The sequence below is a fragment of the Pithys albifrons genome, chromosome 19 (assembly GCF_047495875.1).
Source record: "Pithys albifrons albifrons isolate INPA30051 chromosome 19, PitAlb_v1, whole genome shotgun sequence".
Classification (NCBI taxonomy): domain Eukaryota; kingdom Metazoa; phylum Chordata; class Aves; order Passeriformes; family Thamnophilidae; genus Pithys; species Pithys albifrons.
The window spans coordinates 9,970,722-10,112,060 of record NC_092476.1 but is presented as its reverse complement, the minus strand read 5'-3'; the positions used below and the strand labels follow the sequence as shown (position 1 = coordinate 10,112,060).

The 141,339-nt window shown below is 50.5% G+C and overlaps 2 protein-coding genes across 2 annotated transcripts; both read left to right on the top strand.

Annotated features, from left to right (window-relative positions):
* The first annotated feature begins 41,151 nt into the window (after positions 1-41,151).
* TEKT3 (tektin 3) lies at positions 41,152-49,143 on the top strand. The gene is made up of 7 exons (XM_071573661.1): positions 41,152-41,727; positions 42,265-42,348; positions 43,818-43,888; positions 44,130-44,273; positions 46,169-46,391; positions 47,208-47,362; positions 48,912-49,143. Exons 1-7 carry the CDS (start codon positions 41,152-41,154, stop codon positions 49,141-49,143), a joined length of 1,485 nt encoding a protein of 494 aa, XP_071429762.1.
* Positions 49,144-56,958: 7,815 nt separating this feature from the next.
* Positions 56,959-77,132, top strand: PMP22 (peripheral myelin protein 22). Its single transcript, XM_071573469.1, has 5 exons — positions 56,959-57,062; positions 58,017-58,117; positions 59,190-59,280; positions 70,695-70,835; positions 75,574-77,132. The coding sequence occupies exons 2-5, from the start codon at positions 58,040-58,042 to the stop codon at positions 75,738-75,740; spliced, it is 477 nt and encodes a 158-aa protein (XP_071429570.1). The 5' UTR covers positions 56,959-57,062; positions 58,017-58,039; the 3' UTR covers positions 75,741-77,132.
* Positions 77,133-141,339: the final 64,207 nt, after the last annotated feature.

Genomic DNA, 141,339 nt, shown 5'->3' with positions numbered 1-141,339 from the left:
ATCTCACCTCAAACTGCTTTTCATCAAACCTTGCCCTGATCTCTGGCATGTTCTCCAAGCTGCTGGAGCAGAACAATCAGCTCCATTCCTCTGGCTTGTCTCCCAGTGCCCAGCTATGTGCCAGCTCATCAGGCTCCCCACGCTCCCTGCGGGCTCTGAGGTTGGCACTGCCTTCCTGGCTCCTGCATCCTTGCCCTGCTCCAGCAGCCGGAGCCTCTGCTGCATCAGCACTGGCATTTGGATTCCTCCCCTGCAGAGGCAAAGCCCAGAAATTTTGAGTATCCCAGCCCTGATGGATACCCTGAGCTCTGCACTGAGCTCGGGGTGTAGAAAAACCAGCTGGGGGGTCACAGATTTGTTTGAGTTCCTGGATACCAAGAGATAGCCTGGAAATGCAGTTCCACCCCCAAAATCCAGCTGCTCCAAGAGAATCAACACTTTCAGAGGAAGTTTTTTTTGTGTTCTTGCTTTTAGTTGGGTGCAAGGTTTGTGAGGGTATCACAGGATGGGTTTAGATCATGGGAAGGGGATACCAATCACTGTAATTTCAGTATTTCCCTACTGATGGTTCAGTTTCTTGTGTTTCCCTTCTCTCCCCGTCTCCATCTCTCAGCTGAGCACAGCAGGGACAGGCAAAAAGCTGAAAGGCTGGATGAGATTTCCCTGACTCCAATGTCATGGTGAATCCCCACCTGTCACTCTCACAAAACTCCAGGTATAGTCACCTGTATCAATTTTCTGTGGGTGGCATCTGCTTTGAGTCCAACCTCGGTCCTGCAGTGGGAATTTTGAGTTTGCAGTTTTGTTGAACAAGGAATTTTTACATTTTTCTTGTAATGGAAACTTCTTAGTAGCTAAATGAAACTTAGATGCTTTAAAATATTCTTCTAAATGCACAGTAGATGCTTTCTTAAAGGTGTTAGTTACTTGTCAGAAACATGAAAACCACAAACTGATTTTGGTTGGGTTTTGACCACAGCTTTTTTAGTTTCTAAATAGATAAAAGATCTCTTCTCACTGAGCCTGGGGAAGGAGAGAGACTTTCTCCTACATCTTTAGCTGTGCTGGGATGAGATTCTGTGTTACCCATTTGGGAAGAACAGCATTGAAAAGAAGTAATTCCTCCTCTAGAAAATGCAGATGATAAAGTCATGGAGTCCCAGGATGGTTTGAGTTGGGAGGGACCTTAAAGCTCATTGATGTCACTCCCTGCCATGGGCAGGGACACCTCCCACCAGCCCAGGGTGCTCCAAGCCCTGTCCAACCTGGCCTTGGACACTTCCAGGGATGGGGCAGCCACAGCTTCTCTGGGCACCTGTGCCAGGGCCTGCCCATCCTCACAGCCAAGAATTCCTTCCCAACATCCCATCTAATCCTGCTCTCTTCAGTCTGAAGCCATTTCCCCTTGTCCTGTCACTCCCCTTGTCCTGTCACTCCAAAGTCCCTCTCCAGCTCTCTTGGAGCTCCTTTAGGTTGTGGAAGGGGCTCTGAGGTCTCTCCAGAGCCTTCTCTTCTCCAGGCTGAACACCCCCAGCTCTACCAGACTTTCACATCAGCAAATGTGTGAGCAGGGTCAGATGAAGGTCAGTGGCAAAGCCTTTTTTGGAGGAGTGAACTTGTGTCTATGCAGGGCAGAGCTGCACAAGGATCTGCCTACCCCATCTCCTGTCCTTTCTTTTCCCAGCAGCTGGAATATTTACTGTGCTGGAATCAAAGAAGATGAGTTCTGCTTTGGTGGCACAGCTGGAGATGGACAGGCTGATCAGCCACAGTGGGTGTGCTGGTGGGTCTGCCGTGGGCTGAGGAGGTACCACACAGTCCCCAGACAGAACTGGGGAGCTTCTGGAGCTTAAAACTGGGGTTTGGAGTTTAAAACACAAATAAGAAGAGAGAGAAGGCAGCAGAGTGCTCAGTCCTTGTCTACAGAAGGGGGATCAGCTGCCCTCGTGGGGTTCCTTCTCCTCCCATCCACCTCCAAGCTCTCTGCTTGACTGTCTGCCAAGGGCTGCACATGCAGGAAGCAGAGTAGTGGCATTTCCATTTTTGCCCATGGCCCTCTCTTATATGACAGCCTATTTTTTACAGTCATCAGTACCAGGGTCAGACCTGCTGCTCTCCAAACATCACTCCCTAAATGCCAGAGAGATGCCAAAGCTGTGGTGCAGGATGGCACAAAAGGCAGCAGCTGGGAAAAGTCTTTTGATTTGCAGTCAGGGTTGACAATCCTTGCTGGACTCCTACTCTGGGGAGGGGTGGTTGTGCCCAGACCTCACACAAGGACCTGGCAGCCTCCTGGTGGGGTGCCTGGAAGCCATTCTGTGACAGCTCCTCTGTGATTGAAGGATTTCCCCCCTGGTGTTGTCATCCTGGGCTCCCTTTTAGCAGCCTCAGGAGGTGCATGGCATTCCAGCCACCCACAGAGGTCATGCCAGCTAAAGGAGCTTGGGGAGCTTCAGTCAGTCACGTGCCCATCTGCCATCACATCCTACACTTGGTGCTGCAGAGCAGGAAAGGGCTTGTGTTCTGTCTGTGCAAGATCACAGAACCCACAGGATGGTTTGGGTTGGAAGGGATCTTCAATATCATCCAATTCCACCCCCTGCCATGGGCAGGGACACCTTCCACCAGCCCAGGTTGCTCCAAGCTCTGTCCAACCTGGCCTTGGACACTCCCAGGGATGGGGCAGCCACAGCTTCTCTGGGCAACCTGTGCCAGGGCCTGCCACCCTCACAGGGAGGAATTTCTTCCCAATATTCCATCTAGCCCTGTTCTCTGTCAGTGGGAAGCCATTCCCACCCATCCTCTCTCTTCAAACCCTTGCAAATAGTCTCTCTCCCTCTTTCTTGTAGCTCCCTTCAGGTCCTGGAAGGCCACAATTAGGTGAATCTGAAGCTTCTCTTCTCCAGGCTGAACAATCCCAATTCCCTCATCCTTTCCTCCCAGCAGAGCTGCTCCATCCTCTGCCCATCCTGGTGCCTCCTCTGGCCTCTCTCCAGCAGCTCCATGTCCTTCCTGTGCTGCCCCCAGGGCTGGGGCAGTTCTGCAGGTGGGGTCTCACCTGAGTGGGCAAAGGGGCAGAATCCCTTCCCTCAATCTGCTGGCCACACTTCTTCCTTCTCAAAGAGGTTGTACCTGAATTTGGGGGGCTTTAGAGCAGTGTGACAGCCCAGGCAAGCCCTGCTCTGATGCTCACCATGTCATTCACTCCTCTGTTTTCTTTCTAACCACACACGGATCCTGCAGCACATTTCCTGGAAGATGCTCCAGCAATGAAATCAGCATCGATCCCCCTGAGCTGGAAGGGGGCTGTGCCATGAGCTGAGGCTCTTAGCAGGGCCATGGGGAGCTCTGTGGGGTGGAGATGAGAACATGCTGGGGAACAGAACCTCTCTGTGGCTGCCACAGCCGTTCTGGGCTGCTGGCCAGGCTCCTTGGGGTGGATTAATGGCAAAGTACAGAGCTGATAACGAGAATGATCCTTTTCAGTGCAGAGCTAATCCAGGGCTCCAGACTTGCTGATTCACTCCCTAATGGATAAACAGGGATGCTCTGCCCATGCTCTGTGTCTAGACAAAGTGGGGTGTGCAGGGAAAGGTACTCTGTGAGCAGCCAGGTGGTTTGTGGCTCCATAGGCTCCTGTCAGCACTTCCACTAGAAAGTCTCCCCCCTGGAGGATCCCATGGTGTGGAAATGACAGGGTGAGGCTGTAAAACTGGGTGGGGCAGGAGTTAGAGGAGACTCATTGTAACAGTGACCTTGAAGGCAGGTAACACCCGTGAGTTCTGCCCCTCTGCACAAGGGAGGGTTGGAAAGGCAAGCAGGGGGCACATGGCTCACCAGGCTGGGCACAGAGTGGCTGGAGAGCAGCCAGGAAGAGGGACCTGGGGGGACTGAGGGACAGGAAGGTCAACAGGAGCCACCAGTGTGCCCAGGTGGCCAAGAAGGCCAAGGGGATCCTGGCCTGGATCCAAACTAGCGTGGCCAGCAGGGCCAGGGCAGTGACCCTTCCCCTGGACTCTGCCTTGGGGAGGCCACACCTTGAGTGTTGTGTTCAGTTCTGGGCCCCTCAGTTGAGGCAAGAGATTGAGGGGCTGGAGCGGGGCCAGAGAAGAGCAACGAGGCTGGAGAAGGGACTGGAGCACAAGTGCTGTGGGGAGAGGCTGAGGGAGCTGGGAGTGTTTAGCCTGGAGAAGAGGAGGCTCAGAGGTGACCTCAGCACTGTCTGGAACTGCCTGAAGGGAAGTTCTGGCCAGGTGGGGGTTGGTCTCTTCTCCCAGGCACTCAGCAATAGGACAAGGGGGCACGATGGGCTCAAGCTCTGCCAGGGGAAATTGGAGAGCAGAAAAAACTTCTTTGCAGAGAGAGTGTTCAGGCATTGGAATGGGCTGCCCAGAGAGGGGGTGGATTCCCCATCCCTGGAGGTTTTTCAACTGAGCTTGGCCGTGGCACTGAGTGCCATGATCTGGTAAAGGGACTGGAGTTGGCCCAAGGGTTGGACTTGATGATCTCGGAGGTCTTTTTTTCTTGGGAGAACCCAATCAATTCTATGATTCCTTCTGGGAAAGGCTTGGAGAATCCACTGTAGGATGCTCTGTTTTGCATAGGGAAATAAATCCTTCTTGGACAAACTGGTCCAAGCAGATCTCTGAGAGCTTCTCATCAGCAGGACAATGGGATTTCAGGGTGAGTGTGGTGCTTGCAGCCATGCCAACTCCACTGCCCCTACAGCAATGCAATAGAGCAGGGGAGGATTCATGCCTTTACCTGACTCTTAGAAATGCTTTTCACCTGTGAAAGATATTTTGGGGTGAAGTCAGATGGTTTAGGAACCTGAGTCTGTTCCTGCCCTGCAACAGTCACTTCGTTCTCTGGTGTAAGGGCAGCCAGGCTGGGATGAGTGTAAGAGTCAGATGAGCTCCTGCTTTGTGGGGGTTGGTGGCATTTGGCCTGTCCCTGGTGCAGAGTCTTTGCTGGCACTGGAATGGACAGACATCAAGTTTGGTGCTCCTGGGAAACTGGTGAGGCCCAAACTGAGGGAAGGGTCTCAGTCTCAGGTATCCCAAAGCCTCAGTCCCAGCCTGGGTGTGGCTTCCAGCTCCTCATTTCTAACAGTAGTGTTGGTGTAATAGCATAACATCCAACAAGATCCCACGTTTTACCTAAATAACTGGGTTTTAGGGAAGAAATAAACCAGTTTAATTAAAGTCAAAGCTCCGTGGGACACACGTCCTCACACATGGCCATGGCATCTCTGGGGACATCCTGAGTGTGGTCATGCTCAGCTTGGCCACGCAGAGCAGCACTCTGAGCTGACTTTAAGCTTAAACTGCTCCATTTAACAAGCTGCTGAGGACCCACCAGGGTCCAATCCAGCCCCCACTTTGCTGTCTCCTGCATCTGGCCCAGGGTTGAGTGGGCAGAGCAGAAGTTCCAGCTGTTTCTCCAACCAGGGACTGAGAGGTTCCGATTTTGAAGTAGGCAGAGAGTGAGACTGCACACAGACATGAACTTCTGTCCAAATTTTGGCCAGACCCTTTGCTTCCAGCATTGCAAATGAGGCAGATCAATTATTCTGAAACAGAAAGTGGAAATTACAGCTCCCCTGGCTTTGTTCCAGCCTCTTGGTTTGCTGGAAAACTTTCCAGCTGATGTTCTCCACGCACGGACTCCCTCTGGGATAAAAGACATCCTGCTGCTTGTTTTCATGGAGATCCCTCCATGCCACCACCCTGAGCCTTGCCCAAGTCTGTGCTCATGATCCTGCAGTGCCAAAGGTGTCAGGGACACCCTGGGGAGCAGCCTGACAATCTTGAGGGCTGAGCTGCCCCATGTTCTCCTCACCCTGGGACAGGGGTTACATAGGAAGAGATTTTTCCCAGCTAATGTATTTCCCAACAACTCATTTTCCTCTCTTGCAGCTGGACAGGCTGAGACTGGTACAAGTTTTCTGATCAAGAAGCAGAGCCAAGAGCTGTGCCTGGGAGGGAATGTCCCAGGGTGAACCTCTGCCCCAATCTCACGTCCTGCAGGGAGGACAAAACTTCCTTCAGAGTTATGTCACAGGAGGGACGTGCTGGGAAGTTTCACTTCTTCAAACAGCAGCTTTTGGACAGTTTCCAGATGAGTTCTGGTGATGAATAAGCACTTTTGCCCTGGAAAACTCTTCCTTCCCCTCCCTGTTGCAGCACAGTCTTCCAAGACTAATGGCCACATTGCCTGAATTCCAGGCCAGCCAGCTCCCCTCCCCTCCTCACCCCTCTCAGGGCTGACTCTGCTTTTTTGGGGGATATGGGACCCTATGACAGCCCCAAACCAAAGCCACTACATGTTCCCCAACCTTTGTCTTGGTGGGGTTGCCTCTCAGGTCCTGTGGCTGGTGACAAACTGGGGTCACTGAGAGCAGCTTCTTTCAGAATTTGTCTGAGGTCACCTTGCATGGGGTTGTGTCCCCTGCTCCTTTGGGCCAAGCCAGGGGTTTCCCGTGGGTGCTGGTGAGGCTGTGGGTATCCCAACAGCATCAAGAGCAGCACCTCATGCCCAGTGCTTTCCCTGACCCTCCAGCATAATGGAATACCTCCTCTGGATTAAGGATGCCTTTCCTTTGCCTCTCTTGCAGCATCCCACTCTTCTCTTGTCCAGGCATGACACCACTGTGCTTGCAAAAACATTGCTGGGGCTGGTTGGTTTGTCAGGTTGTTGGTCTTTCCTGGGTCTTTGATGCTCCAGCTCTGCCTTTCCTCCCTTCTCTTTCATTTTGCCCCTTTTATTTTTTATATATTTTGCATCAGAGCTCCAAAAGGGTGACTCCCAGCTGGGGAAAGCTTGCAAGGACACAATCCAGGCCTTCAGAAAAAGCAGTCAAGACACATCAACGTGCAGCTTCCCCTTAAAGGCATGATGGACATTACAGGATAAAGCAGAATATCTGTAGAGTAATAAAGCTCTGATCATATAGAGGCTAAAAATGGGCTGGAAAACACTCCCAGGGAGTCAGTCCCTGCCACAAATCCCAGCAGATAATTGTTATTTTGTGGCATGCCTTGAGCATTAATGTGAAGGGGTAGTTTGGACTGAGAACTGGGAACAGATCCCAGCGTGCTGGAGCCTTCATGAGAGCTCCTGGCAAGGGTTTGCTTTTCTAGAACACAAAATATTTGCAAGTCCTGCTGAGCTGCCTTCCCATGGGGAGCAGTGGTGAGGCCACTGGGCTGTGTGTGTGGATTCATCCCTGTCCATGGGCTGGAAGGGGCTCTGGGAGAACCCAGCCCAGCCCGTTCATCCTCTGCAGGGTCATGGGGCCAAAAGCCGGAGGTTTTCCCTCTGAAATGCAATCTCCCTATGAAATGTGGGGGATTGGTTTTCCTGCTGGGACCTGCCAAATGGCAGGAGTGAGCTCTGAGCAGAGGAGGAAAAGGCACAAATGTTATGGAGTCACCAAATGCCTCTTCTGTCCTTGCCTGGGCTGAGGTCCTGCTTTGGTGAAGGGATTTCTGCACCAAACACTCTGGACTCTCACTTTGCATTGACTTGAAAGCAAAATGGGTGTCAAAATCTCAAAAAAAAGAGGCTCTTTGGTGCCTAAACCCCTTCTGAAGATGAGTCTGGTGTTGTTCTGTCACTGGTGGGGTGACTTCTCCTCCTTTCCCTTGGCTGTCTGCAAGGCTCAGGTGACTTTGCAGAGAGGATGAGTGGGTGATTCTCTCTGAGACAGGTAAAAATGGCTCATCTTTGGAAGGAATTGAAGCAGGGACTGAACTCTCCACTTGGATATTGTCTTTTTTATTGTTTTGTTTTGGTTGGGGTTTTTTTTGGTTTTGTTTTTAATATCTGATCTGAACCAAGGGACCCAATTTTATGCAGTGGCTGGATCCAAACACAGGCTGTGCCTCAGGAGCCATCCCTGAGAGCATCCCCAGCTTTGCTCAGTGGAAAACTCATCAGCAGTGTGTGTGCTGAATGAGGCTCTGTGATGACACAGACACTACAGAGAGCAGCAGAGCCCTGTTGGGTTATCCAGGATTTCATGGTGCTCTGGAAGCAACCCAGGGGCTGAGCAAAGGCTCTGCTCAGCCTTTGCTGCTTTTCCTGTTTCCCTTTTAGACTTCCTGGAGTGCTCAGTGCAGTTTGGGCTGGAGTTTGTGAAGGAGCACTTTGGAAAGGGATGGAGGTTGGGAGAGCTGGGGTGGGCAGTGTCCTGATACCCCTCACTGCTCTCAAACAGCTCTTCTAACACTCAGAAAAGTCCAACCAATTTGTTTCTCACTTTGTGCCTCCACATTTTTCTTCCAGATTACAACCAGCCTGGATAAAGGGTTTTTTTCCAAGCTTTTTTTCACCCCGAAGTTTCCTCACTTTAAGGGGAACAGAACCTGGGCTCTGAATTCTTTACTGTCCCAAACAATTAGTTTAATATTGGCATAAGCACAAATATGCTCTCTGCAATCCAATGTAAAGAGCTGTGGAGCCAACGGCTCCTTCCAAGTGCTTTGTGGTGATGAGATGAAGGACTAGACCCCGTGTCCTGCCCCAGCACTCATGAGCAGCTACTCAAGTGCCTTATCGTGAAGCTGCTGAACACCAGCCCAGTGTCAGAACAGGGTTCCTTGTGTAATTGAGCTCAGATGAATGAGGGTGACCCCTCACTGGGACAGAGCATGAAGAAGGAGCAGGAACAAGCACCTTTCCCCGAGGGGGTGGGCTCTGTGGCACCCTGGGGGCTGCCTGGGACCGTGTCACCCCGGTGTGCTGGTGGCAGGGCTGTGTTTCTGTGCTTGGCTGCTCTCAGCAGGGTCTGCCTCTGGCCCTGGCAGTGCTGAACACACTGGTTGCATTACCCCGACCTTCTCACATTACAGAGCTTTTTGTCCCTGGGAGCTATAAAAAGCCTGTAGTGAAATTCAAACCACAGCACAGCTCCTGCCTCTGCTGGTGGGATGTTCCTTTTCCTTTCTAAATGGAGCAGAGGATGAGGAGGAGGGATGTGTGTGGCAGAGGAGGGAGTGTGTGTGTGCAGCAGAGGGAGCAAACAGTGTCAGGGCTGTGTCTGTCCATGTTCCACTCCCAGCAGCTCCCCAGGGAACTGTAAGTCCTTATTTAGCAAAGTGCCTAAAGTTAAGCAAGACAGACATGGTCCCCTGAGTCACTGAAGGCCCAAGTGTGACATCAGCAGAGGACCTCAGAGGTACTCCTGGTGGAGCAACCTGGCCTAGTGAAAGGTGTTCCTGCCCATGGCAGGGGGTTGGAACAAGATGGTCTTTGTGGTTCCTTCAATGCAAACCATTCTGTGATTCCATGATATTCTCCATCTCTGCTTCCCTGGGCATGAAGGTGTCCACTGGACATCTGACTGGATCTGCAGGGTGCTTGCAGGCAGAAGGTGGCCCCTGCCCCTGTGGGACCATCTGTCACAATTTGTAAGCAGCTTCTCCTGCCTCCTCCTTTCCCTTGCCCTCTGCTGATTCTTCTCCATTCATGTGTTGAGGACCAGCTCCAGGAAGATGATGGAGAGCACTCAGGACTCCTCCCTGCCTTGGTGAGCCAGGGTGGGCACAGTGGGCACTCTGTTAATAAGGAAGAGCATGTCAGGAAGAGGAAGGATGTGGAGTGAGGTCTGTTGGTGGAAATAGCAATGGAGAATATGGGAATATGCATCAAGTCTTCCAAATGGTGATGGGATGCCTTGGAGGGTACCATAAATTCCCATGGATTTAAATTAGTGGTGTCTCTGGGAAATGAGCCAAAAAACCTGAAGCTGAATTGTTGAAAAACTTTACTGGGATTTTTTTTTAAATCCCTTTGGAAAACATGAGTTTCTTGAATTCTCTCTGACCTGGAAATGTATTTGTCCAGAAGGTTTCTGAGTTTTAGAGTGGACTGTCAGAGATGGAGGGATGGACACCCAGTGGTCAGACTGGCTGTGGAATGGGAGCTGCACCCAGCTCTGTGTCCTCAGAGCTGAGGTTTGCCATGCCCACCTTCCTGAGGTGTCCACAGTGCCCTGAGCTGTTCCAGGGAGGGATGGTGAGAAGGTCTGGAAAGGGTGAATGATATTCCAGTTTGCGCCAAAAGAGCCCTGGAACAACCCCAAGCCTGGAAACCTCATTTTCTTCCCACAAATTGCTGTTTCTCAAGCTGTCAGAGCTGCAGCACCACAAGATGACCAGGCTCAGATTGCTCCACAGTGCTGGGAAAAGGCAGGGATTGCCCAAGGAGGAGGTCTCCTGGAGCAGCCTGGCTGCCTCATGGGTGATTCCCTGACCAAAGGGATGCTCCTGCATCATCTCATCTTCTCCTCCTCTCAGCCTTTGTTTCTTCCCAGCCTGAAGGACAGATTGGTTCTCTGGTGGCAGATTTTCCTCCCTTCTCCTTTACCACCTCCTTGACCCAGCTGTAACCTCTTTGGGTGGTGTATCCCTCTTCTCCCTGCTCCCAGAGCAAGGTACTTCTCTTCCAGCTGCTGTTCCAGCTGTGCCCTGCCAGCACAGCCCAAGGCACAGCTTCACGAGTCACCACTTTGCTTGGCACGAATTTAATCATTGCCCTCTGTCACAGGGAGAGGTGGCCTTTGGGAAGGCTCTGGGCATGGGCAGTGATGCCCTGCAGGGAATGTCCTGCCCTGCTGCCAGGCTGTACCTTCTGGCTTCAAGCCCCTGGACACCTCCAGGAGCTCTTGCTGTCCCTTGCATCTTCATCCCTCTTCCTGCAGCAACAGCAGAGGGAAAGCCCATGCCTGGCAGGGCATGAGAGTGTTGTCCAAATACTTCTGGAGCTCTGGCAGCCTTGGTGCTCTGCCCACTGCCTTGGGGAGCCTGCTCAGTACCCACCACCCTGTGGGGAAAAAGCCCTTTCCTGATATTCAACCTAACCCTGTCCTGGCACAGCTCCAGCTGGTCCCTCAGGTCCTGTCACTGGTGACCAGGGAAAGGAGATCAATGCTTTTTAATTTCAAGCTAAATTTTGGAGATAGCCTCTTTTCAGTACCCTGAAGCTGAGGGCATTGCTGTCTCCAGTGTTGTGGGGTTTCCACTGGGCATGTTGTGCATGTGGGACCATTCTTGGTGCTGGAGAAATCCAACCTCCCTGAACTCTGCTTTATCTTTCAATCTCATCACTTTGGGGATTTATTTTTCTTAATCCCCAGATGATGTGGGGAAGGAGAGTCCAGCAGGGCAGAGGGGAGCTGCAGGACAGGAACAGAGCCTCAGGAGTGAAGACCTTATTTGTGTCTTTCCCCTTGTTGCCCTTGTTGTCCTGCTATGCTACACTAAACCTTTCTGGTTGTTTTCTCTTTCCTTTTCCTATAAAACAGTTTGAGAGGGTCAGCTGGAAATATCCCAACTTGGCTTGGGGGATCTGGAGAAATTTGGACAGATGATTTGAGAGCCATTGCTGAACCAGTTCCTCAGCATGGAGCTAGGGGGAGGTACTGTCTTTTGGATGAGATAAAATCCAAGTCCCTGGGACCCTGTGCTTATTGCAAGACTGGAGATGTTAAGGCCATTTTAGGGCCAAATGCTTGTACACCTTCCTTGTAATTTTGGTTCTGTAGCATTAGAACATCTGGTGCTTCTTCCCAGAGACATCTGTGCTTCCTTCAGCATTGTGTGACTGTGGCAGAAAACACCCTATATTCCAGATCTTTCAATCAATTCAGGAACTTGTGGGATGAGAGGCATTAACTATGGAAGTGACAGCGGGGAGGGATTTTCATGGTCAGGAGCAAATGATTCACTGAGGAGTTCCCTTTGTTCTGCCCCCATGTGATGCTCCAGTTTCTGCTCTGGCTTCCTTATGTCAAGTGAAAGGTTGGCCTGAGAGCAAAGAAATTTGGAAAAAGTCCATTTTGTTTGGGAATTCAAACACTAGTGCAGGATGGAGACACCATGCCTGGCACTGTGGTCCATGCCTGGCCTGGTTGGAAGGCAGGGAAGGCACATTGTGGTGGCCAGTGCTGCCTGTTGGCAGCTTCTCCCTATCCTATTGTGGCCGTCTGAGCAGATAAGGGCAAGCAGATGCAAAAGTGAGATGATTTTCATGGCCCAAAATATGCCTCAAGTCTGAGATTTCCTCTAGAAATGCAAAATCTTTTGCTTTTGCCTCAGTGTAGTTTCATTTTTCTCTCTGCAGGAGAATGAGAGATTAAAACCATCAGCACAAAGGACTGAGAAGGTGTTGCTGTGAACTACAGAAGAACCAACACTTAACACAGCAGTCCCATAGTCCTTCTGTTTAAATGAAAGAGTCTCCCAACTGGTTTTAGTGTCTCTCAACTGGTTTTAGTGTCTCCCAACTGATGTTAGTGCTTACCAACTGGTATTAGTGTCTCTCAACTGGTGTTGGTGTCTTCCAATTGGGGTTGGTGTCTCCCAACTGGTTTTAGTGTCTCCCAACTTGTGTTAAGAGTCTCCCAACTGGTGTTAGTGTCTCCCAGCTGGTGTTAGTGTCTCCCAGCTGGTGTTAGTGTCTCCCAGCTGATGTTAGTCTCTCTCAACTGGTTTTAGTGTCTCCCAACTGGTGTTAGTGTCTCCCAGCTGGTGTTGGTGTCTCCCAACTGGTGTTAGTGTCTCCCAACTGGTGTTAGTGTCTCCCAGCTGGTGCTAGTCTCTCTCAACTGGTTTTAGTGTCTCCCAACTGGTGTTAGAGTCTCCCAACTGGTGTTAGTATCTCTCAACTGGTTTTAGTGCTTCCTAACTGGTATTAGTGTCTCCCAACTGGTGTTAAGGGTCTCCCAGCTGGTGTTGGTCTCTCCCAGCTGGTGTTAGTGTCTCCCAGCTGGTGCTAGTCTCTCTCAACTGGTTTTAGTGTCTCCCAACTGGTGTTAGAGTCTCGCAGCTGGTGTTAGTATCTCTCAACTGGTTTTAGTGCTTCCTAACTGGTATTAGTGTCTCCCAGCTGGTGTTGGTGTCTCCCAGCTGGTGTTGGTGTCTCCCAGCTGGTGCTGTACTGCTGTCACAACACTTGAACCCCAGCCACTTTCACCACCTTACACACATCTGGTTTTGCTGTATGGGGGTTTCTTTGCAAGCACAGAGATGTGAGGAAGTCACTTGAGTGTGCAGGTGGTGGGAAGTGGCCCATGAGCTCCTGTGGGAGCTGTGTGGGTGTGGGATGAAGTGGCAGGAGCATCAATGCTGGGCTCCAGAGGGGCACTGAGCAGGCTCCCCAGGGCAGTGGGCACAGCCCCAAGGCTGTCAGAGCTCCAGGAGTGTTTGGACAGCACTCGCAGGGACAGGGTGGGATTGTTGGGGTGTCTGTGCAGGGCCAGGAACTGGCCTGGATGATCCTTATGTGTCCCTTTCAGTTCAGGAGATTCTATGATTCCCCCACCTCGGTTTATTTTTGTTGTAATTTCCCTTTTCCCTGGCAAAACTCACTTTCCTCCAGGCCCTGCCTTTCCCCATCCATGTGGTTTCAATCACATGCACGTGCTGAAGGAAACCAGAGGTGCTGCATGTCCAGCCTCCTGCATGGGCCCTGTGTTTGTGCAGGGCTGCTGCTCCACACCTAAGGCTTCTTGGCTTGGCTTTGCTCTTTCATGAATCAGGTCTCTGGGGAGGAAGCTGTTGGATAATACAGCCATTTGTTTTGGCAGCTGCCTGCGGGTGCTGGCCCTCCAGCCTTCCTGGATATGCACTCACATGTGAGCTGCTCAGCCCAAAGGGGCAGCGGGGCCTGAATCTTTAACCTTCATAAAAAGCCAGACAAAATAACAATAAGCAAAGGGACCAGCTCATCATGCTCTGGTGGTGTCAGAGAGCAGGAGCCCATAAAGGATCATTTCCTCAACCCTGGACCCTGTGTGAGGCTGCCTGGTGAGTTTGGGATCCCCAAGCACAATGAAAGTTTTTCATCTATCTGACCCTGCGAGAACAGAAATCTCCTCTGGGGGAATCCCACCTGTCCCAGCTTCCCCTGCCCTGCACACTGCAGAAATAAGACAATTAAACTTTAATAAAGACATTCAGAGTTCCCAGACCTAATCTTCTGGCAGCCCTTTGTGGGGTGGATGTGGCATCTGGCAGAGGGCAGGGTTAGATGGGATATTGGGAAGAAACTCTGCCCTGTGAGAGTGGTGAGACCCTGGCACAGATTGCCCAGAGAAGCTGTGGCTGCCCCATCCCTGGGAGTGTCCAAGGCCAGGTTGGATGGGGCTTGGAGCAACCTGGGCTGGTGGAAGGTGTCCCTGCCCATGGCAGGGGGTGGCATAAGGTGATATTTAAGGTCCTTTCCAATCCAGACTTTCCAAGCCAGATGATCTTTAAGGTCCTTTCCAACCCAGGGAATCTGTGATTCTGTGATCTCCTGTGTTCCTGCCCTTGCAGTACCAGGGGTGGGGATAACAAGGACAACTCATGCTGGTTTCAAGAAGGAGAAGTCTGCCAGGATGAGCTGGGAGTCTCCCCAAGATGACTCATAATGCTGCCAACACCTCAAGACAGTATTTTAGAGTTAATGAACTAAAGATAAAATATTTAGACACTTCCCTCCCAGCCAGGGTGCCTGGAGAGACCAGCCAAGGCCATGTCCTGTCCTGGTGCAGGGTGGCTGCAGGGGCTGGTCCTTGTTGGGAATGGCCAGGATTGAGTCAGAGATCCTAAGGCAGGAGAGCTCCCTGGGGAGCGCCAGTGCCTTCGGTGCCACCCCTGCCCTGCCCTTGGCATGTGCCAGGAGCGTCACTGTGCTGGCCCCACTATCCTGGTGGCACACAGGACAGGCTGGGAGTTGTGCCCAGGCTCTGTCTTTGATTATCCCAATAAATCACTGTGCAGGGCTGATAAGATTGCAATTATTCTCCCCATTCTGTTTGGGAGGTTCCTGTTGGCTCTGGAGCACTAATCCATCCCATGGATGGCAGGTGTGCTGTTAGTGTGAGATTGGTATGATTTGATTCAGCCATTCAAAATAATGTTCTTAACTACAGAAAAATGCAGAGCTAGTTAAATGTGAGTATTATTCCATTAGAAATGTTTTAATGAGAAATTACTTGGGGAGGGGTGGAGAGATGTCAAGTTAAGTCAGAAGGAAGCTCACAATTTTTTATTCTTTCTCTGTAGGTTTTTTGAGTTTTTCTTCCTGTTTATTTATGTATCTGTGGAGGTTTTTAAAAGGTGTTTTCACAGTGTTGCTGAAAAGCCCAAGTACAGGCTCTGGTGGTGCAAGGCTGGGCCAAAGGCAGCTCTGCCAATTCCTGTCAGAGCCTTTTCCTCTCCATAAGACCCAGACTGATGCTCCAGGCCTGGAGATAAACACAGTATTGATAAACCCCATTGGTTTTGGGGCTGGATTCCTCTTGCCTCTGGATTTGTCTCTACTCCTGTTTGCATTTTAGCCAGAGGGGAAGGGCTTGCACACAAAACTGGCTGTACCACCCCCTCAGGCAGCTCTGAACAGCATCAATTCAGATCCTAATCACAGGCAGCCTCTGCAGTGCCAGCCCTGGCATGAATGGCAGAGGGGAGTATAAGTGAATTAGGGAATGCAAGAGCATAATGAAATAAAATTGATAGTGCAATTAGATGTGATTAGCTCTGGATGGCAGCCTGCATCCTAAGGCTGTGCTTTGGGTGCTGAGCCCCTTTTTGTGAATCTACATGACAAAGGAGGGTGCAGAAAGGGCTCTGTGTGTGCTGTGGCCATCACAGACCACTATTCTATAAGGGCAGTTTAATTTTTTCCCCTAGACTGGGAAATCCAGTTGTTCCATGATTGAGTCACTTCATGTGTGGATTCCCAACCTTACCTTTAGATGTCACCCACGATGCCAATGCTTGAGATATGCCCCTGGGGGACAGTGGTGTTGTTCTTCCCCAGAGGGTGGTGGGCACTGAACATGCTCCCCAGGGCAGTGGGCACAGCCCCAAACCTGCCAGAGCTCAAGGAATGTTTGGACAACACTCTCAGACACAGGGTGGGATTGTTGGGGTGTCTGCACAGGGCCAGGAGTTGGACTGGGTGATCTCTGAGGGTCCTTTCCAACCCAGAAGGTGCTATGATTCTGTGGTTCTGTTTCCCAGACATCATTAATAGACAAACTTCCCTCTTTGCTAATCATTTGAAGGTCAATGTGGTGCTTATACCACACATGGGATTTAGTGAGACCACGACCCCAGGCAGCAGTGGCTGCCCAGGACCTGGGAAGGTCCAAACCCCTTTGAAATAAATAACCTTCCGCCTCCAGATGGTGATGGTGGTGGTTAAACCTTGGTGCAGCAAAGGCTTTAAAGGCAGGTTAGAGCCAGGGGTGTTAAAGCTCCCATGGAGCTGGTTGAAGAATGGCAGGTGATGCTCCAGGGCTGCAGCTGTCCCTCAGGAGTAGGGTGTCCCCTGCCAGATGTGCAGAGTGCAGGGGATGCTTTAGTTGTTCCTATGAAACTGTTGGGAACCACCTGGCACAGCCCCAGTGATGCCCTTGCACACCCAGGCTGACCCCAGTGCCACCCTGGGCTGGCAGAGACCTTTCAGCCCATCTCTGTGGCGCTGAGGGACAGGTGAATCACAGAGGGATAGCCCAGGTGTGTCTCCCTGAGCATTGCTGAGGGCCCTGCCCTTGCTGACACCCTCTGGCAGTCCCTTTGCCTGTGACACACCACAGCCATCCCTGGAGAAGGTGGTGGCCAAAAGCCAAGGGGACACTGGGCACCATGTGGGACTGCTGGGGTGGAGCTGTGAGCCCTGTGCCCTGCCCCTGCTGCATCACACCCCCCAGCACCTCACAGCAGCTGTTCCCATGCAGAATGTGTCTGATTTTGCTCTGGAGACTGAGATCCCTCCCCATATGAAGTGGGACTCGTGCTCCTCATCTGCTGCAGCTCTGCTGCTCAGGAGCTCAGGCAAAGAGTGACACAGAGTTCACCCCTGTCTGTGTTTTGGGTTGGGTGCCTGGCACTTGGCTTGTGTTTGTGTCACTCTGCCCTCTGACACTCTCCTGCATTAGAGGGGAGGTGGGTTTGCACCTCAGGGGGAAAGAAATCCCTGGTTTTTCTCTAATACTGTAGATAAACAGAAGCCAAATGTGTGTCTTTATAACCAGAGCCTTTTCAGTTATATCAGGAGTTGGGTTTTCTTATATCTTCTACTCTGAAGGGCATTCCTCTGTGCTTTCCATTGGGGATTACCAAATTCCCTGCAGACTCTCTGGACACAGCATTAGCAGCTCAGAGCCCTCTGGTCTTTTCTGTGCTCACATCAGGCTGGTTCTGTGGGCACAGTGGGAATCCTGCTGGGTTTGTTGTCAGGCAGATGTGCTGAGTGCCAGGCAGGATCAGAACCTCCCACACCCATCAGATAAATCCAGACACTGTGCTCCTGGGAAGATACTGCCTTGTAGGGTGACATTAAATGCCCAGAGGGAAGAAATACTTCTGCTTTAGCCACATCAGAACTAGATGTCTCAACCACCCTACCCCTCTGCAGTCATTTTCAGTCACTATAAGGAGATTGGGACCTCTGTTGGGTCCAGAGAAGAGCAACGGGGCTGGAGAAGGGACTGGAGCACAAGTGCTGTGGGGAGAGGCTGAGGGAGCTGGGGGTGTTCAGCCTGGAGAAGAGGAGGCTCAGAGGTGACCTCAGCACTGTCTGGAACTGCCTGAAGGGAAGTTCTGGCCAGGTGGGGGTTGGTCTCTTCTCCCAGGCACTCAGCAATAGGACAAGGGGGCACGATGGGCTCAAGCTCTGCCAGGGGAAATTGAAGTTGGAGAGCAGAAAAAAGTTCTTTGCAGAGAGAGTGCTCAGGCATTGGAATGGGCTGCCCAGAGAGGGGGTGGATTCCCCATCCCTGGAGGTTTTTCAACTGAGCTTGGCCGTGGCACTGAGTGCCATGATCTGGTAAAGGGACTGGAGTTGGCCCAAGGGTTGGACTTGATGATCTGGGAGGTCTTTTCCAACCCAATCCATTCTATGATTCTGTGATTCTATGGTTCATTCCCATCCCAGGGGCAGAACCCTGTCCCTGTGGAGCCCCGTGCCATCCCCCCACCCCTGGCATGGCTCTGGATTCTTTTCTGTGTCCTCCTTGCATTCCATAGCTGTTTGGCTGGCAGAGGCAGCACCCCCAGCCTGTTTTCGGGATGCCATCCATCATCCCCCACTGGCCTGGGCGTCTTGGCTGGAGGCTGGAACACTTCTCCGGGCTTGGGGCTCGTCAGGAATGCGCTAATTGCTGCTGGAACAAAAGCTGCTCCGAGGTGGTGCTGCTCCTCCCCGGGCCCCTCGGATGCTCCCGGGGGTCCTGCCGTGCGCTCAGCACACGCTCCTGCCTTTTTCAGAGGGCTCAGATTTATTTTTCCTCGGGCTGTTCTACTTAAAAGGCGTATTCGGGGCATGCCAAGAGCTCGCCTGGAAGAAGCATTTCCTCCTCCCCCTCTGTCCGAGTACAGATCTGCTGGCTCACATCTACCTTGAACCACGGCACCTGAAATTCCAGGGGTTTTTCCTAAGCCAAAGCACCCCACGCTGCCCAGCTATTTGCTGCTGTTTACCAGGCTCCCTGGTGGCTGGTGAGTCAGCAGCATTCCTGCTCTTTGAATTTTTTTTTTTAATCTGTCATTTTTGCTGAGGCAGCGTTTTTTCCCTTATCTCCCTGACAGCACATTTGGGCAGGTCCTTGTGTGACTCCTCCTTGTTCCATGGCCCTGTGGGGATCAGGTATGGAGGGTATGGCTGTGGGTGCCCTGAGTGATGGCACAGACATCCCCCCAGCCAGGTGTTGTGATTTCCCCATGGAGCTCTTCAGCAGCCTGTTAGAACCCCCCAGCACCACTGCTTGGGGCAGCAACTGAGTGGCAGTTTCTGGAAATTAAAGGATGAAAAGAAATGTTGTTCATTGCAGTGGCTTTTCCCAGGGAAATGGAACAAAATCGTGTGCAGGTGTGGCAAGGGCAGTTTAAGTTAACCTGGGAAATTTTTGTCATAGAATCATCATAGAATTGATTGAATTGAAAAAGACCTCTGAGATCATCAAGTCCAAGCCTTGGGCCAACTCCAGTCCCTTTACCAGATCATGGCACTCAGTGCCACGGCCAAGCTCAGCTGAAAAACCTCCAGGGATGGGGAATCCACCCCCTCTCTGGGCAGCCCATTCCCAGGAAGCTGGTCTTGTTGCACATGAGACCCATGTTGTGGTCACAAGCAGTGGGTGGGCAGGGCTAAAATACACTTGATGGCAGCTTGTTTTAGAGGCAGTGAAAAACGTGCTCTGATTGCCAAATATCAGAAGCTGATGGGGAAAAAAAAGGCATTTTTGTTGTTGGAAAATGGCCCGTGACCCACAGGTCAGGTGGGGTGTCAGATCCCTCACAGAAGAGGGCAGGGGCTGGAGGACCTACAGAAATGAGCCCAAGGGTCCCAAAAGGAGACACCAAGATACCTTCTGGTGCACTCAAAAGGTTTATCCTTCTCTCTTATCCATGGAGTGCTTCCAACAAAGCAACCTTTGCTACTGGGAACCCCCTGAGGGCAGTGAGAGCACTGAGCCCTGGGGCTGTAGAGCAAACAGGAGGGGCATTTTCTTTCACTGCCCCTCTCAGTCTGCAGTCCTGCTCTGATATGAGGTGACTTTTCATCTTCTTTGACAACCTCAGGACCCCAATGTGCAGCAAAGCCCCCTCACTGCCTGCACTTTCCATGTCTCCTTGTGAAATGAAGGTACTTGAAAGACCCTGAAGTGTCTCAATCTATAGATCTCCATATACACATTTCTCATCCTGTTGAATCCAGCACAGTCAAGTCACACAAATGGCCAAGGGCATGTTTTGTTGTTGTAGAGAAGCAGAGATTTTGCCCATCAAACCCAACACAAGCTGGTTATTTAATCCTGAGTAGCCCATGGTGAAATGAAAGGGGATGGAATTGCTCTGAGCCTCTCAGTGGCCTTTCCTGTGCCAACTTTCAGGATTATAAGGTTGGAAAAATATGGTCTCAGTTTCTGTCTTTATTGCTTATCTGTTGGCACAGTGTTTTAACACCAGCAAATAAAAGATGGGTGGAAGTGATTTGAGGATGAGTAGGATGGGAGTATCTCAGTGATTAAAGCCAGTGAAAAGTTATTCCCAGGATAACTTTCCATGTGCAACAGCAGGTTAATTGAACTTGGGCCATGCAGTAGAAATGTGCTGATTGCAACAAGATTTTCCAGTAGCAAAAAAAAAAAAATAGGGGAAATATTTTGATTGGACTGTATTGAAACTCCAGAAGCAGCAGAATGTTTCTGTTCCTTCACTTAAATTAATTTCATGTAATGTAGAATGTAAATTTTGATATTATGTTGTCTTTATAGATTGTATCATTCCACACATGCAGTGCATGACTTCAGAAATGCACAGGAACAACAGGAATAATGAAAAGAGTTACTGGAGTGAAACACTGTAATGGCCCAAAACTGATTGCTGGGAGGAAATGTTTCTTGGCATACACAAGAATTCCAGCTTTTTGTGCAGGATCAGAATCAATCTCTCCCTTCATGTCAGGATTTCCCAAGTAATGGAAATTGCAGCTCCCAGCCAGCTCTGCTCAGGAAGTAGTCTGTGTTAAATGTTCATTGGATCCAGATATAATCAGAGATAACTGTGAGGAAACCTGGGATGGCAGCACTGCTTTGAAGCCATGTCACATCCCTGGGGACAAGGAGCAGAGGGGATGCTCAGCTTGCAGTGGCTTCTCTGGTGGATGGTTGTGGTCTGATGGTGGAGGGCACCAAAGGGACCTCAATGATCACCCAGTTCCAAATCCCCTGAGATCAGGGACACCTTCCCCTAGACCAGGTTGCTCGATGCCCCATCTAACCTGGCCTGTTCTCCCTGTGTGTCCACAGAGACCCAGCTGGGCTGTTACAACCCCTGCTGTGGGCTCAAGAGCCCCCCTGGTTCTGTGCACCCCCCAGCTCTGGGCTGGGCCTTGCATGGGTTGAGCTGTGCCTGCTAAAGCCTCATTTGCTCCAGTTTGCAGAGTCCTTGTGGAGTGTGAGGGTACAAATCAGAGAAGAGCAACGAGGCTGGAGAAGGGACTGGAGCACAAGTGCTGTGGGGAGAGGCTGAGGGAGCTGGGGGTGTTCAGCCTGGAGAAGAGGAGGCTCAGAGGTGACCTCAGCATTGTCTGGAACTGCCTGAAGGGAAGTTCTGGCCAGGTGGGGGTTGGTCTCTTCTCCCAGGCACTCAGCAATAGGACAAGGGGGCACAATGGGCTCAAGCTCTGCCAGGGGAAATTGAAGTTGGAGATGAGAAAAAAGTTCTTTGCAGAGAGAGTGCTCAGGGATTGGAATGGGCTGCCCAGAGAGGGGGTGGATTCCCCATCCCTGGAGGTTTTTGAGCTGAGCTTGGCCGTGGCACTGAGTGCCATGATCCGGTAAAGGGACTGGAGTTGGCCCAAGGGTTGGACTTGATGATCTTGGAGGTCTTTTCCAACCCAATCCATTCAATGATTCTATGAAATGGGAAGGCAGCAATCCATGCTGGTTTGTGCAGGACAGCCCAGGGAACTGTGGTTGGATGTAGTCTGGACACAAGGAGTCACAGGAGACACCCCCATCCTTGGCACTGGGGCTCTCCAGCACCCCAGGTGAAAGAGGCAGTGTCAAGAATTTATTTCCAAGCTTTCCAGAAAAATTGCTTCATTGGCAGCGCTGTTGGATAGGGAAGAAGTGGAAGAGGGTAGGAGTGAGGAGACCCCAGGGCTCCCTGGTACTGCCAGGGCTTTGCTGGGGCCAGGCAAGCCTTGAATGCCATGCTTGGGGTTGGTGCTGAGCCAGCTGTGCCAGGACAAGGAAACACAGCCCATGTACACAGAGCTGCTTCCATCATCCAAAACTTGCTCCCTCTAAGTTTCTGCCATGTAATTTCACCCAGAATTTCAGAGGAAGGTTTCACTACCAGCCAATTTGATTTTTATGGTGAGCACTGAGGTGTTTGGGTTTGTTCCTTTTGAACCACCAGGATCTTGGAGCCCTGTGGCTACATCAGCATCTCAGCTGCTGTAGAAATCCAGTGATCTTTCCAGGATAACAGACTTGAAAGCCAACAGGAAGATGTATCAGCTTCCAGAAAAGCCACATTTAGTTTGGCATTGGAGCCACCTTTAAACACCCAACCTGTGGCAACCGGTGGCCCTGGGGAAGTTAGGGAGGAAGTGTGTGTTTTATACTCAATATTAGCTGTGAGTGTTGTCATATAGAGGACCAGAGTTGCCTTATTGCCCCAGGATGGGGTAGGAAAACACAGAGGCTGCAGTGCCTGAGTCTGGAATAGCATGGGGCAGCCTGGGGTCTGGTCCTTTCCTCAGCCTGGTCCTTCTCTCCAACCTGGTCCTTCCCACCAGCCTGGTCCTTCCCTCCAGACTGGTCCTTCCCTCCAGCCTGGTCCTTCCCTCAGCCTGGTCCTTCCCTCAGCCTGGTCCTTCCCTCCAGCCTGGTTCTTCCCTAAGCTGGTCCTTCCCTCAGCCTGGTCTTTCCATCCAGCCTGGCTCTTCCCTCAGCTTGGTCCTTCCCTCCAGCCTGACCCTTTCCCTCCAGCCTGGCCCTTCCCTCCAGCCTGGCCCTTCCCTCCAGCCTGGTTCTTCCCTAAGCTGGTCCTTCCCTCAGCCTGGTCTTTCCATCCAGCCTGGCTCTTCCCTCAGCTTGGTCCTTCCCTCCAGCCTGGTCCTTCCCTCCAGCCTGGTCCTTCCCTCCAGCCTGGCCCTTCCCTCCAGCCTGGCCCTTTCCTCCATCCTCCTTCCTGGTCTCTGCAGGTGAGGACACCCATGTTGGGACAGCAAACACAGCCATAAAGCCAAGAGAACCCCCCAGGGTCTGCTCCCAGCTCTGCCTAGAGCTGCTGCTGTCAGATTCACCCACCACCAGCTACTCCTGCTCCAGGAGTGGTAATAGGATGAGAACTTTCCTGATAATTCCACAACAAACTTGCATTCACCTTGAAAAAAAAATACCCATCAACAGTATCTTTCCCAAAAGCTTTCAAGGAGGAAAACAACTTTCCCTTTCTAATAAAGGTCTCCAACATAAGCTGAGCAGGTTTTATTTTCATTTTTTTCTTCTCCACAAAAGTTTCCATTGTGTCCAAAAGCCATTTTCTCTCAAAGAAAGGTTTTGATGGAAAATATTTTTCTAAATCTATTTGAAGCTGATACGAAACCTTGCCAAGAAAGAGAAAATGAGTAAACCCTGTGAAGCTACTACTTGGCACATTAAAGGGAATATCACCCAACTTCCCAGGGCCTCAGGAGGGTGTTTGGGTGGTCCTGGGCAGTGGAGGTGGGATCTTCACAGCCTCTGGTAAATGTTAAACCAACAAATAAATCTGCTTTGCTCAGCAGCCAGAAATGAGCCTTCAAACTGGGATGGAGCTTTCTAAATATTATCAGGCATATTTTCTTTAAAGGAAGGAAGGATCTTAATTCCAGCATTCCAACCCAAAATAGACATCTCTAAGAATAGCCCTTCCCTGTTGCAGGGCAGGATGGCTGTCAGGAGGGAAAAGGGTTGGGGGAAAGGGGGAGTGCTTTCCCTAAATAGCCACGCTGGAATTGGGAAGGGATGGGGTTTAATTCTCACTGTGGGTGATTGTCCCCAGAGCATCCAACCCCACTGAGGTGGTTTGGAGCTGCCAGTGGCCCTTTGGATCAGGATCTGGAGCAGCTCAGTGGCTCCTTGGGTGGATGGAGCTGTTCCTTAGAGACCTGATGGCCAACCTGCAGTGGATCATGGAATGTGCTGAGCTGGAAAGGACCCACAAGGATCATCCAGTCCAACCCTCAGCCCTGCACAGGCCCATCCCTAAGAGTCACCCCCTGTGCCCCAGAGCATCATCCAAACCCTCCTGCAGCTCTGGCAGCCTTGGGGCTGTGCCCACTGCCCTGGGGAGCCTGCTCAGTGCCCACCACCCTCTGGGGGAAGAGCCTTTCCCTGAGATCCAACCTGACCCTGCCCTGGCACAGCTCCAGCCATTCCCTGGGTGCTGTCCCTGCCCTGGTACAGCTCCAACCATTCCCTGGGTGCTGTCCCTGCCCTGGCACAGCTCCAGCCATTCCCTGGGTGCTGTCCCTGCCCTGACACAGCTCCAACCATTCCCTGGGTGCTGTCCCTGCCCTGACACAGCTCCAACCATTCCCTGGGTGCTGTCCCTGCCCTGGCACAGCTCCAACCATTCCCTGGGTGCTGTCCCTGCCCTGGCACAGCTCCGGCCATTCCCTGGGTGCTGTCCCTGCCCTGGCACAGCTCCAGCCATTCCCTGGGTGCTGTCCCTGGTCCCCACAGAGCAGAGCTCAGTGCCTGCCCCTCCTCTGCCTCTGCCCAGGAAGTTGTCCCTGCCCTGAGGTCTCCCCTCAGTCTCCTGTTCTGCAGCTGAACACACCAAGTGCTCTCAGTGCCCTCACACGCTGCCCCTCCAGGCCCTTCCCCACTTTAGTTGCCCTCATTGGACACTCCCTAATAGCTTAATATCTTTCTTGTTCTTCCACCTCTGCCATCAGAGCCCATTGAAGTCCATGATGTGGCTGGTGAAGGTGCTCCAGGCAAGGGCAGGATGTCCCAGCCACGCTCAGTGTGTCCCGACACAAGGAAGCAAAGGCATCCCACAGGAATGGTGAAGTTGGGAGGTGTGACCTACTGAAGGCTCTTCCACTGTGAGTTATCCTGGGCCAGGTGCTGCCAGGCTGGAGGGATTTGTATGTCTGGAGTAGGGAGAATTCTTATTCCCATCCTGACACTTTTACAGGGACTGTAGTGAAAGGACAAGGAGTGATGATACAAACTGAAAGAGGGGGAATTTAGGTTAGATGTTAGGAAGAAATTTTTTACTGTGAGGGTGGGCAAGCCCTGGCACAGGTGCCCAGAGAAGCTGTGGATGCCCCTTCCCTGGGAGTGTCCAAGGCCAGGTTGGGTAAGGCCTTGAGAAACCTGGTCTAGTGGAAGGTGTCCCTGCCCATGGCAGGGGAGTTGTGACCAAGTGACCTTTAAGGTCCATTCCAGCCCCTTAACATTCTATGATCTCTTTCAGTTTAAAAAGTGGAATTCTGGAGTATCTCAGAGTCCACGAAGTTCAAGAAGAAACTGGATAGAGGGAGTCCTTAATCCCACCCTATTTCTCCTATAAGATACAGTTCTGCATAATCTGAACAGTTTTTACTTCAATATTCCCCTTTTGGGCTCATATTTTCCATGCAAATATGAGGTTTAGAGAGCAATCTTTGCATTTAAGGCAGGTTTCTCATAAAGCCTTACAACCCCAGAGTTGTGGCTTTAAGAAAACTCCTCATTTCCAGGAAAGTCCCAATGAAACAATAAAAACTGACAGCACAGGCAGGTCCTTCCACCCCCATTTCCTTCCTTTCAATGCTGGCACTGGATTTGAAATCTCCCAAGTTATAAGCAGGTTCAGATGCCAAGAGCTCAACATCTCCTGGACATACAAGCTGTACCTTCCCAGTTCCTGTGTGTTATACCTGTACATCATCCTCCTGGAGCTGTTGGAAGTTTTCTCCATGTGACTTCAGTGTCACATTTGGATCGAGCTGTTCCCCAGATATCCATAACCAGACTCAGGTGACACTCAACACTAAACATCATCCCAGATTTTTCATGAGTACATGTCAGACCTCAAATATGATTTTGGCTTTACCAAATTACATCTTTTATTTAAAACCAACATTTTCAGGGCTTCATGTGCCTGGTGGAGGGTGTCATTTTTCCCAGTTCGTGTCCACAGGGCAATTGTCCTCATGGGAGCTGGTTGTGCTGATTCTCTTGGCTCTCAGGGAACAGAAACAGGAAATTTTGGGGCAGAATCACTCCCTGCCACAATGGTTTTAAATGTGTAAGCAAGTGAATGAACTGCCTCTGCTTTCAGAGCCCAGCTTTACAACTGAGATGGTTTATATATTCAGGTGGTGTAAAACCAGGCAAAACCCACTGGGTTTGGCCAATTACTTTGTATTTTGGGGCTTTCTCAAATAAAACTCAAGGTGGGTGTAACAAAACCACCAAACCACAAATCTGAAAGATGCTTTGCACAACCCCCCCAAAAGCCCCCAGGAGCCGAATCTCATGCTCAGGAAAGAGGGAAAAATAATCAGGTGGAAAAATGTGAACTCCACCAGGCTGCAAACCTGAAACCTTTTGGGGCTTGTTTGCAAAAAGCCAAGCCAAGGAGTGGAGCTCACGCCAGGATTTCACTGTGGGAAGGGCTGGTCCAGCCTCAATTGGCTCCTTCCTGCCCCTCACACACTCCAAGGAATAAACTCTGTGCAGAGAAAAGAGGGAAAACACTTCCCATGAGATGTGTCTTCAGACAGTGAAGCCCACACTGTGTCTCTCAGGGAGGAGGTTCCCCTCACTGGTGGGTCTGGGAGATGTTGCTCACCCCTCCATATGGATTCAAAGGTCTTATTTTAGTGACCCCTAAAAGATGCCCCTGAAAAGGCCCCTTTGGGGTATTTCTTTAGGGTTGGTGTTTGCTGTGCCAAAGGAATGTGGACTGTCCTTGGAGCAGCCACACTTGGGTTGATCCACACGTTGTTCCTGCTCTTGCCTTCAGACCCACCTGCCTAAGGGTGTTTGGGAAAACAGTGATGTGAATGTGCCAGGTTGTCTCCTTTGATTTTTTCATCCTTCTTTTCTGCTTTTTGTTTTTTTGTTTGTTTGTTTTTGTTTTGTTGTTTTGTTTTGTTTGTTTGTTTGTTTGTTTTGTTTGTTTTTGTTTTTTGGTTTTTTGTTTGTTTGTTTCTGGTTTTTTGTTTGTTTTTTTGTTTGGTTTGGTTTTGGGTTTTGTTTCCTTTTTGGAATCAGCTCCAGATCACTCACATGTCTCCCTAGAGATCACCCAGGAGATAAAATAAAGCCTTCAAGGCCAGCACATGTGCTCAGAAGGAGCAGAGCCACACAGCAGTGGGTGCTCATGGCACATACACCCTGCTCTTGCTGTCACCAAACCACCCACCATCCACTTTATCACAGACTCACACAGAATCACAGACTATTCTGAGTTGGAAGGACCCACAGGATCATCCAGTCCAGCTCTTAAGTCAATGGCCCACACAGGGGATTGAACCCATGACCTTGGCATTATTAAAACCAAGTTTTAACCAACTTTTATCTCTGCCCTGATCCCAGGTTTTCTTTGCAAATGCTCCTGTTGTATTGAGGAATCCTGGAAAACACCCCTCCTTTCCCCCTAGATGGGACAACACCACGCTCATGTTCTCCAGACTCACCTGGAGACTGAGCTGTAGCCTGCAAAGCAATAGATACAATATTGATTCCCCAGGATCTGCACCTCTCTTCCTTCCATTTTGTCCCTGAAATCAGGCATGAAGGGCTTCTCAACAAGGACAGAATGACCTCTCAACAAGAAGAAAGAGAAACTTACCCTAATCCAAGTATCTCTGAGATCCCAGGACAGGAATGCAGACCCAGGAGTTCTGGGACCAGGATAAACATCTTTTTTGCACTCTGTCCTGGAAGTCTTTCTTTAGGGAGTCTCTGCCTGTTGCAGGAACCCCAGAGACACCACTGTGCAACCAGGCTCTGGGAAACCTCCTGCAGCCCCCACTGTGCCCAGGTGAGAGATGCCCCATGGAGAGCCCTGAGTCTGTTACTGGTTTCCCAATTGTTGCTGGTCTTTATAAGTGCTTTGGAGATGAACCACCTCTGGTGGGAGGAAAGGCTGAGAGAGCTGGGGGTGTTCAACCTGGAGAAGAGAAGGCTCTGGGGAGACCTCGGAGCCCCTTCCACTGCCTAAAGTGGCTCCAGGATTGCTGGAGAGGGCCTTTGGACAAGGGCCTGGAGGGACAGGACAAGGGGCAATGTCTTCCCGCTGCCAGAGGGCAGATGGGATTTTGGGAAGAAATTTTTCCCTGTGAGGGTGAAGAGGTCCTGGCACAGGTTGGGCAGAGAAGCTGTGGCTGCCCCATCCCTGGAAGTGTCCAAGGCCAGGTTGGATGGGGCTTGAAACAACATGGTCTAGTGGAAGGTGTCCCTGCCAATGATAGAGGGTGGGACAAGATGATTCTGACCATCCTTTCCAACCCAAACCATTCCATGATTCTATAGTTTCTGGTGATTGGAGATGATCAGGGCCAGCACATCATGAAATGTTTTCTCAGGAAAGTGTGGGAAAATGCAGATTTCCTGGCACACTGTCCCAGTTTTCATGATAAATTGCAAATGTCTCCTGGCTATTCTTTGCTTCACTGTCTTTATCTGGCTTTATCTATTTTCATTGTTCTAAGGTGAAATCGGGGTGTTTTGTTTTGCTTTGTGCAGCTGATGGGTAGGGGCAGATCATGTTCTGGCTCAGGCTCACCAGCACCAGGGGCCCTCCTGGCCACCCTCATTTCTGTGATGAGTTTCTGGGTGCAGGACACCTCTGTGCAGCTTCTTTCTTTCTGAGGACTGTGGGTGACTGGGAACCCCAGCCTGGTACTCAGGGTGCAGGACACCTCTGTGCAGCTTCTTTCTTTCTGAGGACTGTGGGTGACTCTGGGAACCCCAGCCTGGTACTCAGGGTGCAGGACACCTCTGTGCAGCTTCTTTCTTTCTGAGGACTGTGGGTGACTCTGGGAACCCCAGCCTGGTACTCAGGGTGCAGGACACCTCTGTGCAGCTCTTTCTTTCTGAGGACTGTGGGTGACTGGGAACCCCAGCCTGGTACTCAGGGTGCAGGACACCTCTGTGCAGCTTCTTTCTTTCTGAGGACTGTGGGTGACTCTGGGAACCCCAGCCTGGTACTCAGGGTGCAGGACACCTCTGTGCAGCTTCTTTCTTTCTGAGGACTGTGGGTGACTCTGGGAACCCCAGCCTGGTACTCAGGGTGCAGGACACCTCTGTGCAGCTCTTTCTTTCTGAGGACTGTGGGTGACTCTGGGAACCCCAGCCTGGTACTCAGGGTGCAGGACACCTCTGTGCAGCTTCTTTCTTTCTGAGGACTGTGGGTGACTGGGAACCCCAGCCTGGTACTCAGGGTGCAGGACACATCTGTGCAGCTTCTTTCTTTCTGAGGACTGTGGGTGACTCTGGGAAAGCCCAGCCTGGTACTCAGGGCACAGGAAAAGCTGCCATGGAGTGGGTGCAGGACAGCAAATGGGGCTGTAGGATGCTCATAACATCAGTTAGCCAAGTCTTGCTGCTGGGAGAGACTTGTATCCCTGAGAGTCTCTGTGATATCAGGCAGAAAGCATTTATTTCCAGATTTTACAATATAGATTAGATAAAAGATAGTTGAAGAAGAGAATGGGTGATGCCACCACACAGCCAGCCTGCATGGGGTGTGGGATGAGCCCTGAGGATGGAAGGACCTGGTACAGTGCTGAGGATGCGGCTCCAGAACTGGAATCTGTCTCCTCATGTTTCCCTCAGGGAGTGCAGGTACCTGGCACAGCTTCCCCCATCTCCTTGGGAAGGTACCTGGAGAAAGGTGCTTTGGGGTCCTTGCAGACCTTTTCATGCCCCAGCCAGTTGTCTGAAGGAATTTACCCCAGGGCAAACCACTGGCATGGGATTTGCTGCTGCAGCAGAACAAATCCCACAGAGCACCAGAGAGGTGGTTTTGGGGCATTTGTGGCAGTCAGAACTCCTGTCCTTGGGCTGGGGGTACCTGTGTGAAGCACCTGGGCTGCATCTCTGGGAGGCTGCTCTTCACCCCTCTGTGACCCAGGACAGAGGCAAAGTGTCTGTGCCTTGTATTATGATTGGTAAGGCAAGATTTGGGAAGAAACCATGGAATTTAGAAGAAAACTGAGAGGCTGGCACAGCACTTTTGAGGATGCAGGTGAAAATCCTGGCTGTCAACTGAAACCCCAAACCACAATGGCCCAGAGGTGCCTTTTGCAGCAACCTTTTGTGAGGGTTCAGTGTGCAGAAACTGCAGTGACTTTAATCCTCTCACTTACCAATCTGCTACATTCATCTCTCCAAAACATGCCAGAATTAACATTTTCTGAAGGCTGCTCAGGACACAGCCAGAAAACACCATTTGCTGAAACTCCTCGAAAATACTTGTCCCTTCCAGGGGAAGAACCCCATTGTTCCAACCCTGCTTTCCATTTTCCATGGCAGACACTTTGTGCTCCATCTGACTGAGGGGACCACAGAGCTCCAAGGATAAAAATGACATGTAATATGAGATAAAGCATCAGGCAAAATATTTATGTAATGAAATGTTAATGATTGTTCTAAAGGTCTGGGGCAGGGCAGGGCAGAAAAGAGACTCTCCTTTTGCTGGTGTATCACAGGGGGAACAGTTGCATGAGGAGCAGAACTCACAGGGGGAGGAAAAATGGGGTTTATTGAGAAACTTGATCTGCCCTTTCTAAGAAAAAAATCTGCCAAATGATACCAAGTAATTTAGGGGATCTAATCTGATAGCAGCTGTCTTAATTATTTTTCAGCTCTGCATGGAAATGGTTTCCCTTTGTTTTGGAGTTGTAAACATCCTCTGGAATCCTCAGACCTTCAGCTGCACAGAAACCAGAGAGCTGACCTAAAGCACTGAGGGCCTGAGTGTCACGGGCTGGGCTGGGAGCACATCCAAATCCATCCCATACTTCCCTGGCAGATCCATCTCTGGCATCCTGGCTGGGGCTGGCACAGCTACAAGGGCCAGTCACCAATGTGGTAAGAAAGGCAGATCTTCTGAAAGGAAAAGACAGTTCAGATCCAGCCTCTAAATCCAGCCTGATAATCCAGCAATAAAGGCCAGTTGCTTTGTTGTTCTTATTCAGCATCCTAAGGCAGTTGGAGTTTTTCATACATATTTGAAATAGCTCTTAAATACACAGACTTTATGCTTATCAGAGCTCCCAGGGGCAAAATCTGATAACAGGAGATTTTGTTTGGAATGAGACAATCTCTTGAGTGATCCCAAATAATAAGAGATAGTGAAATATGGAATTATTGCTTTGTTTGCAGCAGCAGTAACTCTGTAGGTGATCCCCTTGCAGAAGTGTTAAAGTCAGTCAAGTGCAGCCCAGGTGGTGTTTTAAAACAAACTGTGGTCACAAGCACATACTTGGGAGTGTGTGTGTGTGTGTGTGTGTGTGTGTGTGTAAGGCACAGACCAGCCAAGGCCACCTGTATTTTGGGAAGTTCAAATAAAAGCAGCTGCTATTTAAATTGTTGTGTTTTGGCTGCAGCCTCTTGAGGTCCCCAAGGCAGATCACAGAATCACAGAATGGTTTGGGTTGGATCTCATTCCAACTCCCTGCCATGGGCAGGGACACCTCCCACCAGCCCAGGTTGCTCCAAGCCCTGTCCAGCCTGGTCTTGGACACTCCCAGGGATGGGGCAGCCACAGATTCTCTGGGCAACCTGTGCCAGGGCCTGCCCACCCTCACAGGGCAGAATTTCTTCCTAATATCTCATCTTTCTCTTTTCAGTTTCTGTCTGTCACCCCTTGTGCTGTCACCACCTGCCTGGGTAAAAAGCTGCTCTCTCTTTTTTATAAGCCCTCTTTGGGCACTGGAAGGGGCTTGAAGGTCTCCCTGGAGCCTTCTCTTCTCCTGGTGAACATCCCCAGCTCTCCCAGTCTGTCCTCAGAGCAGAGGGGCTCCAGATGCACCAGGATCACAGAATCACAGACTATTCTGAGTTGGAAGGGACCCACAAGGATCATCGAGTCCAACTCTTAAGTCAATGGCCCACACAGGGGATTGAACCCATGACCTTGGTGTTATTACAACCAAGGATGGAGTGGAGCAGGTCTTCCCTCTGCTTCCTCCCATCCATGTGCTCAAGCCTGAGGAGCTGGTTGTGTCCTCATCCCAGGGGACATGGCAGAAAGGATGGGGCAATCACTGGCCAACTCTCCCCTGGGCTGGAGGGTGTCAGGTCACTGCACACCAATGTCTCACCTTCTTTATTGAGTGTTTTTCCTGTATTTTCCCAGGCCTGCCTGTACCATGTTGTCCTAGTTCAGCAGGTGGGACCAGTTATCACTGTGTGGGGGTGGTCAAAGCTGTGTATTCTACCCCCTCTATTCATTCCCCAAGGACAATGGACCAATAGCAGCAGCTGCCCAGGGAGTCATTGGCACCTTCACACCCAGCTTGAGGGGGTGTGGCTGCCAATGGGCCATTAACAGTTCAACAATATCCCCTGGCTCCAGAGTTAATCACCCATTGGGTGAGTCCCCACCCTGGGGGAGGGACTGGGTGCTCCCTGAGGGTACATAAGGGGTGGGTAAGACCTCAGGAGGGTCTTGTCAGATCCAGAGGAGCAGCAGAACCTCGACAGGAGGAGATCACTACTCTCGGCCAGACTACAAGTGCCACTGTTGACCAGACCACAGCCCTCACCTGCACCAACAGGTTTTTCACTTCCTTTTGCTCTGGACTTGGGGGAGCCACAGGGGTCTCAGCACAAGGGCAAACAAACCCCCTTGGGTTTGGCCCCAGGACACTGGGTTATACTGCTGGGTTTTGTGAGTTGAAAGCAATTTCCCTTTTGTGTCAGTGTATTTATTGTAATATTATTATTAAATTTTAGCCTCTGACTTATAATCTCTCTCGTGGTGAGTTCATTTTCCCTGCTGGTTCACCTTTAAACCAGCACACATGTCCATCACAGGAGCCTTGCTCAGGGCTCAGCCATAGGGTGGTGGTGATGCAGGCACAGAGCAGATCCACTGCAGGAGATTGAACACAACATCAAGTGGCTCCCAATGCCGTGTCCAGCAGGTTCACTGCAACCATTCCCACCAGGAGCATTTCCTGAGTACTTACCAAGGTAAGGGAGCACTGGGAGATGTTTTCCTTCTCCCTGAGCTGGAGCAGTGAGGTAGCAGTGGAAAGGGACTGCAGAGCTCATTAGCACTGCACTGATGGAAGGGCTACCTGGAGCATTCCCTTCTGGAGCATCCCTGTTGGGATTAGTGGATTTTGGTTCCCCATGGCAGCAAGCCCTACAGCCCTGGAATCAGGGGCACCTCTGCAGAAAAGGCTCCTCTCTGGTCATGTCCTGAGGGACAGCAAAAGAGTTTGTGCCAGGGGATGGATGATCCCTCCTCCACAGAATTCCCTGCCTTGGTATGATCATGGAGGGAGCTCCCTGACTGTGCTCAAGAGCTGAGAATTGAGGAGAGAGATTTTGGGGTTTGGAACAAGTTGATCTTCAAGATCCCTTCCAACCCAAACCATTCAGTGATTTTCTCTTTCTTTCTTTTTAAAAGCAATTTCCGTGAATGCTGGTTTGGGTTTTATTCCAGATGAGCTTTCTGGGCCCTTTCACAACGGGCTTGGTTTCAGCCCTGGCTGTTTCCTGAGGAGGCAGGAGCTGTGGTTGTTCCTATCAGCCCTGCAGAGGTTTTGATCCTTCTGCAGCCTGTGAAATAGTAGCCTGAATATGATGACAGAGAAAAAAAATACAGTAACTCTCCCCTCCCCTTTCCAACTCAAGCCCTTGCCAGAGCAATAAAAAACTTTAAACAATAGCCAGTCATGACATAAACCAGTCCTTGAGCAGCCTGCCAAAATTCACCTCAAGAAAGTAGGTCCAAAAATAAACAGCAACCTATAAAAAGCCCCTCAGACTTAAAGATAGTCTTCTCAGTGTGCTAATTGCTTTCACATCTGGCTCAGCAATGAGGAGTGTAAACGAGACAGAGAGGCCACCAATAACTCACTTCAGCTAAGCACAAAAGCATGTGTGGAGCATCAATCACGAGAGCCATCTATTACTGCTCCAAGGTCTCAGATGCTGGGGCTCAATTTTGTGTTTAAATTGCCCTGAAATAATGGGGCTGGTCATGATGTTAATGACCAGCACATGGTTAAATGCTTTCATGGGTGAGATATTTCAAGGTAAATACAGAGAAACTGGTTTCATTTCCCTTTTTCACCCTCCATCAGTTATCAGACAAGTTGCTGCCTGGCCTCCTCCTTGGGAAGAAGTGATAATCAAGGTTTGATGATCAAGGGCTGCAGCAAGGTGGGATGTACAAAGGAAAACTACCTGGGATGGTTTCCTGAAGCCTTTCCTGTGTGACAAGGAGGCAACCTCAAAATGTGACCTTGTGTGAGCTTGGCTGGAAGGTCAAAACTCCCATCAGGCTTTTTCCAGATCCCAGGGAGGCAGAGATGTGTGATGCTCTTCACCCTCTGCTCTGGGTGTGTTCATCTTCTTTCCTGCTGATGTCTAGACCTTTTTTTATGACTGTGAATCAGGGGGTGTGCATAGAACTGTCTCCTACTTGCTTTCACACCTGTTTGTTTGTGGAGTTGGCTGAATTTTAAGGTGTGAGCAACCCTTTTGCTTGTGGGATACAATTTAAAGCACACCTTCCCCACGCCCTGGACTTTGCAGTGAGACAGAGAGGAAAATCCAGACCCCTCCCAAGCTCGTGGTGTATTGAAGTGGCTACAGGGAGGCTCTCCCTGAACACAGATTTTTATTTCTGATAGTCCTTGAACACCACTGAGAACATCACCAATAAATAACTACATTTCCTGAGAGTTCATGACTGCTGTAATTACATGAGTGTTCGGTGTCTTAACCTTGGGGATGAGCAGAGCAGCCTGCCCTGAGCATCTGTGGTTTGGTGGTTATGACTCATCACTAGAGCTCAAGGAGGGATTTGCAATGACTTATTCATGCCACATTTATTGTTTGGAAAGCTCAATCAAATGCTACTATGGTAAGACTGAATAATTCATCTGCCAGTCTGCTTTTGATCTCTTTGTTGGTTTCTCTCTGTGTTAAGAGCCTCATGTTCAGAGGGGTTCAGAGAATCACAGGATGGTTTGAGTTGGAAGGGACTGCAAATTCACCTACATCTACCCCCTGCCATGGGCAGGGACACCTTCCACTATCCCAGGTTGCTCCAAGCCCTGTCCAATCTGGCCTTAAGACACTTCCAGGGATGGGACAGCCACAGCTTCTCTGGGCAACCTGTGCCAGGGCCTGCCCACCCCCATAGGGCAGAGTTTCTTCCCAATATCCCGTTTAACCCTGCCCTTTATCAGTGGGAAGCCATTCCTCTTGTCCTGTCACTCCAGTCTCTTGTCCAAAGTCCCTCTCCAGGTCTTTTGAAGCCCCTTTAGGCACTGGAAGGGGCTGTAAAGCTTCCAAGGCTGCTTAGTCTAGAAATGTGGTATCTTTGGAACCCAAAACTTCAAGGGTAGATTTTCAGTAGGTCTGGCCTTGCTGAAGGCAGGACTGAGGATGTTTTTGAGAAAGTCTTTTCTCAAAAAAGGGAGAAAATTTGCACAGAGGGTTCATCTCTCCTGGGTCAGTTACAGGTCCAAGTCTGGGTATCTCTCTGTGCATCTATTACAGGACATGGGAGAATTGCATCTTCCCTTGCACTGTTTGTCTAATCCTAAAAGAAACATCCAGGATATCTCAAATAATGGCCCCTGGAGAGGTCTGATTCTTTCTAATGATTGTTAAGGACAATTATGGAAATTGCCATGTCTAAACTTAACTGAGGTGACTCCCATTCATAATGTCCCATGTGGGGACATGTGGCCTCCTGCTCCATGTCACAGGTCTCTCCTGAGAATCCTCCACTCCAGGGCAGTTTTGTGTGAGGACAGAGGTCTGTCAGTGTGAAATGACATTTGTTTCTCCACACAGTGGGTCTCACTGGTTTAAGTCCCATCAATTTCCCAGACAATTTGGAAAATTTGGTGAAACACCTTCCTGTAGATGGGAGCTGATCCCTCAGCTCTGAGGCAGAGCTGGAGGTGGGATGTGCTCCCTCCATGGTGAGGAGTGGGAATGAGAGGGAAATGAGGGGGTGGTGGGCAGGACAGGGCAGAAGTTTGGCTCTGTTCTCCTCACTACCCATGTCCACTTGGTTTCAACACATCCCCTGAGTTCACTGATAGAAAATTCAGGGGGAAAACAGAGCTATGAACTTCATTAGAAAATGCAGGTTCTGAGAAAACAATCACTAAATCCACCAAGAATGTTAAAAAAAAACCCAAAATGCACATGAAACACACACATAAGGAATGATTCATGTAGGTGACTATCATGGATTTATACAAAATATTTGGATTATTGCTCAAATCTCTATCAGGCAACAGGACACACACACAGCTCCTCCCACCACAGAGAAACAAATGGTTTCCCCACATCCATTTTTAACAGTTTTTCTAGGAATAGCTCCTGGGTCATCCCTGCAGAGATCACCCCACCTCAAACCAGAGCAAGACAGGGGAGTCAGGTCCTTCCAGGGCAACCTGCTGATGGATTGTGCTTTTGTAGCCATTTAAGGATGCCAAGAAATGACTCAAACAAGTTGGAATTAACCACCCATTTGAATTTGGCATTGCCCCTTGTTTATACATGGAGATTTGCCCCGGGCTGTCACCTGCAGAGCATGGAGAGGTGCCTGCCAGCACTTTGGGATCTGGATTTTCTAAGAAGTGCAACAAGCAGGCTGGTGGCACTTCCAGATGCTGCACGAGGCTGTGGAAGAGCCATCATGAACAGCTGAGCTTCCCCATCCATGGAAAAGGGACACAAGTTCTTCAAGGGGCTGTTGGAAGAGGAAGGGAGAGCCCAAGATGATCTTCAGTGGCTGCCCAAGTCCAAAGCTGTTTCTTTCTCCTTGCCAACCCACCCAGACTCCTCTTCCTCTTCTCCAGCTTTGGTGTCCAACCCCTCAGACCTCCTCCTGCCAATCCCAGCTCCAGTGCAGCAGCAGGGGCTCAGTGATGGCCATAACCACCTTTTTCCACTGGCCACATGCAGAGCCCAGAGCAGTCTAGGCCTCACCTCAAGAGTCCTCAAGCCTCTGTGTTTTATGGTCAGCTCATTATTTTCACCAGAATTAAGGAAACCCAATAAAACCCCAGAAAGTCTCCTGTGTTTCTTGGCCTGCCCATGGCTGCAGCTGTGTCCATAGGAGCCATACATCGGTATCTGGAAGCCTGTTGGAACCCCCAGAGTAGCCCTGGGGCAGAGAGAGCATGTGTTGCCTGTGAGCATCCTTGTCCTTCCTGGTGATACCATGGGAATCACCACACACAATTTAGGGGTTTTTTAATCCTCAGTGAGTTAATGTGACTTGGGAAATTTTTTCTGCTGTTGAATAGAAGTCTGGAGCACCTCTCTTATGAGAAAAGGCTGAGAGAATTAGGATTGTTCAGCCTGGAGAAGAGAAGGGAGACCTCAGAGCCCCTTCCAGTACCTAAAGGGGCTCCAAGAGACCTGGAGAGGGACTTTGGATCAGGGCCTGCAGTGACAGAACAAGAGGAATGGCTTCACATTGACAGAGAGCAGGTTTAGATTGGATATTGGGAAGAAATTCTCCCTGTGAGGGTGGGCAGCCCTTGGCACAGGTTGGGCAGAGAGGCTGTGGCTGACCCATCCCTGAAAGTGTCCGAGGCCAGGTTGTACAGGGATTGGAGCAACCTGGGCTGGTGGAAGGTCAGAACGAGATGAGATTCAAGGTCCCTTCCAACTCAAACCACGCTGTGATTCTGTGATTCTATGAATAGACAATTGAGCCCTTTCAGGCAGGTGCAGCATCTATAGGAGAGACAGGAATATTGAACTGTGTGTAAGACTGGGGCTGGGCTATGTAATGGGTACATGCAGACATGAAGGATGCTATGAAAGATCTGGCTCTGAGTATTTGCAGAAGGGCAGCTCATGATCCAGTGTAATGCTGTATTAATAGACAGCAAGAATGTAGAGCTGCAACAGAAAGACTGACAGTTCTTGGCAGTAGATTTTGTACTTAGGTATCTAAATGTGTCCCTTGAAATTCCGGTTTAGTCAGGTAGGCAAACCTGGGCTGTGGTGCTGGGAATTGGCACCTGTGCTTCACATCAGCCTCACCTGTTCAGCCTCTTTTCCTCTTTTGATTCTGAGCTAAAACGGTTGAGGCTTCACCACAAAGTGTGTTCTCATGTGTCCATCAAAACTGGATGTGCCCCACCAGAACTGGGTGTGGACCTTTTGTAATTTCAGTGATTTTAGAGCTCTTGGAGTTGTAATCAGAATTTTGGAACCAGGTTTATTTAGTCAAAGACACAGTGGTGATGTGAATAGCCCTCTTTAATTCAGTGTGGTACCCAAAGCACGAGGGCACTGAGACCATGTGCTGTGTGCACTTGGCAATTTCTTACTTGAGAGTCACTTAACTTGAGAATTTGACTGTTTTACCTGTGCAATTCTCTTCATCTTTCTAGTTTTTAGACTGTGGGAGGTAAGGTTTGATATTAGGAAAGGTTTTTTCCCCCAGAGGGTGGTTGGGCACTGACCAGGTTCCCCAGGACAGTGGGCACAACCCCAAGGCTGCCAGAGCTCCAGGAGTGTTTGAAGAACACTCTCAGGCACATGATGGGATTGTTTGGGTTCTTGTGCAGAGCCAGGAGTTGGACTCGATGATCCTTGTGGGTCCCTTCCACCTCAGGATGTTCTGTGGTTCTGTGGTGGGACCAAAGTCTCACCCACTGTGCTGTCCCCACTGTTGTGCTCCCCAAAAAAGTCCTGTGTGTGCTTTGCAAGGCACCCATGGGCCATTTACAATATCAGCCAATTATTATTGCTTAATTTAGCAAATTCCTCAAAAACCATGTGGTTGCCTACCACAATTAGTGATGTTCCTTGTCTTGCAGTGATTCATCTGAACAAAATTAGCCACGGGCAGGGCGTGAGAGCAGAGATGGAGGCTGAGAATGAGCAAGAAGCACAGAGCAGGGCTGGTCTGAGGGTGGGCATGAGTCCTGCAGAGGGGCAGAGCTTGGCTTGTTTAACTGCAATTATTTTATCTGGTTTAGCTGTAGAAAAAACAACTTATGTGCTGAATGTTTTACTTCAATTTGATTAAGCTGGTTCTCCACCCGTGTGTTTAAAGCAAAATGAAAATGTGCTAAACTGTATACACAGAACAGTTTTAGTCACATTTCATGGCAGCTCTTTGGCAAGAGGCTTCCCCGTGGAGGCCAACTCCAAGTGTGTGTGTGCATGGAGTGGTGGGCAGGGGGGCACTGCACTCACCAGGAGCTGGGCACACTTTAGTCCAGTCTCAGTCTGCAGCTGCAGTATTGAGATAATGAGGAGAAATGGATTGACCAGCCTGGTACTTGATGAGCCATGCACGTGGTTCACAGCTCATCCAGGGGGGGAAATGAAGAAAATGAAAATATTCCTCTGGATAAGGGAAGACATACCAGTCCACACAGCAGAACTCAGTGGTGTTTTACAAAGCTGGGAGAAATCTTGGGATAACCAGAGTGTCTGTGCTCATCAGCAGCATCACTACCCAGCTCCTCCTTTTCCAGTGCCTGTTCTCAGGATAAAGCCAAAGATGACTGAGGAAGGACCTGCTCCCAGAAACATTCCCAGTGTCACTGGGTGCCTGGTGTATGACACTCCAGTGCTGTGTGAGGCTGTGCAGTGCTGGGGCTTCTGAGCACATCCCCCCTGGGGTGGCAGCACTCCCATCCTGGTGCACCCACCTACACCAGTGACCCCTCTGTCTGGCCCAGGAGCACCGGTGCTGGCACTGGGTTGCTCACTGAGGACACTGGTTTGCTCAGGAGTGGCACTAGGATGCCCAAGGGCTGTACTGAGTTGTCCATTGATGGCACTGGGGGTTGTCCAGGGATGGGATCAAGTTGCCCAGGGGTGGCACTGGGTTGCACAGAGTTGCTAGAATCTGGGAAAGGTTTGGGTTAGAAGGGGCCTTAAAGGTCATCTAGTCCAACCCCCTGCCATGGGCAGGGATACCTTCCACTACACCAGCTTGCTCCGAGCCCTGTCCAACTTGCTCTTGAACACTTGGGTGGCACTTGGTTGCCTGGGGTGGCACTTGGTTGCCCACTGAGGGTACTGAGTTCACAGGATCATGGAATATCCCAGGCTGCAAGAGACCTATAAGGATCAGCGAGTCCAGCTCCTTGCAGGACAACCTACAACTAATTCAGGTGGCCAAGAGCATTATCCATCCACTCAACAGCTGCACCTGTTGCCCAGGGGCTGCACAAAGCTGCCCAGGTTGTCCAGGGCAGAAACTGGGATGCCATGTAAGGGTGTTTACTGGCCCCAGATTGCCCACCCAGCACCCTGTGTTGCCCTGTGGCCATTGCTGTGGCCACTACAGGGAGGTTCAATGGTCAGAACAGGTCACAGAGCTCGGTCACAGGTCACAGAACCCAGTCACCCACCATAGAACCTGGCCACCCACTAAAGAACTCCACTGCCCATAGCAACAGTGCCCTGGCCCGGTGGTACCAACACAGGGGGGCTGGGGCAGAGCCAAGCAGTGCCACCACCAAGTGTAGCACCCCAGCAATGAGGAGCAGCACCCCCACACCTCCAAGCCCCTGAGCACTCTCACAGCTAAAGGGGAACGTGTCCTTCCACTGGGAGGGGAAGACCAGGAAAAGCAGGTACTTCTCCTCATCCCCACTATCTCTTATGTCATCCAAATGTATTTCCTGGTATGTGTCCATGTTCAGGGATGGTAGAAAGTATTACCCTGGCATGGCTTATCCTGAGGGGGTTGCAGAGCCATTTATTTCAGCTGGAAATGCATGGAAAAGTAACTCCAGTCCATTCTCAACGGAAAGATTTCTTGGCAGGGGTGGGAGCCAGGGAAACTATCTCCCACTCTCTGAATGCTGTTTCCTAGGTATAAATAAGAGGCTTGGAGCCAGGGAATGGCAGTGGCTTATCCCTAGCAGGGACAAAAGGGCTGGAGTGACTGGTTTGTGGGAACCCCCACACAGTGGTTTTATTGGACCTGAGCACAGACATCTCATCCTTGGTTCTGCCAAACTGGTTCAGAGGATTGCATTTGTGAAAGCTTCTTTTGCTAAATTTGAGGGTGTTAGGGGGAGACATGCCCCTGCCACAGGAGAACTTCACTAGATTGACAGGGAAAATGAAGGTACAATAGGAAACAAGGAAAATTAAGATCTGTCATCCTCCTTAGCGGCTGTGATTTGTTTCTCTCCTCATTTCAAGACCTCACACTAGACACCACCAGCAAAGTCAAATCCCTGTCTATCCACATACTTGTGCTGCTGTCAGGAGGGATTTGTTTTTGAAAGATTTAGGCCTGCACAGGCACTGTGTGGGTACCTTGGGCATCACTGGCTGTGTCACAAGTTGCCTGTGTTGTTGTAAGAGGTAACACAAGGCCAGGAACTGACTGAGTGAGGTTTTCTCTTCTGCCTCCTTTGTGCAGGACACGTACCTGAGAGCAGCATTCCACAATGGAGCTGTACGGCTACCCCTTAAAAGCAAAGTATGCCTTTCCTAAACCACCACCCACCAAGATCCTGCCTGCCACCAGCACTGTGGCTGCAACCTACAAGGATCGGGTTCCTTACCAGCCTGACAGCATCAGCCTCCCCTGGATGCCCAACTCCTACTACAGAGCAGCTGCCCTCAACCCAACTTTGGCTCCCCTTTCCGAAAGCTTCCCAGGGTTACCCCCCACCAAAATCATTCCTTTCATTTCTGAAAGACCCAACGGTGTCTTCACCCGGCACACCCTCGATGACTGGCACAGGTCCAACATGACCAACTACAAGGAGTCGGAGACCACCCGGCACAACGCCGAGCGCCTGCGAGCCGACCTCAACCGCACCATCAAGGACGTGTACCAGCAGGCAAAGAGAACCCAGGGGGAGAGCACCAAGAACCTGGGAGAACGTGTCAATGACATAGAGTACTGGAAGTCAGAGCTCTGCCTTGAGCTGGATGCCATGATCAGGGAGACCAACTCGCTCACAGACATGCAGAAACGGCTGGAGAGAGCCTTGGCAGACACGGAGGGCCCTTTCCAGGTAAGGACCCTGCCCAGTGAGCCACAGGGTGTAGCCTCACGCCAAAACATCTGCAGCCACTCAAAGGTCTGATGAAGTTTTATTACAGCTCCATAACATCTAGAAAGTTTTTATTAAGGGTCCATTAGTTCTCTAAGTAATAAATCCCCTGCCATCTGCTGCATCCCCCAGCAGCACACGCTGAGTACATCACAAGAGAATTTGTTTAACCAAATATTTTTATATCCAAAATCCTGCTTTGGGAGGCAAAAGCCCATGTCTTACTACGAGGTTCTGGTGAGGTCAGCATCGAGCCTGACACAGGTCCCTGCATTCAGCTGTGGTGGCACCAGGGACACGTGGGCTCCCTCACATTGATTTAATGCTGATGTTTCAGCTTGGCTGCTCATTGTCAGCTAAAACAGGGCAGTTTTTTCTGTGCTGTCATCTCTGTGCCCACCTCTAATTTCTTTTCTTGTGTTACTTGACATGGGCACCATCCCAGTAGGGAGCCCTGCCCGTGCAGCCAGCACTGATGGCATGGCATGTCCCCACCAGGTCGCTCACAAGTGCTTGCTTAATCGGGAGAAGAGGATGGGCATCGACCTAGTCCATGACGATGTGGAGAAACAGCTCATCACAGTAAGTTTGGCAACACAGATCATGAGTTGAAGTTATTTTTACCTAAACTACCCTAAACAGGTTTGGCAGCCCTGTTCCCTCACTGGTTCCTTGGTGCTGGTGAGGTGCTAAACTCCTCACCCCCCAAAACCTGCTGCCTTCCCACACAGCAATGGCCCACAAGAGAGGAAGGAAGAGTTGACAAGCAACTGTGTCTGTGTGTCACATGTGGGCTCCTCTGTCCCTCTTCATGGAGTTTGTGAGACAGTCCTGCCTTTCTGAGCCCTGCCAGCACAGGATGAGAATCTCTCTATATGATATATCTCTATATCTATAGAACATTATATATATTGCACACAAATGCACAGATATGCAGAGGGCAGTGTGTGCCCAACAGCTTGTCTGGTTTCCCCAACTACATTAGTTGGTCTAATAAAAGATTTTACACCTCCCCCCAGCTTTGCTTTGCTCAGAGCAGTGTGGCTGCAGTACAACTGTGTGCTCAGGCAGTGGATTTGATAGAAACTATAAAAACATGCACTCCTGCCTGCCTTTATATAGTCTGCTTTAAACTATGAATAAAATCAAAGACTATGAGAGCTGGCACAGCAAATGGGATCCTGATGCAGGGAACAGAATCCCTGCAAAGGCATCACAACACTGGGAAGGAAATTGAAGCCCCTGGGACTGTGATGCCACTGCCCTGTTAGAAGATTTTTCCTGATGAGTCAGGCTCTAAACCATTAAAATCTCTGTTTAGAAGTCATGAGATTTTAGGAAAATTATCAGAGCTGGAATCTCTGTAAAGGCATTTTGGTTTTTAAGTGTCTGGGACACATTTAGGCAGTGCTTTGAGCTGGCTCCTGCAGACAGGAGGGCTTAAAAATTCCTAGGTTTGGAGCAGTGATCACTTGCCTGCAGAAGTTGGGGCTTCACAGGTGCAGCAGGTTTGTGCTGAACTCAAGTGAGCTGAGAGCAGCACTTGCCTTCCCCTGGTAGAGCTGAGTGTCTCTTAGAAAGGACTGGGGATTTATACCAAAGTCTATCTCCTCTCATCCCATATGGGTGGGATTTCTTGTGGGGAGGAAGATATGTTGGGATTGGGGATGGGGATGTGCAGCACTGCTGGTCCAGGGAACCACTCTGGGGAACCACTCTGCCTGTTTATATCGGGTCAGGACCTAGCCCTGTCTCCCTGGAACTAACCAGCCCTTGACATTGATGTCAAGAGATAAAAACACTTGGGAGCTCAGCCTGAAAGTGATGTCAGAGGCCAAGGCTGTGGCCACAGCCCCCTCCTGTCCCCTCTTGTCACTGGGTGCAGGTTCAGCTGCACAAGTGGGTGCACTGAGGGCCCTTTCTGCACCTGCTCTTTGATTTGGGGGAAAGGCAGACAGGGAAGTTCTCACTGTGTGTAAGGTTGGAGATGCTCGAGGGTGAGTGTGCCCAGGACACGGATACTGATGGGGTTGTGTTTTACCTTTGCCCAGGAAATGAAGATCATCAGATCCTGCCGGGAGAGGCTTCAGCAGTGCCTGAATACAGTGAATGCCCAGCTCATGTAAGGAGGGGCTCTCTTGCTGCAGGGCTGAGGTGCACTTGCAGCTGTAACATGGACCCCCAGCAAAGCTCTGCTCTACCCACACCCTGCAGGTGCAAAACCCGTGCAGGCTCCATGGGAAGTGGGCAGTGATGCTTGTGGGGGCCCACAGCTGCCCCAGCAGGAGCTGCAGGGAACAGGATGGGGAGGAAACGATTCCACCCCTATATCCACACTGAGACCTGCTGTCTGTGTGTTGAAGGTGCAACAAGGAGGCCAGGCAAGAGCTGGAGAAGGACCTGGCTGACAAGCAGATGGGCCATCACATCGACAACAAGTGCTACCAACTGAAGAACACCTCCAGAGACATCCACTACTACAAAGGGGTGGAGCGCATTGATGCAACGTGAGTGCCTGCTGGGTGGCACTGGGGAGTCCCTGCTGGGTGGCACTGGGGAGTCCCTGCTGGGTGGCACTGGGGAGTCCCTGGGAGGCACAGAGCCTGTCCCTGGCAGGGAGCTGGGTTTTGCCAGGCATGTGTCTCTGCACGGCACATCCATCCCGTCATCCCCTCCAAGGGGTTGTTCCTTTCCTCTCACCATAAAGGGAGAACAACGTTCTGCTTTCAGCTGGATGCCAAACACCCAGCAGGTGAAAGGGAGTCCAGCCTAATTAAACATTATATCAGGGTACAGAGGTCAGCCTGAAAATGAATTCAGGCCAGCACCTCTGCACAGCTCATTAAGTTCATGCATATTTTCAAAGATGTGTCAGTGCTTGCCTGAGTGCTCTTCCCTGATGTAAAGTCTGGGGGGTTCAGCCCTGCATGGAGAGGGCCTGGCAGGGAGCTGAAATGACACAGAAGATGGAGAAATAGTGAGTAGTGTGGTCCTGGGACAGGGTTCAGCTGCTTTTGGGTACCAGGAATTCAGCTTGGTAAATGAACTAAGCACTTGCAGAATTATGTCCTAAGTGGCAAAGGGCTGAGGAAATAAATCATCTCACACAGTTTATGGAGAAGCATAGATTGATTAGATTTTTTTAATAGTTTGAATAATTATTCACAGCAGAGCCCAGATTTATTTGGACAAGCAAATGAATTGCAAGGGACTGACACTAAAATTCAGAGGGGGGTAAAATGTGCTGAGAATCAGCAAGTTTTAAATGGAGCTTATGTGGTATTTAAGTCTTTTGTTGACCTTGTGCTCAACTAGTGCATAAGCAGGAACTTCATCCCGAATGCACAGACAGGGGATGGAGTGGGATCTAATGCTTGTTCAGTTCAGTATGAAACTGAGATGGGCTGTGAGCAAAATGAATTGACTTTGATCTGTGTGTTGTCATGGAGCTGGGAATCCCTTGGCACTTAATGCCTCAAACATCAAAATAAGAGATCTGGTTGGAATCTCTACTTTTTCTGGGAGAATCTTTTATTTGAGCTTTTGTAAGTTGTCTTCATGAACAGGTCATCATTTGATAAATGTGATGGAACAAATAGGGTCCTGATGTTTCACTTTCATGTAATTTAATTAAGAGCACAAATTTAATTTACGTTTAATCCTCACTGCTCACTGACAGGATGCATTATAGAGTCACAGAATATGCTGAGTTGGAAGGGACCCACAAGAACCATCCAGTACAACTCCTGGTCCTTCACAGGTCCATCCCCAAGAGTCACCCCCTGTGCCCCAGAGCATCATCCAAACCCTCCTGCAGCTCTGGCAGCCTTGGGGCTGTGCCCACTGCCCTGGGGAGCCTGCTCAGTGCCCACCACCCTCTGGGGGAAGGACCTTTCCCTGAGATCCAACCTGCCCCTGCCCTGGCACAGCTCCAGCCATTCCCTGGGTGCTGTCCCTGGTCCCCACAGAGCAGAGCTCAGTGCCTGCCCCTCCTCTGCCCCTGCCCAGGAAGTTGTCCCTGCACTGAGGTCTCCTCTCAGTCTCCTCTTGTGCAGCTGAACCCACCAAGTGCCCTCAGTGTCCTCACATTCTTCCCCTCAAGGCCCTGAACCATCTTCATTGCCCTCATTGGACGCTCCATAAGAGCTTAATATCTTATACTGCAGTGCCCAAAACTGCCCCAATATTCCAGGTGAGGCCACCCCAGTGCTGAGCAGAGCAGGACACAGAATCACAGAATCACAGACTATTCTGAGTTGGAAGGGACCCACAAGGATCATCGAGTCCAATACAGGGGATTGAACCCATGACCTTGGCGTTATTATGACCAAGTTTTAACCAACTGACACAACCAGCCTCAGCACCAGGGGCTTACCAAGGGCCTCTCCTTTCCACCCCTCAGGATCTCGGTGCCGGAGACGTGGGCCAGGTTCACAGACAACAACATCTTCCGCTCTCAGAGCCAGCGGGCGACCTCTGCCAAGCTGCGTGCCAGCACGGAGAGCGTGCTCATGGGCACGGCCGACGAGATGTGGCGCCAGTTCAGCAAGGTCAACGACGCCTTCACCGGCCGCATCACCGAGACAGCCAACGCCAAGAGCAAGATCCAGACCCACCTGGCCAAGGTAACTGGAACCCCACCCGCTCAGTGTCGCCTCCCACTGTTGTAGCTTCATCCCAAGGGATGGTTATCCGTGTGCTTCCTGCCTTGCTCTGCCCAGTGATGGGCACCTGACTCAGGTGGGCTGTCGGGGTAAGGTAGATTTGCGGCGGTCAGAGGAGGAGAGACAAACTCAGGCTCAGTCTGATCAGAAGGCTCACACCGAAGGATTTTATTTTTAGTTACAGCTTCACTTTTATCTACTCTTGTACATAACATGCCAGCACACTGATGGTCAGTCAGTTCACCTCACATACATGGAAACATCCTGCTGGTTACAAGGTACATTCTACAGGTGGCTCTCTGGTCCTTAATGGTGCACTCATCAGTTACCTCAGACATCAGGAGATCCACTCACACACTCTGTCATCCCCCACAGTGGGTCTCGTGGGAAACCTCCTGAGAAGTGCTTGAGACTGCATCGCTTAATGAGACTGGGCTTAGAGCACTGCAGGCTGATGCCATATCCTTAAATGAGGAGCCATTAAAAACTTTCCCTCTTTTAGCTGATGGATGATCAGTTCTTGGAAGAAGTAATTTTGGGAAGCTGGTAATTCAATAGATCCATCAGTGCTCCTAAACCTTCTCTGATGTGACAGCAATAGCAAAGAGAGGCTTTTCCCTGAAAACTCTGCTGGATCTGTGCCTCGATATGTGGCAGAGTGACAACAGTCTGAGCCCAGGGCCGGCTTATTGAACTTGGGTTTTTTTCTACACACAGACATGTCATCACTTGAGAAGGCATTTTTTAATTAATACACTTGTTTCTGTTTCACGCCAGACCCGGCAGGAAATCTTCCAGATTGAGACAAAGATACAAGTCATCCAAAAAACCATAAAGGACAAAGAGATTCAGTTAAAAGTGGCCCAGACCCGGCTGGATGAGCGCACGAGGAGACCCAACGTGGAGCTGTGCCGGGACACTGCCCAGCTCCGGTAAGGCAGCACAGCAGGGCTGGCAGGCTCCCTGAGGAGGCCCTGTGGGTAGCACTCAGGGGCATCACTGGGTGGCAAAAATAATCTTCTTTTTTTTATTATTATTATCTTTCCATAAGTAGAATATAAAGCAGTAAGCAGATATCTCAGCCTTGGGGTGCAGGGACAACTCTGCACCCATGGGTGGGTACAGCCCAATGCCACTCCCTGAGGGACTGGATTTTTCCCACTTGGGTAAATCTCAGCTTCTCTCCTGCCCCATCCAGGTGGCTGCATGTGCTCAGTTTTGAAGGATAAGCCCTTTACTCTCCCTACTGTGGCCCTCCAGTACATGAAGGGGGCTTGTAAAAAGGAGGAAGAGGGACTTTTTATATGGGCAGGTAGTGACAGGACAAGGAGAAGTGGCATCCCACTGACAGAGGGCAGGGTTAGGTGGGATATTTGGAAGAAATTCTGCCCTTTGAGGGTGAGGAGACCCTGGCATGGGGTGCACAGAGAAGCTGTGGCTGCCCCATCCCTGGAAGTGTCCAAGGCCAGGTCGGATGGGGCTTGGAGCAACCTGGGCTGGTGGGAGGTGTCCCTGCCTATGGCAGGGGATGGGACTGGATGAGCTTTAAGGTCCCTTCCAACCCAAACCATTCTGTGATTCTAGTCTGTGATTCTACAGTTCTACTCTCCGATAAGCTCAGGTTGAGAGCCTTTAGCTCCTTCCTTTTGGGCAGCTCTAAGGAGGGGTGCACCATATGAAGTCCCCATAAGAGCTGTCCTCTCCACCCCGGGGACACTGGAAATCCTTTCAAGGACATTGTGGGCTCTTTAGGATTGCACCCCAAAGGGCTGTGGAGAAGCAGGTTGCCCTCAGTGTCCCCTGTGAGGCACCCAAACCTCACACCTCCTCCTGGGAACTCTCTGGGAATGGTTCCCCTTTAACAGGGATTTAAACCCTGCCCCAGAGCTGGTTTAGCATCTCACATACCATTTTTTTTCCATCCTCCACTTGGTTCCCCTTCACTTTTAGCCTCTCCCAGCTGTGCTGGTCTGCTGTGTGGACCTGTGTGGGTGTGGGGAGGGCCCCTGCACAGGGAAATGCAGGAGGGTGAACCAACAAACCCTCAAACCCGAGCAGAAATGGGAAACCACAACTGCTCATCCCTCTTCTCAGTGGGACAAGCTGCTGTGGCAGACACAGCTGCATAGATCCAAAGCCTGACCCTGGGGTGAGCTCAGTTTATAACACCAAGATTGTGGGTTTGATCCCTGTATGGGCCACTCACTTAAGAGTTAGACTTGATAATCCTTGTGAGTCCCTTCCAACTCAGAATATTCTGTGAAATCTGTGAAGTTTGAAACCTCAGAGCAAACTTATCCATTCCTCTCCATGGAGGAGCTTTTCCCTCAACATTCCCATAAATATGACAGGAATGGGAGGTCCAAATTAGTCTGAACCTGCTGATGGTGAAAATCCTGTGCCCAAAGGGCCCATCAGCACCATTGTGCTGGAGTTCACCCCAGTGGTGGGACTGCTAACGGGGTTCTTGCTGTTTTCCAGCCTTGTCCAAGAGGTCAACGAGATCAATGAGACACTCCGGAACCTTCACCAGTGCCTGAGGGCCTCTGAGGACATGCTGCAAATGCTGGTTCGGTCCAAGGCCGTCCTGGAGCACGACCTGGTCATCAAAAACAACTCCCTCTTCATCGACCAGGAGAGGTGCATGGGGATGCGCAAGACCTACCCCAGCACGGTGCAGATCCTGGGCTATGTCTCAGCAGGGCTCACCTGAACACACAGACCTACCCTGGGACACATCCCAGTTTTATCTTTGCAAATAGATGGTTCCAATTTCACAAATGTGGTAGAGTTGCATTTCCTCGTGTAAGAAGAAATCAAATGATTGGTTTGTTTGTTGTGTGGTTTACCAGGATAATTTTCTTTTCCTTTGGTTTTGCCCTTTCACTCTGTGCCAGAGAGGAGCTGAAAAATATTCTGTATGCCATGAAGAGAAATCCACCTATAGGGGGATCCATTTCTGCCCTCCCAGTCTGTGATTTTAGGAGAAAAATTCCCTATATGCCATTAAGAGAAATCCACCCATGGGGATCCATTCCTGCCCTCCCAGTCTGTGATTTTAGGAGAAAAACTGCCCTTATGCCATTAAGAGAAATCCACCCATGGGGATCCATTTCTGCCCTCCCAGTCTGTGATTTTAGGAGAAAAACTGCCTGTATGCCAGGAAGAGAAATCCACCTATGGGGCTCCATTCCTGCCCTCCCAGTCTGTGATTTTAGGAGGAAAATTCCCTATATGCCATTAAGAGAAATCCACCCATGGGGCTCCATTCCTGCCCTCCCAGTCTGTGATTTTAGGAGGAAAAACTGCCCTTATGCCATGAAGAGAAATCCACCCATGGGGATCCATTCCTGCCCTTCCAGTCTGTGATTTTAGGAGGAAAATTCCCTATATGCCATTAAGAGAAATCCACCCATGGGGATCCATTCCTGCCCTTCCAGTCTGTGATTTTAGGAGAAAAACTGCCATGTCTTCCTCCTTTTGAGAGTGTGTGATGTGGAAAAAGCACAAGGGGAAGTAAAGCTACTTGTCAGAATAATTAGCTGCTGACATCCCTGATGGATTTTTAATGGTGCAGCAGAAAAAAACATGAACTGTCCCGGAAAGAGTTGCAGTATGTGCTGTTCCTAAAGAAAAAAAAAAACAAACATATGGTTTAAGTTGATTTCTAATAATAAATGTTTTGGTTTTGAAAAATTTAAAATGCCATCAAAAGTATCAGTGCTGGGGTCTTAAAATGAGGAAGTACAAGTGATTAGTTAATTGTTGAGAATGGTGGGTGTTTAGTTTTGGGTTCCTTCTTTAACCTCTTGTGTGCAGTTTGTTGGTGGATGCATCAAAACACTTTGAAGATAAAGAGATGAATTATCTGACACAGAACCTGCTGTCTTGCTGGAAATCAGACTGATTCAACCAAGTATTGGAGTTTTCAGAGGGATAAATCTTCCATTAATCTGAGGCTCAGCCTGAAAGTCACTTTGTAAATTGTCTCCTTAGACTCACGTGTCACTTGGACACTCTGGAGTCTTTTAACCTCAGCAGGTGAGCTCAGCCTGAAGCTTGTGAGCACCAAGAATCCTAAAGGAGCAAAGCTCAAGTCCCTTTCCCTCCCTCAGGAATCCTTGGCATGGATCTTCCAGCCCATCATGGGGTGTCCCAGGAGCTGAGAACATCTTTTCCTGTCTCACATGCCCAGATGACTCCAACTCATCCAACAGAGCCCTCTGCCCTCCCTGCTCTCCCTGGGGCAGCTCTTGAGCTGTACCCAAGTCCTGCCCAGCCTCAGTGTCTCAGCCAGATCTCCCTTCCCAGCAGCCCTAAACAGGAAGCAATTGTCTTTCTAACCATGGTTTGTTGTGGGTTTTTTTTGTTTTTTTTTTTTTACTAGCACTTTTGTCTCATGGACACTAAAAATAGATTTCCTTTACTTTGTGTGTATTTTGAAGCTGGAGTCCCTTGGAGAGAGCAGTCACCTTTTCTACAGGAAAGATACAAATATAAGCAGGAAAAACCATCCAGCTGATCACACCTTCCCTTTTCCCACTTATCTGCTTCCCCAAAATAAGCCAATGGCAGATTGAACTCACAGGCACCTCCAGTTTTTTTAGCATCCTCACCAGCTCTGTGCTGTTACTCTCCCTGTATTCCTTTCCTGAAGCCTTTGCCAACCCCTGGTGATTTTGGCTGCTCCACTGGTCTGAAGCCCCTCTCCAGATGGCTGGTTTTCAAGCAGAGTTGCCTGGTTTTTGGGCAATGGGTTTTTCAAGCAGAGTTGCCTGGTTTTTGGGCAATGGGTTTTTCAAGCAGAGTTGCCTGTTTTTTGGGCAATGGGTTTGTCCCCAGCTGGGTATGGGGCAGCAGAGGCACCCACAACCCCTTCCTGGAAGGCTCTGACTTTTGAGTACCTGGAGCCAAGTCCTGGCATCAGCGACAGCTTTGCCTTTGTTTCACTTCCACCTTCCTTTCTGAGTCATGTAAAAAATATCTGAGCTCTGTTTCACAGTGAGGGCACTCTGGTATCAGTCAGCACCCAAAGCCTCCTATTTTCTCCTGTTTTGCTTTCAGAGCTCCCTAAACACTCATCTTTCCCACTGGCCCAACTCCTTTAAGGCTTTCTCCTAATTTCTGTGGTGTCACAATTACCCAGCTCTTGATCTTCCCTTGCTGTCCTGCCCTCTCGATGCTCTTTAACACAACATTGCCAGAGCATTTCTTCCCTCTGTTTGAGCCACGAGCAGAGGAATTTCTGTTGCAGCTTCTCTAATTTCTCTCACAAATACTTTCCACTTTCCTGCAGCACATTTCCCAGACGTAGAGAATTCCCAGGTCCCTTTGGGGTTTCATTCTCTCCACGCCAGTTTTCCATAAGTTGACAGCATTGATGTTCCTTCTGGCAGCTGATACTCCCAGATCTCCCCCAAACACTTTGATCATTGAATCCTACGTGTGCTTCCATGTGAGTCTTTTCTTTTTCCCATGATGGGAGCCAGCCCTGCCACAAAACTCCTGTGAAATGGCTCTCTGGGAGAGGGTTTGGGTGAAATTCCAGCAGACACGTGGCTCATGGCAGGGTCTCCTGCACATGGATGGGTTTGGATTCCATGATGGAACTGCTGCTGAGTGAAGCTGCTCCGTTCAACCTCTCAGGGCTGGGTTTGGGGTTCAAACAGCCTCTAATTTTCATATATTCCAGGAGCATGAAATAACAGTCCTGCCTCCTTCTGCTGATGTGTGAGATGCCTTTGCTGCTGTACCATTACATGATTTGCTTTCGTAGATCATTTCTCAACCACATTCCTGGCCACCTCATCCACCTTTCTGCACTGATGCGATGTCTCCTTTCTCCAGTCTGAAGAACAGACTTTTATTGCTATTTATTGCTGGTTTATTGCTGGTTTATTGCTGGCTTTATCAGCCAAGTTGCTGAGAAAGTTAGTTTGTGGAAATTCCTTTGCATATTCCCACCCTTCTGCATCATTCCTTTTGCATCATTCCTGCAGAGCTGTGTTTGCAAATGAATTGTTTACTGACTGCAGGAAAGACAATAAATTAATAAACCAGGGCCCTGTTTATTCATGTCAGTCCAGTATCCAAGTGAACACTCCAGACAGGTCTATCAAGAAGCTTTTCAGAAAGGAGGTCTTGTTGTCTAAGAAAATAAAAATTGAATGTCCTGGAAGAGTCTGATATGAATTTGGGTGAAATCAAAGCTTGTTAAACCCTCTGTTAACAATATATTGCATAACTGGGGCAGATTATTATGCTTGAGGGAGAGAGAATTCCCCAAAGAGCATCAGCAGTCAGAAAAAACAAACCCAACTCATTGCTGTTATGGAAAAAAAAAGGGAAAAAACTTTGGCACAATGCTAAGGGAAAATTTGGGCAGTGTAGGATCATAGAAATGATTGTGCTGGCTCAGACCAAACTCCAGCAAGAGCCTGATGCAGCCTCTGCCAGAGCCAACAAGGAGATGCTTAGATAAAAGCACAGAAGGCAGCAAGCACTCAGTGATATTTTCCCAGTCTACTTTCCCAGCTCCCAGCAATTAGCATCTCAAGGACTTCCTGAGCTGACAGAGCTGTCCATGGCTTTAATATCCCCCAATGGATTTGTTTCACATGCTCTTGTTCCAGTTGTTCTTTGAGCCCATGCAGACTTGCAGCATCCGCTGTGTCCCTCAGCAGGGAGCTGCAGGGGATGGAGCATCCTCATCCTCAGGGTGGCAGTGACCCCTCTGGGGATCCTGGAGAAGACCCAAAAAGGGGCCAGACCTGGGACTGCTGAAGCCAAACGTGTAAAACTCAATAGTTTGGGCAAAAACGTGGCTCGAAGCTGTCTCAGAGCTGAGTCCTCGGCAGGTTCAGCCTCACCGTGGGCTGGTTACTGGTTTGTGCTGTCAGATGAAGAGCATGAACTACCCATTCTGAAAGTATCTGTGTTCAGAGTCATGTCCCAGCTGGGAAACTTGGTTGCCTTTTTGTGGGGTTTGGGGTTAGTGGGTAAATTTTGGTTTCACTGAAGTCAGTGGGATTCTCTCCAGTGATTTCAGCCTGGCTCTATCAGTGCTGACAACTGGCTTGGAATGGAAAGTAAAAAGTTGGATAAAGTTGGTTTGGGGGCATGAATGCAGACAGGCCTAAAAGGTTTTATAAATTCTTCTTGGTTTGGTGAACAACAAAAGTTAGGAAAAGTAAGTCAATTCCTCCAAGATCCATTAGACCTTTTGTTACAAAAGCTTGCTGAGCATAAAAATCTCCACTTCTATTTTTTTTCTGTTTGAAACAGGTTTTCCACTGGCCATTCCACCAGTATCTATGTATTTTTATATACGTATATATATACATATGTATTGATTGAAGGAGCACTACAGATTCTCTACAAATATGAGTCAAACTGCTCCACTCCTTTTCCTAGTTGCCCAGTTGTTTGAAAACAGGATTTCCCCCTCCTTGTTCCACTCTCAGCCCCACATGAACTATGGGATCACTGATGGAAGGGCAGGGCAGATTTCTGCCCCTTCCTTTTGCTTTTCAGATCTTGTTGCTAATGGTCATCAGGATAGGGAAGAGGAAGCAAGTCCCTAAAATTGTGATGACAGAGCAAAATCTTGGGGTTAGAGAAGTTCATCCACACAAAGACATGCAGAAATGTACTTTGAAAACACTTGTTTTAAGAGTCGTTTCATTCACCTGGCTTGGGGTAGGGGGTGAGCAGAGCCCCTGATGTGCCGGTTCAGGTTAGACATGCAGACATACAGACATGGTTAAATTATGAGGCTTAGATTCCTTTCAGTCCTTCTCTGCCTTGTCAGACTGGCATCTGAGCCCCTTAAAGTGACATAAACCCCATTTTCTCTCCTCAATTCTCAATAATTTATTCTAGATTTTCAAGCTGAAGCATCGTATTTTAAGTGATCCCATGGAATAGACTCAAAGTGAGAAACCCACATTTTTTACCCAGTGTTTATACAACCCATAAATCTTAAGAATATTCCCAGCACAGCCCGTGGCAAACCTTGTTTGTACACAGAACGTTTTTCCAATTTATTGTGGCGCCTGCTTTTATTTAGGCAGTGATGGGCACACTCTCCCCGAGTCTGAGCAGGGGCAGCTTTTGAGCCCCGTGATGGGAAACACCATGAGAGTCTCCAGCCCATGGTGGGTAGGGTGGTGATGTCTCTCCAGCAAAACCTCAAGGGCTCTGCTGTGAACATCCTCACTTTCTTGCCTCCTTTTCTCCATGGACAGTCACCATCCAACATCTCTGCCTGATGGAAGGTGCCTCCAGCACTTCCCTGTGAACTCATGGTGCTCCCTGAAGCAAGAGGGTCCCTGTCACCAGAGCTGTCACAGCATGTGCTCAGCAGGTGTTTTTCCAAAGCCCTGCTCTGTTTGGATGATGCACCTTTCCAAGAGAAGCGTCCAAGGAGCACAGGAGTGATGTGCAATTCTCTCTGGGCTTCCTCCACTGTTCCGAATCCATGACTCAGCCAAAATAGACTTCATTACCTGCAGGCTATTCTTTTCCCTGATTTGAGATTTAGATACTTCTCCCGTGCTTAAAAAGCTGCTCTTGGCACCTTTTTCAGAACTGAAGCAGGAGTTGTTTTGTTGTCCCACACGCACAGAGGAGCTCAGGAGCAGAATGTCACCCCCACACCTCCCAGCTGCCTTCTCCCACTGTGCATCATCCTCCTCTGCTTTTGGGGAACAGGTTGGATATTTTTTCCAGAGACACAGCAGCTGAGATGTCAGACCTACGGACCCAAAGCAGAAGTTGGTCTCAAACAGCAGACTGTATTGCAGCCTTTGGGGACAAGCCCCTTCTCACTCTGTGCTTGTGCAGCCCCAAGTGTGGGGGCTCCTTCTGATCCCAAGGCAGCCCAGGCAGGCAGTAAACAGAGGCAAACCAGCCCAAACCAGCCTCATTAGCCTCATTATCCCAGATGTTCCAGTCCTCTGAGACCTGCAGTCACAGATGGCACAGGCAGGCAGCAGCATCACAGGGTGCAGGGGGTGACAGCAGCAGAGAAATGAGCATTTTTTGGAGAGGAGAGCAAATTCCATCCTTTGGACCCACCTTTCATCCACTGGGCTCTCTCCCCTGTCCCCCAGAGAGTGCTCTGAACTCGCACATGCCTGTGATGGGACCCCTTACGTGAGTGTGAGGAGCCAGAGCCAGTGCTGCAGGAACACGCCTGTGCTTGCCAGGAGGAGGGAGCCAAGCACGCTCCTCTCCCCCTTTTCTCACAAGATTAACAGTCTCTGTGGCTGGATGCCGAATTTCCTCGTCTGTGTAACAACACAGGACTAGTTTGGAGCTGGTGCATGAAAAGGGGAAAGGTGAAAGGGAGGTTGGTGTTAGTGCCCAGGACTCCCAGGAGTGTACAGGTTTCCTGGTGGGACTGTTTGGGTGGGGTGAGGGCTGGACTCTGTGTGTGTGAGCTTTATATCAACAGTTTAGCTGCGGTTGAGGAATGAGTGAGTGAGGGCTGCTGTGCAGCCACCCCTTCCTCCCTCAGCACCTAAATCATCGAATCAAAGAATGGTTTGGCTTGGAAGAACCTGAAAGATTACCTTGTTCCAACCCCCTGCCATGGGCAGGGACACCTCCCACCAGCCCAGGTTGCTCCAAGCCCTGTCCAACCTGGCCTTGAGCACTTCCAGGGATGGGGCAGCCACAGCTTCTCTGGGCAACCTGTGCCAGGGCCTGCCCACGCTTACAGGACAGAATTTCTTCCCAATATCTCATCTAACCCTACCCTTTGTCAGTGGGAAGACATTCCCCCTCATCCTGTCCCTCTAGCCCCTTGTTCCAAGTCCCTTTCCAGCTCCCTTGGAGCCCTGTTAGGCACAGGAAGGGGCTTTAAGGTCTCCCCAGAGTCTTCTCCGGTCTGAAATGCCCCAGTCCTCTCAGTGTCCTCTAGCATTCTGGAAAACCTCACGCTCCATTTAGTGAAAAGTCGTTCAATTTCACCTAATTAACTTTCAGGTGCTAAAAAAAAAAAAAATCGAGTCTAAGAACTAGAATCCCTCCAGCACAGCCAGATGCTCCTTCCCCAAATCCTGCCCCCTGGAATCTGTCCGGGGCTGCACAAACCGCCTCGGTGGGGGCGAGAGGACCCCCGATGTGGGCAGCTCGGACAGCTGTGCTGGCCCTGCAGCCGCGGGCAGCGGCCGGTCCTGCCCGGGGTCCCCCGCTCATGGGGGGCCGCTCCGGAGCGGGGCACGGCCACCTCTCCCTGTCCTTCCTCCCTCCTCCTGGGTGCGTGGGCAGCGGGGGCTCCATCGTGGGGGCGAGGGGCGTCATCGTGCCCCGTGTCCCCCGCAGATCTCTTCGCTGCCGGGCGGGAGCGGCCGCGCTGTGTCCGGGGCAGGGATCCGGAGCCCGGGGGAAGGCACGGGGGCGGTGAGCGGCTCCCGGCGTGTCCCGGGGGGAGCGGCGGGGCGGGGGGGCCGGGGCTCTGCCGCGTTTATAGGCGGGCGGCGGGCGGAGGGCTGAGCCCTCCCCGTCCCACAGACGCAAGCGGGGCGGTGGCCCCGGTTAAAGGGGAAACTTGACAGCGCCGCCGCCCGCTCCGCTCCGCTGCCCGCTCCGCGCCCGCCGCCCAGCGCCGCTCGGCTCCGCCGCGACGTGAGTACCGACCGGGCCCGCGCCGCCAGCCGGGGAGGGGAGGGGGCGCCTGGGGGGCGCCGCTGCGAGACCCTCCCGGGATGGGGAACGGCCACACCGACAGGGAGAGGGGCTGGAGGGACCCTCCGGGGGCTCGCAGGGGAGAAGGAACGGGGGAGCTCCCCCCGCGCTGCTCCAGGGAACCTCCGGGGAGAGAGGTCAGGGCAGCCCCCGTCCCTCTTCACTGAGGGTCCCGAGGGGAGATGGGCTGGGGAAAAAAACCCTCCCCCAGCGCGGGAGAGGATCCAGAAGAACCTCTGTTGGGGGTGCCAAGAGGAGATTGGCCGAGGACACCCCTCGGAGAGAGTGGCCGAGGTAGCTCGGTCGGGGGAAATTGGCCGAGGTAGGCGCCCTCTTCCCTCCCAATCCCCCAGGGGTCTCCCGGGAAAGCCTCCTCTGGGGACGGGGTCGACAGAATCCCCCCCGGTGGTTCGATGGAACTCCCCGTTCCCGCGGAGTGGGGCCGAGGCAGCCCCTCGGGGGAGATACGCCGACATCGAGCCTTCCCGCTGTCTGTAGCGGGGCGAGGAGCACATTCCCCCTGCGGAGAGGGATCGGAGCCCCCCTCGGGGGAGAGGAGCTGGGAGAGCCTCCTCGGGTAACCATCCCCCAGGGCATCCTGGAGAGGGGGCCTGGGGGAGCTCCCTCGGTGAGATGATTTCGGGGGTCCGGCTCGGGGGAAGGGCTCGGAGGATCCCCGGGGGTATCGGGAGCGGGTCCGGGCAGAGGGCTGGGACCCTCCGTCCATCGGCGTGGATCGAGGGAGGGAGCCCGGGCTGCTCCAGCAGCGTGCCCCGGAACCGGTGGGGCGGAGCGGAGCGTCTCCTGCTGCCCCCGGCCGGCACGGACAGACGGACACACACAGACAGACAGACACACACACACACACTCAGCAGCATCCCTGTCCCCCTCCAGTTCTGCCCTTCACCACCGCCAAGATGCTGCTGTTGCTGCTGGGGATCATCGTGCTCCACGTCACCGTGCTGGTGCTGCTCTTCGTCTCCACCATCGTCAGTGTAAGTACGGATTATCCCCTGGCACGGGGCTTCCAGCAAGCCAGGGGCATGGCATGGCAAGAGCAGAAGGTGTTCTTTTTCTTTAAGGCTTATTTTACAGCCTGTCTTTTAGCAGGAAGCCTTTACATGCCGTTTGCTGGTCTCACTAACGGTGGGATTTGGGGATTCTGGAGTTTGTGCTGTCAGGTGTAACTGGTGGGTTGCTTGGTTATGTGTGCTGTGGTGGGTGCTCGAGGCACCCACGGTAGTACAGAAGGGAGCACTGTTGAAGCCCAGCTCCTCATCATCCCTGCACTGGTCTATATCAGGGAGCAGCCCCAGAGCACCGAAGGAGCTCCACCTGCTAGTGGATTTCAGCCCAGAGGACCAGTACAGCCAGTCTGAGCAAAGCCCCTTGAAATGGAGCTGACTTGGGCACTGGCTCCTCAACACCAGCAGTTTTGATCCCCAGCTCAGCATCTATGGGGCTGTGCAGCCTCTGCTTCCTAACCCACATGGGCTCCTGCTGGCGACTTCAAGGCTTGAGCTTTGCAAGCAGCGGGAAGCCTGAGGGCTGGATGCGGCACAGTCTTCCCAGCACTGTCCTGGGGCTGGAGCCCAGTTAACACGTCAGCTGCTTGGACAGAGGTTTGACTTGGTTTTAAGGCAGCCGTTCTGTGGAGCTGGTGACTTACAGGGTTGCTTCACCAAGAACTTTTTTCGCTGTATTTTTTTTCTTTTCTTTTTTTTTTTCTGGTGGTAATAGTAGTAGAAGACGTTATAAAAATCTTCCAAGTCGTTAGAAATCACGTGGAAGCATTCAAATATCCCGGCCAGGCAGGAGGCGAGAACGGCCGAGAGGAGGGAAATGCGCATCCCCGCGGGACTCGGTCCGTGTTTAAAGAGCATAAAGAGCTTCTGTTTTCCTGCCGTTGAGGCCAAAGCAGTTAAAAGCAAATATCAGTATTTACTTTCCAAACCTCTCTAAAGCAGAGCGTGTGCCTGGGAGCTCCTGGCTGGGCAGACACGTGCCGGGGTGTGCTGGGGCTGCTCAGTGCCCAAACCTGCTCACGGGGCTGTGTCTCTCTTGCAGCAATGGCTGGTGTATGGCGACCACACGGCAGACCTCTGGCAGAACTGCACCTCCGGATCTGTCTTCCAGTGCCTGGCATCATCCACTAACGGTGAGTGCTCCCTGTTGCTGCCCATTGCTTTTATTCTCCTCCTGGGGCTTACGGAATCAAGGGGGATTTGCCTGTGCAGGTTATTTGCGATTCCTTCTTGGTTTTCCCTACATCCCTGAAGTTGTTCCCTCCCACCCCTTCTCCTTGCCTCCTCTGCTCTGTCCCCACATGGAGGGGCATGGCTGTGCTGTGGTCCTGGTGGACCACAAAGAGGGGATTGCTTTCCCCACCCCCTACTAGTCCTTGAAGTTGTGATGGGGCTTAGCATGGAGACCAGACCCGATGCCCATCACTCTGCCCTGCTGACCTCACGCTCCTGCCAGCACTGTAACAGGGTGTTGGCACAGTCAACCGAAGTGGAAGTGACTTGCTGAAGCCCTTTTGAGGGGTCTCCTGATTTTAGCCCATTTTTCCACTTGGATGTACAAACACAAGGTGGTCCTTGGGGCAGGACTTGCTCCATCTCCCTGCTGGGAGCAGAGGAGCTGTTTTCAGCACACCTCCCTCTTGCTCTGGTAGTGAGGGGGTTTTAGAGATGCACACGGTGCTCCAAGGACAGCCTGTCTCCAGAAGGCACATCATCCCTACCCAGAAAGCTGCCCAGTGTTTTCCTGCTGTGACAGGCTGAGTTTTTGGGCACAACCCTTGCCCTGTGGTTCACTGTTGGCCACTGTGTAGGATGTGCTGAGTGATTGGGCCCTTCTGCTGAGAAGGCTCCTGTGCCACCTGCACATCTTGGGGGGAGCTGAACAGCCACCTCTGGACCAAGCTGGGTGAAGGATGATGTCACACACCAGGTGACATCACCCAGCAGGCTGTTTGCTGAGGTCAGCAGGGGAGGAGTGCTCGCTGAGACACCACAACACAGACTTTCCAGGGCGATTGATGGTACCAGGAACATAAATCCGTGCTCAGGGAGTCAGGCAGGCCCATGCCTCAGTTTTCCCAGAAGACAGAGCTAATGCCAGTGGTAGTGGCCAGCATTTGTTTTATTGGCCTGGTTTTTGCTTTCCTGTGGAAACAGATTCTCCCAGTGTGGAATCAGCTGTGAGTCACACCACTGTCACTGGGAGCACAGTCACTCTGTGCCGGAAACATGGTCCTGGTGCAGGAGCAGACCGATGCCATGTGGTCTTGGAGAGGAGGGAACAGCCTCACTGAGAGCACTGAATGCTTCCAGAGGGTCTTGTAGCGATGGGAGATGGTCAGAGGGATTTTGGAGATTCAGGTCACCCTAATGCCCAGACTGCTGGGAGCAAAACATTCATGTTACCCCACGGAGGGAGGTGGATGCTGATGAATCTTCTTGTCTTCCTGGGCTGAAAGCAACAATTTCTCTCTGCGTGCGCCCAGGCTTTGGTTTCGGTGGGAGTGAAGCTCCCACCGCTGGTCTCTGCTGACGCCTGGTGGTGTCCGAGTCGGCCGGGAAGCGGCTGGATCCCGTCCCAGGCGAGGAGCCTTCTGGAGCCATGTCCTTCATCAGCAGTTGGCTGGGGCTGGCTATCTGCAGCGTAGGCAGGCTGCTCACGGCCAGTCATGCGAGCTCCCAAACTGCTGAGCTTGTGCTTCGGGATAAAAGGCAGCGACTGCCCCCAGGAGTCCCAGAGCCGAGGGCTGTAAAGCCCCCCCCAAATCTTTTGCTTTTCAAATCTGTACGGCTTTTTCTGGATGTTTATAGGATGTTGTGTGTTGGAGTTGTCAGTGTTGAGAGGGGCTTGTCCAAAATGTGGCTGAGTGGTTTCCTCCACACCTGACTGTCCTACTGCATGTTGTGAGTCTGCCTAGAGTTGGACTCGATGATCCTGATTGATCCTTCCCACCTTGGCATACTCTGTGATTCTGTGATTGCCTTATTTCCAGAAGCTACTTAAATTTGGGCTTCCCTCTGAACCCTTTCCAGCGAGGATTTTTTATCATTTTTTGTCTTGACTATAGTCAGGATGATGCTGTTAAAATGCAGTTGAGCAGCTGAGTTGATAGCCCTAATGTAGTGGAAGGTGTCCCTGCTTGAGGCAAGTGGGTTGGGACAAGATGGGCTTTAAGGTCTCTTCCAACCCAAACCATGATTCTTTGATTCTATGATAAGGTGCCTCATGGAATACAAGTGCATCATGCTCAAGGCTTGAACAGCCCTCTGACAGCTCTTATTTATCTAAAGGCTCTGCCCTGGCATCAGGAGAAGGGAGTTTTGCTTGAGCTAAAGCTTGTGCTCCATCCACCCATGGGGCAGGAGTGTGGGAACAGTTCTGCTGAGGACCTTTGTCTTGTGGGGCCCTGGATGCAGGATCTGGAGCTCACTGCTGCTGTGGGAACACAAAAGGATTTTTCTTGGGCTTGCAAAAGGTCTGATTGTAGAAACAGAAAAAAAATGCCATATGGCCTTTCCAGCAGGCCCTGCTCCCTCCCTCCCTGCTGCCCATCTCCAAAGCCTTGCTCCTACTGCTACCAGGAGAGCTGCTGTCAGCTGCTATTTGGAGCAGGAGCAAGAACACAAGGCAAGGATGCTTTTTGGCAGAACCACCTCCAAGGTTCACACTTGTCCACTGCCTCATTCTTATGCTCCTCATACGCTCTTTCCTAGGAATATGCTTACTTTCAAAAATAGGAATAATCCCATTTCAAATACCACAAACTGTCCTTGATTGGATCCCTCCCATAACACAGGCTGTGCTGCAATGGGATGTAGACAGCCCTAGGACTTTGTTTCCTTGTGCCTGTGCCAAGGTTGGTACTTACCAGTTAAGCCTGGAGTGCCAAGGTCTGCCCTGGGCTAAGAGCAAGGAATCCTTCTGGAAATTTTGGCAGAATTTAGTCTTTATGTAGGGGCAGGTTTTTACCTGTCCATCACAGTGGTCACTGTGGTGTGGTTATTCCTTCCTCTCTTTTCAAAAGCAGTGGTACTCAGCAAGTGGAATGTGGGAAATTGAGTAGGTCTGGGTCACTTTTGTTCATCCTGGATGGAGTCTTTGAGGGTTGGTTGTGCAGGTGGAATCTGGGGAATTTGGTAGGTCTGGGTCACCTCTGTTCATCCTGGATGGGGTCTTTGAAGGTTGGTTGTGCAGGTGGAATTTGGGGAGTTAGGTAGGTCTGGGTCACCTCTGTTCATCCTGGATGGGGTCTTTGGGGGTTGGTTGTGCAGGTGGGATTTGGGGAATTTGGTAGGCCTGGGTCACTTTTGTTCATCCTGGATGGGGTCTTTGGGGGTTGGTTGTGCAGGTGGGATTTGGGGAGTTAGGTAGGTCTGGGTCATCTGTGTTCATTGAGGCTTTGGGGGTTGGTTGTGCAGGTGGGATTTGGGGAATTAGGTAGGTCTGGGTCACCTCTGATCATCCTGGATGGGGTCTTTGGGGGTTGGTTGTGCAGGTGGGATTTGGGGAATTAGGTAGGTCTGGGTCACCTCTGTTCATCCTGGATGGGGTCTTTGGGGGTTGGTTGTGCAGGTGGGATTTGGGGAGTTAGGTAGGTCTGGGTCACCTCTGTGTTCATTGGGGCTTTGTGGGTTGGTTGTGCAGGTGGGATTTGGGGAGTTAGGTAGGTCTGGATCATCTGTGTTCGTTGGGGCTTTGGGGGTTGGTTGTGCAGGTGGGATTTGGGGAGTTAGGTAGGTCTGGGTCATCTGTGTTCGTTGGGGCTTTGGGGGTTGGTTGTGCTGTGATGCCCCTCTTGGTCTCAGCATGGATGAGCCTCCCTTGTCCTGTCACACAGGGACCCTTCTGTTTAGGTGACCATTGCATGGATGCTCATGAGAAGCCGAGTTCTGTAAAACAGCAGGATTTACTTTTATTTAACACTGAGGCAGGTTTGGGACTGCTTCTAACCCTGCATAGAATCCCCTGGGAGATGGAACAGGCAGCAGAATAACCCAAAGGCTGCCACACAAGGTGACTTTGTGCCAAGGTTTCCTGGGACATCAGCAGACCTTGGGGACAGGGTGGACCTGGCCTTGATAGAGTGTGAGCTCCCACCTCCCAAATTCCTCATGGAAGGGCTCAAACCCTGTGTGAGGGCTGAGCCATCCCAGCAGGAGGGAGCTGAGGGCAGGTGCCCACTCCTTGGCCTGGTACAACCGCCTGCTTGTTGCTTTGATTTTTTGCATTCGCTTCTTAGATAATGCCTTTTTTTTTTCCCGAGCGGCTGAAAACTATGGAAAAAATGTTGCAATCTTTGCTTCGTTTGCGCTGTCAGACATTCCTGGAAAAGACTTATCTGAAGAATTCAGCTCTGAATCCCAGAATTGTGCGTCGGCAGGGCCGTGTGCCAGCCCCAGCTGCGCGGCCCCGCTGCCGGCACGGGGCACGCCGCCGGCCCCGAGCTGCTCGAGTGCTCTCAAGTAGATTCCACCCTACATTTCCAGACAGTGATATTTTTTTTCCTCCAAAAATGGTCTTTTCTTTCTGCCACTGAATTTTTTATTCAGGCAAGAAGACTTTTTTGCTGCTACGTCCTGCTGCTCTTCCTTTGTTTTTGGTGGGAGTGCTGAGAGTTGGGAAGCAATGGGGACATCCATGGAGGTCCCTACATCCTTCTCTAATGTCAGGAGACATTTTCCCTGTTGTCTTTGTACAGTTTTTCCTGTTGCTGCTCTGTGGCTTTCCCATGACTGGCTTGTTCACAGGCAAGCTGGTGGTTTTTGGCTCTTTTAAAGGAATGAGGAAACCCTAAACCTTGGGAAATGCATGAGCTGCCAATCCACATGATTATGGAGTGCTGTGGGCTGTATGATGCACCCACTAATTGACTGATGTGATGGCCACGAGCTAAGCCCAGTTGGGTTGCCCAGAGTAAAGATCTGCCCTGGACCACCTGGGCAGGCAGGGATGGGCCTCCCATTGATGGGGCAGCCACTGCCACACACCAGGGATTACCCTGCTCCTTGCACCTGACTGTCTCTCTTCCAGACCCTCTTTCCTCTGGCAGGTGGGTCCCCAGGCAGCACTGCTGGTGCTCTAAATGCATTTTCTTTGTGCTGGAGGAGGTAGGAAAGCTTTTCATCCCTGGAATGAGGCAGAAACATCTGTCCCCTGACCCATCCGCTGCTCCCAGGAGGAATTGAGCTGCTGCTTCTCCACTTTAAAATGCACAACTGAAACATCTGAACCCATTGCTTTTGCTCTGTCAGCTCCCCCAGAGTGGCTTTGCAGCCTTTACTCTTTCAAACTCTTCCTTTCAAACTCTTTCTTCCAGCACTGTTGGACTCACATGCCATGGGAGGGGTGGGATGGGGAGATGGGGGTGCTGTTTAACTTGCTGTGATCCTTTTTGTGACTGAAAATGTTTCATTGAAGGCTTGTGCTGAGGAAAATTATTTCTCAATGTCTAATTCCATTACTGATAGTGAGTATAAAGTATCTCAACAAAAAGAGATGGGGGGAAATTCCCCCCCAGTCCACTGGGAAATCTGAGGCTGCACCAACAGGATGAAGACTCAGAGAACATGTCAGTGGTGAGGGGACACTTCCTAGCACAGGAGGGTGAGATAGAGGTGAGAGTCCAGTCACCCCAGCAAGTTAGAGGTTCACAGATTTATTGATACAAAGATTTAAACAATGATTTCAGTTTTTTCTTGAAAGCTACAGTGACCATCTGCCTCCATGTTGTGTATCTGTGGCTGCTGCTGCAGCTGCCTTTTGCTTTGCCTCTCCTGAGCAGTTGCAAACTGGAAATAAATTACCAACTAGCAAGAAATTGCCCTTGTTTAGAGGTGCTGGATCTGTTGGAGTGAAGGCCTGCAGTAAATACTGGATAGCTTGTGTAATAGTGCACAGCCTTTATGCTTCATGTTCTGGCCATCAGCTGGTCCCATCCAGCTTGTGGACCCCATGTACAGATAACTTTGTTCTGGGGATGTATCTGGTCCTTCAGGGTCTTTGCAGTTGGCAGTAGAGTAGCAAAGAGGCAGCTTTGAGTGGGTCCAGGACACCCATTTTGTCATTAATGGTGGGTTGAACCCTCTCTGCCTGCTCTGGGTCTGAAATAAATTTTGGGGCATTCATAGAATCCCAGAATGGTTTGTGTTGGAAGAGACTGTAAAGCTCATCCAGTTCCACTCCCTGCCATGGGGAGGGACACCTCCCACCAGCCCAGGCTGCTCCAAGCCCTGTCCAACCTGGCCTTGGACACTCCCAGGGATGGAGCAGCCACAGCTTCTGTGGGCAGCCTGTGCCAGGACCTGCCCACCCTCTGAGTTAAGAATTTATTCTTAACATCTAAAAATCTCTTATTCCAGGAGAGTAGTTTGTATTTGAGATCAGTTTCTCCCATAATTTCGTTGCCTTTGGTAGGAAAGGGATTTCCTCTGCTTAAAACCATTTTTTATTGTTGTTTTTGACTCTTACAAAGAGCATCTGATAAGGAGAGGTAGGGAACTGGGGCTGTGTTTTTCTCAGCTGCTCCAGAGGTCTTTGGCTCCCATTATTCTGTGTAAGGTGGTGGTGGTGGGGGGTGTCAGACAACCTTCCCTGCTGGATCTGTGCTCTGGCCCATGAAAGAGGAGTGAACATGATGACTGTCTAACCAGGAAAATGGGTGAGGGAGTTCCCTGCTGAGTGCAGTGCTGGAAAACCCTTTATCCAACATTTTTTGGCTTTGAGACTCTTGGATGTCCCTGTGGCCACAGGCTGAGTGTACCCTGCAATGTGCCTGTGGGTCAAGGCACCACCACGGCCAACCCTGCTCCTGGTGCCTGGACTTGAAATCCCTGGGAGCTGGAACCTAAGCCCTTTGGAGGACCTGAGCCTGGAATGATGGATCTGCCACCTCAGCTCACGCTCACACACCAACCAAAAGGAGTCAGAGCCACCACACTGAGGATCTTGCACAAGAGCTGGCTTGGGCTTGGTGGAGCTGTTGGAAGGTGGTTTTCATGGTGCCAGCAGCTTTCTGCTGCCTCAGATACATCAGAGGTTGCCTCTGTGGGACATGAGCTTTGATGGCCTGATGTGTGGCAGCTCTGGAGATCTATGGACATCTTGGCCTCATGAGCTTCTTGGATGGAGCTTCAAGGAGAAGGCAAAGGAAGGAGGGCCAAGAGAAGGAGAGGAGGAGAGAAGAAAATAGGGTTGGAGAGGTTCATCTCCTGAAGGAGCTACAGAAGAGGACCAGGAGGTCTTGGACAGGAATTACAGCACCGTGTTGGTTTATGACCTCCTTGCAGCCCCAGAGTTTCCCTGCTGCTCATCCCCTTACAAATACCTTGGGAGCTCCTTAAAATCCATCTTCCCTGGTGAGATTTCCAGGAATACCTCAATCCAGCACCCTGTGGTCTTTTGGGTGGAAGACCTGCTTTTTGTGGTTTGAGCAACCAGCAGGACCAGTCAGGGCAGGTTTGACTTTGTGCTGGTGGGAGGTTTGGGGGCAAAGCAGGATAAAGTTGCAATGTCATGGGGCTGGATTTTCCCCAGATAAGCTTAGAGGCTCTGCTGGATGGACTGTGATGCTGTTCTTCCAAACAGGAGAGATGTTCCCATGGAGCTCTGGAGCTGTGGGAGCAGCAGACGGGTCTGGGTGGTGCAAGAACAGCACTGCAGTTGCTGAGGCTTTTTGGCTTTTTGAGTTGTTTCAGCGAGTTGCTGAGGGGCCTCAGTCTGCAGTGCAGCCCCAGGAGAATGATGTCATTGAGATGATATTTCTGCATCTTCAGTTCACCCTTTTTCAGCCCTCTTGAGGGGTGTTGGAATATCAAACCCACTGCAAGCCCCAGTGCTTTGATGTGACCTTCTCACTTCTTGGGTGAGGGTGTGAGGTGGATTCAGGTTCTTGGTCAGACCTTGAAACCTGAGAGTCTGCTCTGGAAAATCTGCTCAGAAAATGGCTTTTCCTGGCAGATCTGGGCTGGTGCCTTTGTGCCTGTAGAGCCCATGCTGTTCTTGACCCTGCTGATACTTAGTTTGTAGCATTAAAGGAGCAGGTGTTACCATGCAGTTGTTGATCCTGCATTTCCCCTCCCTTTAGCTTTGTATATATTATATGCTACAGTTACCTCCTTAATGGCTGTTTTCTTCCCCAGAAGTGGTTGCCTTTTAAGTGTACAGTGCATGCACAGTTTGCAAAGGGAAAGCTCTCTCTGCAAAGTACTCCCATCAGCAACAAGTCCCAGCACTCAAGTGCTTTTAAAGCACAGCACTAATTTGATGATATTTTACAGTGATGGTATAAGCTGATTGCTCAAATAAGTGTCTTTGCAGTTTGCATTTGATTCTTTCTCCATGGCTGGGTCCAAAGAGGGTGTGGGGGGGTGTGAATTAAACCCTGGGGAGGCAATGCCTGTCCTTTAAGGCCCTGGGCATGTTTCTCCCTGTCAGTCCTGTCTAGGTATAAAACCTCCCTGCAAGCAGGACTGGGGCTCTGCTGGAAGAGGTTGGGTTTGCTGCTCTTTTCTGTGGGATTCAGCTGCAATTCCTGCTCTGGGTTCCAGTTTCTGCTCTGGGTTTCTTTCTTTCATGTTGGACTTTAGGGCAGTGCAATGTGTTTTTCAGCATCCCAGGGGTGAAGTCTTTTTCCCTGCTGTTGTAAGTAGTGGTGTGAGCACATCAAGGCTTGCAGAACTTCGGGAAAAATTCAAATTTGTTTTGTGAAAACTTCTTGCTTTGTTTCCGACTGCCTGAAAGGGCTCTAAAAACACTCCCAGTGGGTCCTCTCCGGAAGCAGCGTGCAGGGTGTTATCTGTCCTTTCCACGCTGTTTCCTTTTCTTCCTCCTCCTGAAGAACAAAGATATAAACACAGAGCTGAAAAGATGCAGGAGAAAAATGGAACAACCGACTCTCTGCCCAAGGGAAACCACAAATAACAGCTTGGGAGTAAACAGAGCTGACAAGCCGAGGTGCAGCTCCCGGGGTCTGGCAGCTCCGGGAAACTCGCTGTATTTTTGAAAGGCTGTGGGCAGAACACAGGGCTAACAGCAAAGGAGTTAAAAGGATATGGGGCTGAGGAGGTAAAAACCCATCTGCAGTTGTAAGGGTGATTTTAAGTGAATTAGAGGCAATTAGCTGTCCTAATGCAGCTGATGTCTGTGGGAAGATGGCTTGGAGTTAAAGGAGAAGAGCAGCTTTCACTGGTGGATCTCCGAGTCCTGGCTGGGTATCCTGCCCCGTGTTTTCACAAAAGAGACCAATAAAAGTCAGCAAAGGATGTTACGAGATGCAGAGCTCAGGCCTGTGGAATCATCTCCTGATTTCCCTGCTCCCAGGCTCACTCTGCTCTCTGGCTGCCCAACCCCTCCGGCCACGCTGGGCTCCCCCTGCCTTTATATTCCTGCCTTTCTATTCCTCTGACACGGCTCTTTATTACAATGGGACTTGCAAAGCCGCTGGAAATCATTTGCATTCAGAACCAAAAAACAGGCACGGGGAGGCAGATGCAGTTAAAAGGGCAGATCAGCTCAGCTTTCTGTCTAGACAGCCTTCTCCCAAAATAACCAGCAGTTGCACATCCACCTCCAAGCAGAGGGCTCCCCTCTGGGCCGGATCCCGTGGCCTTTGGAATCACAAAGACTTGGCTTTCTGGAGCCTGGATGCAACCGCAGGGCTTGACTTTGGCTGAGCCAGTGCATGGAGCTGGACATGGCTTTGGGGCTGGGGAAGGGGTGAGAGGAATGCTCAGCTCCCCAGAGCTGGGATGAGAGCCTGTCTGTGCTGACAGTCCAGCAGCTGCACCATCTCCCCACTTCCCTGATCCCATCTGAGCAAGGACTTATGGTGGTTTTTAGTGGTGCTGGATCTGCCTCATCCCTGTTTCCCACTAGTGGATCATGGTCAGAGTTGCAGGGGCACATGGGGGTGAGACAAGGGGGTTTTCCTGCCTGGTTATGTGAGATAGATGAAATATATTGGATATTTTGTGTGCACATCCCACCCCACAGGGATTCCTGACAGCAGTGATAGCTGCTCCTTCCTAAGGAACGGCAGCAACTGGTGCACAGGGAACACAGTGCACTGAATGAGAGAAGTGCAGAGGCTTGTTGATCCTGCAGAGTAGTTTGGCACGGGAAGTGTGACAAGGAGGGGAAGGAAAAGGCTGTCTGGGATGAACAGGGGCCTCTCTGGGTGGTTCCAGAATGCTTCAGAGAGCAGGGACTGAATTTGCTCCCACTGTATGAATATCCTGAGCCAAGATGGTAGGACTGCTGGTCCAAAGTCAAAGGCACCAGACGTGACTGAGTGGCACAGGATGTTCCCTGCAGGCATGGATTTGTTGGGAGGGCTCAGGCAGGATCATTATTGCCATCCCAGCTGAGGGCTGTGCCTCGTTCTCCAGCTCAAATTCCGCTCTCACCTCCCTGAGTGCAGCTTGCAGGGATTTGGTGGGGAAGAGTGATCAGCTCTCTGGAGCAGACACTGCCCTGGACAGTCCCAATGGCCTTTGCTGTGCCAAGTTTGGAGGTGGCAAAGCTGAGGCACAGCTTTATTTGGAAGGTTTGCTGCATTTCAGCTGTTTGCTGCAGAAAGCTCATTCTTGCAGTCAGGGGACTAAACTTAGTGGGAGTAAAACTGGCAGGAAGGTGGGACTGAGCCTGAAGTTTCAGTGCTCCCTAATCCCATCTGAAGATCCAGCATGATTTTTCTACCTTGCACTGAGTGGTTTATGCCTCAGTTTACCTGTACTGAGCTCGTCTGGTTTTCACGATGAGTTAACTGATGTTGCATCCTCAGAGTCCTCTCAAGACTGCAAATATAGATTTTGGTTTCAAACCTAACAAGGAGAGGGGGAGGCAGAGGTTATTTGTGACCGTAGCCCCATCCCAGTGCTGTCAGATGCTCCCTCTTTCTGTCAAGCTGCAGCAGCTCATGGGATGGAGCCACATTTTGCTTGTTTATTTATATTTTTTTTACGTGGGGAGTTACACACCCACTAAGCCTGGAAATAGCTGGGCAATGAGTCATGCAGGGGCTGGTTTAACTGGTCTGCTCTGGGAAGCAGCTGCGTTTGGCAGCTGGGGAAGGCTCTTCCAAAAGGTTTGACTCCACAAGGGCAGAGGGTGTTTTCACTCCCTGTGTATTTATTTGCCCTCGGAGCTTGGCCAGCACGGTGTCTCACAGCTTGTTGCACATGGCTTTGTGTTTGTAGCACAGCTGAACAACCAGGGCCTGGCATGAAGCTGAGGGAGAGGCTTTGTCTGTTTTCTGCTGGCTTTAGATCGGGGCTAATCTCTCTGCTCCTCTTTAATGGTAAATGCTCCCCGAGGCAGCACCTTGCCCTGCAATTCCTGTTACCCCATGGCACCCTAAATCATGGGAAGCATCATGTCCATGCTGAGAACCTCACCAGCTGGTGCAGCACTGGATGTGGTCTCATTCCCTCACTGTTAACAAACTCCGTGGGGTTGAGGGGTTGGATGGTGAGGCCTGATGCTGAGGCCACATGGTTTGTGATCTTTGCTTCCCACACTGAGATGTCTCACCTGTCTGTCTTTGCCCAGAATGGCTGCAGTCTGTCCAAGCAATGATGATCCTCTCCGTCATCTTCAGCGTCTTGTCCCTGTTCCTGTTCTTCTGCCAGCTGTTCACTCTCACCAAGGGCGGGAGGTTCTACATCACTGGGGTCTTCCAGATCCTCGCTGGTAAGTGGGGGCTGTCCCCGCTGGGGATGGGGCTGTCCCCGCTGGGGATGGGGCTGTCCCCGCTGGGGATGGGGCTGTCCTTGTTCGGGATGGGGCTGTCCCTGCTGGATGGGGCTGTCCTTGTTCGGGATGGGGCTGTCCTTGCTCGGGTTGGGGCTGTCCCCGCTGGGGATGGAGCTGTCCTTGCTCGGGTTGGGGCTGCCCCCGCTGGGGATGGAGCTGTCCTTGCTCGGGATGGGGCTGTCCCTGCTGGGGGATGGGGCTGTCCTTGCTCGGGATGGGGCTGTCCCCGCTGGGGATGGGGCTGTCCCCGCTGGGGATGGGGCTGTCCCCGCTGGGGATGGGGCTGTCCCCGCTGGGGATGGAGCAGTCCCCGCTGGGGATGGAGCAGTCCCCGCTGGGGATGGGGCTGTCCCCGCTGGGGATGGGGCTGTCCCTGATGGCGAGGAGGCTGTCCCTGCTGGGGAGGGCGCTGTCAGGCAGAGGAGAGGGTGGTGGTGGTGGTGGTGGTGGTGGTGGGAATGAGTACAGTCCTGGGTGCAGAGGCAGGAGGGCCATACAGCTGGTTCCTGCATGGTTCAGTGAAGGGAGAAGAGGGGGATGAATGTTTTGGGTGTGTTCAGGTCTCTGGGATGGGATCCGCCTGTCAGGGCATATCCAGGCTCTGCTGCCCTCGCACATGGAAGGTGCAAGAGGGTTCCTGCCCCAGCCAGTGAGGTTTTGGAGGGGTGTGCCAGCCTTGGCTGGCTGCTGGACCAAGGGCTCTGCCTGCTGTCCCCGGGGCTCAGGGTGACACATCAAGGGTTCAGGGTGGCTGTGCTGGCTCTGGGACACACCCTCACCAGCCTGGGTGAGACTTCCACAGCTGCTGGTGGGGTGGGGGAAGTCCTGACGATCCTGTTTTGGCAAAAGAGGATCCCATGATTATTTATAAACTTGCCATGAGGGGGCCTGGTGCTTTCCACATCACCAAAGAGCTGCTGGAGCTGCAGGGTGAGCCAGCTGACTTGGAACTGTCAGCTACTATTTTTAACTCTTAAAGAACTTGATGCTGGAAATGTGCCACAGTCCATGTCCTGTGTTGCAGTTCCCCAAATATAGATGCTGTAAAACCTCTGCCTCTGTTTACATTTCCATGTATGAAACCAGTGGAGTGGACTTTCAAGTGTTCAGGCTAGAAAAATTTCATTGTGCTTCGAGGTTCTCACTGCGTTATGACAGGGTGTCTGGAAAGGAGATTAATCATTTCCTAGAGCCTTAGTTGTTAAACTGGAAGCCACCCTAGCTCTTGCCACTGAGTGGTAAAACTCATCCACTGAGTACAGACAGTCTCTGAGAATCCTCTGAGTGCCTGGCCCTCATAAACCCTGGAGAAGTTTAGAACTAACCTTTAATGGCATGAAATCTGTGATAAGTGTATCTGCTTGGCCATAGTGCAGGTGGCCAGTTCAGATCAGTTCAGCATCTCTGGAAAAGTAGATGTGTAGAAACCCATTAGAGCCATGGAGACAAGGAGGGGAAATGGGCATTAATAATGCAATTACCTGCTTGAGAGCTTGTCTAATAGACCTGGGAGCAGAAGGCTTCTCTCTCCTGAGTGATTGCTGGTGAATCCTCATTGTCAGAGGAAGAGGAAATGGGATTGCAGCCCTCCTGTCCATGCTGTGCTGAGTGCCCTAAGGGGATTCAGGGTCAGACTATAGATCTGTTGTCTCTCTTCTTCTTGAGCCTGAGGTGTGGGTGAAACCCATCCCTAGCCAGGAAGAAGAAGGGTGACCTGATCCCTATGACACTTCCCTATGGCCCAGGGGCCCTGTAGGCAAAGGTCTGGATATGGAGGGACCATGCTGAGGTGGGCACTAGTGGCCATCCTTCCTCTTCTCCTTGACCAGGGCTGGAGCAGAATGCAGAGGACAGCTGGGATCTTTGTGACCCTAAATTTCAGAGTCTGTAGGAACCAGAACATGGCTGGGCCAGCGCTGCCAGGAGATCCTCCCTGGAGTTATGGACAGCTTTGGTTACAGGAGCTGAAACTGATGTGGTCTCCTTGCAGCTTGTTGTGGAAAGCCACTGCTGTCTGAAGCCAAGGAAAGAAATTCCTGTGGCCTTCAGGCTTTGCAGGTGTTTATCCATGTTTTGCCAAGCCCTGGCACCACAAAGCCCAGCTGCAGATCTGCCAGGGACAGATCTTACCCACCTGAGTGCTTTGATCTCAGCTGCAGCAGAGCTGGAGAGGACCTCCCTCCTGGGAGGGGATGAGGAAGCCCTGCCTGAAGCCCTCCATCACCCTGCATGTCCTCCTGGGGTGGTGCAGCTTAGCAAGGCTGAGGGTCTCCAGCTTTGGAGCCTGACAGCAGCAGTGCTGGACCTGAACCAGCGGGTGCCAGAGGTGGGACCACTGGTTGCTATTGGGTGGCAGAATTTGGATGTGGTGCCCTGAGAGCCAGGGAGAAGGTCAGGGGCTGTTCTCCACTACAGCTTAAGCTCAGGGACAGTAGGGAGTGAAGAGAAGGGTGAGATGTATGAGGTCAGTTGGGTGTGATGTGCAGGATCATCCCCAGCACCTTGTTCACACTGCTTGGAATCATGAAGACTGCTTGGATTTGCCCAAATGGAGTTTGCAGCTGATAAAAGGGCAACAAAAAACCCTTGACAGTTCCCCTCCACCCATGTTGGGTCAATGACATCCATGGGTAACTCCTCATAGTTGTGTCATTCCAGCATGGGAGAGACATTGGTTTGGCCTTCACAGGGTTTGATCCAACTTTTCCATCCATCTCTCCAGCATCATCATGACTTGTCCCTTCTCTCCCATCCCTCCCACCCTAGAGCTGCTGCTCTGTGGGGTGGACAGGGAGGGCTCAGCCTCGAGGGCTGTGCCTGCCACGTATCCCACAGCTTTTTGCAAACACCTGGGTTGGAGACCCAACCTGGAGCTTGTACCAACACCCAGCCTGGTTCCTCTGCAGGGCTGGGGCAGTGCCAGCACACACAGACTGTGGGAACAGATTCCAGGAAGCATTTGCCCTCCTGACCTGTCAAAGCAAGACTGGAGTGTGTTCTTAAAATCAGACTGCGACGTGGTGATGCACTGTTGCTTCCATTGGGGCAGGCAGCTGGGGACAGCTGTCCTTCCTGGGGACAGCTGTCCCTCACTTCCCAGGGTGTTCTTCATTCCCCAAACAGTGCAGATGCTGCAGAAGTGCAGTCAGAGCCGTCGCCTCCATTCTGCCAAATTCCTCCTGTGGACAATTGCCGCTGTATTTTCGCTGTCTGTAGGTGACTGGCGTGGCCACACGCCCGTCCCTGTCCCACAGCCTGGGCACACAATGGCCGTGCTCTCTGTGCATGGGCTGGGCAGTGGGAGTTGGCTCCAGTGCCTGGAGAATGGAAACTGCTCCAGCAGCGCCTTAATGAAGCGTATTCCCACTTCTGCACTTTCCCAGAACAAAAGGAGCAGTGTCAAGTGGAATTGCAGCTCAAATATCACGGTGGTTAAATGTAGGTGGTCCTGAGGTCTGTGCAGGGGATTTGGAACTCGGCTCCAACAACAGCCCCACGACTGTATAATAGAACTGCTGGGATTGACTAAAAGAGCTTGTTTTTGGGCAGGAATAGAGGTGGCTTTGTGTGAGCCCCAGGCGGTCCCCAGTGCTCATGGAGCAGGGTTGCAACAAAGCTTAAACACTGCCTGCCAGAGCTGGGCTTGGCTGGACATCCCTCAGGGACCAACAGTGGCCCCTGGCTGGACAGGGAGGGTGCCAGGAGTGGGGAAGAGGGAAAATCCATGGGCACAGCGGGGCTTGCAGGGAGTGGGGATGCTGGGAACGGTGTTTGCAGGGAGTGGGGTTTTCAAGGAACAGGATTTGCAGGGGAATGGTGTTTTCAAACAGTGTTTTCTGGGGAATGGGGTTTTCAGGGAACAGGGTTTTCAACAGAACAGTGTTTTCAGGGAAACAAGGTTTTCAGGGGTTTTGAGGAGTGGGGTTTGCAGGTACTGGGGTTTTCAGAGAACAGGATTAGCAGAATTGGGTTTTGCAGAGAGTGTTACTGGGATTTTCAGGAATGGGTTTTCAAGGAACAGAGTTTACAGGGAGTGAGGTTTTTCAAGGAAATGGGATTTTCAGGGGAATGGGGTTTTAAAGGAACTGGGCACGGGGCTTTCAGGGAGTGGGATTTTTGGGGAGAGGGGTTTGCAGCTGAGCTCCTGGCACAGCTGTGAAGGATGGGGAAATCACAGGGCACAGACCCTGCTTAGCCAGAGCACCCTGAGGCCCAGCTGTGTTTGTGTTCTTTATCACTTGGACAGGTGATAAAGAAACTTTATTCCTTTAAAAACACATGGTTTATATCTGACCTCTTGCAGCATCTCAGGAAGGTGGGTCAGGCTACAGTCTGAGTTTTAAACAAGCCACCCAGGAGTGTGGGACTGGTCTGGAGGAGCAGCCTGGATCTGGGGCTGCCCAAGGGATGGGTTAACCCAAGGGATGCTCCAGCTTTGCCTTCTCCAGGGCATCTGGCTTTGTTTGCTGAGCATGGCAGAGATATCCCTGCTCTCTTGCAGCCAGGACAGAGCCCACACCATCAAACCCCCAAATCAGGAGATTCTCATTTTTCCAAGAGACAGGACACAAGGGGGCAATAATAAACCATCTCCCATGCTGGCACTGAGTACTATCCAGCAGGGAATGGTCCATGTGTGGCATCACTAACTCCTTCCCTGTGTTGTTCCTGGCAGGGCTCTGCGTGATGAGTGGTGCTGCCATCTTCACAGTGAGGCACACGGACTGGCACCAAGCCTCGGAAAACATCTCCTACGGCTTTGCCTACATCCTGGCGTGGTTGGCCTTCCCCTTGGCCCTCGCCAGCGGCATCATCTACGTCATCCTACGGAAGCGCGAGTGATGCTCCGTGGTGGTGTGGTGTGACCAGGGCACTCGTGACGCCCACAGAGGAGACGGAGGCAGGGGAAAATAGACGAGAAAACGGAAAAGAAAATTAACCAAAAACAAACAAAAAAAAAAGAAAAGGAATAAACCCTCCCACCAAACCCAAACCCAAACCCAACCGACCCCGAAAGGAAACACTCAAAGGGTTACTTGTTAATTGAAGATGTATATAGTATCTATGGTTTAAAAAACCTATTTATAACACTTTTTACATATATGTACATAGTCTTGTTTGCTTTCGTTGACCATGCGCTGTTTTAAAGCCTAAAGCAAGTGCCTGAGGATTTATTACTCCTAACAGTGTAACAAGAGAGCAGTGATTTTTCTCTCATGCAAATTCCTCTTTGACCTGAACTCCTCCCTTTTCTCAGCCCGTGTTGAACCATCAGAACCCCCCCTGGCTCTGACTGGTTTTAGGGTGGTGTAAATCAGAGTTAGGCCTGTTTTACACAGCCAGTGGGCTGGTCCCTGCTCCTGCCACATGCTGTGATCCTGGTAACCAAAGTGCATGTCCAGATCTGACAGGAGACGCTTCCAAAGGGTTTGAAGGTTTTCGGAGCAAAGGCTTCGATTGCCCCAAGTGCCTAAATGACTTATGTGCCTAAGTCCCATTGCCTTGCCACCACACCCGCTGGGAATTTGGGCTTTTAAATCACTTAGGCTGACTTGCAATCCAGCCTGGGCCACCCTCTGGCGGGGTTGGGGTGTGTGCCGAGCCGTGCCGAGCTGAGCTGCCGGGAGCTGCCACTCCCACCTGTGAAACGTGCTCTGTCCTTGCCGTGGAGCTAAAACTGCCAATGAGAAAGAAGCCAACCCAGTATATCCCTGAAATCAAATCCCAGATGTATGAAATGGTGCTATCTATTTACCATTCCTTACCCTGCTAAGCCGTTTAACCTTAGTCACTGGAAATTCAGTTAACGACCTTGAGGTAAACAACAGAGCTAGAAATGAGAAATAATTCTGTGTAATATAAATGACCTATAACTGCTTTTGTACTTAGATTTGCTCTTACTATTATTTTTAATAAAGCATTTATAACCGAGATGCCTTTTTCCCCCTCCGTGGTCCAGAGGAACGGAAACAGCTCTGGCTGGAGCGCTCGGTCTCTGGTGCCAGAGCGAGATGTCTGTCCTCTGTCTGTGTCAGCAGAGTGTCTGGCCATGAATTAAACAGGCACCAGCACAGACCCCAGGCTGCCTCTGAGGACTCCAGACACTGTTGCTGTTGGTTTTTTGTTTAATTTTGGGGTTTTTTTGGGTTCTACTTTTTTTTTCGCTTTGCTTTTCTGATTTTATACCGACTGTGTGGACTAAGAAGCAATGAAATAAAAGTCAGAATAACTCAAGTGCTTCTGTTTTTTGGTGGGTTTTGGGGGCTAGAGGTGAGCTGTGTTCTACCAGCTTGCTTCCACACCCATCCCATGGAATTATGGAATCACAGAACAGTTTGGGTTGGAGGAACCTTAGAAATCAGCTCATTGCAACCCCCTGGCATGGGATGGGCAGGGATGGGGCAGCCACAGCGGCTCTGGGCAACCTGTGCTGGTGCTTTACCACCTTCAGAGTCAGGAATTTCTTCCCAATATCCAATTTAAACCTACTCCCTCTCAGTTTAAACCCATTCTCCCTTGTTGTGTCACTACATACCCTTGTCCAGCCTCCTTTTCCAGCTCTCTTGGAGCCCCTTAAGGTACTGGAATATCACAGTAAGGTCACCACCAACATTCCAAAGTCAGCAGCTGCAGACCCACCTGAGCAGGGATGGTTCTGGTCAGCATGAGCTGCCTGGGGGGTTCTGCCTGGCTCTGCCACCCAGCACAAACAGCAGAAGCCTTTCATTTCTGAGTGCCAAGGCCCCCAGGGGTGGAGGTGCCATGGTGGGGGGGATTAGCACATTGTGCAGTGGGCACAGCCGGGATGGCTGGCACGGAACCGCTCGCGCTTCCGCTCCCACATTCACTTGGCAATTAAATACTGAGCTGATGTAGCAACTGGTGCTGGCAGAGACACAATGGCTCTTGAGAGGTTGTCCCTTGAGGCCAGCCACTAACAGGCCACATCCCAAAGCCCTCAGCCAGGCCACAGCCCAAGAGAAAGGAGCAGGAGCTACATGGCATCCCCTTGGCCAGCGCAGTGTGATCCCCTTGATGGCTGGGGCTCCTGGTGGTGGTCTGACAGCTGGGAGCATTCCATAGAGTCACAGATGGTTTGTGTTGAAAGGGACCTTAAAGACCATCTTTTACAACCCTCTACCATGTGCAGGGACACCTTCCACTAGCCCAGATTGCTCCAAGCCCTGTCCAACCTGGCCTTGAACACTTCCAGGGATGGGGCAGCCACAGCTTCTCTGGGCACCTGTGCCAGGGCCTGCCCATCCTCACAGTGCGTTTTGCTGAGCTCTGACTAAGCCTGGGGGGGGATTTCACTTGTTGAATCAGCATCCAGGCCCCTGTGAGCTGCAGCAGTGGGATACATGGTCATCATGGGTCCTGTCAGGTTTGGCACCTGGCAAAGGGGACAAATGTTTCCCTTCTGAGCAGCAGGCAGGAACACAGGTATTTTTTTCTCATCCTATGGGGAAATTAAAAGATGCTCTTCCTCACTTTGGATCAACATCTCAGAAGGGATAAAAAGGGTGAGTGATTTAGTTTTGCCTGTGCTCTTTGGCCATTCAGAGTGTAAACAAGTGAGTGGCATCACTTCAGATCTCAGGGTTGCACAGTTGCTTCATCTCAGGGATGCATTTTTGAAGGCACGTGAAGCAAGATGACTTTTCAAAGTGGAAAAAGTGTGAAGGGTTGAATCCTTTTTGGAAACAGTCTGAAGGGGAACTGCCACTGATTTGCAGCAGGGTTGACATCCCCTTCATGTCCTCCCACCCCAAATTGCAATGAAGCTGTGTCAGGGGAGGTTTAGGTTGGATATTAGGGAAGTTTCTTTCTCCAGAGGGTGGTTGGGCCCTGGAACAGGCTCCACAGGGCAGTGGTCACAGCACCAAAGCTGCCAGAGCTCAAGGAGAGTTTGGACAATGCTGTCAGGGACAGGGTGGGATTGCTGGGGTGTCCTTGTGGGTCCCTTCCCATGAGATTCTATGATTCTGTAATTCTACAAAACTCCCTAATTTGGGCTGACTCTGATGGATTGGATGATGTTGAACGCTGTTTCCTCGGCTCTCCACTGTGACTGCAAATACATCCCATAGCTTGATGGTCAGTGAAGACAGGAGCTGCTGGGTGGGGCTCCCCCCACGGTCCCTTTGCCCTCCAACGTCTTCTTGACCTGTTTTTGCCTTCATTCAACCAGCGGGGTTCATTCTGCTCCTCTCGCGGAGCGCGGGCGCCTCCCGGTGGCTGCTGTCGGAACTGCGGGAGCGGGACAGACCCCGCGGGATCCCCGACTGTGCCCCCCGAGAGCCGCCCCAGCCTCTCCGAATCCCGCTGGGATTGAGGGACACAGCCAGGGCCACGATAGGGCGGGATGGCCCCGGGGTGGGAGCACCGCCTGTCACAGATTCATGGAATCCCACAACGACTTGCGTTGGAGGGACCTTAAAGCTCGGCTCTTTCCTCCTCCCTGCTGCAGGCAGTGACGCCTTCCACTGGCCCAGGTTGCTCCAAGTTGCGTCCAGTCTGGCCTTGGACACTTCCAGGGATGGGACAGCCACAGCTTCTCTGCCCAACCTGTGCCAGGACCTGCCCATCCTCACAGATAAGAATTTCTCCCTGATGTCCAATGTAAATGTAAATGTCACTGTGAAGCCATTCCCTCTTGTCCTGTCACTCATCTAAAGTCCCTCTCCAGCTTTCTTGGAGCCCCTTTAGGCACTAAAAGAGGCTCTAAGATCATCCCGAAGACTTCTCCAGGCTGAACAAGCTCAGCTGTCCCAGACTGTCCAGAGCCTGCTGTTCCTGTGGCCACAGGGCAGACAGTGGGATGCAGCTCCCACCCCACAGTAGCAATGTGGAGGGCTGTCCCCCTCCCAAGGCATCACTTACTGGCCACTGGGAACAGTGTGGTAAAATGAAATAATAAAAAACCCCTAGGGAGCTTCCCAGGTCTTTAGTCCTGTCCCCTGCTTGGGGTGGGACAGCCACCAGCTCTAGGCTGGGCTGGGCTTTGTTTCACCAAGGCTTGAAAACCTCCAAGTGTTGTGAGTCCCTGACAGTCCCCTCTTATGGCCAAAGCCTTTCCTAAACACCCATTTGGACATCCCAGGCCTCAGTCTGGCTCTCATTGCATCAAATGGCCATAGCACCCATCCTCTGAAGCCCATCCCAGGAATGCCCCTCCACAAGGGATGTGGGGATCACCAGCACTCAGACCGGAGGGACATCACCCACACCGTGTGCTCTGTTCCTCACACACGGCTCTTCCAGCTCCCAAATGACAGGAGCCATCAAGGCAGGACCCAACCTTTCTGCCCAATTAGCTGTGAGCACACTCAGAGCTAAATGAGTCTCCAAAACTTCAGCACTCCCTGGGGCTACAGCCCAATTAAAATCCAAACAGCCCATAAAGCAGCGAGCTGAGCACCACAGCAGCAGCACCGCACGGAGTGGCAGAGGGGTGAAAAAAATATTAGGGCAGCTGCTTTAATGTGCGTTGTGTCATAAAAGCAATTGTTTAAATGGCTTTTGCAGCGTTCTCAGCAGTAAATACTTCTGGAAAATGCGCTGAGCAAATCTCATCCTCCTCTTTCATTTATTGCCTTGTAAATTGAAAAATTATGGTGGGAATAAAAGTCCAGGGTGGCCGGGCAGAGCGGCGGGTCCCGCTGGCGGCCGGGCGGGGGCAGCCCCGGTCCGTGGGCTGGGAGCGCTCCCGGGATGGGCACGGGACAGACCCCGCTGAGCCACCGACCCTGCTCCGAGAGAGCGGGGAGATGGGCCAGGACCAGCCAGGCTTCGGTGGGAGGTGTTGGAGGGCGGGAGGTTCCCCCTCTGACCCGTTCAGGTGAGACCCCACCTGCAGTGCTGCCTCCCGCTCTGGGGTTCCCAGCACAAGGAGGATGTGGAGCTGCTGGGGCGAGGCCAGAGAAGGCCACGAGCACTTCTACTTTGGTGACAGACTGAGAGAACTGGGGGTGTTCAGCTGGACAAGAGAAGGCTCTGAGGAGACCTTAGAGCCCCTCTCAGAAGAGCAGGAGAGGGACTGTGAATAAGGGCCTGGAGCGACAGGATAAGGGGAAATGGCTTCAGACTGAATGAGAGCAGGGTTAGATGGGACACTGGGAAGAAATTCTGCCCTGGGAGGGTGGGCAGGCCCTGGCACAGGTTGCCCAGAGAAGCTGTGGCTGCCCCATCCCTGGGAGTGTCCAATGCCAGGGTTGGACAGAGCTTGGAGCAACCTGGGCTAGTGGGAAGTGTCCCTGCCCATGGCAGGGGAGATAGAACTGGATGGGGTTTAAAGTCTCTTCCAACACAAACCATTCCAGGATTCTCGGGTTCCCTGCAGCCCTGAGCACACCAGAGGGTGTTTGGACTGGGCTTTACCACACTGCAGATCTGGGTAAGAAAGACTGGAGGATCAACCAGCTGTCCCTGACCAGGGTTCCTACCAGATCTCCTTGGCCAGGGTGTCAGTTATGTCTCCTTACAACACTTGCAGGGCACAGTGGCCACTGCTGCTCTTTGGCTGCAGTTCTGCAGCCCGAGTCCTTCTGCCACCACCATGGTCTGTGCACAGAGCAGTGAGGCAGGTGCTGGCACTTGGGAAATCCGGCTGTTGTAGCCATTAATAAGGACCAGCTAATTAGTTCACTCTGGCCTGCAGTCTTTGGTCAGTGTTGCAAAAATTCAAGCAGGGAAGGTTTTCTTCAGCAGTTTGTAGTGTCTGACAAGTGAACAAGTCAGCTCAGTCAAGGGTGACTCTGATACAGAGTGCCTGGTGTGGACATGGGAAGATGAGCTGAATGGGAGTGAGAGACTCACATTCTTGGGGGCATCTCCAGGTCCCCTAAAGGTGCCTCAGCCCCTTCTCATCCTCTTGGCTGTGCTAATGTACAAAGCAAATCAGCATTTGTGACTGTAAGGCCATGTCAGGGGCCAGTATCTTGCAGAGAGTGTCAGACACCCTCATGATGAGCTCAAGTCAATTAGCACAGTGGCAGTTTGTTAGCAACATGTGATTAATTATCCTACATGATCTATGTGGAGGAAGCAGTGCAGGTAAGTGTCTGGCACTGGAAGTTAAACAGTCCCAAGACAAATAATTGCATTTGCTTTTCTACCTTGGCTATACTTGGCTGTTTTTATTAATTAAATGATGAACCACATCCATGTTCATTTCATTGCTGCCATTCAGTAAGAAGTGTGGTGGGTGGTTATTTTTTTTCATGATTTTTGTGGTTTTATGTGGCACAAGTAATGTCAGATAATCCATCCTGGATGGGAGAGCTCCAAAGTTGTCACCTCAGCCCTGTTCAAGGCTAGCAGAAGAAGAGACTCAAATCACATTTATTGCTACTTTGTAATCAGTTTAATTAAAATAAATGTTATAACAACAGCACTGCTGACTGGGCTTTGAATAAAGCCAACCACTCCAGATCTCCCCTGCCATACATCTCCAAGCACAGGGATGTGAGGGCTGAATTTTCCCATATTGGTTTGAGCTGGGATATGAGTAGGGAATATATATTTAGATCCCTGCAGGACTTGGCTGGAGTGGTCTCAGCCTACTATCAGCATCCAGCAACTCTTCTTTTGCATCCATCCCCATCCCTGAGCCCTCCCACCCCTCTCCCACTGTCATCCTCCCCCTGCCCTCAAACCTCTCCTTCCCATCTCTGCCCCTGGGCACTGACCCTGCAGCCCTTCTATTCTCACTTGGTCAAGTTTTTCCCCAGTAATTATTTAACATGGTTATTGATGCTTCCCTGCACACAGCCCCTTTGTGCAGTGATTTATGGATGGTTTCCTCAGCCTCAGGTTGAGGAAATGCAGGGATGGGCAGGGATGCAGGGATGGGCTGAGCTGGGGCTGCAGGCAGGAGATGCCACATCAGTCTGGGTGCTGAGCACAGTGTTGGTGTGTGCAAGTGCTGATATCCCTTCCTCGAGGGCAGGAGGGGCCTGAAGTGCTGCAGAGACACCCAGGAATGTGTAGTGGGTCTAATCCTGCTTTCATAGAATCATAGAATCAGTTGGGTTGGAAGAGACCTCTGAGATCATCAAGTCCAACCCTTAATCCAACCCCACTTTGGTCACCAGATCATGGCACTCAGTGCCACATCCAGTGTCACCTTAAAAACTTCCAGGGTTGGAGAATCCACCCCCTCTCTGGGCAGCCCATTCCAGTGCCTGACCACTCTCTCTGTAAAGAACTTCTTCCTGATATCCAACCTAAACCTCCCCTGGCAGAGCTTAACCCCCTGCCCTCTTGTCCTACTGTTGGTTGCCTGAGAGAAGAGACCAATCCCAAGGGTGGTGTATTCTGGGGCTGAATCGAACCACCCCGGTGTGGTTTTGTACCTGCCAGGCCTCATGGCATCTGGCATTGCCTCCACCCAAGGAATTTCTGCCCTTTCCTTGGAATGGGATGGAGAAAGGGCAGCTGTGACTGCCCAAAGCTGCAGGAAGATGCTCAGAGCTGAGCTGGAAGCTGGAAGAGCTCCCAGCCTCATCCACAAGGCAGAAGGGAGTAGGTTGATGGTGGCACTCCAGGATCCATCCTCCTGCTCCTCCCCCACCAGCCAAGGGCCATTCTGCTCCATGTCCCCCAGCCAGGCTGTTCCTTGGGTTTACATCCTCCCTAAGCTCCCAGAATTAACAAGCCACTTCTCCTGGACTGATGAAAGGATAAAAGCACCGAGTTGTCCCTGGTTTATTCGCTTCCTGGGGGATAATTCAACATATTTAGCTTTCCCCAAAGGGTGTGCTTTCCTGGGGGAATCTTTGGCTAGCACTTTGCAGGATGGTTTTATTGCCCCTCTGCAGGCACTGGGTGGGGAGAGGCTTTATTTTAAAGTGCTTTAACTGCTTCATTACAGTCTTTGTCGGTTGTGTTTCCTTTCATATCCACGTTTGCAGCTTTCATTTCCCAGGGCTTTCTCTTATCTGCCTCTGGAGACAGCCCTTGTAAAAAAAAAAAGAAAAAAAAAAGAAAAATCAAACCCCAGAGCACTCTCCCTGGGCTGCTTTCAAGGGAAAGGCCCCTGCCCCCTTTCAAACCTCTTTTGAGAGAAATAGATCCCAACTCTGCGTATGCCAGAGCCCCCAGGAAAGCCTTTGAAGTAAATTAAACCAAATTAGTGTCTATGATATAGATGAGCAGAGGAGCTCCCCGCTGTGCCCCTGGCCTGGCCCTTGGCGTAATCTTTAACCCCTCTGCCTTGCTCCACTCGCCTCTAATTGACCGTGAAGCACCTGGGGGTGGTTTGGAGGGGATCCATCTGCCCTGTGCAGGGCAGGATTCCCCTCCAAGGGGGTGGGGAGTGTTTAATAGGCTGAGGATGCAGGATAATGAATTACTGTCCACCTTCCTTTCCTTGGGTTCAGTGTCTAATTCTTCCTTTCTCTTCACTCTTATTCCCCCTTAATGAGACCTCCCCTGAGCCCAGGGGCCCCCCAGCACTGCCCCAGTGCCCTGACTGTGCTGGTGGAGGTGAGCTGTACCTGACCCCTTCTCAGCTGAGAAGCAGGTGGAGCAGGAGGTTCCTGAGCCCCTGTGCTGTGACAGCTCTGCAGGGTGAGCTTTTCCAGTGTCCCAACACTGTGACAGCTCTGCAGGGTGGACTTTCCCAATGTCCCAAGACTGTGACAGCTCCACAGGGTGAGCTTTCTCAATATCCCAATTCTGTGACAAATGCTCAGGGTGAACTTTCCCAATGTCCCAACACTGTGACATGTCTTCAGGTGAGCTTTCCCAATGCCCCAACACCATGACAGCCCTATGGGGTAGGCAGCTCCAAGAGGTGGGTTTTCCCACTGTCCAACACTGTGACAGCCCCATGGGGTGGGATTTTCCAATGTTCTGATGCTGTGCCAGCTCTGCAGGATGAGCTTTCCCAATGTCCCAACACTGGGACAGCCCTTTGGGGTGGGCAGCTTCAAAAGGTGGGCTTTCCCAATGTCCCAGCACTGTGATAGCTCTGCAGGGTGAGCTTTCCCAATGTCCCAATTCTGTGACAAATCCTCAGGGTGAGCTTTCCCAATGTCCCAACACTGTTACAGCTCTGCAGGGTGAGTTTTCCCAATATCCCAAGACCGTGACAACTCCACAGGGTGGGCTTTCCCACTGTCCAACACTGTGACAGCCCCATGGGGTGGGCTTTTCCAATGTTCTGATGCTGTGCCAGCTCTGCAGGGTGGGCTTTCCCAGCACCCACCACACCTCTTGGTGTGCCTGGCTCAGCACTCAAGGGACCTGCATTTGGCATGAACTGAGCTGGGCTGTGCTGGTGTTTAACTTGGCCAGAAAAGGTGGTGTTGGGGTTTCTTTTTGTGTGTGAGGGTGATTTGAGGCTCCTTTGCCCCCTGAGTCATGGTGGGAAAGCAGCACCTGGCCTTGTAGACTGAAAACTGGGCAGGCTCACAGGAAGGTAACAGAGCTCCTCTGTAAGGAATAATGAATATGCAAATTAGATACATGCACATGCAAGAAGTATTGCACATGCAAATAACTCTGCAGGAGATAACTGTATATCACAGACTCACAGAACAGTCTGGGCTGGAAGCTAACCCTGTTCCACCCCCTGCCATGGGCAGGACACCTTCCTTGAGACCAGGTTGTTCCAAGCCCTGACCAGCCTGGCCTTGGATACTGAAGTATGATTTATCTTCCAGCACCAGAAGATGCCCATGCTTTGGTGCCTGGCAATGTTGTGCCACGTGCTGGCTCCATCACCCCAGGGAAGCCTACCCAGCCTCCAGGTCCTGCTCCAAAACCACAGTGCCCAAAGTCCTGGCTCACATCCCTTCAGCCCTGTTTGGATGTCCAGGATGAGCCTTGAGTCTGCTCTGAGCCCTGTTTGTCTGCTGGTCATGGTCTGAGGCTTCTCCAGGGCCATCAAAGGATGGGTGCAGGATTAGTCCCTCCCAGGGCAAATGCCAGGGCTGGGCTCTGCTGGGGGGCTCCTGGCAGGTTTGGCTCGTGGTCCTTTGGAGAGGATCCCTTGCAGAGAAGAGTTTGCATCAGATGCTTCCCACACCTCTCCCTAAGGCCTTCTTGAGCCACTGACAGCACGTTGGGGTTCACTGGAGAAACCTGCAGCAGGGTCACCTGCTCCTTTTTCTGACAGGTCTCAGAGCAAACCTTGGGGACCACTCTGGGACAACTGTCACTGTGCTGAGATGTCTTCATGCAGTTGCAGTGGTGTCCAAAGGGCTTTGAGCTCAGCTGGTGGCACCAGCTGTGTTTCTGCTGGCAGGGAGTGACCAGAAGGTCTGGCTTTGGACAGTGAAGGGGTGGGAACCCAAGCATGAAATTTGCTTTTAATACCAAAGGGCTGCATGACTGAAAGTCCTGATCCAGGGCAGGATGTTCCACAGTCCTGGAGCAGCCTGGAAGTGTTTCCTCTGGGGCTCTTCTTGCCCAGCAGTGCACAGGGCAATGATTTCAGCCCCTGCAAGCACTCATGTGGACAGAGGTTTCAGAAGGGGCTGCATATTTTATGAGCATGAATATAAATAAATCACAGCCAAATTAAATCATGAAGCAAAAATAAAGCCCCATGGAGCTGACAGGCAAACAAACTAAATCCCTGATCCCTGGGAAGTGCAGGAGAGGGCAGTAGGTTCCTACAGCACCGGCAGCAGCCTGGCCTGGGAGCTCTTGTGCTGACACAGCGTGTCTTGGAGCTGAGCTGAGCATCCAAGGCAGGGCTTGTCCCCAGGATCCCTGTGTGGAGACACGAGGGGTGTCAGGAGCCTGACCCAGGCTCTGGGGTGGTGCAGTCCCCAGGATCCCTGTGTGGAGACACAAGGGGTGTCAGGAGGCTGACCCAGGCTCTGGGGTGGTGCAGTCCCCAGGATCCCTGTGTGGAGACACAAGGGGTGTCAGGAGGCTGACCCAGGCTCTGGGGTGGTGCAGTCCCCAGGATCCCTGTGTGGAGACACGAGGGGTGTCAGGAGGGTGACCCAGGCTCTGGGGTGGTGCAGAGGCACTGAAGTCTGAGCCACACACTGCACTGAGCCATCCCTGCACTGAACATCCAGAACATTATCCTCCTCTTCCTTCTCTGGGCTGACTCAATGGTTTTGGTCATTCTGTGTAAGGATTCACAGGCAGGAACAATTTTAATTTAAAACATCAACTTTCTGGCTCTAGGCTGAGGATTCACTTCAACGTGGACCAGCTCAGATTGGTGCTTGTGGTCAGCACAGCCTGTAGGACAAACTTTTTGGGGTGAATCAGTCCATTTGCAGAGCGGATTCGTGCCCTCCCAAGGCCTGGTGCTGAGCCCTTGATGGGACTCTGTGGGGGATTTACACAGATCTGCTCCAGTCCTGGGCTTTTCTGACTAATGCCTGGAAAAATCCAACAGTCCCACAGTGGGGTTTAATTCAGGACAGAAGGGAGAGCCAATAAATCTCGATGAAAGTAAATGGTGTCATCGTTAACCAAGGCTGTGTAGAGATTATGGAGGGCAGGTGGCCCCACACTGCAAGGTCACACTGGGTTATCTGATGCCCTCCTGGGGCTGGGGAACAGCCTGAGACCTTTCCCACCAGCCTTGGGACATCAGGCATGGTGCATGACCTCCCCTGCATGGGAAACCTGAGTTCGTACCTAGGAAATGCAAAGAGAGGATTTTAGCAGCAAAAAAGAAATTCTTGTTGCTGAGGGTGGTAGGAGGAATTATTGGCTATTATGTTTTCAGTGGTCTAAGGAAATGTTTGAAGTTCTCAGAGGGAAAAGAGATGAGGGGAGAAAGCAAAGGACAAGAATAAGACAGACTGGCATTTTCATGTGGATTTACAGGGTCACCACTCACTTGTGCCATGGTTTTGAGTTCATGTGCAGATGGGCAGTGCTCTTGCTGGCTGAGCATCCCATTCCCTGTGCTTCCTACACCTCCTTGGTCTGTGTCTTCCTGCCCAAACCAGTCTCAAACCTACCTCTTACCACCAGGATAAAAAGATTTCACTCTCTCAGTCTGTCAATAACTGGGATGAGCACCCAGGTGCAGACATTCAGCCAGAGCTTCAGTCCACCAGGAGAGTGAGATTCCTCTATCTCCTGCATCCCAAGTGGGTGTCTCAGATATGTATTTACCAATTCCACACAGCCATGGCTGTTCTCTGTAGAAGTAGTACAGATTCAGTGTTTCTGAGAGGCCACAACCTGGGATGACTCAGCTGCCAAAGGCTGTGCTGCAGCTGGAGTGGACCTGGCCCGAGGGCAGCACTGCCTGGACCTCTGCCCTCCCCTGCCATGCAGGGCAGGTGTGCTGGGCTGAGGAGAGACAGGGATGCCAGAGCATGCCCTGGAGCAGCAAATGTTTAAGATATGGCTCTCCTTGCAAGAAGCAGAGTGACAGCAACTGCAGCAGAGCTGGTCTTACCCAGGGCTATCCAGGCATTTGGATCCTGCCCTCTCCTCATAGCCCCAGGTGCTTTGCCTTCAGCCTGGAGCTGTTGTGCTGCCCAGGTGGGCAGGGGAGGTGGGTACTGTGACTGTGGCTGGGGATTTGAGAGGTCCAGGCTGGCATTTCAGCCTTGTGCCTGCTGTGCCATGTGGTCTCACCTTGGTTTCCTGCCCAGGCTGTCTCTGACTGTGCATGGTCCTGTTGAAACTCCACAACTCCAACCAAGGATCTGGTGGCAGGACAATACCATGATGTGGTACTTCACTGCCATGGAAACCAGATGAGGAAGCATGTTGGTGATGATGGCAAACTGCAGCAGGGCAGACAATTCAGTGGCATCAACCCTCTTCCTCATCCTTTTTTTTTTATGGGCTATGGTGTTATTATAAATGATAGAAGGGGTGAGCAGGGGGTGAAGCAGGAGGGTAAGTGACGTGCCAGGGTGGCACTGGTTTCCCATTGAACAGCTGTTTGGAGCATCCCAGTGTCCTCAACCAGCATCCCAGGGATGGGATGATGCCTCCCCTGCTGCCTCCTGGGACAGCTGGATCCCAGCAGTGCCCTCCAAAACCCAAACAGGGAAACTGGGGCCATAGGGATAAAGGCTGAGGAAAGGTGGGGAACCCCAAGTGCTTAAATATTCTAATCACTCCATCTTCTGGGAGATAATACTTTTAATTTTTGTCACACAAAGAATATGTCCTGAACCAGAAGGGGTTTGCCTAATTCATCATGCTTGCTCTCCACACAATACCAGGGCTGACAAGCATAACATTTTAAAATGAGAGAAGTGGACATAATTAATGCTCATGAATTGCAAACACTTCTTTATTAAAGGGCTTCTGCTTACCCCTGGACCATCTGCTTCATATCACTGGGCCGGGGTCCTGGGGCTATAATAACTTGCAGCTTTAATAATTTTACCTCTTAATTAAAGCTCATCTCAAAGTGCAGGAGCACAGACATGTTCTCAGCCCAAATCTGATTTTTAATGGAGGAAACCTTGAGGGATGGGTAATAGAATTTGCATTTTTTCCTTTGGAACATCTCTCCAGCGAGGCTGAGTGAACCTGCTGCCTGGAGAGGACCATGGGACCAGTGTCCTCCAAGATGTGGGATTTCTGGACTGGAGGTCTGGGATCTGGACCTCTGCTCCTCCTGGGATGGCCATGTATTCCATGCATGGAACACAGAGCAATGGGGTCACTGCTGCTCTCACCCAGCCCTCAAGGGATGTGAAGATCTTGATGGTGGAACTTGTGTGGAGAACCCAAGGATAACAGACCGGGATGGGACATGCCCATGCCTGGATCCCAGACTAAGGCACTAGGCAAGCTCCTGCCTGGGCAATAGGAGGGCTGATGGCATTTTTCCTCTGCAAGGGGATCCCAAGCCTGTGTTCCCTGGTGCTGAGCTACACAAAGCCCAGGGCTGTGCAAGGAAGGTGGTCCCAGGCTTAGCCTGGTGCCATTGCAGCCTTGGGGCACCCCATGCAGTGGACCCCAAACCTTTCCAGGCTGCAGCAAAGCTGACACCATCCCCATCTGCTCTCCCCACAGATTCAGGTGACCTTTTGGGGGGCTGTGCTCCATTTAGATGGGATGAGTTGACAGCGCATGAAATACGGTGGATTAATTCACACTTCATTGTGCCAGACACGGGGCCGAAGGTCGAGCTCCATTAAGAAAACTGGGTATGAATTAATGCCCTGCAATTCACACATCTCAGGCCTTCTTATGGACAGAACACTTTATTTTAAAATGTTGGTTTAATTATTTATGTGTTAATTGAATGCTGTAGAACTTGATTCAGCAAAGGCACACTAAGGATAAAGAGTTTGGGTTTTGAATGACGCTTTGTTTGTCCAAAGTGAAAAATCAATAAATAACCGAAGATTCAGAGAGACATCTTGATTTCTCTCCTTTCTCCTCTCTCTTCCATTTTTTTCCTTTCCTTTTCTTTTCCATTTTCCCCTTTCTCTTCCATTTTTCCCTTCCCCTTTCCCTATTCCCCCTTCCAGTTTGTCCCTTATCTCTTTCCCTTTCCCTTAGTGAATGTGCAGGTCCTGCCCTTTGGCCACCCCAACCCCCTGCAGCGCTCCAGGCTGTGCACAGAGTGGCTGGAGAGCAGCCAGGCAGAGGGACCTGGGGGGACTGAGGGACAGGAAGCTCAACAGGAGCCACCAGTGTGCCCAGGTGGCCAAGAAGGCCAATGGGATCCTGGCCTGGATCCAAACTAGCGTGGCCAGCAGGCCCAGGGCAGTGACCCTTCCCCTGGACTCTGCCTTGGGGAGGCCACACCTGGAGTGTTGTGTTCAGTTCTGGGCCCCTCAGCTCAGGAAAGAGATTGAGGGGCTGGAGTGGGTCCAAAGAAGAACAACGAGGCTGGAGAAGGGACTGGAGCACAAGTGCTGTGGGGAGAGGCTGAGGGAGCTGGGGGTGTTCAGCCTGGAGAAGAGGAGGCTCAGAGGTGACCTCAGCACTGTCTGGAACTGCCTGAAGGGAAGTTCTGGCCAGGTGGGGGTTGGTCTCTTCTCCCAGGCACTCAGCAATAGGACAAGGGGGCACGATGGGCTCAAGCTCTGCCAGGGGAAATTGAAGTTGGAGAGCAGAAAAAACTTGTTTGCAGAGAGAGTGCTCAGGGATTGGAATGGGCTGCCCAGAGAGGGGGTGGATTCCCCGTCCCTGGAGGTTTTTCAGCTGAGCTTGGCCGTGGCACTGAGTGCCATGATCTGGTAAAGGGACTGGAGTTGGCCCAAGGGTTGGACTTGATGCTCTTGGAGGGCTTTTCCAACCCAATCCATTCTATGATTCTATGATTCTAAATGCTCTGAGTAAGCCACAGACAAGGCTTTAAGTGATTTTGCCAACTCCATCAGTCTTGGACAGACACTTGGAAAGACAGGACCATGCTCAAGGTTGGGGAGACAAAATCCTTGGTCCAGGCAGCTGAGAAAACACAAAGTGATTAGCAGTGGCCATGGCAGAGCCTCTTCCTCAAGGAATCTCCCCTGGCTGTGCCCCCCAGAGCCAGATTTGGGGCTCAGGGGTCCCTTCTGCCCCAAGCAGCAATGCCAATGAGCGGAGGGTCTGCCTGGAAAGGTTCCAGGTCTAAATCCTACATGGGACAGATACTATCCCAGTGTGGGTTTGGTCCTGGAGAGCCTGGGCAAAGGAAGGTTTTTGGCTAATGGGAGCTGCTGCTCTGCCCTGAACCCCTGGAGCAGGAAAGGGGATGAGGGGCTGTGATGCTGCAGACAACACTCAGCATCTGCAGCACAGTCGAGGGACTGACTACAGTCCAGTCGTGTCTTTCCTTTATATTCTTGGAAGTTCTGAGAAAAACATTTATTTTAGTAGTTGCAACAGTTTCCTTTTGTTTTTGCTTTGCTGACCAAAGCAGCTGGTTTTCAAAAACGTTTTAAAGGCCAACCTTCTGGTTTTGGTTACAGAAAACAAAACAAACAGCTGCTTTTCTGTAACCAACGTTTACTTTAAGGAAAATTCTTGCTTTTAATGAAAATTGGAACAAATGATTGATCATGGGGGTTTTTTGTTGGGAGTTTTTTTTTTTCTCCTGCAAAAAATGCTATTTCCAGTGACACGTCTCCAGCCAAATTTCCATTTGGATGGGGAGTGCACAGCCCTCTTTGCTGCTGAGTTTCTGCCTCTCTGGGCTCACCCAGGAAATTAGGCAATGTCTGGGTTCGATCTGTGACCCTGCAGGTTGTTGGGCTCAGCAGGGTGCAAGCAATTACACAGGGGAGCTCCTGCTCCTGATGGCTCCAATTAAAACTAGCTGAGCATGCAGGGGCACAGCTCTCCAGGGCGTCTCCAGAGGTCTCTGGGGGTCTCTCAGGGGTCTCTTGGAGTCTCTGGGGGGGTCCCTGAAGGTCTCTCGGGGTCTCTGGGGGTCTCTCAGGGGTCTTTGGCGGGGTCTCTCAGGTGTCTCTGGGGGGTCTCTGGGGGTCTCTGGGGGTCTCCGGGGATCTCTGGGGGTCTCTCAGAGGTCTTTGGGGGGTCTCTCAGGGGTCTCTGTGGGGTCTCTGTGAGGTCTCTGGGGGTCTCTGGGGGTCTCCGGGGATCTCTGGGGGTCTCTCAGAGGTCTTTGGGGGGTCTCTGTGGGGTCTCTGTGGGGTCTCTGTGAGGTCTCTGAGGGTCTCTGGGGGGGTCTCTGGGGGTCTCTGGGCGGTCTCTGGGGGGTCTCTGATGGGTCTCTGGGGTGTCTCTGGAGGGTCTCTCAGGGGTCTCTGGGGGGACTCTGGGGGTCCCTGATGGGTCTCTGGGGTGTCTCTGGAGGGTCTCTCAGGGGTCTTTGGCGGGGTCTCTCAGGAGTCTCTGGGGCGTCTCTGGGAGGTCTCAGGGGGTCTCAGGGGGTCTCTGGAGGGTCTCTCAGGGGTCTCTGGGGGTCTCTGTGAGGTCTCTGAGGGTCTCTGGGGGGTCTCTGATGGGTCTCTGGGGTGTCTCTGGAGGGTCTCTGGGGGGACTCTGGAGGGTCTCTGATGGGTCTCTGGGGTGTCTCTGGAGGGTCTCTCAGGGGTCTCTGGGGGGACTCTGGGGGTCTCTGGGAGGTCTCTGGTGGTCTCTGGAGGTCTCCCAGGGGTCTCTGGGGGGGTCCATGGGGGTCTCCCAGGGGTCTCTGGGAGGTCTCTGGTGGTCTCTGGAGGTCTCCCAGGGGTCTCTGGGGGGTCCATGGGGGTCTCTCAGGGGTCTCTGGGGGATTTCTGGGGGACTCTCAGGGGTCTCTGGGGGGTCTCTGGGGGTCTCTGGGGGGGGGGTGTCTCTCAGGGGTCTCTGGGGGGTCTCTGGGGGTCTCTGGGGCGTCTCTGGGGGGGGGTCTCTCAGGGGTCTCTCAGGGGTCTCTGGGGGGTCTCTGGGGGGTCTCTGGGGGGTCTCTGGGGGGTCTCTGGGGGTCTCTGGGGTGTCTCTGTGGGTCTCTGGGAGGGGTCTCTGGGGGTTTCTGGCGGGTCTCTGGCGGTCTCTGGGGGGAGTCTCTCAGGGGTCTCTTGGGGGCCTCTGGGGGTCTCTCAGGGGGCTCTCTGGGGGTCTCTCCGGAGGTCTCTCTGGGGGTCTCTCCAGGGCTCCCCAGTGAGTGACTGTGGCACTGTGCTGAACCAGGCTGCAGGGCAGAATTCCACTTATTTATTATGATTGGGTTTGCCCCTCAGAGGGAATTCCCGTTGAAAGGGGATGGACAAATGACCTTCCCATGCTTGGATTGCTCGTTTCCTTCTCCAGTGGCTCAGGAGCAGGGATTCATGGCAGCTGAATGCTCCAGAAGCTCATCCATTATGGATGGAGCTGGGTGGGAAGGGCTGTCCCCACAAGCTGTTAGTCAGCCTTGCTGTGTGTCTCTGAGAACCTTCAATCAGGTTCCAAGAGAAGCTTCTCTTCACATCTATTCTCTTACCATCTGTGCTTCCCATCCTCTATCTGATGTCCTTCCAGCTCCCAGCTCTGAACGGGGTCCCTTGGGCAAAAGTGGGTCCCTTTGGCACAACAGGGTCCCTGAGACTAAAATAGCAGGAAGAATATTGCCTGTATTGAACCCCATGCCCAAAGCATTTGGGCTTTTCATCTCTTTGGTGGCACCTCTGCTGGGCATGGAATAAATCCCCTGGCACCCAAAACTGCTTGGGCCAAACTACCCAAGGGATCTTCTCTTTTTTGATCTCCAGTGATTGTGTGGGACCTCTTGATCACTGTGAGCAGAAATTGTGATAGAATGGTGGGATGACAGTCCCTTCCCTGCCCCTGCAGGGGCCAGAGGGGACATATGGGCAGAGAAGGGTGGTGGGGCAGAGGAAATGACACCTTGCAGGGACTGGGTGGAGGGTTTGGAGCTGAAATTTTGAGTCTTCCCTCTGGTCTCCTGCTGGGACCACGGGCATGTCCTGCTGTCCCTGATCTGGGGACACCACAACAAGCCCAGGAGCTGCAGGAGCCACCCTGTGCCAGGGCCTGCCCACCCTCCCAGACATCAAACAGAGGATGGGAAGCACAGAGGAATTACAGAAGGTAAATGAATCTTCCCATTTCTCTCCAAATGAGTTATTAATCATCTTCCATTTACATATTCATTAACCAGAATACACACCATATTTTTATTAATGTGGCAAAGAAACAATTACAGGTGAAAAATGGCTTGTCTGTTTATTTTATACAAAGATCTTGTTCTTCATTTGCGAGGTTTAAAAAATTATGTTCCTTCTTGCCACACACACACACAAAAAAAGAAACTGCTGGGGCTGCATTCCAGCCTGAGACAATGGAATGGGATCATTGGATGAGCAGCAGGGAAACAAGGAGTTGCATGTACTCACCAGCAACTGGGGATTTTTTTTTTTATTTTTGGCCAGGAATGGGTTATATTAAGTCAGTCCTGTGCTGGGACAAAGGAGACCAGACTGGGGCAGGTATTTTCCACCAGGTGGTTCTGCCTGATGCCTCCTGGGCATAGGATTTCAGAAGGTGCTTTATGAAAGGACTGCAAATCATCACAGAAATCCTCTCTGTGCATTTCCATTCAAGCAAGAGAAATGTGGGGAGTGAAAGAAATGAATATTCAAAGCCCAATTCTGAATTTATTATGAAGGAGAACCATCCAATGGTCAATCAATTCTTTTATTCTTATGGAAGTGACTTGAAGTTTAGGTTTAAAATGCTTGAGGAGCTACAGCCCCAAGGCCTTCCCACTTCCTTCCCTGCAGTTTTATGATGAATATTACTGGGTTTCAATACATTTTTTGGCAAGCCAGGCATGAGGGGAAGCTTTGGTTTTTCCTCTGCAATTTCTTTTGTCCAGAAGATTAAACTGAACTTCAGCAAAATGATGTGGCAGAGAAAAAACAACATTGTTGATTAAAATCTTGTATTATGAGTGACTGTGGGTGAGTGATGGTGTTGGGAATGTTGTTTGGGTTCTTCCTGACACCAGACATTGAGTCTGGCTTGGGAAGGGACCTTCTCATGCCCATCCCCAGCTGATGACATTGGCAAGTGAAATAAGGGTTGTTTGCCTCTTTCTGCAGCAGCAACCCAGTTTTGAGGGTTCTTCACACACAGGGACTGAGGCTCAGAGACTCTCCAGCTCAGTTAAATCCCATCCTGGTGATGACTTGGAGCCAAGGGCTGTCCAGGAAAGCTTTGCTTCCTGCAATCCTTCCCTTGGACACTGCACACAGGACAGGATGGGCACCAGGTGGGCTTTGTACTCAGCACTTGGGGAAAATCAGGGTGTTTGAAACTGTCTCTGCTCTGAGAAAAGGCTGTTTGCAGAGAAAAAAACATTTTAGCACAACCCTTGAAGGTGTTGCTGCCATTGGGAACAAGGGGAGCTCCCCCTGCAGCTCCAGGGGGGTGTTCATGGCAGTTTGTTTGAGACCAGAGACCTTCCTGTGCACATTTCTCTCTGCATCAGGAGGACATCACGTCTTGAATCTGCCTGGGAAAAGGAAAAGGTGTCTGAGCAGTCAGTTCCTTGAGGGTCATTTCTTTCTGTCTCTTTGTGACCTTCTCATACCCGATTTCAGCTGAATTTGACAGGGAGGTAAATATCCAAATAACCCATTTGTGAACTTCTGTGGGAATTTGGCTGCTGAAGGGGAAAAGATCCAAACCCTGCTGAGCTGTGGACAGACCCAAGTTTGCTCAGCAGCTGACAAGTCACAGCCAGTTTGTCCTGCAAGGAGAGTTGAACAAGGAACAGGAGAGGAATTTTATGGGCATGGGCAGAGATGACAGAAACCTTCACCTAATTCAGTTACAAACCCAGTTGAGGGAGAGACAACTATCCATAGCAAAACAGGATTGGTTCACCCTGGAGCACACAGGGCTCTTGGAGGGAGCTCAAAACACCTTTTGGTTCCTAACAGGAATGTTGTATTTATTTCCTAATTGAATATATAATTTTAAAGCCCCCGATTGGGAAAGGGAAGTTTCTTTCAGACACCATCTGTGAAGTGGGTGAATTTTGATCCATTCTCATGGAAATCCCAGTCTGCCAGCAAAGGGAGAAATGGAAAAGTTCAACAATGAATGGGACACTACAAACATTTGTCAAAAGCAGCTGGGTCTGGGCATAAACCTTCTTTCAGTGTCCTCTGCTGGGTTTTTTTTTCCCCTTGATCATAGAATAGAATTGATCATAGAATGGATTGGGTTGGAAAAACCCTCCAAGATCATCAAGTCCAACCTTTGGTCCAACTCCAGTCCCTTTACCAGATCATGGCACTCAGTGCCACGGCCAAGCTCAGCTGAAAAACCTCCAGGGATGGGGAATCCACCCCCTCTCTGGGCAGCCCATTCCAATGCCTGAGCACTCTCTCTGCAAAGAAGTTTTCTGCTCTCCAACTTTAATTTCCCCTGGCAGAGCTTGAGCCCATCGTGCCCCCTTGTCCTATTGCTGAGTGCCTGGGAGAAGAGACCAACCCCCACCTGGCCAGAACTTCCCTTCAGGCAGTTCCAGACAGTGCTGAGGTCACCTGGCACATGGCACATGGCAATCCATAACACCTTCCATTCATTGCCAGCAGGAAAAGTGCCCCACAGTGCCTGGATTTTCCATTTGGAAGAGTCAGTTCAGTGTATTTGTTCTCTTTATTAATGATATTTTTGATAGACTTCTGTTTCTCCATTTTCTGGCTTGCATTTATTTCCCTTCTTTTTTAACAATTATTCATACTCAGAAATGCCTTCCTGTCTTTGGTGTTAATGTGTCCTGGAACTGTGATAGAAGCAGGATGCACAGCCCCAGTTTCTCTTCCCCCTGTGACACAGTGTGCAGAAACCAGATGATCAGAGGCTCTAAAAAGCTTCCTTAATAAGTAAATCACACAGAGGTTGTGGGGTTTAAAAGCCAGGGAGTGCTGGAGATGGAAAGCATCCCATGGATTGCTCTAAGATCCCTAGCACAGTTCAGAACTCCTGGAATATCAACAGGGCTGTATTACATGAACATCAATTCCTCTTTCAAGAGGATATATATCTTATACAGCTGTATCAAAGCTGTATTTGATCACAGGGCTTTGCTTTAATTAATTATAGCAAAGCTGTTTTCCTGCAGTTTGGACCAGCACATGCCAACATTGCATTGTGGATAAAACAGGAATATGACACAGTGCTCTGTGGCATCTGCCAAAAGTTGGTGTGTATTGCTGTTCTTGTTTTCTAAAGAGGAAACTGAGGCTTGGGGAAGACTTTGGATGCCTCTGAGTTTGCCTCTCTCCCTGGTTTTTGTCTCATATTGTCCTGTCCCTGGAATTGTCCCAGGCCAGGTTGGATGGGGCTGGTCTAGTGGGAGGTGTCCCTGCCCATGACAGAGGGGTGGAATGAGATGACCTCGAAAGTCCCTTCCAACCCAAACCCTTCTGGGATTTTATCTTGATGGCGTAAATGAGCTGGGGCAGGATGAGTCCTGGTGTGTCTGCACAGGCCCAGAGTGGCTGTGCCTTACCTTGGCTGAACCAAACTGGTCTCACCACAAACAAGAAGGTTGATGTGACTGACCCTGAGGGGGTTTCAGGACTTGCTTATTCTGCCTTTATTCCAGCCAGTCCATCAATAACTGTGACAGGAAATGATTTCATCTTCTTTATAAAGTCTGAGCAGCTGCTGCCATCGGTCTTCACATCTCTGGGCTACCTGAGCTCCAAACCTGCCCCTGAGCCTCCCACCTTTCCTCCTTCTCACTTCAATGAACCATCTGTGGCTCAGGAACACCAAACTCCCCTCTGCATCCCCGTGGGAGAGGTCACGGGCTCCCAGCTCAGGCCCCATCCTTGCAGAGCCTTGCAGAAGCAATGCCTTTAAAATAAAGCTGTAAGGAACGTGCCTGTGTCAGATTTGCTGCCTGAGTCACTTCCAGTGAAGCCAGAGATTTATCAGCAGTGAAGTCAGGGCAGCCAGTTTTCATCAACTCCATTTCTGCACTGTAATCAGCCCTGTTAAACCAAGTCATCTCCCCCACACCATTGCAACCAAGCATTTCTCCCCTCCTTTGTTTCCATCAGTGATTTCTGCTCTCCCAAACCCTTAAACAACCTTGACTGCAACGAGCTGAAGATTGGCAGAAACCCCCATCCGTTCAGAGTGAAACTATTGGTGCTTCTGTGTCATTTTGGAGCACATTTGGGGTCTTGTGGGACCTCATACCATCTCTGCTCAGCCCTCCAGGCCAAGAAAAGCAGGAGGAAGAAAAATAAATGTGATGACAGTTGGGCTCTTGGAAATGAGTCTTGGCCTGAAACAAGCCAGAAAAAGCATCTTGTGCCCTCTCACACACAGAGCTGGAGCAACAGGGAAGGAGGGAACGTGCAGCGTTCACACCATCAGGGCAAAGGTCTGCAACATGAGCACCAGCACTAATAGAGGCAGATTTCCTGCCTAATAATGCTTGAGGAAATATCTGGGCACTTGCTGGTCAGCTGTGTCACAACACCTGTGTGTGCAGAGGGAGGAGGGAGGCTGGGAATGAGACTGGAATTCAGCAGAAGCTGCTCCAGTCCTGTTTGTTGGGCACAGCTCTTGCCCATGTGTGTGCTGGAGCTTTGGCAACCCCACAAGTCACAGAATCACAGAATATGCTGAGCTGGAAGGGACCCACAAGGATCATGGAGTCCAGCTCCTGGCCCTGCACAGCCCCATCCCCAAGAGTCACCCCCTGTGCCCCAGAGCATCATCCAAACACTCCTGCAGCTCTGGCAGCCTTGGGGCTGTGCCCACTGCCCTGGGGAGCCTGCTCAGTGCCCACCACCCAAAGGCGAAGAACCTTTTCCTAGTATCCAACTTAAACCTCCCCTGACACAACTTCAGTCCTGTCAATGGTACCTCAGGTCTCCAACGTGCTTCAACTGGAGCTATCCTGGCCTAGAACCCACCCTGGCCAAGTGCACAGAGATGTGGTTGGAGCCTGTTCTTGAGTTCAGCTGATTCCAGAGGGACTGAATTGTGCTGTTCATGGGGACTTACATTCACTGCTGAGAGGCTCAATGTTCATGGACAGACTCCTCCTGAAAGCAGGGGAAGTTTGACTCCATTTCACAGAATCATAGAATGGATTGGGTTGGAAAAGACCTCCAAGATCATCAAGTCCAACTCTTGAGTCAACTCCAGTCCCTTTATCAGATCATGGCACTCAGTGCCACGGCCAAGCTCAGTTGAAAAACCTCCAGGGATGGGGAATCCACCCCCTCTCTGGGCAGCCCATTCCAATGCCTGAGCACTCTCTCTGCAAAGAAGTTTTTTCTCATCTCCAACTTCAATTTGCCCTGGCAGAGCTTGAGCCCATCGTGCCCCCTTGTCCTATTGCTGAGTGCCTGGGAGAAGAGACCAACCCCCACCTGGCCAGAACTTCCCTTCAGGGAGTTCCAGACAGTGCTGAGGTCACCTCTGAGCCTCCTCTTCTCCAGGCTGAACATCCCCAGCTCCCTCAGCCTCTCCCCACAGCACTTGTGCTCCAGTCCCTTCTCCAGCCTCGTTGCTCTTCTCTGGCCCCACTCCAGCCCCTCAATCTCTTGCCTCAACTGAGGGGCCCAGAACTGAACACAACACTCAAGGTGTGGCCTCCCCAAGGCAGAGTCCAGGGGAAGGGTCACTGCCCTGGGCCTGCTGGCCACGCTAGTTTGGATCCAGGCCAGGATCCCCTTGGCCTTCTTGGCCACCTGGGCACACTGGTGGCTCCTGTTGAGCTTCCTGTCCCTCAGTCCCCCCAGGTCCCTCTGCCTGGCTGCTCTCCAGCCACTCTGTGCCCAGCCTGGAGCGCTACAGGGGGTTGGGGTGGCCAAAGGGCAGGACCTGCACTTGGCCTTGTTGAACTTCATCCCATTGCAATCAGCCCATTTCCTTTGCAGTGAAGAGTTAACTTTGGCCTGAAGGTCACAGTTAGGGTTTTATTGTCTTCCAATGCCACCAGGCAGTTCCTTGGGCTGCTTTTTTCCAGCCTTTTTAGCTGCTCACTTTCCTGTCCTTCCTGCACCCCACGAGTCCCTGGGTGGTTTATGCACACTTGGCTGTGGCTCAGGTCCCTGTGACCCTCCTCATTCCTCAGCCTTGGGGGGCTCCAGCACATGCTCTGGGTTCTGCTTAACTTTTGCTCCATCAGAAACTTGGAAAACTTCCCCAGCAATGTCGGAAATCTCCCGCAGTTGATATTTATTAAGGCTTTTGCTGCCTGTTAGAATTGTGGAAGCCAATCCAAGTGATTGATAGGTCTGATCTGCTTTGCTCCATGTTTTCTTGGCCAGGTTGAGATTTGGCTTGAGTGAATGAAATTCTCCTTTGAGCAGCAGCATGGGCAGCCACAGCTTCTGGCTGGGGTGGAAACAGAGACAAAATAAAGGCATAGCAGGACCAGGCTGTGGGAACCAGGTGACATCTGCCACAGTGGTGGCTTTCAGGGACCCTTCCAAAGCCATGGCCAACAGCAGCAAAGAGTTATTTAAAGCTGAGTCCTTGCACCATCTGCATCTAGAGATACATCTGCCCCTGCTTGTCTGGGAACAAGCCTTAACTCATCTGTTCAAAGCCAAGCCAAGCTGCCAGGTTTCAGAGCAGTTCCTCGTGTCCACTAAGAGTGGAGAGGGTTCTGTGTCTGCTGCTGTACCCCCTCCAAACCCTTTCAATCACAGCTGCCCTTCCCCTAAATCTGCCCCAGCAAACAAACAACCCCAGCCCACAGGCACCCCGTGCCCCGTGTTAATCCATGAGAGGAGTTTTGTGGGATGTGTCAGAGCCACCTGCAGCTCTGGACTTGCAGGGATGCACTGCCAAGGGGGAGCTTTCAACCCAAAAATCACAACACATTTCTCCTGCAGGCAAACAGCTCGGGGTGGAGTGAAATGTGGGAACAGATGGTGGCTTTGGATGGCAGCAAAGAGGTGCTGAATCACAGGGCACCCCTTCCCAGAGCTGGGGAGGGGGGGGAATGGCAGAGCTTTGCTGGAAAGGTGGCAAACTGGTGGCACACCACGGAGTCTGGACATGCTGGGTTGTGTCTGGCAGAAGCTCCACATGGAAACCAAGCTGGGTTCAGAGAGGCTTGGAGTCATGTAATCAAGAAGGAAAACTGTCCAGCTGTGGTTGCAAGGCTGATGCTGCACAGCACTGGGTGTTTGGGTTATTGTTCCCATCCTCTCTCCTCAGTTAAATGTATTTCCTTGTCTTTTTCTGCCTCAGATCAGGCCTTTTCAAATATTATTCTCTTGCTTTTCTGAGACTTTATAAAAAGGGTGTGAGCACTGCCCCTGAGGTGACTCATTGACATTCCTCTGCTGCTCCAGGTCTGCAAGCTGTGTCTGTGGGGCAGCAGGTCCCAGATTTGATATCAGGTAACTCAGGAGTGAGTTCCAGGTGACATCTCCACGTGTCTGCACAAACAGCCTCGGAACAGGCATTGACAACCATCCACATCAGTTATTACAGTAGGGAGGGCAGAGCAAGGCTGCAAAGTCTTTGTGATGAAGCTTCTATTGAGACCAGGTGGGAAAATTAGGGCCTGGGTTGGGAGGCTCCTCTATCAATCACAGCAAGGTGGAGGTCTTTGTCTCCCTGGTCAGCAGATCATGTTGTTTCCTTGGTGCTCCTCAGGGTGGTTCTGGCTCTGAGGAAGGTGGAGAACTGTGACTTCTAAACTCAGGAGCAGAGGGAAATGCTCACATTTTCCCACATGCTGGAGCCAAGGAGCTGTTAAGCCATGAGGTCATGCTCAAAAGAGGATGGTTGTCCCATGAGCTCATTCCCAGACAGGGTGGTGAGGAGCAGGTGGCTCCATTTGACAGCAGAGAAGTGGATGGTCTCAGGCTGTGCTTCCCCAGCCCACCAGAAACCCACAGAGGAGAACACCCCACATAGAAGGCAGTAAAAGATTTTCCACTAAAATATTTTTTATTATTATTAAGGAAGTAATTATCAGCAAAATGGGAAGCTGATGGTTGAAAAGAGTTTGTTATTGCTGGTCTTTTTTTTTCCCAAAAAAATTTCAAAATGGAAAATGGGAGTGTTTAAACAAACACCTAAAAGCAAGACCCAACTTGGAAGCAGCGTTGAGGTGGAATTAAACAAGTGTCACCACACTGGTCCATTACTTCTTGACAAGAGAGATAAATGATTGCTGAGCATCTCGGCTGTGATGGGCCTGTGGAGGGGAAGGCTGAGCTCTGGGAAACAACGTGCCTGGAACAATGAGCTCATGTATCTGTCAGCACAGGCTCCGTGTCCAACCTCCACACACTCGTGTGCGTGCTGACAGTGCTCTCCTGGCCTTGGAGCCACTGGGAGAGGCATCTCTGGAGAGGCCACGCAGAGCTGCACCTCACAGGAAGGGTTTGCTCTCAGACTACACCAGCAGTCGTTGCTCACATGGTTGGAGCCTGTTTGTTCACATCTGGGAACAAGGTTTGGACTGTTGTCAAGTTTTTCTCACTGCCTGGTCCTAAATTTCAGGTTTTACGCTTGCCTGGCAAGATTTGCTGAGGGATAATGTCACCCCAACAGCACCAAAACTGAGCCAACCAGCAGCATCCATCACCTGCTGGGGATCATTTGTATAGGGAAAATTGGTGGTGCTGCTGCCCCATGGCCTGCTCCTGAATATCTGTGCTGGGAACAAAAGAAATAAAAGCCAATCCATCCTAATAACAGACAGATTTCTGCAGGGGCTTGGCACTGCAATGTGTGATTTCAACAAAAGGACTTTCCTTTCCTGACTCAACAGCTGAACAAAACACCACAGTCTGATGTTTTCCTTTAGTGTCGTGAGCAGATAATAAGTGAAAAATCCAAGGGTGCACCCAGCTGGGGTGGCACTTCTTTATATGCTGGGTGCTGTGATGCCCTGGGATTATTTCCACAGGCTCCACATGATCAGGTGGAGCTGTGTCAGATTGCTCTGAGGACGTGGTTCAGCTCAGCTTTGGGCTTCCATCAAACCTTCAGTGAAACAGCTTTTCTCCAGGCTGGAATGTGGCTGGGAGAAGGGCTGTGCCACAGGGTGTGGGCTCCCCTCCCCTGATGGCTGCCGGTCACCCCTGGGGACAGCAACGTGTCTCTGTGATCCCTGGGAGGCCAGTGGAGCATCTTGGCATGTGGTGAGCAGAAGAGTTTTAATTGGCATTATTAAAATGTTTTGTGTGACATCCAAAGCTGGGGACGTAATTTGGGAAACAGCCTTGTAATTTATTCCCAAATATCACTCGGCACCTCGGCTCCTCCACGACAGAGGGAACTGATAGGGATACAATGCTCTACCTTCTCCTTGCTCCTCCCACCATCTGCTTGCAATATTCGTGCCTGAGCACATAAAAACCATTAATGTCCTTAAGAACTGGCCCGTCTCATCCAGCTAAATATGAACCATGTCAGAGCAATTATAGGAGAAGGGGGCAAAAATTGCTTAAACATACAGCCCTCATCATTATTAGCTTGTTATTGGCACGACTGATGTGCATTTCTATCCCAGACTGCACCGATCCAGTACATAAATGTTTTCTTTAGCATATTTTTAATGTTGCTAATTTATCTGTTACTGTCACACTGGGGCTGTTAGCTTTGAACAAATGGCTGTTATTAATCACTGGAGAGCTATTAGACACCACAGCCATGGTGTTAAATCAACTCAGGAGTGGCACTTGTAGGAATATTCAAAGGGAAATCTAAAATTGCCTCGGTGCTGTTCGTGTGGTTGACGCCTCTGGGATGGGAGCCATGGAGTGCCTGCAAATACTGCTCCTGTGTGCCCAATGTGCCCACTGGAAATTCCTTTCTCTGAAGAGTAATTTCAGTTTAAGACCTTATTTATTATGAAGTTGCTTTGGAAAAAAAACAAAAGGGAAAACGTTTGCAACAGTTGGAGTTCAGCAGTGTGGGGTTTAACCCTGGGTGTTCTTTTCTGCTGGGGAGTAGGAGGGTCTCTGAGCAGCAAAGGGGTTGTGTTCCCCTGTTAAGCTGCTGATCTTCAGGGATGAGGAGAGGCCTCATTCTTTGTGCCAAGCCCTGCTTTCTTGGCAGGCTGTGCCAGTCTGCACATCCCTGCTGGGCACAGGCAATGCCTCAGATGTTTGTGGGATGGGAAGAGCGAAGATCTTCAGGCTGCAGGAGGATTTGGCTCACGCTTTTCCTGTTTTCAACTTTATGTTCAACAGGAAAAACTGAGCTAAAGGGAGATCAAAATTTTAAAAAGCACTAAGCTGGTATCAAACCCAGATGTGTCCCTTTCAGTCCCCTGCTCTTACCAGTGTCCCACAAGAGGAGGACATCTCTGCTCCTCCAGCCTCTTGCACGGCAGGTTCTCTTTAGGATGATGGCAAAAAATAGAATCACAGAATGGTTTGGGTTGGAAAGGGACCTTAAAGATCATCTTGTTCCACCCCCTGCCATGGACAGGGACACCTCCCACCAGCCCAGGTTGCTCCAAACCCCATCCAGCCTGGCCTTGGACATTCCCAGGGATGGGGCAGCCACAGCTTCTCTGCCCAGTCTGTGCCAGGTCCTGCCCATCCCCAGAGTAAAGAACATCTTCTTAATGTCTAATCTAAATCTCTCCTTCTCTCCTAAATAATAAGGATTTAGGTTAGACCTCCCCACTCTATAGCCTGGGAAGCATCACTCCAGTTCAGGTAGTTCCAGAGCTGAGTGGAGATGAAAGAAAGATGGAGCTGAAAGGAGGGAAGGAAATCTCAACAAGAGCTCTTTCAAAGGGGAGATGTTTTACACAAATCATTTTGGGGCTTAATGAACTTGTGTTTTCCAGCAAGACACTGATTCATGAGAAGCTTTTGATTCATGAGACCTACTGGACTCATAGATCCATTAAATATATGGACTTGTTGGCTGCTGTAATGAAGCTGCCAAAAACCAGCCATGAGTGGGAGATGTCTGGTGGTCACCTTTGGTGCTCCACAAATGTTTCTTCAACTGAAAACAAATGTAATTTGGAACAGTTTTATTGCTATTCTGGAAGGGCTGCTGTAATTTGTATTTTCTCCATCATTTCTCAGTCACCTCCTGTTTAAAAGAGCAGAGTGGTCTCGTCATTAGACTTGTGTTAAACTTCAAAGGAAGGACTTTGGAAGGATTTTTGGGTCCCATGACAACGTTTTAGCTCAGGTCTTGTCCTGACAATCCACAAATCCACTGTACCTTTACAGCTTTCTGTGTTTTCCTCTAAGAAGGGCTCTTGACATGTATTTTTTGGGAACATTGCAGGGGAGTTATCCAGGGAAATACCTCAAAGGGCTCATTCCATGTTTAGAACTGCACCACAGTGCACCAGGCACAAGGGGCTGCTGCTCAACCAACTGGGAAAAGGGATTTTTCTGTCCCTTTTGCACTTCCTGCAGTGTTTTTCCATACTTTCAATAGCCTGGGCTGTGTGTGAGGTGGAGAAGGTGTTCAGGCAGCTGAAAGGCCCTTCCTGCCAGACTGGTCAGGTATTGTCACTGCATGTGAACAAGAGGGCAGGGGCTTAAGCTCTGCCAGGGGAGGTTTAGGTTGGACATCAGAAAGAAATTCTTGACAGAGAGAGTGGTCAGGCACTGGAATGGGCTGCCCAGACAGGGGGTGGATTCCCCATCCCTGGAGATGTTTAAGATGAGACTGATCTGGTAAGAGATCATGAGACTCAGTGCCATGATCTGGTAACCACAGTGGGGTTGGATCAAGGGTTGGTCTTGATGATCTCAGAGGTCTCTTCCAACCCAGTTCATTCTATGATTCTATGTCATTAATGCTGAGTAATCAGCTAAACAGGGGTGGAGGTCATGGCTTTGTTTCATCACTGACTTCTCCCTGTTTACCTTGTGGCTTTGTCATTGATTGGGGACCTTCCAGCTGGGCTCTCCCATTTGGGATACACCTAATTGGGTCCCTTTTTTTCCAAGCCAGAACAGCCCCCAGGGATGACCCAGCCTGACCTGCTGCATAATTCAAGTCTGAGATTCCCAGAAATCCTTTCTGTGTTAAGATGCCCATGTGGGACTGAGCACAACAGCCAAGGCTTCTGAAATTGCACTCCTTCAGCCAGGATCTCTGAATCTGCACTTCTTTCAGAGAGTTTTGTTTAACTTTTGGGGGTCAGTCACTGTGGGGCCTTGCTGTGTCTCTGCCTCTTGGTACCAGAGGCTTCTCTGGAGGTTTTGAGATCACTTCTCTGGTGAACAAGCTCAGTAAATGGGCCATCCTAAAGCTCTCACTGCTGGGCCTTTGCTGTCATTGCTGTTTCACATCACAAAGCTCTCCACACCAGACAGCTGCCTACCAAATCCTCCTCTGCCCATGCAATTAGTGGAAGGTGGCAGAGGGTGTGACTTCTTTCTTTTTTTTTTTTTCCTTAACACACAGCACCATTTTCTCCCCTTGAGAAATTAATTCTGTGTTGGTTCCAAATGGGTGGCCCCAAAGATTGGAACCCTTCACTAAACAAGGTCCCCTGAGGTTCCCCAGCCATCAAATCCTTTTCCAGGCTGCTACACTGGTGAGCCACAGGCTTGGACTTAGAGCCACAGGGATGGATGATCTCCCTGCTGCCAAGTTCTAACCTTGCCTGGGTGTCAGAAGAGAGAGTGATACACCAATTCTTTTTAAGAACTCACTGAATTTACACTGAGATGCTCCCAAAATAATAATCAGTTGAACTCAGAGTCCCTGGATGCTCCCCTGGGACCAACTGCTCCCCAGCACCTTCAGATTTGGGACCAGTGTCAATGTAAGGGAGTTTTCCAGTGGGGAAAGTTTTCCTGTGTTCCAGTGGAGTCTTCCATTCTTTCTCTCCTTAGGACACATTTCTGGCAGCTTGCTCTGAAGATCCCCAAGTGATCTTTTCTGGCTGATGAGAAGTGGAGTTCAGGCAGGTAAAGTACAGGCAGAACAGATGAACTGCCTCAGTCCTTTACACTTTTTTTCTGGCTTGGAATGGAAACCCAAAGCCTGCATTTTTTTAAAAAGTCAGATCTAAACAGTAGCTGCTATAACTTATTAGGCTGGAATATGAACTCTGTATGAAAGATGAAGGGGGAATATGATGTATTTTCAAAAGGACCTCAGTGGCCCTCACTTAAAAGCATCTGTATAAATTCATTGCGAGTAATACGCTCTTAATTACTCATTTTCCTTGGCACGGGATAAAGATCCAAGTAACGGCTTCTGTCTCTTTATATTTAGCCTATTATTGTTTGAAAAGGGCCAGGGGGACTGTGCAGAAATGATATTCCCCCTTTATACACACATCCATATTACCAGCAGCCCGGGAAGGGGGGGTATAATCACCAGCAGCTGAGAGACAATGACATTTTTATGGAGCTCCTGGCAAATCTGTGGTGGGACAGGGCCTGACAACTCTTTGGCTTTCACCCACATTCCTCCCCAAGCTCTGGTGGGGCCCTGGGGTGAGCTCTGAGTGGCTCCTCTCCCCGGGAAGCAGCTCGTGTTGGCCAAACAGCAGCTGCCTCTGTGGGCTGAGCTGTCTCCTCCTGCTGGAGGAGAAGCCTGGAGGGACAGGGCAGGGCAGGGCCAGGAGGGGTCTCACTGCTGGCTGTGGCAGAGCTTGTTTGGAGGAGACATGAAGGCATTGCCATTTTACAGAAGACAACCCCAAGTCCCTCCCAGGCAGGTCCACTGCTCTTGGTGGTCTCTGTCACCCCAATGTCCTCAGGAGGGTGAAGGCTCCTGCTGGCCTGAGGGCAAGAGCACAGGCATGAGCTGCTGAAGAGGTCCAGGATGGAGATCACAACCTTGGTTGGTCACCAAAGAGGAAACAGTCATGGGAATTTAGCTGGTCTTGCAAAACTTGAGGAGATTTTGATCACAGAATCAGGGAATGGTTTGGGATGAAAGGGACCTTAAAGCTCACCTTGTTCTCTTTGGGATGATGGCAAAAAAATAGAATCACAGAATGGTTTGGGGTGGAAGGGACCTTAAAGTTCACCTCATTCCACCCCCAGACATGGGCAGGGACACCTCCCACCAGCCCAGGGTGCTCCAAGCCCTGTCCAACCTGGCCTTGGACACTTCCAGGGATGGGGCAGCCACAGCTTCGTCTCTGGGCACCTGTGCCAGGGCCTGCCCACCCTCACAGGGAAGAATTTCATGCCAATCTCTAATCTAAACCTCCCTTTTTTGAGATTAAAGCCATTCCCCCTTGACCTGTCCCTCCAGGCCCTTGTCCAAAGTCCCTCTCCAGCTCTCTTGGAGCCCCTTTAAACACTGGAAGGGGCTGTGAGATCACTCCAGAGCCTTCTCTTCTGCTCTGTGCTTGCTGCTGTCCTCAGCAAATAATAAATATTAAAGCCTTTACAGTCTCAAGCAGATCCAGACTCCTCAGCTTAATTCAGAATAGATGAGATGAAGAAAATTTCTGGGGAAAAAAAGTTGATGAGTGGTAAATAAAATTTGTTGAGATTTGTCTAAATGTTAGACACCAAATATTTCTGGGTTTTGGCAGCTGACAAGTTAAACATTTCAAGCAGTTCTTTGGCAATTCAAATAGAAGAGAATTAGCTGCATGGTCAAAACTAATGGGCTTTACTGAGCTTTCCCTTTGACTGGTTGGCATGTTTCATTTTGCAGCTGTCAAAGTCCTGAAAGATTTGTGCTTTGACAGAAACCCCTCAGAATATCATCAAGATGAGCATTTCAATTTGCTCAAAGGAGTCTGGTTTAAAAGAGGCCTGAATGGAAGGTTTTAATGGTCTCCAGCTGATGGGCCATTGCTTCAAATCCTGACTTCTGCCAGGTTTGCTCAATCCCATTCCTTTTCCCCCAAGAGCAGCTTGTGTACCTCACACAGCTGAGCTTGTTTGAACCTCCCCTGAACACAGGCAAGTTTTACCACTTTAAGGGTGTTGGGGGTTTTTGCAGGAGCCTTAAATGCAGCCCTTGGAGGTGCTGCCAAACCATTTAACACTGGCACTATTTTTCCCAGCCAACATGTGGGAAGTCTGGGGCATTTAATATCCTCACTTAATATTTGGTGTGAACAGAGTCCTGGTGTCTGACAGCTCTGTCTGCCCTCTGCAAAATCTAAGGGAGGGTGTGAGAACAACCCCTTTGGGGCAGAGCACTTTGCAGAAAGACATCCAGGTATGGACAAGGTTGAGGAGCCCCCAGCCTTGCAGAGGTGCCAACATAAAAATATCAGTGTCCTACTGAATATGCTGATTAAAGAAATGAATTTTCCCAGGATTCTGAGCCATAGGACTTGCTTGCACACCAAGCCCTCCCCATGTGCCTCTGTGCATGCCAGGCTCTAATCCCAGAATCCTCTCACCCCTTCTTCCAGCCTTACTTTCCTTATGTCCTCAGGCTTTTTTCCTCTCCATGCTGGAGGCTCTTGGTACCCTCCCTTTTCCCACTGTGCCATTATCTCCTTCTTCACCCCATCCTGCTGAGTGCCAGGATTCATCCAAGGGCTCTCACACATGAATGGCCCCTTCCCGTGGGATTGCAGCGTGTCTGATGAGCTGAAGAAGGGGATTTCCTCTTCCCTTCTCTCTTCCCTTCTCCCTTCCTTTCTTTCCCTTCCCTCTTCCCTTCCCTCTTCCTTTCCCTATTCCCTTTTCTCTTCTCCCTTCTCTTCTCCCTTCCCTTCTCCCTTCCCTTCTTCTCCCTTCCCTTCCCTTCCCTTCCCTTCCCTTCCCTTCCCTTCCCTTCCCTTCCCTTCCCTTCCCTTCCCTTCCCTTCCCTTCCCTTCCCTTCCCTTCCCTTCCCTTCCCTTCCCTTCCCTTCCCTTCCCTTCCCTTCCCTTCCCTTCCCTTCCCTTCCCTTCCCTTCCCTTCCCTTCCCTTCCCTTCCCTTCCCTTCCCTTCCCTTCCCTTCCCTTCCCTTCCCTTCCCTTCCCTTCCCTTCCCTTCCCGTTCTCTTTCCTTCCCTTCCCTTCCCTTCCCTTCCCTTCCCTTCCCTTCCCTTCCCTTCTCCCTTCCCTTCCCTTCCCTTCCCTTCCCTTCCCTTCCCTTCCCTTCCCTTCCCTTCCCTTCCCTTCCCTTCCCTTCCCTTCCCTTCCCTTCCCTTCCCTTCCCTTCCCTTCCCTTCCCTTCCCTTCCCTTCCCTTCCCTTCCCTTCCCTTCCCTTCCCTTCCCTTCCCTTCCCTTCCCTTCCCTTTCTCTTCCCTTCCCTTCCCTTCCCGTTCTCTTTCCTTCCCTTCCCTTCCTCTCCCTTCCCCTCTCTCTTCTCTTTCCTTCCCTTCCCTTCTCTCTTCCCTTCTTCTCTCCTTCTCTCTTCCCTTCCCTTCTCTCTCCCCTTCCCTCTTCCCTTCTCCCTTCCTTTCCCTGTCAAGAAGATTTTTTGAAACATAATTTCAGGATTATTTTCCTCTCCTTTGGACAGACATATTTGATGATTGCAAGAATAGTTTTTAAGCCATCCAAGTAATTTTTTTGCCAGAATTAGCTCTTTTTCAAAGTAGTAATAATAATTACCATTATTACAGTTTCTCCCATATTATTTCCAGCTTTGATAATTGCATATTAGTTGGAATGAGATTCCTTTAGCAGAGTGAAATGCAAACCAAAATGAACTGATCCCTCCCCTCCTGGAACTGTTTTCCCTCTGCTCTGCCCAGAGCTCCAGAATATGAGCAGCTGTTGCTTCTCTGCAATGAGCTGAGGGCATTTTCTTATTGAGGCTTTTGCTTATGAGCTAAATGATGGTTATAATTTACTTTATTCCTGCTCTAACCATGGTCCAAACTGGAGGAATCACTTTTTAATTCTCCAGTTTGTGCAGGGTTAATTTGACTCTCGCTGACACATTTTGATTTGCTGCTGGGAAGCTCAAACTCGAGTATTTTGGTTTGAACCATTCTGACCTTAAATCTTGTCCCAGTGGTGTGTTCCAGTCAGTTCTGCTGTGTGGGGAGTTCCTGGAGCTCCTGTAGAGTGGGGGCATTTCCTGGCTGGCACACACACCCCACACAGCCCACTCTTCCTCTGACAAAGCCATCAGAAGAGGTGTAAGAGGGGAATAGAATGTGGGAAATGTACTTTTTGAGACTGGCATGTTTTTCCCTAAGAATCTCTGCTCAGACTGCAGGATTTCCTATCACAGGTGAGGTTTGGTCTGGCTGTTAGAAAATGGCTATAACAGATAACATGAAATCATGGAATAGTTTGGACTGGAAGGGACCTTAAAGATCATCTCTGTCCCAAGGGCAGGGACACCTCCCACCAGCCCAGGTTGCTCCAAGCCCTGTCCAGCCTTGGACATTCCCAGAGATGGGGCAGCCAAAGCTTCTCTGCCCAACCTGTACCAGGGCCTGCCCACCCTCAGAGTAAAGAAGGTTTTCCTCACATCTGATCTAAATCCTTCTTCTTTTAAAGTTTAAATATCTGTAAAGATACACCAAAGAATTGGAATTCTTTTCCCCTCCTTACTTGCCATGTTATCCCTAAAGTCACAGATCACAGAGTCACAGACTATTCTGAGTTGGAGGGACCCACAAGGATCATGGAGTCCAACTCTTAAGTCAATGGCCCACACAGGGGATTGAACCCATGACCTTGGCATTATTACAACCAAGTTTTAACCAACTGAGCTCATCTCAGTCCTTCTATGTTTTTCCCCCTGGAAAAAAGTGGGTGGGAGAAACCCTGAGGAGAAAAGTGACAATGGTGGTGGCTGTGGAATATAAGGTTGGATGAAATCAAAGAAATTACCCTGATGCAACACGACTTTTCACCAAACCAGTCTGAGCTGGTGAGGTTAAGGAAGCAAAATTCCTCCTTAATTCTGAAGGCAGAAGGAATTGGGACAAAAAGGGGTGACAGCAACAGAACAGGAGAAATTCCCAGATCCAGGGAAACAACAGGGGCTGTCTGAGCAGGGAAAACTCAGGACTTTCAAAGATGTGTTTTATATTGCAAAAGTGGGATGGATTCCCAAAGGTAACAGTGCAATAAAACCAGCCTGGGATGAAAGGAATAGAGACCAGCTGAAATGAGCATAATACAGATCTGTAGAAATGAGCCTGCATATATATCATTTATAGGGAATAAATTCCTTTCTGTGTCTGCATGGTTTCTGAGCACTATTTTATAGATTTCTCTAGCAGAGATGAAATTCTCTTTTTCCCCCCATTCTTTAGGATGTCCTAATCCTTGGGCTGCTGATTATTCCCTACAAAGGACTCAGAAAATTTCTTTTTGGGGCCTTTTTAATAAAGTGCCATTGGTATTTTGTAACTCATAGTGTTTCATAAGGTATGAAATGAAAGCATTTCAGATATCCACAGTCATTGAGGCCAGTAGGAAAGTGAAATTTTATTTGAAATCCATTTGTAAATCCTGCCCATTTCTCATTTATTCCTGGCATGCTCTATGCCCAGTGTCCTGCTTTTTGCCCATTTAATGCAGGAGTGCCAGGGCTCTGGGCTACCTGGCTGGGTGGATAATGGGCCACATTCACTGGTGCCTTTTTCCAGCAGATCTGACAGCTAATCTGAGGAATGACATCACAGTGAGACACTTCAGATACATGGAAAGAAAGAAAAAGAGACTGGGAAGTCTCACTGAGCCCAGGGGATGCTCCCCTGCCTGGCTTTCTTCAGGAGGCACAGGGCAGGTGGTGGCATTGCTCAGGAGCACTGGCACTCTGGCAGAGAGCACACAAAGCACTGATTCCATGCAGGTTATACTTTTTTAATCGTTGGAGCTGCAAGGGTTGGAGATTTTGGCCTCAGTCCTTGAGATCTCCGTGGTTTGAAGGCAGCCAGCGAGTTCCCAGGGCACATGGGGTTGGGTAGGAGTGTCTCCAGGAGTGTCTCTGCAATCATAGAATCCCAGGTTGGTTTGGGTGGGAAGGGACCTTAAAGATCATCTCATTCCAACCCCATTCCATGGACACCTCCCACCAGCCCAGGTTGCTCCAAGTTCTGTCCAACCCATCCTTGGACACTTCCAGAGATGGGGCAGCCACAGCTTCTCTGGGCAACCTGTGCCAGGGCCTGCCCACCCTCACAGGGAGGAATTTCTTCCCAATATCTAACCTAAATCTCCCCTCTTTCCCTTTGAACACATTACTCCTTGCCATGTTGCTACAATCCCTGAGGAACAGTCCCTCACACTTCCCTGTTGGCCCCTTCAGATGCTGGAAGGTGCTGTGAGGTCTCCACACAACCTTCTCAGTCATGGTTGAGTTGCCTGGTGGGACATCCCTAGTCCCAGTGCCAGAGTGCCTGTCCATGACCCATGGGGACATGTAATAAGGCAAATAGAGCCTTCCCTGACCCAGGAGCTCTGGTTTGCAGGAGGAATTGGCAGTGCTGGGTTAAAGGTTGGACTCCATGATCTAAATGGTCTTTTCCAATCTAAATTCTATGATTCTGGGGAGAGGATGAGTGAGGAAGTCTCAGGGAGCTGAACTGCTGGGTGGGGTGTTCTCAACACCCTCAGTGCTGCAGGTGACAACCATTCTAAAGTGTAGGAACAATTCAACTCTGGAGAGGAATAAGATCCTCTTGTGGACTCCACCACAGAGGCAGCACCTGTAGGTTTGTACTTCTGTGCAGGTCTGATCTGCAAGGTGCCAAATACCTCATGTGAGTTACTGAGCCCGCTCAGCCCTGGGTGCCTCCTTTGCTCCTCCTTCCCTCCCTCCCTCCCTCCTCTTCTGGGTGCAGGGTGAGTCATGGACTTCGTGCAAACAGAAACCAGAGAAATCAGGGACATGAAGGATCTCTCAGCATGGCAGCTCCTGGTGCTTCCCAGGGTGTGAGTGAAAGCATCTTCAGGGGGAGCAGAGGGAATTCGTGATGTCAGCCCATAAATCTCCTGTCTCTTTCCCATCTTCAGTTGAACGCGGGGAATCAGTTTCTGATAACATCTCCAAATTGCTGGGAGCAATTTTACAGCTTGTGTTAATTGCAAGCTTCTGTTGAATGCCTCTGAGCTCTTAATAACTTTGTAATTAAAGTGCAATTAACAAATTATCTTGTATATGTCAAATGGAATGCTAATGTTGTTGTTAATGAGGAGATAATTAGCTGGTGTCACAGAGAGACTCGTGGGGCATCTTCAGCATTCAGAAACCTTTTGGCTCACGTAGGAGGTTAATGGGGTTTGCTGGAAGTGAATGAATGAATGAATTGTCCTTCCATGACACTGGTGGAGCAGTTGGAGATATCCAGGTGAGAGATCCCCACAGCCTGGGAATGGGGTTCCCAGGCAGTCATTTCCCAGGCAGCTGGCCAGGGTTTTACAGAGGTTTTCTACAGCTCAACTGGAATGCTCATTAAAATCCATGGCCAGGCTTTGGGAAGGGCTTAACAGGTGATGAAACCACTCAGCACCATCCGGGCCTGGAGGCAACATTCCCACTCCAAAAATCCCTGCACAGCTTCTGCATGTTTCACTCCAGTCCCACCGGGTGGGATGCAAATCCCAGAACCTCTGCCTGCTCCATCTCTGTTGGACACAGTTTCCCTCTCCAGGTGCTGTCACACTGTCTGTACTGTGGCAGGCTGGCAAAAGTGTTCATATTTGTTACAACTGGCTCCAGGAGTCAATCCCAAACGGAAATTGGGTATGGGCTGTTCCCTCCTACACCTGGGAAAGCACAAACAAGCTTAGGCAGAAAAGGGTGTGAAGTGTGAGGGGAGGGCAGAAATGCTCCTGACTCACCTGTAAGAAATGTTCTTGCTGTGATGGTGGGTGTTGGTGAAGGGAACTCTGGGATGGTCCCTGAGGGGATGGAGGAGAGGCCAGTGGATAATGTGGTGGGACAGGTGTTGCCTTTACAGCCTCTGCAGCTCCTCATCTCTGTGCTCAGGTTTGCTCTTAGCTGATGAATCTTGAGAGTTGGACCCATCAGGTCTGAACACCTACAGGTGAGGACTGAGATCCAGACTGCAGGATGTGGTTGGCTCCTCACAATCAGGTGGCCCCAAAAAGTGCTGTCAAAGAGAAGTGAGGCCCTAAAACTGCTGTGTTGGTATTTCTGCATCTCCTTTTGGGTCATTTTCCATTGATCTTCCCTAGTCCTTCCCAGCACCACCACTATCTGCAAAATGTTCTATTGAAGGATTTTAGTGAAGAAAAAGCTCCAAGTTCTCACAGCCTCCTATTTGCAGGTAGGAACTGGGACTCAGGAGGGTGGTCAGTAAATCTGCAGGGTTCCAGTGGCAGGGTCTGTGCTCAGACAGCTCCAGGCTCATGCAGGGACTGCCCACAGCTGGACCTGCAGCACCTGTGGATGCTGTGCTGGGGTGGGCACAATGGAAATGCCCTCCCTGCAGCTCAGCTGTCCCAGTGCACCTCTCCAGCCTGCTGTAGTCTGGAAAGGGAGATCTCATTCTCGAGGAATTCGCTCCTGTTACTTGGCCTTTATTTTGCTCTGCTGAATTTCATCTCATTACCCACAGTCACACCCTGCAGGGCCATGTGGTAGCACTCCAGCAGGTATTTAAACTGCTGCAGAGGGAGCCAAGGGCTGTGTTTCAAATCCACTCCATACTGTGACATAATATATTTTCAATGTGCTCAAATTTGTGCAGATATATCAGGATGGGAAAGTGCCTGGCATGGGAATTTTGCCCCCACCCTGCACTGCAGGTTTGGACACTCTGTCAGTGCCCATCTGTCCACAGGCACAGCTCCATGAGCTCCCACAGCTCCTTTGGCCATCACCATCCCTGTCAGACACGTGGAACTGGGTCTGCAGTTACTGATTTGATTTTGGGATCTTGTTTGCACAATTGCTGCACTGGGCTGTGTTGGGATAAACACTTTTGATTTCATCCCGTGGTTAAGATTAAACATGATTTCTACTTAATAGTACTGAAAATGTTGTCTTTTCCTATTTCCCATTGTGTTTTTCTATTTATTCATATGGCAACAATGCTGGGTTGGGAGCTATCAGGAGGAAAAACCACAGATGATAAATGGAAAGAGAAACAGCAGAAGGAGGAGAGGAGCCAAAATTAAACCTGCACCCCAGAAAGCCAAACAAGGACCTGCTGCCACATGCAGAAGGGGTGAGGGGCATAGGTAGGGCTGGGGCATGGGAACTGCTGCTTCTACTGAAATACAGGCTGAAGTTTCTGCCTTGTATCCTAGTTGAGCAAGCCAGGACCAGTTTGTCACCATGTGGGTGTGCCCAAAGCTGTGCATTCCAAACCCTCTGGGCCATTGCCCAGCAACTGTTCCCAATGGCCCATTGGCAGCAGCTGCCCAGGGCACAGCTGAGCCCTCAGGCTGGGAGCTGGCTGGGAAAGAAGCCTGGCAGAGGAGCTGGGAGAACTGCCCTGCAGGGACTCCTTGGCACCTCCACACCCACCTGAGGGCTCAGCTCTGCTCAGGGGCCAGCAACCATTCCAAAATCCCCCCTGACTGCCAGAGTCAGATCCCCCAGTGTGGAACTCCCTGCCCTGGGGGAGGCACTGGGGGCTCCCACCCAAACCTGAGGGGAGACAATCTTGGGCTTTGGGGACTTGGTGGACCATTCATCGGATCCAGAGGAGGAGCAGACCCTGGACAGGAGGAGCCCACCACTCTCCACCAGACTGTGCCATCATCTGCACCAACAGGTTTTTTCTATCCCTTCCTTTTCCTTTGGACTCAGGGGAACCACTTGGGGCTCAGCACAGGGGCCACCAAACCCCCCTGTGTTTGTGCCCCAGGGGGCTGGGTTAGACTGCTGGGTTTGTGGGTTAAACCCAATTTCTCTTTGTGCCATTGCATTTATTGTAATATTGTTATTAATTTGTAAATCTGATTTATAATCTCTTCTGTGTTGGATTTGTTTCTTCTGCCAGTTCACCTTTAAACCAGCACACCCTGGAACAGGCTCCAGGCTGGCAGAAGCATCCCCAGCCCTTGCCCTCCCAGGGATCCCACCAGTACCTCCCTTCATCCACCTCCCCAGGCTCTTCTTGCCTTGAAGTCTTCCCTGTACACAGTCAAAACACTTTCCACTTTCACTGCAGGTCACAATTCCCTTCCCCATGACTAAAATGATGTAACCAAAACCCCAGTGTTGCTGCAGGCAGAAGGTGCAGGAGGGAAGCTGTGCCAGTGCCGTGATGCTGCTCTCATAGGCATGTTCATAGCAGGGTGACTTCCAGACATCTTCACATCCCTTTTGTGCAAAAAACTGGGCCTGAATTCACATATCACAGGCAAAGAAGCCATTGCTGGAGAATAAAGAACCTGCTTGTGGTGTGAAGCCTCAGTTCAACCTCCATGGCTTTAAATGAACTGTGTGCCCCACACTTTCCTGTTTGCCTGTCTTAGGTCAGCCAGAATATCCTGCAGATAAACATTTCCCCCTCCTCCCTGGATCTAAAAGGAGAGGTAGCTTTGGATTCCATATTCCCAGACTCATAAATTGGACATTTCTGCTGCCCCCATTCCCTGTGAGACTGCACACATCAGCTACGTAATATTTTACTGGGATTTTCTGTAAAGATTTCAAAAGTGCTTATTCTTCCCCTCAACCAGCATTGCATGAATAACGTAATTCTACAATTAATCCTGAATTACTCATAACAGGGGACTCCATTTTCCTTTGCATTCAGGACTAGCTTTAAAAAGTTATTGCTTTCCCCCTCCTTTCTCTTTTTTTTTTTTTTTTTAAGACTTCTTTAATCAGACCAAATGGGGCTTAAAAGTACTGGAAAAGTCTGGGGGTTTTTTGTACTCAGCCTGTTCAAAATCAAGTTAACGACAAAGGACAAGAAAACTGTTTTGCATTCATGAGCTGAGAAAAGGGACACGAGGGACAGGGAGTCCTTTGCATGTTGCTGATGCTCCTTTGGGGACAGGAATCTTTGAGCAGCTCTTGGGTCGCTGTGGAGGGACAGAGGTGGTTTATTTATACATTATACCTGTGGTTTGTGTCAGGTTTCCACAAAAGTGATCATTTTAGGGTGAGCTTAAAATGCCTTGACATCTGAGTGGGTGCATGAGGCAAGTCCTCCAAAGAGACTTGAGCAAACACAGTCACTCCAGACATGGTTAATGGTAAGGTCCCCAAACCAGCCACTTGCTAACAAGTTCCAGTTCCACCATACCTAAAGCCAGACAGAGCCAGCCCAAAGCTGGACCTCCACCATTTCCAGATGTTCCTGCAGGGATTTGTCCCCTCTCTGCACTCTGGTATTAAATGTTTGATCTGCCAATTCCCAGCAAAGAGGGGGAACACCTCAGCTGCCAACACTTCTTGCAGACAACGTGGCACTCTCTTCATCATGATGCCAAATGAAAACACCCAGGTGGGGGTGGGATGCTTTTTGGGAGCAGCTGCAGGTTACCTGCCATGGCTTATGGTCACCTGTGGGCCATGGAAACCTTGGTGGGGAGATCCTACTTTAGGGAATGTGGTGGTTTGGCTGACAAGAAGGAGGTAGTGATTGATTAAACCTCCTGGAGAAGAGAGAACTGATCCTCGTTTCCTGCTGGGTAAGGAAACTCCTTTGCTTTCATCTGTTGCAAGAATGTGAAGGATTCACCTTTTGAATCTGCCTGACTGGGGGTTGGTTATGAAATGAAGAGAGATTTGATTGTCACTGTTAAATTTGTTGAATAACTTTTTGAAGGCAAGAAGATTAGATGTGGCAAGAGAAAGCTGATGGACTAAAAAAATCCAAACATCGTTTTGAAAGTGCTGAAGAAAAAGCCTCTTTTAATTGATTGGCTGCTGGGGGGGAGATTATTAAAACAATTTGATGCAAAAACTCTCATCTGGGTTAACACACAGTGAGCTGTGCAGTGGTGACAGCCCTTCCCCACGTGTGTGGTGGGATGAGGGTGCACATCCATGTCTGTGAGAGCAATGAGGGTGCACACCCATGTCCTTGAAAGCAATGAGGGTGCACACCCATGTCGGTGAGAGCAATGAGGGTGCACACCCACGTCTGTGAGAGCAATGAGGGTGCACACCCATGTCCTTGAAAGCAATGAGGGTGCACATCCATGTCTGTGAGAGCAGTGAGGGTGCACACCCATGTCGGTGAGAGCAATGAGGGTGCACACCCACGTCTGTGAGAGCAATGAGGGTGCACACCCATGTCCGTGAGAGCAGTGAGGGTGCACACCCATGTCCGTGAGAGCAGTGAGGGTGCACACCCACGTCTGTGAGAGCAATGAGGGTGCACACCCATGTCCTTGAAAGCAATGAGGGTGCACACCCATGTCTGTGAGAGCAATGAGGATGCACACCCATGTCCGTGAGAGCAATGAGGGTGCACACCCATGTCTGTGAGAGCAATGAGGGTGCACACCCATGTCCGTGAGAGCAATGAGGGTGCACACCCATGTCTGTGAGACCAATGAGGGTGCACATCCATGTCTGTGAGAGCAATGAGGGTGCACACCCATGTCCTTGAAAGCAATGAGGGTGCACACCCATGTCCGTGAGAGCAATGAGGGTGCACATCCATGTCGGTGAGAGCAATGAGGGTGCACACCCATGTCCTTGAAAGCAGTGAGGGTGCACACCCATGTCCGTGAGAGCAATGAGGATGCACATCCATGTCCATGAAAGCAATGAGGGTGCACACCCATGTCTGTGAGAGCAATGAGGGTGCACACCCATGTCTGTGAGAGCAATGAGGGTGCACACCCATGTCCGTGAGAGCAATGAGGGTGCACACCCATGTCCGTGAAAGCAATGAGGGTGCACACCCATGTCTGTGAGAGCAATGAGGGTGCACACCCATGTCTGTGAAAGCAATGAGGGTGCACATCCATGTCTGTGAGAGCAATGAGTGTGCACACCCATGCCCTTGAAAGCAACGAGGGTGCACATCCATGTCCTTGAAAGCAATGAGGGTGCACACCCATGTCTGTGAGAGCAATGAGGGTGCACATCCATGTCCGTGAGAGCAATGAGGGTGCACATCCATGTCCGTGAGAGCAATGAGGGTGCACACCCATGTCTGTGAGAGCAGTGAGGGTGCACACCCATGTCCGTGAGAGCAATGAGGGTGCACACCCATGTCCGTGAAAGCAATGAGGGTGCACATCCATGTCTGTGAGAGCAATGAGGGTGCACACCCATGTCGGTGAGAGCAATGAGGGTGCACACCCATGTCCGTGAGAGCAATGAGGGTGCACACCCATGTCCTTGAAAGCAATGAGGGTGCACACCCATGTCCGTGAGAGCAATGAGGGTGCACACTCATGTCTGTGAGAGCAATGAGGGTGCACACCCATGTCCGTGAGAGCAATGAGGGTGCACACCCATGTCTGTGAGAGCAATGAGGGTGCACATCCATGTCCGTGAGAGCAATGAGGGTGCACACCCATGTCTGTGAGAGCAATGAGGGTGCACACCCATGTCTGTGAGAGCAATGAGGGTGCACACCCATTTCCTTGAAAGCAATCCTGGGATGTCAGGAATTGCTGGAGCCCCATCCCACAGGGAGGGCCTGGGCTGGAGGCTGAGTGCTCTCTCTCTCTCTCTCTCTGACACAGTTGTTCCCACTGCCCTCCACAGCTCTGTGTTAGCTCCGCCCTTCCTGCTGCAGCTCAGCTGATCCTTTGGGAAGCACTCAGGGCTCAACTCCTCTGTTTAGTCTGGACTGTGAGACTCAGTGGCGCGGTGACTTCATGGGTTGGTGATGGATTTACTGGAGTTGGGACATGGCAAACAGAGGGTGTTTGTGCATGTGAGCCTGTCCCAGGCATGGCTGCTGAGCCCTGAGCAAACTGCTGGCTTAGCTCTGCTGTGCTGCTCCCTGAACACACGAGAAATGGCTTTTCTGGGAGCATAAAGCACAGGAACTCTGGAGAGGAAATTGCTACAACTTCCTTGAACCCAAGTGGGTTCAAATTGGAAGAGAACACGTTTAGACATTAGGAAGAAATCCTTGGTTGTGAGGGTGGGCAGGCCTTGGCACAGGGTGCCCAGAGAAGCTGTGGCTGCCCCATCCCAGGAGTGTCCAAGGCCAGGTTGGATGGGGCTTGGAGCACCCTGGGCTGGTGGGAGGTGTCCCTGCCCATGGTGGGGAGTGGAATGAGATGACTTTTAATCTCCTTTCCAACCCAAACTATTCTATGATGGTCACCCAGGGGGATAAACTTTATAGCATCCAGTGTTTCTTTAAGTGCCTCCCTGTGGAACAGCCAGTGTGTGCCCCCCATGCTGCCACCAATCCATTCATTTAATCACACTTTGTTGGTTGAAATGCACATAAAGTGAATAAATTTATATCTTGGAAGAATAACACACAACATCCGCTGCTCTTCCTGACCTGCATCCAGATTGCCCAGTGAGTGTTTAGTGGGACAAGTAATTATTCCTGCCTTGACTTAAAATAAATTTTTCTTTTTGCATAATTGCCTTTGCAGTGTAAACATCTTCCCTCCCTTGGGGTTTAGGGTTTCTTTGTCTTGTTTTTTGGTATCTTTTGTGGTTTTTTTCACATCCAGTCCCTTCTCTGCCGAGTTTCAGGTTTAGCACATTGTGTTCTGCAGCCACTTTGTTCTGCACAGCCTTTGCTGCTCCCTGTTCTGCCTCCAGGCAATCCCCTGCTTTATTTGTAGGGCATCTCCTGTACATTAGAAGCCACGCTGTTTCCTGCTTGCAGGCAGGCTCCTCTCAGGGACCTTCCAAAGCACCAGGTTTGTTCTGTCACCCACAGCTCCCCCTTTGCCACCCTGGAGCTGTTACAGCCCCAATCAAAAAAAAAAAACACAAAAACCAAAAACCAACAACATAAAACCAAACCAAAAAAAAACAAACAAAAAAACCTGCCAAAAAACCAAACTCCAACAAAATCAATAGTAACTAGAAAGGAAAAATCTGGAGAGTGTATATAAAAAGAAAAAACTCACTATGGGAGATAAATGTGGAAACATGTATTCCTCCTTTTTTCACCTCTGTTAATGGGAGCAGGAGAGGAAAGGACTAATTCAGAAAGTTGTGCTTGCCCTTTCTTATTTTCTAAGTCTCCTTCTTTATTGGCTTGAAGATGAAGGCGCTCCTGACTTACCCCTGTGTGAGCAAAAGGAGGATCAGGCCTTTTGGCTGCTGTTTTCAGCCTGGTGGGAAACCTTGGGAAATACCTTGGGAAGGGCAGAACACGAATCTCTCCTTGTTGTATCCTCTGGATCTACAGTCAGGTCATCCCAGGCTGCCTTTTATTTCCCCACATCCAGTGTTGTGTCCAGCTCCTCTTACATCCCTGCACTAAGGCAGATTCCAATGGTACTTTCCTGATTTATGGTGCTGCAAGAAGTTGGCATGAGCTTTTTAAAGCAAATCCATTTAATGTGGTGCAACCATGGCCTTAATCCTGTATTCCCTCTCAAATCCACTGATATTTCTGAATATATTTTGATTCAGGCAATGCAAAAACCTGTAGGGGTTCAGGCTACTGTAGGCACAAGCTGCCCTTTTCTTGATGGCTTTCTACCCACCCCAGGAATTTGGGGACCTCACACATCATTAGGAGCCCACAGCACCCTCCCTCTGTCACCCAAGGAAAAGCCCAGGCTGTGCTCCCACCTGGGACCAGGCAGCAGAAGCAGCAGGGTGGGTGTAGTCCAGACCCACTCTCTGAGGTTCCACCTGGGCTGCCCTTCTCTACCAGACCTGCTGCAGGTGCCCAGAAAGCACCACGAGCTTCTAGTCCCACCCAGTGATATTGGGTGGTGAGGTGGGGTTGGTCCAGCTCAGCCTTGAAGCAGGAACAAAGCCAGGTCTCTGCAGCAGCCTGGAAAAAAGGTGGTGGATCCTCTTGGTGAGTTGCTGGTTTTTTTCAGCATCTCTGGAAAGCTGCTAAACGTGGCTGAATTCAGTCCTTTTGCTTCCCTCTATGTGGACAAACCTTGGCAGAGAAATGGCAACAATGAGCAGAAATTAGTGGTAAAACTCAGTTCCTTCACAGCAGACACTCACTTCTTATTTTTTAAAGGAATTTCAAACCCAAGCATTTGTAGATGTGCTCAAATGAGTCTTAACTCAAGAACAACTGAGCAAGATCCTGAGTTTAGGGAAGCCCCAAGGGAAAGCTGTGACCTGCCCTGTGCTGGGCTCCCTGAGTGGCAGCTCTCTTGGTTGTTTGCCCAAGTTCACCCATCTCACACGTATCAGTGTGTTTAGAGTGCTGTACCAGGATTAAATGATACTGATAGTTTAGGATAAGGAACATTTTAGTCATCACCAGACTGGCTGTGATTAGTTAAACACTGCCCTTTTGTGCCTATCCAAGATCATGGGGCCAGTCAGCCCTTGCAGGTTGTCTCTTTGTCTCCCATCATTTTTTTCCTCCATGCAGGTTTTTAGGAACAGCCCTTTGTCCTCCAGGCAGAACAGCCCCAGACTCACCAGTTCCCTCCCTGTGCTCACAGCAGGTTCCTACCACATCTCTCCTGAAGCTGCTTCTCCCCATCCCCCTTTTCCCTCCCCCTCCTTCCCCCAGCTCCAGTTCTCACATCCTGAGTTCATCAGTTTAAATCGCATCTTGGTGTAAATTGATTTCATTCCAGCCTCTGCTTCCACCTCTGCCTTGCCTTTAAATTGTATCTCGTCTTAAATCAATCTTATCCCAGCCCTCAGCTGCTGTGCTCTTTATTCTTCCACTTCAATTGCAACTGGTTTTAAAGGGCCCAGCTCAGAGAGATGGTTTTTTCTCTCTCAGCCTCTGCTGCCTTCTTGTTTCATTTAAATCACCTCCAGTATTAAGCAGGGACATCTTGGCCCTCACATCCTCCCTGTTTAGCCAGTTGATATTTCCCCTTTGCAGCTCACCTGGTGTGAAACCAACTGGATTTCTTATTTTTTCATCTCCATAATATTAAAAATTATTCTTTACTTTTGTACCTCTTTTGAACTTCCTCCTCCTTCCCCTCTGTTTCAGTCCACGGTGACAAAGGTAACCAATGATTTCAGAAATGGGATGTGACAGTTGCTGGTTCTTTGCTTCTGGGGCAGGAGGACAAACCCTGCCTGTCCCCACAGAGCTGATGGGAGAGGAGAAAGGAAGAACCTCTTGTGTTCTCAGTCTCATTGTGAAGTGATTTCAGTGGCTGCACAGGAGTTTGGGAGGTCAGTGATGCAAATAGAAGACTTTTGGGATTTGCAAGAGTCTGAGTTGAAAATGGCCTGGGGGTTTTCCACAGCTGACTGAGGGCTGTGGTGTTCAGAGAGCTGGAAGGAAAAAAAAGTACCAAACTGCTGTTGGTTTCCCAGTGAGGGCAGAGATGGCAGAAAAGCTGAATACTTTAAAGCAGGTCACAGAATCACAGACTATTCTGAGCTGGAAGAGACCCACAAGGATCATCGAGTCCAACTCTTCAGTCAATGGCCAGACAGGGGATTGAACCCATGACCTTGGCATTATTACAGCCAAGTTTTAACCAACTGAGCTCATCTCAGGGTCCCTGCAGGCTGCTGAGCAGGGAGGGTCCCTGGGCACTAGAGGTGCCAATGTGCCCAAATTCCATGGTCTTTCAGTAGTAATTAGGGATCTACATGGGACAGCTGCCTCTGGAGACCTCCTTCCAGTTGTCCTTGTTTTGAAATGTCATTCAGGGACTTAAAGGTGCCCAAGGAACTTCCTTTAAACTGCCAAAGAACTCAATCAGTGGGATCAGCATTTGTCAACCTCCCTGAAAAACCCTGGCTGAACACAGAGAGATTTTTAGGAAAGAACAAAAAAATACCCCTTGTTTCTTTGTTCAGTGTCCATGGAAGTAGCACCTGGACCCAGCCCTTCTCCAGGTCCCCAGGTGCAGGACCTGCTCACTGATGTTGCAACACTGGGTGTCAGTGGGCTGGTCTCCACCATCTGGTTCATCCTTGAACGTGGTCACCAGCACAGCCACGAGCTGCAGAGGGGCCACCACCCACCCTGTGCATGGAGATGGTTCCTGGTGATGACATTCAGCAGCTCCTGGCCCAAGGCTTTGAAAAATGACCCTGAGGGTCAAGGCTTTGGAGTCCCATGTTCTTGAGGAGACAACTCTTCTCCATGGCATTTGTTCTTTTCCTGTGCTTTGAGGCTTCCCCTGGCTGTGGCAGCCAAGAGGTGCCCTGAGCCTTTACCACCCTCTGACCCCTCCATCACAGCACAGAAGGCACAAATAAGGTGATGCCCACCTCTGCTGCCCATGAAGGAAAGCTGCCAGTCTTGGAATAAAGGGTGGAGTTTAGAAGTGGGAGCACCAGAAACACTTAGAGGAGCTGTTTGGGTGATCTGAGAAGTTACATCCTGATTCATGTGTTGTAAAGTGCCTGAAACATTTTTAATGATGGAAAGTTCTGATTAACAAACTTAGATTTTTTTTTTTCTTCTTCTGTAAACAGAGTGAGGTTTGGGCTTTTTGGTTTTTCTCTTTGCTTGTTTTGTATTTTTTCTCTCTTGTAAATCACAACTGGAAGCAAAAGAGCTAATGAGCAAAACAAGTGTTTGCCTGAAATGTTTTCTGACCTAGTTTTGAGTAAATTTGGGTTCTTGTCTTGGTTTTGACTCTCAAAACAGAAAACAAACCTTGTGTTACAGGTCATTTCTTTTCATTCCAAAGGCTGGCTCTGCTCCTTCCAGCTCTGAGGAGCAGTGGGGCATGTGCATGAGAGCTCTGGAGATGGATAGGGAATGGTGGAAACCCAATCCTTCATTATTATCATCAGATTGCAAGTAATTTTGGCTTTTCTTGGTAAATCTGGATTTCAGTTGGTTTTTATTAGCAGGAACATTATTGCTATTTTAGTTTTGATGCTACCAGGCACTTCTGAAGAATATGGATGGTACTGCAGGACCTCAGAGGTCTGTGTAGTTATCCTGGGCTTTATGGCTGTCAGGAAACCTCACAGAGCCTTTGGATAGTTCTGTCAATGAACATTTGCTTTGGAAAGGAAAGAGTCCCAAGATGCAGAAAAAGGAAGGGCCAAACTGAGACTTTCCAGCTTCCAGCTGCAGATAGTTCATGCAAAACCAGGTTAATGTGGCCTGTTGCCTTGGGACCTTGTGTCAACCCCTTGACATCTCCAGAAAAATTCTCATTTTCTCTTTTGTGCTTTGGATCAAGTTGTGTCAGCCCCAGCCAGAGAAGCTGCAAACTCAAATGCTCCAGGCTGAATGAAATGGGCTGGGATGTCTCTGTTCCCTCTGCTCTCTCCCTTAGGAAGGTAGAAGGTGCAATTGCTGTGGTAATGAGCAGAACTGGTGAATTTTTTGGCACAAAAAAGACAATTAGAGTGGTCTGTGGCAGATCAGCATTAAGTATTCCCAGCCCCACAGAGGTGCTCTAATTGAATCTTCACTCAGTCCTTACATCCCAAAGGATCTGGGCATGGAAATCACTGTAATGCTGTGCAGTGAGTTGGGCCCTAAGACATGTAATTATCTAATAGAAAATTAATGCCAATCAGACATCTGGCAGAGAAGTTTTGGCCTGTTTATCTGTGCCTAAAATCAATGTATGAATGGTGATGGTGATGGCTTCAGAAACCAGAAACACCTAATGGTAAATGCCTTTCATTTCTGCCAATGAAATCCCACCCTGGTAATTAAAGTTACCAGATAAGAGGGTAGTGATTTATCCTGTACACACTGATTTACATCACCTGAAGATTTGGCCCAGTTTGGGGCTTTTTTTTTTGAATCATTGATTCATAAATCTTGTTAATATCCAGCAATGAATGGAGAAAGACCCACCTGACTTCCTAACTTGGCCAACTTGTCCCAGGTTGAGGCACCTGCCTGGTCCTGGCTGGGATCTTGGCTGTGTCTGGAGCTGCTGTGGGTGATGCCACATTTAACAGGTTCCTCCACTTGGAAAACTGTTCCTTTCTATCAGATCCATAATTACATTTGCTCTGACAGGGAAAAATGTCTTAGAGATGAATTATTCTGTTGCAGAAATGCTCAGGGCTGTTGTTACCCTGAACTCAGACCCGCTGCAGTCAATCTTCACTCACTGGGAGCTGTTTCATTCAAGGGCAGCCCTGGGCCTTGGAGAAAAGAGTTTACTCAGAAATTTGAAGAAGTGCTGGGCCCTTGCAGGTTGGAGGGGGACCCTCTGGGCTGCACAGAGTGAGGTGCTTTGGGAGCCTCTCTTGTGGCTGTGCTTTGGTTTCTCCATCCTGGTGTGTGAACAGCAGGTTAACTCTGCTGAATGTTGTGGCAGCCAAGAGTGCAAATGCTTTCAAAACCCTTCAGTGAGACAGAGAACAGAAGCTGAAGGACTAATTGTGTTGCTGAATTACAGACACGTCTGTGCTCAGGCAGCTGATAAAAAGCATAGATCAAAAATGAGTAATTGTGGCAATTTGTGATATGGTTTAGTGGGATTCAGTCAAAGGTTGGACTTGATCTTGGATGTTTTTTCCACCCTTAATAAATCCATGTGTCCTAGTTCAGCAGGTGGGACCACCTATCACTGTGTGGGGGTGATCAAAGCTGTGTATTCTACCCCCTCTATTCATTCCCCAAGGACAATGGACCATTAGCAGCAGCTGCCCAGGGAGTCATTGGCACCTTCACACCCAGCCTGAGGGGGTGTGGCTGCCAATGGGCCATCAACAGTTCAATACCCCCTGGCTCCAGAGTTAATCACCCATTGTGTGAGTCCCCGCCCAGGGGGAGGGACTGGGTGCTCCCTGAGGGTACATAAGTGGGGGGTAAGGAGACCTTGGGAATAGTTGGCTGGATCCAGAGGAGCAGCAGGAGCTCAACAGGAGGAGATCACCGCTCTTGACCAGACCACGACTGCTACTCTTGACCAGACCACAGCCCTCGCCTGCACCAACAGGTTTCTCACTTCTTTTTGCTTTGGACTTGGGGGAACCACGCAGGTCTCAGCACAAGGGCAAACAAACCCCTTTGGGTTTGTGCCCCAGGACACTGGGTTATACTGCTGGGTTTTGTGAGTTGAAAGCAATTTCCCTTTTGTGTCAGTGTATTTATTGTAATATTATTATTAAATTTTAGCTCTGACTTATAATCTCTCTCGTGGTGAGTTCATTTCCCTGCTGGTTCGCCTTTAAACCAGCACACCATGATTGCAAATGTAAACCCTGACTCAGATGTAGGCCAGAGGATTGGTCCCTGCTGACATCTGCAAGGACAGGTGGTCGTGTGTTTGGAGCTGAAGCCACCCCAAACCTCCCCTCAGGCTCCTCCTGCAGCCCCCATGACGTGGAGCACCGGAGTTACTCCTGTCTTTGTGATGGATGGATGTTGTGTTTGCTGTCCAGATAACCCTCTCCAATCACCATTCCCTCATTCTCCTGGATGGTGCTTTATTTTTTCCAGCATGAGAGGTGATCAGATAGAGATCATGAATGTTAGGCCAGGAGAGATGATGAATGGGATGTGAGGCTGAAGGATAGTCAGACCTTGACCACCTTATGGAGCAGCAACTGCTTTTTCCCTTTTCACAGACAGACAGACAGACTGTTCTGAGTTGGAGGGACCCACAAGGATCATCGAGTTCAACACTTAAGTCAATGGCCCACACAGGGGATTGAACCCATGACCTTGGCATGATTACAACCAAGTTTTAACCAACTGAGCTGATCTCATTTCTTGAGTTTCTGCTGGGAATCCCTTGGTCTTGAGGTGCAGCAAGATCTGACTGCTGGAATGAATGATAGAAAAGCCAAGGTGGAGGGGTAGCACAGCTTTATTCAGCTTTTCTTGCATCTCTGAGCCCCAGCTGGGTTTTCCTTCAGCCTTGCAGATGCAGCTATGAAAGCACCGTGACTGCTTTTGTGCTGTGGTGAAATGAGGATAATGATAAACACTGTTCCTGCTGAAATTCTTAGAAAACCTACCAATGACTGCACAGGGGCTGAGCCATCACTGAAATGCTTCCCTGGATAGCTACTCTCTATGTGCTGCAGTAATTAATGAGTGAGACTAAAAACTGCAGAAAGGAGTAATGTAATATTGTGCTGTGAATTAATGTTTTCAGCACTTGACATATCCCTCTTTTCCGTGGCTGTTTGGTTATCCATAGAGATGGGGCAGAGGGTGGATTAGCACTGATAGGAGGGATTGTTTCCTGCATTCTGGGCAATGCTTATTTTTGTAGGTGTGGGTTTTGCTGTGAAATGCATGTTCTGTACAGTAATCCCACCAAAGCAAGGCCCTTTGGAGGTACAGCAGGAGAAAAGAATTGTCCATGGCTCAGGATATTGTGGGCACCAGGCACACCAACCCTCTGCAGCGCTCCAGGCTGGGCACAGAGTGGCTGGAGAGCAGCCAGGCAGAGGGACCTGGGGGGACTGAGGGACAGGAGGCTCAACAGGAGCCAAGAGTGTGCCCAGGTGGCCAAGAAGGCCAATGGGATCCTGGCCTGGATCCAAACTAGCGTGGCCAGCAGGCCCAGGGCAGTGACCCTTCCCCTGGACTCTGCCTTGGGGAGGCCACACCTTGAGTGTTGTGTTCAGTTCTGGGCCCCTCAGTTGAGGCAAGAGATTGAGGGGCTGGAGCGGGGCCAGAGAAGAGCAACGAGGCTGGAGAAGGGACTGGAGTACAAGTGCTGTGGGGAGAGGCTGAGGGAGCTGGGGGTGTTCAGCCTGGAGAAGAGGAGGCTCAGAGGTGACCTCAGCACTGTCTGGAACTGCCTGAAGGGAAGTTCTGGCCAGGTGGGGGTTGGTCTCTTCTCCCAGGTACTCAGCAATAGGACAAGGGGGCACGATGGGCTCAAGCTCTGCCAGGGGAAATTGGAGATCAGAAAAAACTTCTTTGCAGAGAGAGTGCTCAGGCATTGGAATGGGCTGCCCAGAGAGGGGGTGGATTCCCCATCCCTGGAGGTTTTTCAACTGAGCTTGGCCGTGGCACTGAGTGCCATGATCTGGTAAAGGGACTGGAGTTGGACCAAGGGTTGGACTTGATGATCTCAGAGGTCTTTTCCAACCCAATCCATTCTATGATTCTGTGAATGGCTGAGTTGTGTCCTGGTGACACAAGCCAGGCTGGCAAATAAAAGCTAAATGGGAATGATGGGAATTCCTCAAGGGAGAATCCAAGCTGGACAACCACCTTTCACATTCCTGCTCCACTACCCTCCAAGCCAAACTCGCTGAAATCTTTCTGTGACTTCGGGGCTGAACAACATTGTCCCACTGGTACTTTTCATACAGATAATTACCCCTGACCCACCCAGAGCTGCAGGAATCCAGGGATACTGGGGGGTTCTGCAAATATTGATGAATGCAGTGCAATTGTTCCCTGATCCTGATTAGTGGGAAGCTATTCCACCAATTCCATGGTCACTTTGAAACCTCCTTGTTGCTGTTAGGGTTGGGAAGGAGATGTTTTTTTTCCCTTCCTCCCACAAGGATTTCCAGGAGTTTGAAAAAGTCTTCAATTCCAAATGTGCACATACAATTCAGACCCTGAAATATAAAAAATAACTCATTAAAATAATCTTTTTAAGCCTATTTTTTCATAGCTGTTTGCTGTAGAAATGCCTGAGATATTTGGGAGGAAGATGTGTTGAGTGAAGCACCCTGCAAATTGAAAATTCAACAGCCTGCTTGTTGCAACTGGCCCAGTTTAGTAAAATTTACACTTTTGATGAATGAGCCTTTTGGAGATGGGAAAAAGATCACCAGAAAGAATTTAATCAGTTCTAGGCAGCTCTATCAAAAATGTTTGCTTTGCAGAATGGTGAAGTGACAGAGAAATGTCCTAAGTTCCCCTGGCCTGGGAAACAGGCACAGCAACAATCCTGGGCTTCATTCCCTGCAGGCTGAAGTAAAAGGTCTCTTTGCTGTTAAAAGTGTGATTGGCCAAAGTACACACCCCTGGCCTTGGAATTTCTCTGCCCTGGGAGCAACCTCAGACCAACACAGACAACTGGAAAACCCCCCTGTCCTGGCAGGATTGCACCTGGACACACTGAAATGGTAAATACACATCAGTGTAGGGATGCCTTGTCCTGTCCAGCACAGTCTCTGTGCCACGAGGCAGGGGGTTGATATTCAATTAATATGGTGTTTCTTGACAGAAGGGCAAAATGAATTGCTCTTTGTAAATCTGCAAGTGTGCAGAATGGGGAGGGAGCTGAGAGCACACCCGTGGGTGTTTTAACTGGGGTGGATTCACTGCCAGCTCACTCTCTGAGGAAAACTGAGCCCAGTTTGTCCCATCTGCATCTGCCCTCCAGCTTGGACACAGCTTGGGACCTGTGCTGGAGAAGCTCTCACCCACAAGATGTGTTTCAGCAGGAAGAACAGCAGCTGTGGCCTTTTCTGGAGGAAAGAGAGGTGTGTTTTGCTCCCACAATAAATCCACACCTTTTCATGCTGGGAATGCAGAGTAGAATCCTGAAGTCCTCTGGCAATGCTCAAGCCCATCAGTAGGGATTGCTACGAGGTCTAGAATCTTCTCCTCCTCAATGGGAGTCTTTTACCACCTCATCTCTTATTCCACATCCCTCTGCCCCAGGGTGGTTGCAGGACAAAAGACCTTTTCTTCAGCATCTGGGAGCAATTGGAGCAAAATCCATGCCTTTCCCTATGGACTTGATGATCTTGGAGGTCTTTTTCAACCTGATTGTTTCTATAATTCTATGAAATGCAGTGGGGGAAATGGACAGTAAGGAATGGAGCAAGGCAAGGTAGACCACAGGTAAGGACTCCACCTCCAGCAAATGCAGAGCAGGTAGTGCTAAATAAAGCTATTTCATAATACAGCATAACTTATTTGATCCAAAGTCATGGTATTCCTGCTTTTTGGACAGCTGTTTCTCTTGCAGTTATTTTCCCATGCTGATGACTTTTTGGTCTGTGGGGTTCAGCCACCTCTCCTGTGCACGTGCCAAACTCTGGGAAATTGGTCCTGTGCTTTGAAAGAACAGATCCACTTTCTCATTTCAGGAAGGGTTTGCATGTGATTTGTGAGCCTGGAGAAGGAGAATGGAATATCAGAGTGCCAAATGAAGGCATGCCCAGCAAACAGAAGGACAAGGTGAAATCCAGGAGCCTTCAAAATTAATTGCTGGAACAACAGAGGAGTGTGAAGTGATGGGAGCTCACGGTGGCTAATTCAGACGGCTTCAGGTGCAAAGGTATATTTGTTCATGGCTCAGGGTTTTCATCTCGGTGCTGACAGGGTGATAATTCAGTCCTGTAAAGCAGCAAATTATCACTGCCTTCTTAGCATTAATTTCCCTCCCCAACAGACACCATAAAGAAATTAATACTTCCTCCTCAAGGCCTCGGTGCAGAGAATTTCCCATGGCAGGCCATGAGTTACAACTCTGTCTCCAAAGACACCCTGTAAATAGCACATCAGGATCTTAATTCATTAAATAAATCTAATGGCTTACCCAATCCATAACACACAGGATCTTTAATGCTCTTTCTGAAGAGGCTGTCAGGGCCTTTTTCCTCTCTCTGAGGCTTATGTAGAGCTCATGGCATGGGCACAGATGGAATTATCCAAACCTGCCCACCTACAGAAAGCAGAGTGTGTGTGTACAAAGGGTTGTGGGGAGGGTGCCAGACCTTCACCTGATATCTTGTGTCACTCCAGCAGAGCCCCTGTCCCCACAGCTCCATTAACAGGCCCAATTCCTCATGCTGACTGATTGCCTGAGGGCCTGTCACTGAATGCACAGGTCAAACTGGAGACAGTCCTGCACTGACGTGGGCCCTCTGGTGCCTTGTGAGGTCCAGGTGACTCCCTTCAAGCTTGTGGACTCACAGAACAGGATCACACAATGGTTTGGGTTGGAAGGGACCTTAAAGCTCATCTCATTCCAATCCCCTGCCATGGGCAGGGACACCTTCCAATAGACCAGGTTGCCCAAAAGCCCATCCAGCCTGGCCAGGGAACGTGCAGAAGCCCTTTCTGTTGCCTTTGACATTCCTGACCAGACTAATTTCTAACTGGGCCTTGGCTCCCCTAACCTTGTCTCTAACTGCCCATACAATTTGCCTGTTTTTTTCCCAGGCTGCCTCAGGTCCACCTTCTGAAAGCTTCTTTTTTTCCTCTGAGTTTTCTCAGCAGCTCCTTATCCATCCATGGAGGCCTCCTGGTGTTTTTTACCAATTTTCTCCTTGCTGGGACTCACCACTCCTGAGTTTGGAGGATGTGATCCCTGAATATCAACCAGCATCCTCGGGCCCCTCTGCCCTCCAGGGCTCTCACCCAAACTCTACCAAACAGGTCTCAAAAGAGGCAAAAATCTGCTCTCCTGAAGTCCAGGGCAGGAAGGTTGTTCCTTTTGAGGAGAGAATGGGTCTTACCAAGTATTGCTGTGTCTGTCCCTCTTTCTACCTGGGAAATGTGATATTTCAAACTCTTTGGTGTACGTGGCTATTTCTGTGTGTCTGGGTTTCCCCAGGGAGGGTGTCCCATGTCCCTGTGGTGGTTGGTTTCTGGGTTGGCTCCAGCTGGTCAGTCCTGTGGAGATGCCTTCAGCTGTTGGTGGTGAGATTTGGGAATCATGGAATGTGCTGAGTTGGAAGGGACCCACAAGGATCACCCAGTCCAACCCTCAGCCCTGCACAGGCCCATCCCCAAGAGTCACCCCCTGTGCCCCAGAGCATTATCCAAACACTCCTGCAGCTCTGGCAGCCTTGGGGCTGTGCCCGCTGCCCTGGGGAGCCTGCTCAGTGCCCACCACCCTCTGGGGGAAGAGCTTTTCCCTGAGATCCAACCTGACCCTGCCCTGGCACAGCTCCAGCCATTCCCTGGGTGCTGTCCCTGCCCTGGCACAGCTCCAGCCATTCCCTGGGTGCTGTCCCTGCCCTGGCACAGCTCCAGCCATTCCCTGGGTGCTGTCCCTGCCCTGGCACAGCTCCAGCCGTTCCCTGGGTGCTGTCCCTGCCATGGCACAGTTCCAGCCGTTCCCTGGGTGCTGTCCCTGGTCCCCACAGAGCAGAGCTCAGGGCCTGCCCCTCCTCTGAAGTTGTCCCTGCACTGAGGTCTCCCCTCAGTTTCCTCTTGTGCAGCTGAACACACCAAGTGCTCTCAGTGTCCCCCCACACTTCCCTTCAAGGCTCTTCTTCCTCCCTCTGCTCTGAGGTCACTTCAGGTTTATTATGTGCCTTGAAAGCAAATCCTGAAACCAAAGGAATTTTCATTCTGCAGCCACGTGGGGACACTGTGAGGTGGCAAAGGGCTCGTGTGAGCACGAGAGAGGGGTTTGAAAAATTTCATTTTACAAGAAAATGCTGAGCTGCTGTGAATATAATAATTAATCCTGAAAAATCTGCTGGAGCCCCGTGGTGTGTTTGTTTCTGCTCTAATTCATGCTGAAATGGGGGAAATTTTGCAAAGATTGTTTTCATTTCTAGCAAGATAATGCCCCAGCTTTGTCTTTCCTTTTTGATTAACGTAGAAGAGCAAAAGAAAATTAACTTGCTGCTGGACTAATTTAGTGGATGTTTCACCACCGAGCACAATTGGAGTGCTGAGCAGTGCCCTGCTGAATGAGACTGACAGGGAACATGGCAGGGTTTCCTGATTTACTGCTCTTTGGAGCATCACCAGTTTGATAGGACCTCCAATTTTACTTCTTTTTTATCTTTTTTAAAGGCTTGAGGGGGAAGGGATGGGAAGGAAAGAAAAGACCTCAGTCAGAAAGAGGTTTTGAATTCCTGGTTTTCCTGGTCTGGATTCAAGTGACATTTTCTGCTGAATCCATTACCACGATTCTGTACAAGTGATACACCAGGTCCCTTTGTCCCCTCTTCCCTTTGCAGGGGGAGAGGTGCCAACTGCACCCCAGCCCTGATAAACTTCATAATTAGCTTCCCTAATAAAGCATTTGATTTGAGTCCACGCTTTTGCTAATTGCAGCAGGAAGTTTTGGCAGAGCACTTTGCCTACTGCTGTGCCCAGAACTCCCCACGGACCCTGGGAACTGATACCCACCAGCCCCACAGCCCCACCGGAGTCCTGGGCTTCAGTCAGTCCCAGCAATTCAGAAGGAAAACAGTTCTCCATTTTCTCATTAAAAGATGAAAGAGAAGAGCTTTGGTCCGCCCCCAAATTCACTTTCCTTAAACACTGAGTGATAATTTCTCGCTGAGGAAGCTGCTCCTCTTTCATGGCCCCTGATTAGGAAAGACAATGGGATTAGTTCAAACCGAGTTGAGAGGCCTTGGTGACTCCTTTGCTGGCTAAATTGTGGACGAGGGTGGATAATGGGAGATTGATTAGGGTTAATAGACTTATTTTTACAGGTCACCCGCACAGCACTCTGGGTTGAGCTGCTCCAACACATATTATTGCGAGCCATAAATCAAGTGGCTTGGAGGGACTTCAGGGCTCCTCCATCCCTCCGGATTGTTGGGGAACAATTGCCTTTTGTCTGTCCGTTGCCAGTGCTACCCCTCCTGCCCCTCGACTCTTGGCAGGGCCTGATCCTGGGGGGCTCAGCACCTTCTCCCCAAAGGCCAAGCCCCTTGTAGAGCTGTGGAGAGGAGCTGGTGCTTGGCTGTGCTGAGCATCGCACAGGATCCGGCCCCAAAAGGACAGATGGGGGGTGGGGGGTAGGGGAGAGAGGCTGAGCTTCTTAAAGTGTGTTTTGTGGGTTTTATGCTCTGGGATGAATGGGAACCTTGCAACCAGCTCTGTGGCACTCCCAGGTTTGTTTTCTCTCATTTCTAAGGTTACTCAGAGTGTTCCAGCAGCTGGAACAACTGTGTGGGGGCTGTTGGTCCTGCTTGTGCCCCTTCCAAATGCCTCCAGTAGGAGCTTTCCAAAGGCACGGGGAGAAGGAGTGGCAGGAAGGACAATGAATTCCCAAAAGGTTTCAGGCTGTTCTGCCTCCACCATCTAAACGTGACCAGTGAGCACAGGAAAAGTCAACACCACTTGTAACCCCATGGGAGCTCTGCTTAAATTTCAGTGCCAGGTCAATGTTAAGTGGTTATTTGTATATATTGGTGTTGTAGTTTGGGATTATTATGTAAATTCTCTCCCCTGCCACTTAACTGCCCAGGCCAGCGGTTGACAAAAGAAGTAGTTAACTGTGATCGCTGGGGTGGGGGCAGGTTTGTCTCTTTTGGTTTTTTTTTGGATATTCTCCTCAGTCTTGGCTCGGCGGAACGGGGGAGTGGGGGCTCCAAGGAGGCAGGCTGCCCTGCTGGTTACTGCTGGGGTTTTTCCCTGGCTGTCTTGCCGCTGCCTACTTTGGATTACTTTTTCCTGCCGTGCTGCTACCTGCCTTGGATTTGCTGCTGGTCGCTCGTACCTTTTCTGCTTCTTGGACGGGGAACACAAGGGAAAGAGACTGAGTCCATCTGAAAGCCCACTGCTCGTCTGTTTCGCTGGAGAGGGACTGAAACTCACTCTGCAGCCAGCGGGCTGTGACAAGGACACTTAAGTATAACCTTTTCTCCCGGAGGAAAACCTGCTGGGTTTTGTTGTTGTTGTTTTTTTTTTTCCTCTTATGGTGTTGGGGAAGTGGGTTGCACTAGTCTGTTTACATATATATATATATATATATATATAGCAGTTATCCTTCTTGTATTAAAATTCCTTTTTCTTAAATTTGATAAAGAGTGGTGTGATTATTGAGGAGGAGGCCCCTCCCCTGCTTGTGGGTAAAACATTTTGGTTTTTCCCCTCAAACCGAGACATTTCTTGGCGCCCAACGTGTGGGGCTTGTAAACAAAGAAGGAATTTTACGTCTGAGGGAGATGGCAATGATGGACGTGCTTTTTGGAAGGGTGAGGCTCCAGAACACCTGCAATACATTGATGACATCATTGTGTGGGGGGACACAGCAGAAGAGGTTTTTCAGAAAGGAGAGAAAATCATCCAGATCCTTTTGGGAGCTGGCTTTGCCATCAAACGGAGTAAGGTTAAGGGACCAGCCCAAGAGATCCAGTTCCTGGGAGTGAAGTGGCAGGATGGACGCCGTCAGATTCCAACAGAAGTCATCAATAAGATCACAGCAATGTCTCCACCTACCAGCAAAAAGGAAACACAAGCCTTCCTGGGTGCCATAGGGTTCTGGAGGATGCATATCCCAGCATACAGTCAGATCGTAAGCCCTCTCTACTTGGTAACCCGTAAGAAGAATGATTTCCACTGGGGCCCTGAGCAGCAACAAGCCTTTGACCAGATCAAGCATGAGATTGCTCAGGCTGTAGCCCTTGGACCAGTCAGGACAGGACCAGACGTACAGAACATGCTCTACTCCGCCGCCGGGAATAATGGCCTGTCTTGGAGCCTTTGGCAGAAGGTGCCTGGTGAGACTCGAGGCCGACCACTTGGATTCTGGAGCCGAGGCTACAGAGGATCTGAAGCCAACTATACCCCCACAGAGAAAGAGATCCTAGCCGCCTATGAAGGAGTCCAAGCCGCCTCAGAGGTGATTGGCACAGAAGCACAGCTGTTTCTGGCACCTCGACTACCAGTGCTGAAGTGGATGTTGTCAGGACAGGCTGCCTCTACACATCACGCCACTGATGCTACCTGGAGCAAGTGGATTGCCCTGATTACGCAGCGCGCCCGTATAGGAAAATCAAATCGCCCTGGGATCCTGGAAATCATCACAAACTGGCCTGAAGGTGAAAATTTTGGTCTAGCAGATGAAGAGGAAGAGCAGGTGACACGTGCGGAAGAAGCTCCACCATACAATCAATTGCCAAAAGAGGAAATACGCTACGCCCTCTTCACCGATGGCTCCTGTCGCATTGTAGGGACTAATCGCAAATGGAAAGCAGCTGTATGGAGTCCCACACGACAAGTTGCAGAAGCTACTGAAGGAGAAGGTGGGTCGAGTCAGTTTGCAGAGCTTAAAGCCGTGCAGTTGGCCCTGGACATTGCTGAACGAGAGAAATGGCCAAAGCTTTACCTCTACACCGACTCATGGATGGTGGCCAATGCTCTCTGGGGATGGTTAGACCGATGGAAGAAAACCAATTGGAAACGCAGAGGAAAACCCATCTGGGCTGCCGATATATGGCAAGATATTGCCACCCGAGTAGAGAAGCTGATTGTGAGAGTCCGCCACGTAGACGCACACGTGCCCAAAAATCGGGCCAATGAGGAACATCTCAACAACCAACAGGCAGACCGAGCTGCGCAAGTGAAAGTATCACAGACAGATCTGGACTGGCAGCACAAGGGAGAGCTGTTCTTGGCTCGATGGGCCCATGATGCCTCGGGCCATCAGGGCAGAGATGCCACTTATAAATGGGCACGAGACCGAGGGGTGGATTTAACCATGGACATTATCTCTCAGGTTATCCACGACTGCGAGACATGTGCTGCCATTAAGCAGGCTAAGAGAGTGAAGCCCCTGTGGTATGGTGGACGCTGGGATAAGTATAAGTACGGGGAGGCCTGGCAGGTTGACTACATCACACTGCCACAGACCCGCCAAGGCAAGCGCTATGTGCTCACCATGGTGGAAGCAACCACAGGGTGGCTGGAGACACACCCAGTGCCTCACGCCACTGCTCGGAACACCATCCTAGGCCTGGAAAAACAAGTGCTGTGGCGACATGGCACCCCAGAACGAATTGAGTCAGATAATGGAACTCATTTCAAAAACAGCTTAGTTGCTACCTGGGCGAGAGAACATGGCATTGAGTGGGTGTATCATATCCCCTACCACGCACCAGCTGCCGGGAAAGTTGAGCGGTGTAATGGACTGTTGAAAACCACTTTAAAGGCATTGGGTGGAGGGACTTTCAAACACTGGGATCAACACTTAGCAAAGGCTACATGGCTAGTCAACACTAGAGGCTCTGTCAATCGAGCCGGCCCTGCCCAATCAGAACCCCTTCACACTGTAGATGGAGACAAAGTCCCTGTAATACACCTGAGAGGTATGCTAGGGAAAACAGTCTGGATCAACCCTGCCTCAGGCAAAGGCAAACCCATTCGTGGGGTTGTCTTTGCTCAAGGATCTGGTTCCACCTGGTGGGTGATGCAGGAAGATGGAGAGACACGATGTGTACCTCAAGGGGAACTTATCTCTGGGTAAACGACTCATATTACTGTATTTGTAAACACTTAATTATTTGAAAGAAAATTTAAGTTTAATGTAGAGTATCGGCATGGAAGAGAATTTAGGGGTGGATAATGTTGTAGTTTGGGATTATTATGTAAATTCTCTCCCCTGCCACTTAACTGCCCAGGCCAGCGGTTGACAAAAGAAGTAGTTAACTGTGATCGCTGGGGTGGGGGCAGGTTTGTCTCTTTTGGTTTTTTTTTGGATATTCTCCTCAGTCTTGGCTCGGCGGAACGGGGGAGTGGGGGCTCCAAGGAGGCAGGCTGCCCTGCTGGTTACTGCTGGGGTTTTTCCCTGGCTGTCTTGCCGCTGCCTACTTTGGATTACTTTTTCCTGCCGTGCTGCTACCTGCCTTGGATTTGCTGCTGGTCGCTCGTACCTTTTCTGCTTCTTGGACGGGGAACACAAGGGAAAGAGACTGAGTCCATCTGAAAGCCCACTGCTCGTCTGTTTCGCTGGAGAGGGACTGAAACTCACTCTGCAGCCAGCGGGCTGTGACAAGGACACTTAAGTATAACCTTTTCTCCCGGAGGAAAACCTGCTGGGTTTTGTTGTTGTTGTTTTTTTTTTTTCCTCTTATGGTGTTGGGGAAGTGGGTTGCACTAGTCTGTTTACATATATATATATATATATATATATAGCAGTTATCCTTCTTGTATTAAAATTCCTTTTTCTTAAATTTGATAAAGAGTGGTGTGATTATTGAGGAGGAGGCCCCTCCCCTGCTTGTGGGTAAAACATTTTGGTTTTTCCCCTCAAACCGAGACAATTGGATATTGCATGTGGAGAGTTTTCATTTAGAGAAGTCCAAAAGGGATGTTTTCTAACAGGTGGGGAGGGCAGGAAAAGCTTCCTTAGTGAAATGCATAGCAGGGGTTCTTTCAAGCAGGGTGAGGATCTGATCTGTCCTACAGCAGGAGGAATCTCTGCTGCCTTGCTGGAGGTTTATGCTTTTGCAAAATGTGAGCTCTTCTGGTTTTATACCATTGTAGCTTGATCCCAAAATGGGAGATCTCATTTTCTGCAGTGGGCACTGGCTCAAACACATTTTATTATTCCACTGCAATTCATGCTACAACAAACTGCAATAAAAATCCCCCACCCCAACAACATGCCATGGTGGGACAAGTGATTGCTGCCATGAGCTGTATCATTAAGTGCCAGCCCTGTGGAAAGCACTGGAGATTTTTTTTCCACTGGGATAATTGCCTAAAGGAAAGTGTCCTGTTTGCAAACTCAGAATTTTCCATGGGGAAATGCACATTTTTGCTGTTCTCCTCCCTCTCTGCCTCTTGCTTTTTCCCTCATGGGCACTGTCACATCAGGAATGTTCAGTTATTGTTTTCTTGAGGAAAAAAGAAGGGGTTTATTGGACTTCAGGAAACTCTGCACCTCTGCATGGAAACTCCAGGCTCAGTGCTCCTGATGCTGAGGGATGATGTGGGATGCTTTGGAGAGGCATTGCTGCTGCATTGGCACTGTTGGAACTGGGCACACCAGTGCAGTTACTGGTCATGGTCATGGCTCTGTGGTCCTGGAGCACACACAAAACACAGAATTATCCCGTGGGGCAGGTTAGGCTGACAGCAAAGGCAGGATGTACATTCCAGAGAAACCACTGACATGATCTCTGGGTGTTTCTGACTAAAGATTAGAGCAAAGAGCTTTAACTGCTTAAGCATTTCTAAAGAGCTGATGGCTGCAGTGTGTGAGAATTGCCTTGTGATGATCTGATCTCTTCCATCCTGCTTTTCCAGCCTTCCTTCTCCTCCCGCACCTCTCAGTGCACCCGTAATTGAAGCTTCACAGAGATATTTTTCTGGCCATGTAAGGGTATGTGGAGGCTTTGGGGAAATGATCTTCTCCAAAGAGGATATAGGATTAATTTCAGCATAGATCAGGTGTCATGCACTTGTATGGATCTGAAAGCAAAAGGAGGCAGGAATAAATGTCAGCACAGTGACCAGCTGGTGTACAGGGATGCACCAACCTGCAAGGGAGGGATCTTTGCTGTCACTGTAATAACAACTAATGTATTATTAGTTCTAACATGTTTTGTTCAAAGATGATGAAGTACTTCACCACAAAAATTCCTTGGAATGCTCCAGGGTTAGTTGTGTTCCATGTGACAGGAGGTTGTAACCAGGTGGGGGTCGACATCTTCTCCC

Excerpts from the sequence above, each read along its gene's own strand:
- TEKT3 (XM_071573661.1), top strand. The coding sequence starts at position 41,152 with ATGGAGCTGTACGGCTACCCCTTAAAAGCAAAGTATGCCTTTCCTAAA. Across the intron at positions 46,392-47,207 it reads TCCAGACCCACCTGGCCAAG|ACCCGGCAGGAAATCTTCCA; the intron begins GTAACTGGAACC and ends GTTTCACGCCAG. Across the intron at positions 47,363-48,911 it reads CGGGACACTGCCCAGCTCCG|CCTTGTCCAAGAGGTCAACG; the intron begins GTAAGGCAGCAC and ends GCTGTTTTCCAG.
- PMP22 (XM_071573469.1), top strand. The coding sequence starts at position 58,040 with ATGCTGCTGTTGCTGCTGGGGATCATCGTGCTCCACGTCACCGTGCTG. Across the intron at positions 58,118-59,189 it reads TCGTCTCCACCATCGTCAGT|CAATGGCTGGTGTATGGCGA; the intron begins GTAAGTACGGAT and ends TCTCTCTTGCAG. Across the intron at positions 59,281-70,694 it reads CCTGGCATCATCCACTAACG|AATGGCTGCAGTCTGTCCAA; the intron begins GTGAGTGCTCCC and ends GTCTTTGCCCAG.